Consider the following 144179-nt stretch of genomic DNA (forward strand, 5'->3'; position numbering starts at 1 on the left):
AATGCTAGAAAGCTTTCTTTTTTGCTTTAAAAACAAAAACTCAACTATACATTATCAAAGTATTATTAAAATTTCAAAATCATTCCTGTTTCAAAGCCATAAAGAAGGGATGTTTTTCTTCTCCCACCATTTCTAGTATTTCTGAAAAGATGATGATTAAAAAGTTTAAAAAATTTTACATGACCTTAACCAAGTTCTCTTGGTGAGAAAACAGATGTTCTTCCAGCACTCACTGACATTCCCCCTAAGCGTACTTTTGCTAATGTATATAATGTAAGTAATGTTGGTATTCAACAAGATATGTACGCTAAGAATCTTGGAATCATATTTGATTCCCTCTCTTCCTTGCCCTCCACATCCAATAATCAACAATAGATAAGTCCCATTGGTTTAATCTTCCAAGTGTTTCCTGAGTCCATCACTTCCTCTTTATTCCTGTGCTACTCCCCCAGTTCAGGCCCTCAGCGTCCAGATTAATGCAGTAGCCTAGCTTCTGCTCTCTTCTGCCCTCTCACCCACGGCACACATTCCTATCAGCCACCTTTTTAAAGAGTTGTTCATGTCATTCACCTACTTAATCATTAATGGTTGGTTCTCTATTATTTTTATGATAAAGCCTAAACAATTAGCATAGCATTTAAAACTCTTAATAAACTAACCCTGACCCAAATATTCCAGGCTTTATTTGCCTTTCTGACAGACCACACACCCTAAGCTCTACTCACATTCAGTGAATACACCAGTGACTCATGCACCACACCTTTGCAAGTGTGAGTCACATCTACCTGGAATGCCCCTCTACCTGTTCCATTTCCTGAAATGCTCCTTGACTTTTAAAAGTCTAGTGTGAAATTTTCTTGGAGGTAACAGAACAAAGTGGTTAAATCACTGGCTCTGGAAGCCTGTGGTTATAGTTTGCATTCTGACTCTATTATTTCTTAGCTATTTAACCTCTGTCAAGTTATCTAACTTCTCTGTGCCTCAGTTCCCTCATTTGTAAAATGGGGATAAAAACAGTACCTACCTCCCACTGTATTAAGCACAATAACAAATGTATTATTAACAAGGTGTCTGACACATAATAGGTGTTTAATAAAAGGTAACTTTAATAGTTTTAATTATCTACCCTCCCCACCAGCCCACAAATTTAGTAACAGCTCCCTGTGGATTCTCACAGTACTTGGTTCCATGCTACTGTTATAGCACTTATTATAGAATACAATCTTTGGTTGCATACATTAACTTTCTCACTAGGCTACACTCTTGAGGGCACGATCTTATTACTTAATCTTAATATCCCTAACTTCTAATACAGTACCGGACAAAGGACAACATTTCAATAAATGTTGGTCAGATGAAAAATGAGCCAATGAGGTGATCCCACATAGGACTGGAAATACCTTCAAAAAGCTGATAGAAGTGGTGAGGATGAAAACCACAAATGTCTTTTCTCCCCACTTGACAACACTCGCACAAGGTCACATAATTAGCAAGTGACAAAGCCAAGATGCACATCTGCCATTTGTCTGATTCAAGAGCCTTAGCTCTTAATCAAAGTGGTATACGGTCACTGAAAGCTGGCAGCACTGGAGGAGGATCTAGCTCTCAGATACTCTCAGTGGGCTCAGACATGACTTCTTAAGCTAATCCATTTCTGACATCACTATACATTCTCAACAGAATGCCTGCATTTGGAATTACAGAATTTTAGCCTTAGCAGTGATCATAGAGCACTAACAAGGAAACTGAGGATTAAGTACTTTGCCCATATATAGACTCCTATTTCAAACGAAGTTTAAGATGTATTAAATCCAGTCTAGATACAGACTCCTTTCTCATATAAAGCTGATCTTAAATATATTTTTATTTGCTGGCCTACAAAACAATTTTATGATCATTTTTTCTTTGACTTTTATTAGCAATAGAGTACCAACATCCTATTGGTATTTAGTCCTTAATGGTCAGATTTCCTTTCTCAGAATCAGTTTCTCTGATGTACTTTATCATTAATTAACAACTACTCATAGTAGCAAGGCCACGTATTATAGAAAAACATATGATATGATTTCAAATTTAATTCCTTAAAATATAAGCCTTGTGTTTTTGGCATAAACACTTTACCCTTCTCAATTCAGCTTTATTAATTTGATCACTACAATAAAAGAAAATACACCAAAAAAAAAGTTGTTTCTGAATGTTGAAATTATGAGTAATTTTTATTTAGATTTTTAAAATCTTTACATGTTTTCTGTAATGACTGTTTTCATTCGCCCAACCTGTCCTAAAGCCAAAGCCTCAGACGCTGAGTGGAGTGAGGAAGTCCCCCTCCTGCATGGGGGAAGAGAGAAATACAATATGGGGTACTGGAGCTCAAATGAGGTGAAAAGGGTGTCACACAGTAAAGTGTATGTGTATGTAAATTTAAAACATATACACGTATATACACACATAAAGCCCTAGAGCACCATCCACTGAGAAGGAGTGTGGCACCGATATCTCAATTATAAGCACATCTCATGCACAAATTGTAGTTTCTAAATACCAATTTCCACTAAAAGGCAGAGAAACAGCTGATTCCAAAGATGGGGCAGGCAAGTACAAGGTAAGTTTGGAGAAACCTGTGTGCCCAAATGTAAGAAAGTACTTAAAAAATGATGGCAACTTGTCAAAGGACACAGGCGCCAACTTGAAAGGGCTCCCATTGACCAAACGGGGAATGATTTGAGATTCAAAATAAATAACAGATTATAATCCATTGACTAGAAAACCGTGAATTCACAGATATTAATAACCTGAAATTTTGATTTCAGGAGGATATATACATAGCTTCAAACGACCTCCTCACAAAATACTTACAAAGGGAGGAAGTAACTTTACAGTGAAGAAGCCTGATAGGTAGTACCTTAAGCAAGTGATCAAAATGAGTATCATCAGAAATAGTGCACTGAAATTGTGCACTACCTCATAGGATGCAATGAGAACACAGAATTGCTTTTGTAATACCCCTGACAAAAAAGCAACTGGAATCTATTCACGAGGAAACAGATAAACCAAATTTAGGGACATTTTACATAATAACTGGCTTATAATCTACAAAAGTGCCAAGGGTAGTAAAAGTCAAGGAAAGACTGAAGAACCATTCCAGAGTGAAAGAAACTAGAGACACCACAACCCAAGACAACACATGATTTTGAAGTGGATCCTTATAAAACATTATTGGGACAACTGGTGAAACCTGAATGGGGTCTTAGGATTAGATGGCAGTAATATATCAATGTTAATTTCCTGATTTTGATGGTTGTATTGTGGCTATATAGAAGAATTTCTTCTCTTTGGAAATACAAAAGTATTGCAGGGTGATGGGGCATCATGACAGCAACTTACTCTCAAAGTGTACTCTCAAACTTACTCTCAAAATTTTATTTGTACCATATTTACAACCTTTCTGTAAGTTAGAGATTGTTTCGAAAATTTTTCTTTAAAAAGCAGAAAGCAAAAAAATGAATCAATAGATTCTTATTATTCTTAAAGAGCTGATAAAGGAATTCAATGATTAAAAAAACAATTTTAATGACGAAGTCTGTCCAGTTCCTGGGTCCACTGTGCACATATATGGTCTTCAAAACTGTTTTAGTTTTGTGTCATTAATTCACCCAGAAATTCTTCTCACACATGACTTTCAGAATCTTAAACACACACATACTCACACACTCTTCCTGTTAGTTAGGATAGTGACATGTTCATAGGTGCTGTTCAGTAGAGAGAAGCTATGTGAGTTCTATTTTTATCAAACAAAAATGTTTGTAAGTATTACTATAAAAATAACTTCTCCCCCTTGTGGCAAAAATTGAAAATACATTCTGAAGAATCCTAATATAGAGGCACTTAGTATTATTCGTTATAAAGTATTTTCATATAATTTTATGTGAATCCTCTAGCACACAGCATTTGCAAACAATATATTTAAGAGGTAGTTTCACAGTTTGCTTTAGTTCAGCATTGTCCAGATTCTATTTGGATAATATTCTCTATAGCAAAAAGCTGCAGGTTTGATAGACCACCACCACAAAATGCCAGAGTTCAAAGAAACCAAATTTACCCACAGTATAAAGATTAAAATGACAGGCAGGTAAAAAGGGATGGCCCCATTCCAAGGCGCCTGCCTATTTAAGATTACAGGGGCATCAAGAAGGATTCCTACCTCTCAAAGTTTAATCTAAAAAATCTGAAAGTCCACCATTGGAGATTAATTCCTTGGAGTTGGTTCCATCCAATCTTCAAACTTAGTTTATTAATATGAAGATACTCTGGAAGAAAGACATTTTCCTTCATTTAAGATTGCCAATGGTGAAAACAAAAGGAAGTCACTCATCTGAGTATAAATAAAACTTAATTTAACTCATTCCAGATTCTTATCCCTATTCTTACCCCTCCATACTTCTTCCTATTAAGTGACCAATCACTGATAATTCTATGTTTTATTGACCTTCCAGTGATTATAAAGTAATTTAAGTGGTTTTTGAAAGTAAACTTAATTCCAGTTTCAGACTTTTAAATTAAAAGTGGCTCAGTTGGATACTGTCTCTTCAACACAGTAATATAAATATTAGTGTCTCGGCTAAAATGAATTATTGACAATTTTAATACATGTTGCACAGTACATATTAATATAGGAAAATACATGTTAGCAGCAGCATAATGTTGACCATGTTCTAATCCATTCCACCTGCTCAAATATTAGTAAAAATAATTATATATTTGTAATGCATCACTGCTGTCTAGTGCAAATCTATGCCTTCTGAATAAATGACTTTCCTCTGAGCTTGTTTGCTGTTTGGAGTATGACTGTTATATATTCATATTTAAATTAGCTTTGTATGGTGAGGCAGACTGTAACCTTCTAAACCACTTAGAAAATGAGCAAGTATAGTTAATTACTTGTCTCTCCACCACAAAAGTGTTATTAATCACAAGAACTGAAGTTTAGTGTTACCTCCCAGATAACAATGTTAAAGTATACAGGGCCTAGTTTAAAAATATCAGTCTTGTTAAGCACAGGGTTATCAACCCAGCTGCTTCAAATCACCAATTAAAATTCTTACTCTCTAATGTGTCAGGTTTCTCTCCTATATACACTTGAGGGTTGTTTCTCCCCTAAATTTGGAAAGAGAAAGATTGATCAGTGGTAAGAATAAAAGTTAAGAGTTAAGGCAATTTTAAAAAGATTAAATATGCAATATTTGATTACATAAAAATGACCCCTATTGCTAATACATTGAGTACATTTTTCTCCATGTTTTCACTCCAGCATTAGCCATTTAAAACTACCAATGCACTAAATAAACAACAGAATTGGCAAACTTGTGACAGTAAAATAGTCTGTTTTTGAAGGTAGAAATACTGATTTCTTCATATCTTTCAAGGTAGAGTTGTCATTCACTCCCATGTTACAAAATATGGTACAAAATACCTGAAGTCTTTCTGTTGCAAAAATTATTACTCAAACAGTATTATGATTATGCAAAATAACTCACTAAAGAACTTTTTGATGGAAAGATTTCTAGTAGGTACACACTTAATATTCAATTAAAATTTCATGACCACTTATAAAATTTTAAAAACCAAATTTTATAAAAGTATGACCACACACCGGACACATTACGAAAAAGTCTAACAGTAAATTAGGTATTAGCCCTGTATCTCAACTTCATAATCTAAACACTACAACGAGAACCAAACATTGGATGAAAAGAAAATTAGACTAAGCAAAACTAATGAGCCTATCAAACAATATTTTATGTTGCATAAGGAGAATAGTGTATAGAAGATAAAGTGTGAGAAACATTCAGGTTTCTATCTGAGTCTTTTACTTAGCTGTAGACCTTGAGCAGATCTACTTAAAACTTTCTGTGCACGGGGGCTGTCAAATGGAAATAACAGTACCCTACTCCTAGGGCTCCTTTGAAACCAAATGAGATAATGTATGTAAAGGGCTTAGCATAGTGCATGGGACTAAAGTCAATAAATATAGCTATACTTTATTATGCATCAAAAATTTTTAAATGCTATTTTTACTTTAGGTAGAATTATTTACAGTAACAATATGGACTGGTCTTTTCCTCCAAAGTACACAACGTATTTCAGGACAGACTTCTTCAAGCAGAGAGAAGTACTACAGGGACTGAATATAGTTAAACTAATTGGATGAAAGCTCAGAATGCTTCATATGTCAAATTCTCCACTAGAAATCACTATGCTTCCAGAAAATATGTCATACTTCTGAGTCAATGGGCAATAAACGGTAATACATAGAATATTTTTGTATTAAAAAAAAAAAGTTAAACTCCCAGATCTGAGCTTTTAAAGTCACTAACAAATTATGCACCCAGGGAACGAACTTACTCTCACGTGCAGTTCAAGCATGCCTTAAGCACTACTTCATAAACATGACCACCTTAATGGGTTTTGTGGCATTTCAAAAACAAAAATCTCTTTATCTAGATAGATGTAAATATTTCACCATCATAGATGAGAAAAAGGCATTTTAAGGAAGCAGTAAATTCTCCACTTTGAGTCGATCTACTGGCTAATTAAATTATTTTATGGTGAGTGAGAAGGCTGATATTCAGAGAGTGATATATTTAAAGTGAAAGGAAAGGGATGGTCTAAAATATACCATGAATTAACTTACTTAGAAGCTCTTCTTAAAACAAGAAAGGTGCTAGGGACTTGCAAACATGGCGATATTCAAAATGAGGCTACTAATAACTGCCTTGAAATAGTCAGATAACCAACTGTCTAAAGATGCAACCAGCCATTATTTAACAATTCCTCATAAGAAGTATTCAGCTACTTTGGTTAGCTGTCATTTTCAATATCATAACTTATAGAAGTTAGACTTCCTTCTTAAACCTGTGTTCTGTATTTCACTTTCTGTGTTATGAAAACATAATACACTCAAGCTTTTTATCGAGTGTTTCTGCATTTTCTAAAAACGCAGTGCTTAAGAGTCTATTTTCAATTTCAAAACATTATCTAAACATTTCATGTTAGCTCATGTGAAACTACGGAAAATTATTAAGATTTTCTTTATTCAAATGTTGACTAAAGTTACTGATATACAAAGTTCCATTATTGCTACCTAAAATTTTACCATGTGCATATGAAAAACATTTTACTTATTGACCATCTCTTTTGAGCCATATATTTTGAGAATTTTGTAGTGTCCATTAATATGAAAAATACTTTCAAAATGAAATACAATGAATGCAAAGAATGCATACTGCTTTATATAACAAATTTTTTTTTCTTAGAGAAAGACAATCTGTTTCTAATTTTGATTATATAGTCAAGTATTTTTCTGCTTAAAAAGGAAGACCTATGCTATGAAAAATAAGAAACATCTTAAAAATTTAAATAAAAAATAATTTATAAAATTCAGTATGGATGTCCTCAAAATGTAAAAATGGAGTGAAATAAAAAAAAAAAACAATTGCAGGGAATTTGTTTATTGAGCATTAATGTTAACACTTTAAATTAAGTAGTCACTTATGACAAAGTTTTCTTTGTTACTGTCCTGTCAATGGACATAATGGAAAATATTGCACAGAACTCAAACATGGAAATAATAATAAAATATCTAAGCAACAAATATATGTTTTACATTTAAAAAATTAATCCAAACAAAATAATTTGAAGCACTTTTCTGATTTGGAAGTCTTAAAGTGTTCTCTCATGTTTTATTTGATATTTTTTTCCCTTTTTTATTTTTTTACAAATTGACACTGTGTACAAAGAGTTCAAGTGGCCAGTAAAACTACTGCTTTAAAATTGTTGGCTTTAAGTAACAGAGGTATAATTTGAATTCACATCAGAGCTTTCTAAAATGGCAATAGTACAAGCATATGACTTTCTCTAGTATCCAAAACCTGTTCTGGCTTTCCTTTGGCTAAGGAATAGAAAATTAGACAGCCTTCTAAAGCTGCCACAATTTCCTAAAATGCTTTGACAAAAGTTGGCATACTTCATTTCTCTTGCTTACCCTGATAACACTGGGCTAAACAGAAAATGAAGAAAATTCAGTCAATAGTAACTTAAACAGTAGCTAGCTCGCTCTGGACCTGGAAGTTTGGGTAAAGCTGATGAACATTCAGAAACATATTTCTTTTCTTTTTTTTTTTTTGCGGTACGCGGGCCTCTCATTGTTGTGGCCTCTCCCGTTGCGGAGCACAGGCTCCGGACACGCAGGCTCAGCGGCCATGGCTCACGGGCCCAGCCGCTCCGCGGCATGTGGGATCTTCCCAGACCGGGGCACGAACCCGTGTCCCCTGTATCGGCAGGCGGACTCTCAACCACTGCGCCACCAGGGAAGCCCCAGAAACATATTCTTAAAATTAGTTTTCCAAAATTAGGCCAAAAGCCTACATTAAAGGAAAAAGAAAAGTCAAGAATGAGTTGAACATTAAAGTTTATCTGTTCCTGAAGACTATGAAAAACACAATGAAAGCTGAAACACTACATATAGCTAAGAATGCATTCTCACAGAGCAAGTTTATAGTTTTTAGAGTAAAGATATTTCTAAATTTCTGCTTGATGTTTAAAATTTTATAAGTGATTTATTATGCCACCATATTAAGCCAATTCAATTAACTACATTCAGTAGGAATCGCTTCAGAAATGCCCTGAAAAAGGTAATGACAGAAACTATAGATTTAAAAAGCAACTAGTCCTTGCAAAGTTTATCTCGAGACTTAGAATATAATGCTAACTATCAATTCCCAATTCCTCTTAAAATAGAAGACTACCTGCATGTTTAGCCATTCCATCTTATTCCAGTTTTGCATAAAGGTAGAAATCTTAAAGGACTGCATTGTTGCTAAACACTGTCAATACTTCTCATATGCACCATTTAGACCATACCTCATTTTTTTACTTCCCTTGTAATATTAAAATAATGAATAAATATGGTCCTTTAATTAAGATCTTCCACCTTATCTTAAGCAAAATATAAAATAAGGTAATTTTATTAATTTCTTGCTAGCATTGGCTTAAAAATCTGTTTACCAAATAAGAAATTGTAAACATTTAAGTTTTTTTTTTTACCCCGAAAGCAGATGTATTCTGATCCACTGCTAATACCTACATAAAACATTTCATCATTTTAGTTTTGTTTATAACATTTTTCTTGGAATAGTATTATTGTTGTACCTCAGAAAAATCCAATCAACCAACTACAAAAATTATGCCCAATTGTTAATTAACCTTCTGAAAGAAGCAAAAAGTTCTCTAGAAAAACCTAAAATAACCTGATTCACAATTACCAGTGCTGAAAAGGTCATTGAAAATTGATAAATAATAAATGTAGTTTTGCTGGATTTTACCCATCTTTAGTGCAAAACAGGATGGTGAAATTTCCCAATGGACTATGTTAAAGAACATGAACCAGAACACTGGTAACATCTCATTTGCCTTCTGACACTAACATTTCCCAGGATGAAAACAATGACATATAGCTTTACAGAGTTTCAAATTTATAAGTTCAAAAACGGAATTAAAGTCCAACTTAAGGGAAAAGAGCAAAATATGCTTAGTAGTGTCCAAATTTCAAATAAAATCTCAAGGGTAAGTATGGCTGCTGTTTTTCTAAACAGTCATTTATCAATAAAATGTTGGCTGTGTCATAAGAAACCACCTGTGCTTTCTATCAACCAAGGCCTGCTGAAGTACAACACACTGCCCTTGTAAATTCAACCTCAGCTGAAATGTCGAGCAAGGCGGGCAGATCTATAGTCAGCACGAAGTTGTACGAAGGAGTGAAGAATGTTCTTGTCCAGATTAGCAAGTTGTTCTCCTGAGCAGACTTGCTTTAAATTATCTGGGTTTACTACCAGAAGATTGCAAAGTGCATGCAGAGTATCAAAAAGCTGTAATACCAGAGGAATCTGAATTGAGATAAGGGAAGGAAAAAAATAACATTGAAACAAGATAATGTTTAGTTTTACAATCAGTTTGTAAATTCTTCTCACTTACGTACTGTTATTCAGGACTTAACTAATGATGGAGAGTTCAATGTCAGAATTTTTTAAAGTTCCTGAAGCGTTAAAACTCAAATATTTCAGACATTATAAAACTCACTATAATCTTTTTGAAAAGATTCATATTATGCCAATTTTCTTAAATAGTAATAATCACTTATACTTTTGTAAACTAGAATTAGTTATCATTGATTTAGCAGGTTTCTTAAATAATTTAAACATTAAGGGAAACTGATTTCAGAGAAAGGTACATGAAGAAAGAACATATTTTCCTGATATCTGATATATGCAGCATTAGTCACGGGCGTTATTTAATAAGGTCATTCGGACTATGGAACTGAAATATGGCCTTGTCTAAAATAAAGCTCAAAGCAAAAATGTGTTAATATTGAAAATATGACTGCAACAATACTTTTTCAGTTAGGAAATGTTAGATCTGTTTCACTACAATGTCAACAAAAGTTATAAAATTTTCACTGATGATTATAAGTCAGTACACATTTTTTATGATCTGACTTATGTTCTTGAACCTATTTACAAGTTTGATATTTGTGAATACATACCTTGAAGTCTTTGGCACACTTCCTATATTCAGCAACATCACAAATTGCTAACATGCCACCCATACAACTATAGGAATATTGTTGAAGATGCTCATAAATAAGTCGATGAAAACGTACTCCAAGTTCCATCAAAACTGTATCCACATTCTTCCCATCCATGGAATTTTTAATCTTCTCCACTTGTTTTCTTACATAAGCACAGACTTTAACACAGGCCTGTAAAAATTTTTTCTATACTTATTACATAGAAATGTGTATCAGCTTAGCTAAGGGGAAAATACATATAGTTTCTCATTAATCTCTAAGTATAAAATAAAAAAACGTGGAGAATAAGATACATCAATGAAATGTTAACAAAAGTACAAACAAAGCAGATATTCTTAGTAGCATACTGAATCATTTTACTCACATTAGTATACTGAATCAAAACATTGTTTTCATCTTCTGGCTTAAAATCTGTTTTCTTTTGTTCTGCAGCCAAGATATGCTTCATTTGTCCAATCATACAATTTAATGTCCTAGAGAATTGAGAACACCATGTATTTGATCCATTTAATTTACTTTATATTTACTTTTATTTATATTATTTATAATAAATTAAATTATTTCATTTCATGTCACCATGAGACTATTTTACTATGGGTATACTTTAGATTTTAAAAAAGTAAATTCTAGGTCTTGACATCAAAGACCTCTTAGTTTTATTAGCTTCCTGCTCAAAACACAGGGCAAAGATTCATTTGCCCATTACTCTATTTAAGGAAATCTTAAAGATCTTAGAAGACTGTCACTAATTTGTTTCCTTAACAACTATATTTGGAGAATGCTTAGGAAGGCAGTAAGATAGAGGGGCTTATGAGGAATGGCCAAAGTTTAGAAGAACAGGTGAGAAGAACCCGAGTTTCACAGTCTAAGGACAAGCAGGAGGCTGAACAAGTGGTACTGAAGACTCAGTTGAGAAATGAGAGTATGTGTTTGTAATGGCACAAATAATGTTTGAGTTATGTGGCATTCTCCAACAGCAATCAGCCATCCGGTTATGGGAATAAAAGAGTCTGCATTAATCCAGATTTTAGGATCTGTAAGATAATTATGGTTAAAGGAAATAAATTTTAGGGTAATTACGAGGGAGTAATTAAAGAGATGGACCAAGCAATCTAAGCACAACAATGAATAAAATAAAGCTGGGAAAGGATAATAGATTGGCAAAAGACAAAGATATTAAGGGTTACAGTTCCTGTAACTAACTTATATTCAAATATGTTTTCTTGAATAGAAGAGAAAGGAGGAGAATTACAGTAAATAAAAATATGCCCAAACCTAGTAGCGTGGGCTTTAGAATTTGAGTCCCAAATATCCAGCATTATGATCTTGAGCAAACTACCTCATTTCTTTACGCTTTCATTTCCTCACCTGTAAAATGGGAATAGTATTTCCTACTTAATAAATGAAATTATACAGGTAAAGATTCTTGTACTGTGCCCGGCACATAGCAAATTCTTTTTTTTTTTTAAATAAATTTATTTATTTATCTATTCATTTATTTATTTTTGGCTGCATTGGGTCTTCATTGCTGTGCATGGGCTTTCTTTAGTTGCGGTGAGCAGGGGCTACTCTTCATTGTGGTGCATGGGCTTCTCATTGTGGTGGCTTCTCTTGTTGCGGAGCACGGGATCTAGGCGCGCGGGCTTCAGTAGTTGTGGCGCGCGGGCTCAGTAGTTGTGGCTCGCGGGCTCAGTAGTTGTGGCACACAAGCTTCATTGCTCCGCGGCATGTGGGATCTTCCCGGACCAGGGCTCAAACCTGTGTCCCCTGAGTTGGCAGGCAGATTCTTAACCGCTGTGCCACCAGGGAAGTCTGCAAATTCTTGATAAATATTGAGTTGGCCAAAAAGTTCGTTCGGGTTTTTCATGTTACAAAAACCCGAACAAACTTTCTGGCCAAACCAAATAGTAGCTATTATCATCATCAATAAATAAATGCCCACTATCATCTCAAAAGACAGAGATTCACTGCTCCATATTATGAACAGGTAATTAACTACAATAAACATTACAAAAATTTTTTTGAATGTAGAGTCTGCATTCACTTAATGGAAGTTACTTTTAGAAAATCAGTAAATTTATTTAAAGCATTTCAGATATTAGCCTGACAGTTCTAACTGAAAATAAAATCTTCTATGTTACATACCATTTTTAAGGAGTTTGGAGAGAGGGAGAGCGAGAGGGTGTGTGTGTGTATGTGTAGGAGGGGGCATTTACAAAAAAAAATATTAAATAGAATCTGCTTTAAAAGTAAGTCTAAACATACTGACTTCCATAAATAATAAACCTGGAAGGCAATAAAAACAACATTCTAATAAAGATGAAAGCAATATGTAAAAGTAAAATCAAACGTTATAGCAGGATGGTGGAATTAAAATGGACTTTCTTCTTCTCTGAAAATCATTTTCATGTTGTTACAATGGTGTTTTTACAATTTTAAAAAAATGCAAGAGATAGCACAGGGAGATCAGCTCGGTGCTTTTTGTGACCACCTAGAGGAGTGGGATAGGGAGGGTGGGAGGGAGGTACAAGAGGGAGAGGATATGGGGATATACATATACATATAACTGATTTACTCTGTTATACAGTAGAAACTAACACAACATTGTAAAGCAATTATACTCCAATAAAGAGGTTAAAAATTTTTTTAATAAAAAAATAAACACAACAACAAAAATGCAAGAGAAATAGTAAAACTAACAACTTGCCTGTCAATGCCAGTATCTAATTTCATCTCCATCTGTTCAATTATTTCTTTTTTCTTCTGAAGGCATTCAGATAACTTAGGAGAAGAGCTATTGAATGTTTAAAGGGGGAAAAAGATCACATTAGTAGCCTTACAATTCTAACAGTTTTTCATAGGCATATGTGTATAGCTATATACCTACACACATGCATACACACACACACACACACACATTATTTTAATTTGCTCCCCAATCCAAGAAGCATATAAATAGTAAAGTAATTATTTAGTATTCACTATGCCCAATTCATTACAATAGTCATGCTAGGAAAAATTAACCCGTTAAAAGAGAAGGAAGAGGAGGATTTAGATTTATTACTTTCATCTGTGAGGAGACATCCCTTTAGAATATAAATATGTGATTTTGAAATTCTGAAATTATGTGGTTTCCTTTTTAATTAAATTTCTGGTATTTCAGTAAGAAAAATCACAAAGTCTTGAGAATATCGCAAATTATACTAATTAAAATTTGCAGACTAACACCCAATTCAATTGTATTTAGCTTTCCTATATTAAAAAAAACGAAAAACAAAACCAACTTGGTAGCCATATTTACCTTCTGAATATTACCTAAATGTCAAAAAACATCCAAAATATTAAAGAATATGCAACCCTAATAATTACGTGAATTCTTTGTTATGTGACATTAGAGCTCTTTAAAAAGTAAATTTCCTTTCAAAATGTGATTCAGGGATCACAAGTAATCTTTATCTTTGAGATCATTTCTAGACTAATTATTTCTTGGCATATCAACGTTTATAAAAAATGTCTAGAATTTTATCTTCTATATGAATATTCATCCTCTTTAATTATAGTACTACACATACAATTTTAAAAATCACGTTCACATATACACTACCTTATTTAATCCTTACATGCTTTAAAAGTTCACATAAATTGATAGGAAGATATAAACCAAACCTCATTTAATGCCTCATCAAAACCTGTCCTATTAATCTCATAAAATTGTTATTGTACATCTTTTTATTATAATAAATGGGAACAAGCTAGAAGTTGTCTTTCATATCAGATTTAGGTTTATGACACATTCAGTAAACCAAAATTAATACCACAGAAGGAAAACAGGAAGGCAAGGAAGAGGAAAAGGGCTTTTACTTATTTCTCCTGTTCCTGTTTATGTTTTAACGAACATCTATTACTTTTAAATTTTAACAAGAAGTAGAATACTATAATATTCATTGTAACACCAATGAAAATCAGACAATTTGACTAACCTTATTAGTGGCATAAGATGATCATTAAACTGCTTGTCAAAAAGATGAAAAACAGTATTGGCCTGGTGCACAACATCCAAAAAATAGAGATTTGCATTCCTAGAATCTGAAGAAGGAATTCCTAAAGTTGGAAGGCATGTGATATGTTAGAATCATATTAAAGAAATTCATGTAAGCAACAGAAAAAAGAATGTGGTTTTATATATACAACATGCATAAAAGTAACTGCTGTTTCATTAAATCAGCAATAATTTTTGTGGACAGAAGAGTAAAATTAAGCTTGTTAATAATTTAATAAAATTCATCCAAAGTTTTTACATCCAAATTTTCACTATCTACTCAAGTCTTCATTATTTGTGGAGATAAAAAATAAATAAATCAATCAATAAATGAATCATCTTGGACTATACCTTCTCCTTCCCTTTTCTGCCCTCTTATGCGCAATGATTCATGAGCCATGAATACGCTTCTACCATTTTTCTTATAACTATTTTTCTTATAACCAGGCCTCTTTACCTCTGATAACAGTTAAAATAATTTTCTTATTAGTATCCTGGTTCAAATCTCCTTATCTTTTATGCTATATATTGTTGCCATAATAATGTATTTAACATATTTCACTCACCATGTTCTCTACTATTTCCTCAAAAATAATTCAAAGTCTCCTCACTGTCAAAATAATAAATTCCAGATTTTCAGCACTGTATTCAAGCCACTTCACATTCTGACCCCAAAACAGACAGCTGATCTCTCCAGGTTTGCTTCCTCTCTTGTAAGAGAGTAATAGTTAAACTCTAAGGTCCCTACTAACCACAGACATTTATGTTTCTAGCTAAAGTTCAAAGACATAAGGGGCTAGGAAAAATACTCACAGAAAATGAGAAAACAAAAGTTTAATACCTAGAGTTCTTTACAGGAGGAGGATTTTTTTTCAAAGTTTTAAAAATGGAAAATAAAGGTGTTTTATTTTCCCATAAACGACAAAATCACCAACTGATAAGAAAATTAAAGGCTCCCACACAAATTTACAAGAGAAAAAAATAAAGTCAATACACATGTAGAAAATACTAATCCTTGCTATTAATGAAAGACATGAAAAGGCAATAGTGATGTACATTTTTAACCACTAAATTATTAAAATTTTTAAAGAATATTTAGTGGTGTGCAGAATAGCTGGTATAATCATACATGCCAGCAGCAGTATAGATTAGTGGGAAAAAAACCCTTAGGAAAATCGTTTATACGTATAAAAATTTTTTTAATTTGCAATACACTTTGATCTGGTAATTTCACTTCCAGAATTTTATCCAAAGAAAATAATTCAAAATAAGGAAAACACTTTAAGCTCTACAATTGTTCACTGTAGCATTATTTATACTACTAAATTGCTGAAAAGATCCAAGGTGTCTAATAATAGGGGGTGGTTAACTTTATAATATATATGCATGACAGAATTTTGTAAAATCATTAGAAATAACAGCAGTATGTACTAACTAAATAGCTGCATGGAAAATGTTTATGAGTATAAGGGACATTCTCATCCTACCAGGAAATTTTTTAAGCCCTTCCAAATTATGAATACTGCTATTAAAATGAATAAGCTAGGCTTCCATACTAGGTAAAGAACAACTCCTTCATACCATATAGAATCAAATTCATGTTACTTTTTTATTATCTTCTTTAATCTTCACATCTTTGAGGTGGATATTATTATCCCAATACAAATAACCACATTAGCTTATTTGTAAATGGCAAATGTTAAATACTTGATGTCAAGTTTCTGCTGTATTGGGTGGAGTAGGGGGGGAAGCAGGCTACAAATGCTTATCTATGTCCTGCAGGTTAAAAAAAAAAAAAAGAGTAAGAATAAACCACAAGGTTACTGAATTATGGGTAATTTTGCTTAACCTTAGAAACTTTATGGAATGAAGTTATATACAAACATTTTTGAGCATGTGCTTTGTGCTTTCTAGGTGCTAGCCTATAATGGCAATTAAGACAGATAAGATTCTTAAGACAGGTAAGATTCCCGTGAAGTTCACTATTCAAGAGAACTTACATGCTGTTCTCTCTACTTAAAATACTCTTTCTCCAAATATTCAATTTACTCCTTCACTTCATTCAGCTCTCTGGTTCATGTCTCCTCAGAGAGGCCTTTTCTGACCAGCCTTTCTAAAAAAGTCCTCTGCCCCTGAATTCCCCATCCTACCTCCCATTACTATTCTCTATTCCTTACTCAATTTTATTTTTATTCATTGCACTTACTAGTCATTTGTCTATCTTTTCCACAAGAATGTAAGCTGCATGAGTACAAGGTTAAGGACTTAATAAGCATGTGTTCAATGAATGAATTCTGGTGAGTGAGGCAGATATTAACAAGTGAAAATTTCATTGTAACAAGTGCTATGAAAAAAGTTAATTCAATGATGAAATAATGTGTAACTAGGCTGGGAAAGGGGTGTCACTTTAGCTAGGTCGATCAGCAAAGGCCTCTCTAAGAAGGTAGCACCTTAGCTAAGATCAGAAGGGTGAAAAGCCAGACATGAGAAGAGCTGAAGGAAAAGGATTGGGGGGTAGGGAGATACCAAGTGCAAAGAACCTGAGTGAGGAAAATGAATGAAGACCAAAGGGGCTGGGGTAGTGAGGGGAAATGCAATATGAGATGAAGATGAATATATAAGAGGCCAGATCAAAAGCTATACTTTCATAAAGAGTTTTTTGTTGTTTTTCCCCTAAGACTAACAGGAAACCACTAAAGGGTCTTAAGCAAGAAATTTTAAGACCCTTGAATTTATAACATAAATGTTACATGGAGTCAGTTATTTGGAAAGGTAAGAATGTACACAAAGAGACCAGTTAGGAATGGATAGAGATGATAATCTTTAAATCAGGGTGGCATCAGCAAAAATGGAGAAAAGTAGACGAATTTGAGTTATGTTTCGCAGTATACAGACAGGATTTGCTGATAGACTGGCTATCAGGTTTGATGAAAAGAAGAATTATGACAACTCCGGGGTTTGGGCCTTGAGCAAACAGTAAATAGTAATGCCTTTTAAAGACATGGAAAAGAAGGGGAAAGGAAGAAGTTTAGGTGGAAGATAAAGAGTTTCATTTGGGATATATTAAATTTGAGATGCACACAGAACAGGTGAGAGAGGTCAAGGAGGCAACTGAATTAATGGGACTGGAATTTAGAGAAGAAGTCATTATTATCCTATTAATACCAGTAAACCCAGAAGACCAAAAATAAAAGAAAAAATTTTATATGAATCTATTCCTCTCCAGGCTTATTTTGAAAAGGCTTACTTTCCTTTCTAAATCTTACTTTACTCAACTGTCTCAACCAGAATTGCTGTCACTTCCATTTCTGCTCCTTTGGCATTTCATAGCTTACAGCATTGTATTACATTCTTCCATTCACTGTAGTGACTCATGTAGCCCTGGTCAATGTAAGCAATATGAGAACTGTGTCTTTCTATAGCTTCTAGCATCTGACAAATCCTTGTTACAGAAGCTCAAAAAGCATTTTGCTGCACTGAACTGCTTTCGACAGATAGAGCTGAATATATATAAAACAACATTATGCATAGTTTAACCGAATAGGATCAAAGGAATTTAACACGAAGTATAACACAAGTAAATACACTTACCAGCAAGTCCTGTTTCCAAGGCATAATCAATATGTTCAATACATAAAAATTCCACAAGAATGGTAAAAATTCTAAAGGCATTCCTTGGTAAATCAGAAGGATCAGAGAGCTTTAAAAACAAAAACCAAATACATCATTCCTCAAGTTTACCTTTAAAAAAAGGCAATACTTTTCTTTTTTTTTAGCAATCAACTTTGTATAAGACATAGTCAGTATTCAGGCATCAAAATGATAACTTAAAACTCTTCCTGCCCACCCAAAATGCCTTTCTCATATACATACAGTTACAATGCTCCGTGTCTGTCTACAACTCTCCTGGCTTAGACTAGATCAATGTTTTTCTGACCTGGATTGTAACCCATTAGTGGACTGTGACAAGAAAGAAAGAGAGAAGAGAAGAGAGACCCAATAGAAAATAATGTCTAAAGTACACATTAAAACCAAATATGTTTTAATGAAATAAACACATATAAACATAACATACACACACACATAAATACATATAATAAATGTACACTCAACTGCCATGTAAAGTGCCTTTCTTATTGTGAGTCACAGTAAAAGAATTTTGAGAGCCGCCAAATGAACAAATGCTATTCTAGTAAAACTCAGAACGAAAAGGATTCTTTATTTTATTGGAGGGTGGGGATGGGAAATCAATAACAGACACACTATAAAATACGACAGGCTCAAATCCCACTTTCATCACTTCCTGGTTGAGTGAACCCTTGAGATGTTATTTAACTCCACCAAGCCTCAATTTCTTCATCTGTAAGGTAGGAATAATATTAATAGTATTTATATCCTAGCCCTGAGGTGAAAATAAAGTATGAAAATGCATGTAAGGTATTTTTAGCTCAGTGTTTGGCACATAATAGGTTCACAATAATAAATTTTCATTTTGATGTTGATGTTGCTGCTGCTGATTAACTACTTAGTAAAGGAATTATTAGCAATTATGCTGAGAAAATTAAATCCCTCTTTAAAAGTTAGAAAATTACCTCTCAACTTCTTATAACTGCTTCCTATATTATTTATCAATTGATTGTTGCCTATTTGTAGTCTCCATTTGTGATCCACTCTCAGAGTAATGGGCACTGAAGTGCATAACCCACTTTAAATTCCCTAAATCTCTACTGATTATAAATACTAATTTGGTATTACTCAATTCCCTTCCTGGTCTTCTTAATACAATCTTAACCTTTACCCTTCATCAGTCTCTCTACCATAACCCTCACCTTCCTTCTTTGCTCACTGATGCTTAACAAATGCCCTTAGCAAGCCACAAAGCATAAATTTAATTTTTCACATTCCTCCTCTCTACATCCGTACATTCATGCATAACTCATTGAAGAGGTAGACTGAATATGTGTAAGGATATAAAAGACATAAACAACATTGTTAATCAACTGGACCTAACTGATATTCATAGAATACGCTATCCAACAACATCAGGATATACATTTTCTTTAAGTATTCATAAAACACTTACCAAGATGAATCAAATTCTGGGCTAAAAAACAAGTCTTGATAAATTTAAAATGGATTCATATCGCACAAAGTATGTCCTCTAACCACAACGGAATCAAATTTAAATCAACAGAAAGACATCTAAAAAATCCCCTAATATCTGGAAATGAAATAACACACTTCTAAGCCACTCTTGGGCCAAAAGAAATCAAAAGGGAAATTTAAAAGTATTCTGAACTGAATGAAAATAAATACAACAAATTGAAATTTGTGGTATGCAGCTAAAGCAGTACCTTAAAGGGAAATTTATAAGACTAAATGCCTATATTAGAAAATAAGAAAGGTCTCTAATCAATGTCTCACCTCCACCTTAAAAAACTAGAAAAAGAAGGGGAAATGAAACCCAAGTAAGCAGAAGGAAAAGACGTAATAAAGAGTGGAAATCAATGAAATACAAAACAGAAAACAGAAAAGTCAATGATACCAAAAGCTGATTCTCTGGGGAAACCAATAAAACTGATAAACCTCCAGCCAGAATGATCACACACAAAAAAATACCAATCATCAAAAATGAATAAGAGACATCGCTAAAGATTCTACAAATGTTAAAAAGATAATAAGCTACTATATATAAAATAAACAACAAGGTCCTACTGTAAAGCAGAGGGAACTATATTCAATATCTTGTAATAACCTATATTGAAAAATATATATATTATATATATTATGTATATATAACTGAATCACTTTGCTATACACCAGAAACTTAACACTGTAAACAAATTATACTTCAATTAAAAATCACACACTCAGACACAAAATCAATTGACCATAAAAAAAGATAATAAGGCAATACCATGAACATCTTAATCCCAATAAATTCAACAATTTGTGTGAAATATACAAATCTTAAAAGACACAAACTACCAAAGCTCACTTAAAAAGAAACAGGTAACTAAAATAGCTCCATATCTACTAGAGAAGTTAATTTGTAGTTTAAAACCCTCACAAAGTTAAAAACTGCAGGCCCAAATGACTTCACTGGTGAGTTCTACCAAATATTTAAGGAAATATAACACCAATTTTACATAAACTCTTCCAGAATATTGAAGAGGAAGGAACACTTTCCAACTTATTCTATGAGGCAAACATTACCCTGATACCAAAACTACACAAAGACATTACAAGAAAAAAATATGTATACATCAATATCCCTCTTGAAGGCAAACACAAAAATTCTTAACAAAAGTTTAGCAAACCTAATCCAACCATACATAAATAGGATAATACATGATGACCAATAGGGTTTATCAAAGGAATGCAAAGTTAACATTTGGAAATCAATGTAATCCAACCACATTAACAGAACAACAACAAAAAAAGCATTTGACAAAGTCTAACATCTAATCCTTATAAAAACACCCAGAAAACTAGGAATAAAAGAATTTCATCAATCTGATAAACAGCATCTATGAAAAACAAATGGGACCTAATTAAACTTAAAAGATTTTACACAGCAAAGGAAACCATAAACAAAACTAAAAGACAACCTACAGAATGGGAGAAAACATTTACAAATGATGCGACTAACAAGGGATTAATTTCCAAAATATACAAACAGCTCATGCAGCTCAGTAACAAAAAAACCAACAACCTAATCAAAACATGGGCAGATGACCTAAACAGACATTTCTCCAAAGAAGACATACAGATGGCCAAGAGGCACATGAAAAGATGCTCAACATCATTAATTATTAGAGAAAGGCAAATCAAAACTACAATGAGGTATCACCTCACACCAGTCAGAATGGCCATCATCAAAAAGTCGATACATAATAAATGCTGGAGAGGGTATGGAGAAAAGGAAACCCTCCTACACTGTTGGTGGGAATGTAAATTGGTAAATGTAAATTGCAGCCACTATGGAGAACAGTATGGAGGTTCTGTAAAAATGAACTTATTTCCAAAACAGAAAGAGACTCACAGACACAGAAAACAAGCTTACGGTTACCGCAGGGGAAAGCGGGAGGCGAGAGGGATAAATTAGGAGGCTCGGATTAACATATACACACTACTATGTATAAAACAGATAACCTGGACTTCCCTGGTGGCGCAGTGGTTGAGAGTCCGCCTGCCGATGCATGGGACACGGGTTCGTGCCCCGGTTTGGGAAGATCCCACATGCTGTGGAGCGGCTAGGCCCGTGAGCCATGGCCGCTGAGCCTGCGTGTCCGGAGCCTGTGCTCCGCAACGGGAGAGGCCACAACAGTGAGAGGCCCGCATACCACACACACAAAAAAAACAACAGGTAACCAACAAGGACCTACTGTATAGCACAGGGAACTATATTCAATATTATGTAATAACCTATAAGGTTACATATTTATATGTATACATATCGCTGTGCTGTACACCTGAAAGTTACATGATATTGTAAATCAACTATATGTCAATAGGGGCTTCCATAGTGGTGCAGTGGTCAAGAATCTGCCTGCCAGTGCAGGGGACAGGGTTCAAGCCCTGGTCTGGGAAGATCCCACATGCCACGGAGCAACTAAGCCCACGCACCACAACTACCAAGCCTGGGCTCTAGAGCCCTCGAGCCACAACTACTGAAGCCCGCGCGCCTAGAGCCCATGCTCCGCAACAAGAGAAACCACCACAATGAGAAGGCTGTGCACCTCAACGAAGAGTAGCCCCTGCTCGCCACAACTAGAGAAAGCCCGTGCACAGCAACGAAGACACAACACAACCAAAAATAAATAAATAAATAAATAAATAAATAAATAAAATTTAAAAACCTATACATCAATAAAAAAAATTAAAAAAAAGAAAAACCTACAGTTAGCATCATATTAATGATAAAGACAAGAATAATGCAGGGTATAGGGAGGGTGGGAGGGAGAAGCAAGAGGGAGGGGATATGTGGATATATGTATACGTATAGCTGATTCACTTTGTTATATGGCAGAAACTAACACACCAGTGTAAAGCAATTATACTCCAATAAAGATGTTTAAAAAAAAGATTAAAAAACAAACAAACAAACAAAAAGAATAATGCAAGGTATATGCTCTCGCCACTTAGAGTCAGCATTGTATTGGATGTTCTCACCAGGGCAATAAGGCAAGAGACAAAACAACAGGCATCTATATTGAAAGGAATAAGTAAAACTGACTTTATTGGCAGAAAACATGATATTCTATACAGAAAATTCTCTGGAATCTACAAAAAATGCTATTAGAGTAAGTGAGTTTAGTCAGGTTGCAGGTACAAAATCAACATATAAAAATCAACTGTATTTGAGAACTCAATATTGCTAAGATGTCAATTCTCCACAAACAGAACTATAGATTCAAAGCAATTCCAGTCAAAATCTCAAACTTTTTTTCCCCAGAAAATGAAAAATTGATTATCAGACTTATATGAAAACGCTTTCTATGGTAATGTTAGAGGACTCACACTACCTGATTCAAGATTTATAGTTACAGTGATCAAAACAGTGTAGTATTAAACTTCCAGAAGAAAACATAGGCAGTACATAGGTCTTAGCGATATTTTTTTGGATCTGTCTCCTCAGGAAAGGGAAACAAAAGCAAAAATAAACAAATGGGACACAATCAAACTTAAAAAGCTTTTGCACAATGAAGGAAACCATCAACAAAACAAAAAGGCAACATATTGAATGGGAAAAGATATTTGCAAATGATATGCAAGATAAGGGGTTAATATCCAAAATATATAAAAAACTCATACAACTCAATATCCAAAAAAAACCTGATTAAAAAATGGGCAGAGAATCTGAACAGACATTTTTCCAAAGGAGACAAACAGATGGCCAACAGGCAGATGAAAAGATGCTCAACATCACTGATCATCAGAGAAATGCAAATCAAAACCACAATGAGATACCATGTCACACCTCATACAGAATGCCTATCAAGTCTACAAACAACAAATGTTGGCAAGGATGTGAAGAAAAAGAACCCTGTACAATGTTAGTAGGAATGTAAACATTCCTACTGGCACAGCCACTATGAAAAACAGTATGGAGGTTCCTCAAAAAACTGAAAATAGAACTACCATATGACCCAGCAATTCCATACCTGGGTATATATCCAAAAAAACCAAAAACACTAATTCCAAAAGATACATGCACCCCAATAGTCAGAGCAGCATTATTTACAACTGCCAAGATACAGAAGCAACCTACGTGTCCATCAGCAGATGAATGGATAAAGAAGATGTGGTATATATATACAAGGGAATACTACTCAGCCATTAAAAAAAATGAAATTTTGCCATTTGCAGCAACATGGATGGACTCGGAGGGCATTATGCTAAGTGAAATAAGTCATACAGAAAAAGACAAATACTGTATGATATCACTTATATGTGGAATCTAAAAAAATGCAACGGACTAATGATACAACAAAAAAGAAGCAGACTCACAGATGCAGAGAACAAACTAGTGGTTACAGAGCAGGGGGGCAGGGGGCAATGTAAGGGTTGGGGAGTGGCAGGCAGAAACCACTGGGGGTAAGATAGGCTCAAGGTATTGACAATGTGGGGAATATAGCCAATATTTTCTAATAACTGTAAATGGAAAGTAACCCTTCAAAATTGTTGAAAATTTTTAAAAATATGTATTTTTTTAAAAAGAAAGAAAACTTAAGGAAATAAACAAAAGAAAGAAAATATAAGAGGAAATCTTTGTGACCTTAGGTTAGGCAAAGATTCCTTAAATATGATACCAAAAATACCTCCCATAACAGAAAAGTGTTAAATTGGATATCATCAAAATTAACAACTTCTATTCTTTGAAATACTCTTTAGATATGAAAAAGACAAGCCACAGACTGAAAGAAAACATTTGTAAATCATATATCGATTAAATGAATTTTAACCAGATATACAACTGTCAAAAAATAAGAAAACAGACAACCCAATTTTAAAAAACGCATGCAAAATACACCAACTAATATACATGAATGGCAAACAAATGCAAGAAAAGATGCTCATATTTAGTCATTAGGAAAATGCCAACTAAAACCATAGTAAGGTATCATTACATACCTTATTAGACTCTAAAATAAAGACTGATCATACCAAATGTTGGAAATCATGTGGAACAAATGCAACTCTCTCATATACTGCTGGTAAGAATGTCAAACGAAACAACTTTGAAAAACAGTTTGGCAGTTTCGTAAAAAGAATTACCGTATCACATCATATAGCTACTCAGGAGAAATGAAAGCATATGTCTGCATAAAGACATATGCATGAATATTCACAGCAACTTCATTTGTAATAGTCAAACACTGGAGCCAATCTAAACTGCCATCAATAAATAAATGGATAAACAAATTGTGGCATATTCATTAAATAAAATACTACTCAGCAATAGAAGAACATACTAATTAATACACACAACATGAATGAATTTCAAAATATTTATGCTGAGTTAAAGAATCCAGAAACACATGTATACACTATAATATACTATAACCCCATTTATTAAAAATTCTAGAAAATTAATCAATTTCTTGAAAAATCCTATTTAGCTTTCAAGACTCAGTACTGAAGCATCCCCTTCTTTTTGAAAACGAATCTATAGTGAAGCAGATCAGCAGTTGCCCAAGGACAGAAATAGAGGCGAAAGGGAGATTTTAAAAGGGCAGAAGGAAACTTTTGGAGGTGATGGATCTGTTCATTATCTTGACTGCGTTACAGTTTCACAAATGTACACATAATTTACCAAAGTTATCAAATTGTACAGTTCAAATACATGCAGCTTATTGAATGTCAATTATATCTCAAAGTTACTAAGTTTTTTAAAAAGAAAGGAAAAAAAACACCAATCTGCTCATTACACTGCTCTTTTTAATATCCTTTAAAGTTTCCATCATCACCTAACAAGGTCAAGTCCAAATTTCTAAGTATGGCATACAAAGAGTTTTTGTCTACATTTTCAACCTCCTGACTTATTACTCTCCCCATATCCTTTTTTAGTTCAAGCATTTCATACTGCGTGATTGATATCTGTATGTCTTTGTGTACGTAATTTTCTCTATTCCTGAAACAGCCTGCCAGAATCATCCTCTTGAAGATATCCTATTTAGCTTTCAAGATCCAGACCTCAAATGTCTCCTCCGTTTTAAAATCTTTCCTGATACTCTTTCTCAATTCCTTAACCAGGCAGAGCTGGTTGTTTCCTCTGGTCCCAGCAGTGTTTACCTACCTTGCACTAATTCTTTATATGTCTACCTCTTTTCTCCACACTATTCAAAAGTAATGTAAATGTCTTGTATTTATAACCTCAATGCCTAACATGGCAGATGGTACAAAGTAAACACAAAATAATGTTTGTTGGATCAGACTGCAATGAATTAAACTGATTTTCAATCTCATGGCTTTCCAGACAGAAGGTCATGATTTAGACCTAGTTGCTGTGATTCAAATAAATATGTTAACAGCTTCATGTTTGATGACCTGATGCTTTAGAAACATTTTAATATATTTCCAGTATTCAGAAAAGTACAGATATTACTGTACCAAATATATCCATCACCTACCCAGATGTGTCATATCTTAACATTTCTCCAAATATACTTCAGATTTTCTTCCTTTTGGGGGGCAGGAGTTGTCCAACATTATACATATAGATAACGTCCCTTGGGTATTCCTCCCAAGGCAACCACTACTCTGAAGTTGTTTATCACACCCATGCTTATGTATGCTCCTGAATAATATAAAGTATTGTTTTACTTTTTAAAATTTTATGTTGTGGTATACAGAATATATCTTTTCCCCATTTTGCTCTTTTCACTAAACATTGCATTTTTGAGATTTATTCATGCTGATGATACATGTAACTCTAGTTTAGTCATTTAAATTGGTATATAGTTTTCTAGTATATGAACAATGTTAGTTTATCAATCCTCTTTACAGCACACTTTGTTTCTAATTTTTCACCACGACAAACAACATAGCTTATGATGTTAGACATGTCATGTGCACCTACAAATTTCTCTAAGGAATTAACAAATTACTCTCCAAAGTATACCAATTTTTACTTCCATTGGCAGTGTATGAGAACTTCTATTGCTCCACACCCTTACCAATACTTAGTATCAACAGACTTCTTAATTTTTGCCAACCTATCGAGAATGACAGTATTTTCCCTGTTTAAGTTTCATTTCCCCACTAGTGAGACTGAATATCTTATTGATAATTTATATTTTCTGTATTTATGTGTAGCCTTTGACTTGTTTTCTATTGATTTATATTTATATGTATAATTTATATTGATTTACTATCTATCAATATAAGTATATAGACAATATACATCAATACAAATAAAAAATTAAGGCTGCCTCAACTCTCAACTTCATACTTAAGAAGTACGTACCTCAGTTTCTTCCTCTGTAAAACAGGAATAATAACCTCACAGAAATGTTACAATGATTAAATGAGTTAATAACATACCTAAACTGCTTGGAATAGTGCCTGGAACATAGTATGTGGTATACAATTATTAATCACTAATATTTGTTTTATAAATCTTCTGCTAGTGGGCTTCCCTGGTGGTGCAGTGGTTGAGAATCTGCCTGCTAATGCAGGGTACACGGGTTCGTGCCCTGGTCTGGGAGAATCCCACATGCCGCGGAGCAACTAGGCCCGTGAGCCACAACTACTTAGCCTGCGTGTCCGGAGCCTGTGCTCCGCAACAAGAGAGGCCACAACAGTGAGAGGCCTGCGCACAGCGATGAAGAGTGGCCCCCGCTTGCCACAACTAGATTAAGCCCTCGCACAGAAACGAAGACCCAACACAGCCAAAAATAAAAATAAATAAATTAAAAGAAGGCTCAACATTTAAAAAAAAAAATCTTCCGCTAGTCATATTGGTTGCAAATACCTTCTCAGAGGCTGTGACTTATCTGTTACTTTGTTAAAGTATGTTTGTGGAAAAAATTCTAATTTTTTTTTTTTTTTTTTTTTGCAGTAAGTGGGCCTCTCGCTGTTGTGGCCTCTCCCATTGCGGAGCACAGGCTCCGGACGCGCAGGCTCAGCGGCCATGGCTCACGGACCCAGCCGCTCCACGGCATGTGGGATCTTCCCGGACTGAGGCACAAACCCGTGTCCCATGCATCAGCAGGCGGACTCTCAACCACTGCGCCACCAGGGAAGCCCAGAAATTCTAAATTTTAATGGAGTCAACTTTTCCTTTCCTTTGATATCTGTGTTCTTAAACATCCTTCTCTCCCTAATGCTCTATTTCTTTATAAGATAGGTCTAACTTTCCCTTTCATAACTTGATTTAATATCTCACTAAAGAAAATTTGACATGCTCAACTTTAAAATTATGTTAAAATATACTTCTAAATAACTTAAAAATTATTCTGTTCCCCAAGCAAAAGTCCTATTTTTTTATTACAATAAACAATTGTTCCTAACCAGAGAAAAATTAAAATACACAACTATATACAAATAAAATAAATTTACAATTACTCTTACCCTATGACATCTTTCAAAGGCTTGCTTGGTTTCTTGTAAAAGATTAACCACCACTTCTTGGGATAGGAAAGTCTCTCCATGAGTATCGATACTTGGCCCCAGTGGTAAGTTGGTACGCTGTCTAATTCTCTCTTTCAAATCTTGAATACTAGTGCATAATACCAACAAATGAAAAAAGAACACTACTATACATAGATTTCAATTTCAAATACTCTCAAACTTAGTATACATGAACTAAGAAAAAGAAAGAAGAAAGAAAAATAGACCAACAGCCAGGAAACCTAAAACTTCTAATTTCAGTAAGTAGTTCTGTAAAGTGAAGCAAGCATTAATCTCTAAACAGAAGATGTTCGTCTGAAAAATGAGTAGATTTGGAGTTATTATCTCTAAAGTCTCTTTCAACTCTACAATTCTGACTCAGTAGCCCAAAACTCCCTGTCTGGTTTCCTTAGGAAGTTGACTTTTCCAAATAAGTTAATATTCCAGATAACTAAATGGTCCTGCTTAAAACAAACTTTAAAATTTTAAAGATTTTTAAACATATTAACCCTTTAAACATATTGTATATTTCTTCATTATCATTAAACATAATTTAGCTTTTCTCAATGACTGAGGGTCATTAAGAACATTTATTACATGATAGTATCTTTAGAAAATTACTTTATTTTTTGGTCCTAGAATATATAGCTCCAGGCTGTGAACTAATTTTTCAAAACATTCTTATGATTGTTTTTTAGGTTTTCTCTTTTACTTACTACTGCCTTTGAGATGTCACTTCTTATTCCTAATTATAATCTCTCCATGATCATTATTTAATATATGACAAACTGGGAAACAAGAAAATGATTTGGGTGTGCGTTACGTGAACTGTCAACTCTGATTATATGGCTCCACAGAGGTCATTCTGATTCATCCAAAAATCAACTCAATTCCAGATAGTTGAGATCTAGATAACTCAGTTGCCACCAATTCTTACAGCAAATCATTTAATTTTATTCTAGTAGGTAAGTACATTCACGTTTTAATGTATTACTTAAATAATTTTATGCCCAAGTCATGAAAAAGCTCAGGGTACAAAATTGTGAACTATCTGCATTTTTTTTTTAACCACACCTGCAATAGCAGCAATAAAACAATGTGCTTCCTAGTCAATAACCTGGAATAATTTACTCAGTCTAAAAAAAGGAAGGAAGGCAGGCAGGCAGGAAGGGCACGAGGGACGAACTCTTTACGGTACTAGTATTCTGCTTTACATTTTAATAATGTTATGTAGGAACATTTCAACATGTGGCTTGAAGGACAGGATTTGATGAATGGTGTAAACAAACTGAATTTTAAAAATTCTTCACAGAAAATTCTAATGACTATCAATATTTCACAAGTCTGTCCAAATATAATAGCTTTTAATATCTTTAGTTTTAACTATAACATTTAACAAAAACACTTACCCTCCTGTGCCAATCGATCTCTTTTGATGGTTTTTTGAATCATAATAGCGCTGTAGGATCATAGCACTTCTGCTTTTCAAATATCCAGTCTCCACTTCAATATAGTTCTCCAAATAGGAAATGAAAATGGACTTGATAAGCTTAGACAAGAAAGTCTGTTTATCAGTACCTAAGTTAAACTCCATCAACTTGCTGGAAAGACTTGTGGTTCTTTTCATGCAAAAGGGAGAAAAAAGATTAATGTATATTGTAGGTATAGTAAAAATATTTAAGAAATACATATTTTTATAACGTGAGTTTTTAATAACTTATGTTACACCACCATTTCTTAAACCCTGGGAAGTTACTCAGGATGCAGACAGCGACTGTATAGGGTTACATATATTAAGTAGAATGAATATTACAAACAACATCATGGTTTTGAAAACTACCATAAACTCCTAGAGATGACTCAGGAGAGGAAACTAAGGCAACCAACCAGACTAGAAATGGCAACAGTGGCAGAATGGCTTCAAGTATGCCATTCATGACATGGTACCCAAGTCAAAATACTGAGAAGTCTATGCGCTGTTCATTTTCTTTAGTCTTTGTCCCTGGACTTTCCTCTAATTTTCTGTTTCTCACTGTTGAAGACAGGCTCACAATAGTGCTGTTGCTGAGATGGACTTCCTGATTATAGGTACTTTTGAAAACCCTCTTCTCAAAGCGATGACAATAAAGAAAAGCAATAGAGTTGGAAAAAAAACTCCACATGAAGCTTCTACAAAGTATAACACTGCCATTTACAAAAGCACAAGACAAATTTTCACATCAGACTTAAGTCTGAAATTGTCATATAAGAGTTTGTCACTCTGGGGGCTTCCCTGGTGGCGCAGTGGTTAAGAATCTGCCTGCCAATGCAGGGGACACGCGTTTGAGCCCTGGTCCGGAAAGATCCCACATGCCGCAAAGCAAATAAGCCCATGCACCACAACTACTGAGCCTGCGCTCTAGAGCCTGTGCTCCACAAGAGAAGCCACTGCAACGAGAAGCCCGGGCACCACAACAAAGAACAGCCCCCGGGAACCACAACAAAGAACAGCCCCCGTTCGCGGCAACTAGAGAAAGCCTGCACACAGCAACAAAGACCCAACACAGCCAAAAATAAATAAAAATAAAATAAATAAATTTAAAAGAGAGTTTGTCACTCCCTTTCTCAACTTTTGAAGTTTTAGCTGCAGATAAATGTAATAATACTAGTTCTTAAAGAAAAGAATTAAAGAATAATGAACTAGCTTACAATTAAAATCAGAAACAAAATTCTCAAGTCTTAAACAAGGTTTTTATATTTCATTAAAGTACATTAATATAAAGCATAATATCCAATTCCTTAAGTTAACATGCTAAGAATGCTGCTCTTGTACAATACTAGTCTATACAGCCGAGTATTTAATGTTAAAAGGTATATTGCTATCCGACAAACTGTTATTCAAAAATACCTGAATACTTCCCCATTTTCTATTTGAAAAAAAAAAAAAGTGAGATATTACTATTTTCTAATAATTAAAAATATACCTTGTATATAAATCGTAGAGACTTTTGAGATACTGCTCTGCATCGGACTTCCTACATTCTTCTAACTGGTCTTTCACAAAGCTCTAAAACAAAAAGTCAACATTCTGTCAATTAAGTAAATATTAAATTATATAGCCAATTTTTTTTCTCTAGAATTACTCCACATTCTTGAACTGTTCTAACTTAAGATCCAGTGGAAAAGGCAATGCATAGAAAAGAGACCAATATAAAAAAAAATAGGTTTTTAATTTTTACTGCTTCTCATATTTACTCATACATCTTATCAGTGTTGGGAATAAGCATTAAGAATCTCAAATACCTTGTCTTTTGAAATCTGCCTATCCTGCCTCATGAAGTACATTGGGGAAAAAAAAAAAATCCCAAAAAACAAAACCTGAAGCTATATCAATATGGTCAATTCCTTAAAGCAGCTTTTCCCAAACTGTAGTCTAAGTAACACTAGTGTCCTTTGAGACACTACTGTAAAATTGGGAAATGCTGTACATTACATCTCCACTTCTAGAGAATCACAATACATATTAGTATCTTTAAAGGCTATTAAAAGTCCTGAATTGTGTTGTAAAGACAACACTTATTTAATGTTGCTCAATCCATTGGTAAACATAGTTTAGGAAATGTTGCCTTAAAGTACAGAGCTATAGAAGTCAAGGTTGTAAATGAAATTCCTGTGTTTTCTTTTAATCTTAGTACCATATTATAAAAAATTCTACAGACTGAGCTTGTAATTCTTGTTCAATTTCCAAAATGCCATCTATTGGTTAAGGTAAGAAACCAATAAAAATTAAAACTGAGGCTAACCTACCACACAACCTGATACATACGTAATTTCAAACACATCCTCTGATGACACTGAGTGATTAGCACCTTTTTTCTTAGTAAACAAAACATTTTTTTTTTTAAAGCATGACACTGTCATTCCTTTCTCCTACACTTAATAAGTGGATTACTATGCCTAAGGATATTATACAAACTAAATTTTAAAAACTTTTAAAACATAGAGGAAAAAAATCACATATTGCCTTAAGTACTTAGTCATTGTTTAAAATTACCTGTAGTTTGATTTCAAATACATTTTGAATAAGTTTAGCCAGTACTGTTTCTGGATTACTAAAGATATCTCCAACTTGTTTGTTCACCCGTTGACAGAGTATTGCTGCGTCTTCAAATATGTCATTTCTCAAGTAAGCACCCTAAACAGCAGAGGAATTTTACATTGAATATATAATTTTAAAATGCTTTCTAAAAACACAAATTAGCATAAAATAAAATAAAATACAATAAAGTGTACTGTTATGTTACCTCCTGGCACTGCTTTATATAAACATCAACACAATGGGAATAACCCTAGGAAGAAGAAAGAAATACACATCACTCTTTTGGTTCAATTATAACAATAATAACAACAATGTCAATAAAAGAGGTATTATATGTAATAAAGTTATGTCTATGCCTCAATAAATGGCCAACGGTAATAGCTACTCTCTGGTTCCTATGTTCCAAACTTAAGGTCAACCTTTCTTGCTTTTGAATTATTTCATCAAATGTTTGACTGAAAAAAAAAAATACATTAAATATGCAGAAGGCAGACAATATGATTTTCTATGTCAAACTACATAAAAATTCAGTGATAAAATATTAATATTATTGAATATAAGATCCTTATTTAAATAATATTAACTACCTAAAATTTAATAGCATTTCTGGAGAAAGATACAAATGTACATTCAAATTATTCCAAATAATGAAAATTATCACTGACTCATACAACTGGGGAAAAACAGAGACTATAATATATAGAATTCATATAACCTCTGTACTCTTTAAGACTAATCTGCCATTTTAAACTTTTACTATTTACCTTAAAATGGAGTAAAACAGCTGCTACTTCTCTCATTCTGGAGATTTCACCTCTTCTTTGAGCACCAGTAAACTCCTGTATCAGTTGGCATTCTAAGTCATGGTATTTACCTAAAAATAGAAAGTCATTCAGCTACAATGAGACAAAGTATCCAAGTTACATATGAGTATATGGTTTCTTTATAAATATAATGACTAGGAATCTAGCTTTCTTTTAAAAGAATTGCAAAAACTATATGAGATTATAGGTAGTGGATCAAAACCCGATAATATACTGTGGTATATAAATATGTATTTTCAAAACCAAAAAATCTTCCCAACTGGTAAAAGAGGTGAGCTCCTACAGTGTGACTGCCATTTATCACTGCTATATAAAAAAGCAGCTGGCTGGCAATATCGTTCTCAATGGTGAAAAACTGAAACCATTTCCTCTAAGATCAGGAACAAGACAAGGTTGTCCACACCCACCACTATTATTCAACATAGTTTTGGAAGTTTTAGCCAGAGCAATCAGAGAAGAAAAAGAAATAAAAGGATTCCAAATCAGAAAAGAAGAAGTAAAGCTGTCACTGTTTGCAGATGACATGATACTATACATAGAGAATCCTAAAGATGTTACCAGAAAACTACTAGAGCTAATCAATGAATTTGGTAAAGTAGCAGGATACAAAATTAATGCACAGAAATCTCTCGCATTCCTATACACTAATGATGAAAAATCTAAAAGAGAAATTAAGGAAACATCCCCATTTACTAATGCAACAAAAAGAATAAAATACCTAGGAATAAACCTACCTAGGGAGACAAAAGACCTGTATGCAGAAAACTATAAGACACTGATGAAAGAAATTAAAGATGATACAAACAGCTGGAGAGATATACCATGTTCTTGGATTGGAAGAATCAACAATGTGAAAATGACTATACTACCCAAAGCAATCTACAGATTCAATGCAATCCCTATCAAACTACCAATGGCATTTTTCACAGAACTAGAACAAAAAGTTTCACAATTTGTATGGAAACACAAAAGACCCCGAATAGCAAAAGCAATCCTGAGAAAGAAAAACAGAGCTGGAGGAATCAGGCTCCCAGGCTTCAGACTATGCTACAAAGCTACAGTAATCAAGGCAGTACGGTACTGGCACAAAAACAGAAATATAGATCAATGCAACAGGATAGAAAGCCCAGAGATAAACCCACGCACATATGGTCACCTTATTTTTGATAAAGGAGACAAGAATATACAGTGGAGAAAAGACAGCCTCTTCAATAAGTGGTGCTGGGAAAACTGGACAGGTACATGTAAAAGAATGAAATTAGAACACTCCCTAACACCATACACAAAAATAAACTCAAACTGGACTAAACACCTAAATGTAAGGTCAGACACTATAAAACTCTTAGAGGAAAACATAGGCAGAACACTCTATGACATAAATCACAGCAAGATCCTTTTTGACCCACCTCCTAGAGAAATGGAAATTAAAAACAAAAATAAACAAATGGGACCTAACGAAACTTAAAAGCTTTTGCACAGCAAAGGAAACCATAAACAAGACAAAAAGACAACCCTCAGAATGGGAGAAAATATTTGCAAATGAAGCAACTGACAAAGGATTAATTTCCAAAATTTACAAGCAGCTCGTGCAGCTCAATATCAAAAAAACAAACAACCCAACCCAAAATGGGTAGAAGACCTAAATAGACATTTCTCCAAAGAAGATATACAGATTGCCAACAAACACATGAAAGGATGCTCAACATCACTAATTATTAGAGAAACGCAAATCAAAACTACAATGAGGTATCACCTCACACCAGTCAGAATGGCCATCATCAAAAAATCTAGAAACAATAAATGCTGGAGAGGGTGTGGAGAAAAGGTAACCCTCTTGCACTGCTGGTGGGCATGTGAATTGGTACAGCCACTATGGAGAACAGTATGGAGGTTCCTTAAAAAACTAAAAATAGAACTACCATACTATCCAGCAATCCTACTACTGGGCATATACCCTGAGAAAACCATAATTCAAAGAGTCATGTACCACAGTGTTCATTGCAGCTCTGTTTACAATAGCCAGGACATGGAAGCAACCCAAGTGTCCATCGAGAGATGAGTAGATAAAGATGTGGCACATATATACAATGGAATATTACTCAGCCATAAAAAGAAACGAAATTGAGTTATTTGTAGTGAGGTGGATGGACCTAGAGTCGGTCATACAGAGTGAATTAAGTCTGAAAGAGAAAAACAAATACTGTATGCTAACACGTATCTGTGGAATCTGAAAAAAAAAAAAAGGTTCTAATGAACCTAGGGGCAGGACAGGAATAAAGACACAGGCATAGAGAATGGACTTGAGGACATGGGGAGGGGCAAGGTTAAGCTGGGATGAAGTGAGAGAGTAACACTGACATATATACAGTACCAAATGTAAAACAGATAGCTAGTGGGAAGCAGCTGCATAGCACAGGGAGATAAGCTCAGTCCTCTGTGACCACGTAGAGGGGTGGGATAGGGAGGGTGGGAACGAGACGCAATAGGGAAGAGATATGGGGATATGTGTATATGAATAGCTGATTCACTTTGTTATAAAGCAGAAACTTAACACACCATTGTAAAGCAATTATACTCCAATAAAGATGTTAAAAAAAAAAAAGCAGCTGCGTGGGAAAAGTCTTCTGGACGTCATTTGTGATAGCAAGAGACAGGAAAAATCTTAAACCTGAATTTATGGAAAGGGTGAGCAGAATTATAAAACACTTTACTAGAGTTCAGATGCCTTTACTACAAACAATGGCAGATTCAATACCAAGGTACACCTTAAGACAACATGTGGTATTTGATTCACTACATTCTTGAGGCTATTACGGTACACTTTTGGGAAAACAGGTCGTCTCTGAACTTCAATGACTTCCCAAAACAGTGACTTAGACTACCAGGGGAGCCTGTAAATATAGCAGCTTTTCAAGAAATTCAGAATGATCTGCTTAAAATACAATCCAAAGATCAAGAATCAAGCTATCATGTAAGAAGTTAAATAGGTACTGAAATGGTCATTACAAGCTAGCTTTAAAAAAAGAGAACCTACATTAGGTCTGTATGTATGAATACAAAAACAATCCCCAAGATTAAATTAAAAACACAAGGTATGGAAGCTATTTGTATAGTATGCCAAGAACACAAGTTATGGAAGCTATTTGTATAGCATGCCACCAATTATTTTAAAATAAATACGGACAGCAGAACTAAATTCTACACATTATATACATGATCTATGTCTTATGCTTGTATATCCATAGAATATTCTGGAAGAATACTCAAGAAATTGATAATAGTTGTTTCAAGGAAGAGGAATCAAACTCAGGGATGGGGTGGGAGGATGACATTCTTCCCACTCTCTTCTTTTACTATTTTCTTTTTTTATACAAGTAGTTTGATTACCTATCCAAAACAGTTAAATAAATAGAACCCCACTTACTTGCAATTTTGGATTTAACTTCTGAAAATCTGAAAGATAAAAACCAATGATGAGGTTCATTATTTGTGACAAATGTACCATAGTAATTTAAGATGTTAATAAAAGGGGAAACTGGTTTTGGGGGTACATAGGAACCCTCTATACTAAATGTTGTCAGAAAAAAAAGAAAGGAAGCGGGGGAGGGAGGGAGGGGAGGGAAAGACAAAGCCAGAGGTGAGAGAGTACTGATAGTAGGAAGCATGCCATGTAACAAAACTGAATTTGGGCAATCCAGATGGGGTCTCTGGTTCTCACTGAGGAAATTCACATTGAACAACCAATTTCCCCACCCCATTTTTTAAATTTTTTAATTTATTTTTTGATGTGGACCATTTTTTTTTAAAGTCTTTATTGAACTTGCTATAATATTGCTTCTATGTTTTGGTTTTTTGGCCCAGAGCCATGTGGGATCTTTAGCTCCAACCAGGGATCAAACCTGCACCCCCTGCATTAGAAGGCGAAGTCTTAACCACTGGACTACCAGGGAAGTCCCACCAATTCCCTTTTAAAGGGAGGAATTCTGTATGAGGCATTAACAACCCAGAAAGCCCCAACAACTGGGTTACTGTCCCTACTCATATTCACTGGCATTTTAAATTCACTTGATATTTGTCTATTTTCCCCTCAGCTGGGATTTCCTCATATGACGTTCCACTATTGTTACTTAAAGAAAAACAACTATAAAATAAGCATATACAAATGAGTTATTTTAAAACTAGAAAAATAAAATAGAAGCCATAAAAAGGACCCAGCAATGTGCCTAGCATTCAACCTCTGCAAATTCAAAAACTAAAATATCATACACTACCATACACTAGAACTTTTTTCAAATCATAAGTATCCAGGGGGAATGCACAACATGGAAAATTAATGTTGAGAGATCTTATGTGATTAGTTTGAAGACACAGGAGAGTGGCTGGCAAAAGAGATGCCAAAGACAGATGAAGAAGCTAATAATTTAAAGATCTATACAAAATTGATATCAAAGTCACAGTGGATCACAAAGTATGATAGGCTATACTGATCTTTGTGAAAAAATTAAACTTGATTAGGCTATATATATTCAATTCTAAGGCCTGATAGGCTAAAACAAAACTGTAAGAGAAGCATGCAATTGAGAAGCAGAAGATGAGTAGATGCCTCTGTGTTTGTAGGGGTGGGAGACAGATGAAGCCAACAATTATGATGCAGTTATTGTGAGCCACACATTTTACCCATTTAAGTAAATGGTTTAACTCTGAAATAAAGTTAAAGAGAGGTTTTCTGTGGGTGACATTAAAAATCATTGCTCATAATGCTGGACAAGTATGAAATTATTAATAATAGCTAAATGATAGATGATGATTACTGCTAATCCTTTATGATGATACAAAGTTCAGAGTAAAATAAGGTATATTTGGGGGTAGGGAATTCACTTTCACTCTATGTTTGGGACATAATGGACAAGCTTTAAGTATAGTAATACATTTACATTCTACCTGTACCTCAGGATTTTCAAGTATTACCAAAAGAATAAAATACGTATATTATCTGTTAAAAGGGAAGACATTTTTTCCAGATATTTAAATGGGAGAACCACTGTTAACAAGATTTTATTATAGAGTCTAACATTCCATGAACTAAAGGAAATCATGAAAGAATTTCCTTCTCAGTGAAGTTCTTTTAGGATGAAACCATTAATACCTAACTTAGCAATGGCCCCAGGGCCTTGCATCTAAAACAGGACTTCTTAACCTGAAGTCCCTAGGAAGAAGCCTACAGATAGGCTAAAGGGTCTAAAACTCCATGAAATTGTATACAACGGCCTGTGTATCTGATTTTTTTAAGGAAATTTCATAGCTTTCACCAACTTTTCAAAGGTGCCCAAGACTCCTAAAAGCTTAAGAATTCTCATGTAGACAGAAGAAAAAGGAGCTCAAGAGCCCCATGTTTAAGCTTTCTCTGTCCCCTTCTAGTCTGTTGATCAAAGTCCAAAAAACAAAGAAAATTCAAAATCTTACTCCAATTTCAAAATTCTCCATCAATTTTTTTCAAAAGAAAAACATAAGATTGAAATTATTTCAAGATATATCATTAAATTTAGTTGTTAAGATACCACATTTTTTTCAATCAGCTATTACATACTGTACCTGTACAAAGGCAGTCCTCAATAAGTTCTTGTTGAATTAATGAGCAAAATCATACAGGAAAAAGTACAATTTTATTCTATACACTACACCATATACACAAATTAGCTCCTGAGAAATAAACTTGCCTATCAAAAGGTAACTCTTGGGCAATTAGGTGCAACTTCTGAATGATGTCTGCTGCCTCCTTTATCTATTAAAAAACAAAAGCAATAATTTTACAAAACCTTTATACATATCAAAAAATAATTTTATATTTAAAAATAGTAATATTCTTCTATGTATGCCCACAGACCCTCACCCGAACAATTTTCTTTAAAAAACACAACAAATAAAATCTTATGAGCAACAGGAATATATCTGGGGTATCACCAATAATGAGTCAATAAAACATAAATATTTGTCATTATTGTGCTGAAATCTTCTGATTTTATAATGCCACAATCCCTTCCCAATGAAACCTGCAGTTCAAGTTTACTCCGAATAAATTCAAATCATTGATTGCTGAAAGCAAGTTTAAGTATCTTCTGAGTTTGTGAAATGATAAACAAGATTTATAAAAATTCAGATCATACTGCTGTATAAATCCCATTTTAAGTGAAGAAAATAACAACAAAATGCCTGTCATTTAATGAACATATCAAGTTATAAAACTTGTTATAAAAGCAAAGATTACATTTAATATGAAGTTTCTAGAATGGAATATGGTAAAGAAATGTTTGTACTTATTCAAGTTGTGGAACTGAAGGATTTAGGCAAGGGGTCCAAAATTCTTAAAATGCAGACATTTGTGCTTATTCACACTAAATGTATAGGGGAGTTATATAATGTTTACTTTTTAAAACAAATTTCAAATAAGTATTGAGTTTTATTTTGGCACACCTTTAAGTAAATGATTTTATGATCATTCACTTTCTTTTACACTAAAAAAAAAAAGAAGAGAGAGACTCATACAAACGTGAAGGAAGAGCTGAGAACATTAACAAAGATCTTTCTAACCGAGTACTCACGTGAAGTCTGGCAAGCAACTATGGAAAACAAAAGCAGGACCAAACGATATTGTTGTTTTGCCCAACAACAGTGAATATAAGATAGCATTTCTGCTTCAGTTATCTCTTCTCTCCTAGTCAGCATGTCACTGTCATTTTCAGTTACCAGATGCTCACTCTATTCTACTGAACATGGGCACAGATACCACTGCATTATCTCTTTTCACCATGCCATTTGGTTGTACTAGCAATGTCCACCCTTTTCTCCTCACCGATACTCCCTTCAGAAAGGACCTACATACATGTTTTATGTTCCTATCAGGAGTTTGTTCTTGTTGTTTCAAGAGATGGAAGTGTTTGCAAACTTCACTTAATATAGTAAGAAGTACAGCAGAGTAAATAACACTTGATTTTATGGAATTCCCATAGGCAATTATTTTATAAAAATTGTTTCAAGCACAAGTAGCTCTTAAGGTCATCCATCAGTTGAAATATACTATAAAAGTACAGAAGCTTTCAAAACCACAATCTAATAACTTGCTTATATCTGCTACTGATGTTAGAGTAAGGTGAGAGACCACCCATGCTAACAGGTTAAAGATAATCAGGGCCATCAGGCATTACCTACATGAAGAACATTAAGTTGTGATGCTAAGAAGAGAAACAACTAACATACTCTGTAATGACAGAGGTAAGAAGAAATATATACTATGGTCATAAAATGGGTTTTTTTTCCCAGAGAAGAAAATTAGAAGATTCTGAAAAGCAAAGATTAAAAAAAAGCAAAAATGACTTTGGAGCAGGAAGAAAAAGGAAAAAGATGGTTGTTAACTTTTCGCATTCTAATTCCTTCCAAAATCACACACCTCCCTAACTACATGGGTGATTTTCCTTTTCTTTCCATTGGGAAGGTGGCTGGCACACAGTGCAGAAATTGAGATACTTAGAAGTTTATCTAATAATTAGCAATCTAATACCATATATGATGTTCCTAAGTGTAGTTAACTGTGATAGTACCAGGCCAAAAGTAATGATTCAACAGTAACCCAAAACTTATGGGAGATATGAGAGAAAAACAAGACAATTGGGAAAAGAGGACTAGAGTATAAGAAAAAAGGAACAAGATGAAAGAAAATGGGATATGGTAGAGAGTGAAGCAAAGGAGAGAAAATAAGAGGAAGTAGCTTAAGCACTGTTAGCTCTACTTGCTCTTCAAAAGTTACAGACAGCTAATGACCAAGTGAATGAAGTAGCAAGAATATGAAGATTTTTTCTTCTTCTTTCAATCAAAATCTTAAAAATTAAGAGACAACAGTAATACCATGAACTACACAATTACTTGATAATTAAAATGTTTAAAGAAAAGTGTAAAGAACATAATTTCATTATGCAAAACATTACAAGCAATACAAATCAGGATAAAAATATGTGTAATCATTCAATTTTAAAATATTTATTTTTCTCTAGATTCTAAATGGCTGCCTTGAGCTGCATCAAATAAACAGACCAACTCACACTGGGTAAAATATCGGCATTTTGTTTATAACAAAACATAAATATACTCTACAGTCCAACAGGTATAATCCAAGGTAACCCAAGGTATAAGACTTGAATTATATACCATTTTATATATATATATATACATATATATATATATAAATTTTTATATGTATAAATATGTACTTTTATAATACATTAGAAATATGTATGTTTATATTTAGGAAACATAAAATAAAAGCATTCCATAAGGTATCCTGAAAAACAGTTCAGTGTTCAAGCCGTGTGTGTGTGTGTGTGTGTGTGTGTGTGTGTATACTATTATACATAAAAATCATGTGAATATATAAAAGCTAGATATTGCCAGTATTTTACAAGTGTTTAAGTATGATAATGTTCTTGATGTTAATCTTATCAGTTCTACTTTATATTACAAATATAATTCCTGAAACTCATTATTTAAAATACTGCCTTTTCTTTAGAGGAGTTATCTCTACATATGTAACCATTCCTTTTAAAGATCTCTAAAACTTATAAATTCTATACCCCTATATAGTTCCTACTCACAAAAAAATGTGTTGCTTAATTCAAAGTGAACTTCAGTACTACTTAGTTTTTAAAATTTCACTACCTGAGATATCCCATGGAGTACACTCAGAAAAATTCTGGAAGACTGTATTCAACATATTAGTGGACAATGTCACTATGTGCATATACCATCCATAAGAATGTCTATTTTTTCATGCATTTTGATTTTTTCCCCCGAGGGGAAGAAAGTGAGCTAAATAACCTCTTCCAAGATTGTAGAGCAGCCAACACCATGCAACCTTAGACCAGGATTAAGTGACTAGTGCTATGAAAAAGATTAACATGAACAATTAATTCAGATTTTTCTATTCTCTTTGATCCAAAGTATGCTTTAATTCTTTGTAAAAGATCTTTATTCAAGTAACAAAAACTAGAAGCTCTGAATTCCTTGCACAGAAAGATACTTCAGCTTGTCAATGATTTATGTCAGCCCACCCCCTCACCCAATGGAATGTGCCTATCAAATTCTGTTAATATTAAAAGTCAATTATGAGAAAGAAATATTTATTAAAATAGTTACCTCAACATTTCTAAACGATACAAATTTCATAAACAAAAATGCCAGGCAATCCAACTAAAAATCTGAATATATATAGTTGATCAGTAATCTGTAGATAAGTGTACATTTCAGAATAAAGACTTTTAATAAGTCACCTAACTCAGTGATTTGAAGTCTGTCTCTGGAAAGTAATAACTGCAGTTCATAATTAGGGCATTGTTATTAATGCTATAATTTGCTTTTATCCTTCTGACAGTGCTCACCTTTTCAGAATTTGTAAAAACATCAGATTTCAATTCTCCATCTAGAAACTCATTAAAGTATTTCATCAATTTCTGAGCCTCTACTGCCCGTTGTCTGGGTGTGTTTACCCCCTCCAACTGGTCTCCAAGGTGACAGACCTTGGTTGCTACATAGCTGATGTGCTCATCTAGTTCTTGGAAATGTTGGAAGGCAACCTAGGAAAAATGTGAACAAGCATAAAATACAATCAGAGAACCCAGATTAACTACAAATACTATCATTATTACCAAGGGGAATCTGCATTAGAAGTATTTGGAATCTATCACCTTAACTACTTAAAAACACATTATCTTATGTAAATTACTGACTTTATTATTTTCTAACAGTTATACATGCTTAAGTGAAGGAATCTAAATATATGAAATCTGAGCAGAAATCAGCTTTCTAACCCCTAACACTAAAGAACAAACAGCCCCTGGGAGGCAGCAATGCTAAACATGCTCTTCTAACTACATTTACAAAGGGCCATCAAGTTCCACATCAGGTCCAGGCTGTGAAAGAGGTTCAGAGGTTCCAGATTAAGTTTAGGGCCTAAGAATGGCTAAGAAGCTTGGCCTACTTACCCCAGAGTCAGTCTAGAGATCTAGTTTTACTCCCAAATGGACTGAGGAAGAGTTCTGCACATGCTTTTCCCAGTTACACCAGCATTCTCATTAGGGTATATACCTCATGACTTTTGTGAAGCTTCCCAGACCAGGTTTCCTCTAGGGAAAAACTTCATCCAGGCAATAGCTGGTCTGGTATTATTATTTTGCTTTATGATTAAATGAGAATGCAAATAAATACCTAAATATCCAAGCTAATCATGACCCCCTAAAAATACAGGTCTACTGAATTATCATTCTTAAAAGTTTGCACTGTTAAAGAGAAAGCAAGGACCACACTGTAATGGATACCACCCCATCCTAAGGGAGTACTGTGATCCCAAACCAACACTCAGTAGGCAAGCAAGTGCACCAAGAGTGCCTGATAACAATTCATTAACATTTTATCCCATGAGATGGGAGCAGTATAAAGAAACCTCAACAATTCTGTTGCATTAGATTTTTTTAAAAAACTGAAAACTGAAAGGAAATAAAGATATTAAATCCTGTATAAACTACTCATTATTTAACTAACTGTTTACCTGATTGCTTTTCTGGAGATCTTGTACCTTCCTGGCAAATTCCTTAGCTTCTTTCTGACACTGTTGCTCTAGTTTCTCTACTTTCCTTTGAATCCTTTCATCCATTATCTGGAGTTCTTGAATATGATTTACAAATTCTTCTAATAATCTAACAAAGGAAAATTAGAATATGTATCAATCCATCTATAACTCATCACTAGGAAGTGACCAGTTCACTTATAATTGTAAATAAAGTATTAGTGAGCATTCCTTGAGGTAAGGATGAACATGTTAATTTTCTCTTCACCATCCTGTTAGGGATTATCTCTGACATAAATGAAAACCTCATATGGAATCTCCATTAACCCCCAGAATTGAAACCAATTTTATAGAAATAGTTAAAAAGGTAAATTGTACTATATAAAAATAATACTGTGCATTCCAGGGTATGGTGAATTTTTGTTCCCCCAATTTACGATACTTAAAACAACATATTCAACATGTTTTATTTTAGAGGTATAGCCAGCCATTTCTAATTTATTACTAATTGGAGAAAATATTAAATTCTCATAATGCAATAAAATCCCTTCCCCCATATCACTTAAAGTCCTTCTCTAAAATAAAAGAAACATAAAAGGAAAAAAATAAATCTCAAACTTCTAATGCTTCTTCCTTTTATTGGCCAGTTGTTAACTCCCTTTACATGAATGTTCAAAGGAATTCCAACAGTCACCTCTATTCCAGATACAAATTTGTACTAGATTGGGTCTATGAAAAAAGAATTTTTACTTCACCTTTTAGGATCAAAAGCTTCAGGTCCCCCTCTAGAGCCTCCTCCTGGGGTTCTCCATACAAGACGTTCAATATACTCATCTGCCACAAAAGGCTCCTAGTTTACAAAATAAATGTTCCTTTAAAAAGTTTCACAGGCCATGACTTAATACTACTTACAAAAATGAAATAGTTTGTACCATGTGAGAACTTAAAATTAAATTACTAATTAAATATATCTGTATTATTAAAACGTACAGGCTTTTTCAATTTAAAAAATCTTCAATAAACAAATTACTTAATGAAAATTAGTATATTAAAATATTAAAGAGTATTATGAGCAGGAACATACCAAAGGAAAAATGAGCAAGGGACACAAACAATTTATAGAAGAAATACAAATGGCCAAGAAACATGAAATATATACAGCTTCACTAGTAATCAAATAAGGTCAAGTTATCACTTTTTTTTTCTTCTTTTTGCCTCACAAACTGACAAAGTTTTTCTTTTTCCTTAATTATAATATGCATACAAGAGAGGGTAAGCTGAAATTCACTCTCATTATTGTTAGAAATGTTAAAAGGTACAGTATTTTTGGAGGACAGTAGGTAACATTTTGGTAACATCAAAGTACTACAAATGCTCATACCCTTTAACCCAGTAATTCTACTTTTAAAATTCTAAGGGAAAAAGCAGACATGAACACAAAATTTTTGTATTATATATAACTCTGAAAAATTATAACACAAATATTCAACAAAATCATTATTGAAAAATTATAGTAAACTTACAGGATAAAACAATTATTTTCCTATTAAAGTCATGTTGTAAAAAAATTTAATGAAATGAGAAAAAAATGCTCATGTATAATATCTGATATTAAAAAAGCAGGATAGGACTTCCCTGGTGGCACCGTGGTTAAGAGTCCGTCTGCCAATGCAGGGGACACAGGTTTGAGCCCTGGTCGGGGAAGATCCCGTATGCCACAGAACAACTAAGCCCGTGCGCCACAACTACTGAGCCTGTGCTCTAGAGCCCGCGAGCCACAACTACTGAAGCCTGTGTGCCACAACTACTGAAGCGCACGAGCCTAGAGCCCGTGCTCCACAAGAGAAGCCACTGCAATGAGAAGCCCATGCACCACAACAAAGAGTAGCCCCCGCTCACCGCAACTAGAGAAAGCTTGCATGTAGCAACGAAGACCCAAAGCAGCCACAAATAAATAAATAAATAAATAAATATTTTAAAAAAGAGTAAATTCTGAAGAAAGAACTATATGCAGCTAAGGAATAAGTCATCTGGGGAAGGAATGCTCCAAGTACAGGGAACAAACTTAGTATGCAAGTAATGACAAGAGGCCAGTGTGACTAGAGCACAGTGAGTGAAGTGGAGAATAGTTGTAGATGAGATCAAGAGAGGTGGTGAGAATCCACAGCTTGTACTAAGGTCTTAAAGGATGTACTATAACATATTCCCCGTTATCGACTGAAGAAAAGGCCAGGTTCCCAGGAGGAAGGACTCTGCAACATGCTGGCAAATATATGCAGTAATGATTCTACTATTCCTTCCCCCAAAAGCAGTTACAACAATTTACTTGAGTAACTATATACTAGGGAAAGGGAAATACTCAAAACTTTTTGAGGTCTGTTGTATACAGGGTCCTAGCTGACATTCTTGATTGACTCAAAGCACCATGGACTCAAGAGACATATGGGAGGAGGACATACGGGAGCCAAGTAATAAACACATTCCTAGCCAAAGTCAAGCTCACCATCAGTCCAATGGGCCATTAGCCCAACTAGTGGCCATTTCCCCAGTTTGCAAACCTTTAATAGGAACAGACACACTTGATGGCCAATGCAACTTCCACACTGAGTCCCTGGTTTACAGAGTAGGAACTATTATGGTGGGGAAGTCCAAGTAAAAGTCTCTGAAATTGCCCCTCCCTACTCAATGTAGTAACCAAGTGGAATGGCAAAAATTAGTGCCACTCTTAAAGCTCTAAAGCAAGGATCAGCAAATTTTTTCATAAAGGACTAGATAGTATTTTAGGCTTGAGAGCCACAGAGTCTTTGTTACAACCATTCAACTCTGCCTATGTAATACAAATGTAGCCATAGGCAACACATAAACAAATGGTCTACCTATGTATCAATAAAACTTTAAAAACAGGCAGGTATCCCATGGGCTGTAAATTTGCCAACCCCCATCTAAAGGATGCAGGGGTAATGTTACCTATCATTTTCTCATTTAATTCATCAGTCTGGGTTTTGCAGAAACCAGACAAATCCTGGAGGATGACTACCTCAATAATCAACCAAAAAGTAGCCCCAGTTACATCTGCCGTGCCACATGCAGTACCTCCCAGCCTCATGCTATATGGCTAATGATTTAGGTGATACGTTCTTTTCTATCCCTACCAGCAAAGAGGATCAGACAGTTCATGGTCACATAGAACTGACAACAGTGTACATTTACAGTTTTGCTTCAAGGCTGTGTGAACTCTTACCCTCTATTATAACATGATCTGTACTGTATGGACATTCTGCAGAACGTCTTACTGATTCCTCTTATGAACTGACATCATGCTAATTGGGCCAAATGAGCAAGAACTGGCTAGCACACTGGAAAAGCTTGGTAAGACACACGTGATCCAGAGACTGAGACGTATACTCTATAAAGATTCACGGGCACAGTGTATCAATAAAATTTTTAAGGTAGACAGAGGAGGCTGGGACATTGCATTCAAAGTAAAGGACAAACTATGGTACCTTGCACCTCCACCACAACGAAGGACACATAACACCTGGTAGGCCTTTTCAGCTTCTGGAGCCAACATATTCCACACCCACTCTGGCACATATATCAGGTAACACAAAAACAGAAAAGGGATCTGTGGAAGAGGGGGCCATACAACCTAGCAGACCCAACAGTATTAAAGAAATCAGCATTTACTGAAGTATTAAAGTAATCAGTGCCAAGAAACAATGTCATGTGGAGTTATAGCAAGCTCCAGTGGGATAATCACAACACAGATCCCTGGACTGTGAAGGAAGATCATGCCATTTGCAGCAGAATTACACATCTTTTGAGAAACAACTCCTAGTACGCTTCTGGACTCTGGCAGAGAAGGTACACCTGACCACCATGCATCCAGAATTATAACATGAGGTGTGTTCTAACAGACTCCCCAAGTGGACCTAGGAACTATCCATCATAAGATGGAAGTAGTAAACCCAGGATCAAACATGAACAGAACCACAAAGCAAACTGCATAAGCGGGTAGCCCAAACTCCCATGTATTCCACTACTATTGCACTAGCATCCTTCCCTCAGTTCACATGTATGGCCTTATGGGAATCTCTTACAACCAGATGATAGAGAAGGAAATAGCATGAGCTTGGTTTATGAAGAGTTGGCTAAGCATGTGGGTACCAAATGAAAATGGACAGCAGCTGCAATTACAACCTCCCTCAACAGTGGCCTTGAAACTCAGTGGCAAGAAAATAAAATCCTCCCAAAAGGCAAAGCTTTGTGAAATACACCTGGTCATCCTCTTGGGTGGACAGAAAACTGACCTGCAGTTAGAATATATATGGACTCACAGACAATGGCAAAGGGCCTGACTATCAGAGGAAAAAGACTGAAAGAAAGAGAACAGGAAAGTCTGGGGTACAGGCATGTGAATGGATACATGAGACTGGGCACGAAGTATCAAGATCTTAGTACCACATGTTAACATTCACAAGAAGACACCAACCAAGCAGACAAGATGACTCTGCCAGCTGACACCAGCCAGCCTCTGTCCGGCATTAGCATATTGCGCACACGAACAGAGAGAACACAGTTCAGAGATATGGCCCCAACAGCATGAGGTACTACTTAGCAAGGCTGATCCATCTAGTGTCAAAGCCAAAGATCTAGCTTAAGAGTGACAGAGACCAACTCTGAGCTCCTAAAACAGCCCCATCCTTCAAGTAGGCTAATCAGCCATGTGGTAGCAAGTTGACTACACTGGGCTTTTTCCATGCTGGAAGAGTCATTCATTCTAGCAGGAACAGAAACATTCCAAATTGAGTTTGCCTATCCTCAGAGGAAGTGTTTGTTCTCCTGGCACAGGATCTCACATATCAGACCATGGGACCCATTTAACAGCAAAGGGAGTGACCATGGAATCAACTGGTCATATCATAAACCTTACCACCCAGAAGCTGCCAGTCTGATAGAGCACTGAAAGAGCCTGCTGAAGGTATAACTGAACTACCAGTTCAGAGACAATACTCTATAAAGATGGAGCACTATCCGCCAAAATGCAGTATACATTCTGAATTTAAAACATTTATATGATGCTGTGTCCCCAACAGAAAAAACACATGAGCCTGGGAACAAGGAATAAAATCAGAAGTGGCCCTGCTCATCATGACTCCCAATTTGTTCTTGCTATTCCTGCAATTCTAAGGTCTACAGGGTTAGAGGTCTTAATCTCCAAAGGGGGAATACTTTTGTATGGGAACATAATTAAGAGTCCCAATAAACTATAACTGCAAGTGCTGCCTGGGCATTTGGCTGCTTTTATCCAGCGAATAAAAAACAAGAGGAGTGACCATCTTTGGCAGGGCAACTGACATCATCAGAGGGAGGCAGGGTGGCTACTATACAGAGGGGGCAGGGAACAATATGTTTGACACACAGATCTCCTTGTAAGGATCTTGTGATACTCCCTTGACCAATTCTGAAAGTACACGGACATGTGCGCAGCCCCGGCCTCAGAAGAGTATGGTAACCAGTTAAGCCACCTAAAGCAGCAGACATACTAGCTGAAGGTGAGAGGGAGTTAGAACGGAGAGTAAAAAATGGAAAGTGATATCAGTTGCAACCTGAGACCACATGCAACAGTAGGGGCCATAGTTCATCCCACTAACCACCTTCTAATTTTCCTCCAGGGTAAGAACCCCAACTGGAGTCTAGAGGAGGTACCCCCCAAATGTATGTGAAGACATAGAGTCTAGTGGCACAGGGGTGGTCTGCGGTGGACACGTGTCATCCAGATCTCCCTTCAAGGAGGGTCTTGCTCTAACTGCTAGCAGTGCTGTCAGCACAGAACCTTCACCTGGCAGTATTTTCAGGGATCCACTTAGCTGCAGAGAGCCACTTCACTCAATGTCATACTTTTCTCAATGTGGTCTATATCCAATGACTAAATAAGATGGGGATATAAAGGCCTGACCACTTTGGTAAAAAGCAGGACAACTTTGATAGGTAATTTTAGTTCCAGATCTTCCCACAGGGATCATCACCATTATCACTGGGGCAGCATTGTACTGCTACTTCTCCTAAGGCCCAATCTTGCTTCTTTACCCTGTCCTTTCACATGTGTTTATCCCAAGCGTACTTTCTAATAAATATTCTGCACACTACACTCTGTCTCAAAGTCTGCTTCTCTGGGAAAACCTGCAACACTGTACTAGTCTAGTCAAGAGATGCTAATGACTCAGATGAAAGTGGCAGTAGAGGGAGTACTGTGATGTGGCCCGGTTCATGACATTTTAAAGACTGTACTCATACAAAGTGCTGATGAATTGGATGTGGGGAGAAATTTTAAAAAGGAATCATGATTACTCATAGAGGTCTGCAGCCTGAACAACTATGAATGGTAAACGGTGCCATTTAGTGAGACTGGGGAAAGAGATGGAAAAGGGAGTAGGGATGTAAGAGTTCTATTCTGCATATGATATGTTGAAGATGCCAATTAGATATACAAGTGAATATGCAGAAGACAGAGTCAGAAAAATAAGTTTGTATTACAGGGAAGAAACCAGCATTAGACATAATCTTAGAGTTATTTAAAACCTCAGAACAGGATGAGATCATCTAGGAAGAAGAAGGGCATGCCAACATGTGGAGATAGGAGGAGGAAAGGGATCCAACAAAAGACAAAGTAAGGGGGACCAGTAAAGCAGCAGGAAAACTTAGGAGACAACAGCATCCTGGAAGCAAAGTTCAGCTTTCATCTGCAGAAGCAATCAAATTATCAACAAGAGTTTAAGATAAATCAACTACTGATTCCAATGGAATGGAAGTTCCAAAAAAGCAAAAAACAAAACAAAACCTTTGCTGCTTATAAAACCAAATAAATCCCAATAATTTACTTTCTAATACTTAGCATTGCTGCAAAGGCATTTACAATGAGAAAAAGATAGTCAAATTAACAAATTCTCCAAGACCTCCAAATGACCAAGTCCTCCTAAAAGGATTCTCAAAGATACCTGTAAACTATTACCCCAAAAATCTTTTAGAATTTCGTGAACCTGACAAAGGTATATCTTAATCTCTATTTTTCTGTAGTAATTAAAAGCAAACAGCCAAAACAAAAACAAAAATCTAAGTGTGTTCTACAAAGATACTATCATATTAAATTCAACTTTACATAATTGATTACTGTGTTGATCTATTAAACTGATTTCCTATTCTTTACAAATGCTACCAATCGTAATAAAAACTTGGGGTTTGTGGTCATTTCTATTAAAAATTAAGACCTCAAGCCCTTGGACAGGAACATAAATCCCTAATTTAACATTGTTTCCTTGAGAAAATCCAACCAAACGTTTATATTTTCTTATAGTAGCTTTCCCAAAAATAGATCCAATAAAATATGTCACAGCCACCCACAAACTCAAAGAACCTATAATATTTTCCCTTGCTTGGATTAAAAAATAAGGCTCAGGGCTTCCCTGGTGGCGCAGTGGTTGAGAGTCCGCCTGCTGATGCAGGGGACACGGGTTCGTGACCCGGTCCGGGAGGATCCCACATGCTGCGGAGCGGCTGGGTCCGTGAGCCAGAGCCGCTGAGCCTGCGCGTCCAGAGCCTGTGCTCCGCAACGGGAGAGGCCACAACAGTGAGAGGCCCGCGTACCACATAAAAATAAAAATAAGGCTCAGAGGATTTCAGAGAGAAGTATTTCTGTGTCCTATTAAACCAACTAACAGGTGGGTTCAAGTACTTCCTATATCAGGTGCTTTTCTTAAATTCATTGTGCAGACCACTGCCAAACTAATCTTTAAAACACTATATTCCCTTTTAGTCAGAAACTTCCGTATGCAATTCCTAAACTATGAAGTTTACACTCTTAAGTCTGCCCTTGAAGTTCTTATATTACACTACCTAACCAAATTTCTTTGCACCCCAAAATGAACAGGTACACTACCAGCAGCCTCCTCTAGTCTTCTTTTCAAACCCATGCTACTTCTGCTTCCTTACCTGTGACCAGGTAACTCAACCTACAAGAATACTTATGAGGAAAGGGTTCTTTCCCTAGATGATCTCCACTGATTTCTTAACCCCTATGAGGCTTAAAAATTCAAATGCCAACACAAAAAATTATATTACTGCCATTTTGTCATTTATTGTTTTATAGTAACATTTGTAAGTTTTTCTCTTCTCCACAATTAAATTGAAAGCAAAGGCAGGATTTGTCATACATTTCTCTTGCTTTCCAGCTGTGGTCAATAGAACAATGTCCAGCACACCATAGATGCACAATAAATCAAACCACTTGTTATCAGGGCCATGGCCAAATTCCCTGCACAGGATCCTGAAAATCAAAACTTGCTTCATAGATCCAAAACCAAAAAGGCAGGACCACCACCCTCCACTCCAGAAATAAAAAAATAGGCATTCTATGGTGTTATAAATCCAAGATTCTACCAGAAACCAAATATGAACTTTATGCAATTCTGGCACCGGAACTAAATGAATTTTATCACATTTGGCTCTCCTTTTAACCACATTTGATTTGATTTTCATGAGACTATGTGTTTCGTGGTGGATTTAAATGAATTACATTTATTGAACACTGATTCTTTTGAAAAGCACTACAAACGTTTCGTTTCGTTTCAGACTAGCAAAATGGGATTCATCCTACCCATGGAAAGGTAGAAAGAAAGCACACACAAGACAACTAAGGGACTAAGTGATAAGCATACTAGGAGCATCTTTTGTTCCAGTGGTCTTCAACCCTGGCTCCTCACACAGACCTCCTAAAACTCTTGTAATTTCCAGAGTGACAAAGGTGATAGGAGTGGTTTACACAGAACTCCTAAATCCCTTGGAATCTCCTGGGTAATAGGAGCATCTTTTGTCCTACTGAAGCAACTCTTGGTGGGCTCCTGTATGGGGACTGGTCACCAGAAAGATAAGCATGATTAGAAGCCTGGAACTTTCAACCTCACCCCTTATACTCTGGGAAGGGGAGAAGGGCTAGAGATTGAGTTAATGATTATCCCTACATGATGAGACCTCCATAAAAATCCCTAAAGTATGGGGTTCAGAGAGCTTCCAGGTTGCTGAACACATCAAGGTGCTGGAAGGGTGGCAGCACCCAAGAAAAGGGAAGTGCTGCACTCCTTCCCCATATCTTGTCTTATGTACCTCTTCCATCTGGTTGTTCCTGAGTTTTATCTTTTTATAATAAACCAGTAATCTAGTTAGTAAACTGTTTTCCTGAGTTCTGTGAGCCGTTCTAGCAAATTACTGAATCTCTAAGAGGGGGTCATGAGACCCTCCAATTTATAGCTGTCAGTCAGAAACACAGGTGACAACCTGGACTGCAACTGGTATCTGAAGTGGGGGCATTTTTGTGGGACTGAGCCCTTAACTTGTGGGATCTGATGCTAACTCCAGGTAAACAGTATCAGAATTAGAGTGAATTGTAGGACACCCAGTCAGTGTCTATTGGAAAACTGAACTGAATTGTTGTGGAAGAAAATCCCCACACATCTGGTGTCAGAAATGAAGTAATACTGAGAGTAGTGGTAGAATGTTGAGAGAAGAGTTCTTTTTTTTTTTCTTTGACTCCCCCAACTAGATTTTTAACTCAAACCATCTTTTAACTCCAGTACCTGGAAGGATTTCTGGCCTAGGGTAGGTAAGGTAAGGTAAGTTAAATGTTTACTGAATGAATACATTTTCTCATATACATGATACTGTAACTGGTGGCGAGGTTCCACAAACACTTGTTTAATAGCTAACATGTCTAAAACAAGTAGCATTTCAGCACCCTGAAGGTAAAGGAGTGGTCCTTACTTGTATATCTCATGTTCATTAAACATATTTAAATAGTTAATTGAACAAGAGAATAAGTCTTTTTCAATAAGTCTGTTTAAATAGCTTTTGTTACTTAGTTTGTAAATCTAAGAGACATAAATATGTTTTTACACAAACGTGTTCTTAGCTATTCAAATTCTAATCTGGAAGTCAAATAGCCATTGTCACCACAGTCAAATTACATGATCTCAAACACTATTATCAAGGCATCTACGTTTACAAGAAAGAAAAAAAAAATCAAATTCCTAATCTTGGCATTTAGGACCTCTACAATTAAACCCCGATTACCTTACATAGCACTCTTCTTCTTCATGCATGCTATATTTCAGCTAAAATAAACTCTTCCCTTGTCTCTGGGGTCTACAGTTACCTCCCTTTATATCTGGACTTTTATCATCTTGTCTGCTTTATACATATATATATAGTTATATATCTATCTTCTCTTCCCTTATTTAACAGTAAGGGCGAGTTCTATATATAATTCAACATTTTCCAAAGTATGTTCCATAAAACTGGACAGGTACATGTAAAAGTATGAGATTAGATCACTCCCTAACACCATACACAAAAATAAGCTCAAAATGGATTAAAGACCTAAATGTAAGGCCAGAAACTATCAAACTCTTAGAGGAAAACATAGGCAGAACACTCTATGACATAAATCACAGCAAGATCCTTTCTGACCCACCTCCTAGAGTAATGAAATTAAAAAAAACATAAACAAATGGGACCTAATGAAACTTCAAAGCTTTTGCACAGCAAAGGAAACCATAAACAAGACCAAAAGACAACCCTCAGAATGGGAGAAAATATTTGCAAGTGAAGCAACTGACAAAGGATTCGTCTCCAAAATCTACAAGCAGCTCATGCAGCTCAATAACAAAAAAACAAACAACCCAATCCAAAAATGGGCAGAAGACCTAAACAGACATTTCTCCAAAGAAGATATACAGACTGCCAACAAACACATGAAAGAATGCTCAACATCATTAATCATTAGAGAAATGCAAATCAAAACTACAATGAGATATCATCTCACACCAGTCAGAATGGCCATCATCAAAAAATCTAGAAACAATAAATGCTGGAGAGGGTGTGGAGAAAAGGGAACACTCTTGCACTGCTGGTGGGAATGTGAATTGGTTCAGCCACTATGGAGAACAGTATGGAGGTTCCTTAAAAAACTACAAATAGAATTACCATATGACCCAGCAATCCCACTACTGGGCATATACCCTGAGAAAACCAAAATTCAAAAAGAGTCATGTACCAAAATGTTCGTTGCAGCTCTATTTACAATAGCCTGGAGATGGAAACAACCTAAGTGCCCATCATCGGATGAATGGATAAAGAAGATGTGGCACATATATACAATGGAATATTACTCAGCCTTAAAAAGAAACGAAATTGAGCTATTTGTAATGAGATGGATAGACCTAGAGTCTGTCATACAGAGTGAAGTAAGTCAGAAAGAAAAAGACAAATACCGTATGCTAACACATATATATGGAATTTAAGAAAAAAAAATGTCATGAAGAACCTAGGGGTAAGACAGGAATAAAGACGCAGACCTACTGGAGAACAGACTTGAGGATATGGGGAGGGAGAAGGGTGAGCTTTGACAGGGCGAGAGAGAGTCATGGACATATACACACTAACAAACGTAGTAAGATAGATAGCTAGTGGGAAGCAGCCGCATGGCACAGGGATATTAGCTCGATGCTTTGTGACCGCCTAGAGGGGTGGGATAGGGAGAGTGGGAGGGAGGGAGACGCAAGAGGGAAGATATATGGGAACATATGTATAACTGATTCACTTTGTTATAAAGCAGAAACTAACACACCATTGTAAAGCAATTATACCCCAATAAAGATGTTAAAAAAAAAAAAAAGTACGTTCCATAGAATTCACAAAATTAACAGTAGAAAGTAAAACAGTTTCATGGTCAAAGAAGTTTGGGAAATGAACTTCTTAGAATATTTAACATACTAAGGTATATTGTAAATCTCTAATGAAACAAAGCATGCCCATACCCAAAACTTCCTTGGGCTCTGAACCATTTGGGTTTTTTGCAGCACATCTCATAGGATTAATATGTATACAGCACACCCTTTGAGACATGCAGCCTCATTAACTTAGTAGGTACTCAACAAATATTTGTTGAATGAATGGGTAACGGACCCTACTTAACAAAGAACTTTCCCATAAAGGTAGCTTGCCCAAGCAGAATAGTCATTGTCTCCAGAAGAATGACAGGAGAGAAAAATAGCAAGTGAGAAGGGAGTACAATGTTCTCAGTAATGCAGTGAAAAGAGAGGAATACTTATGACAACAGAGAAAAAATTTACTATCCCCGCCACTTTTTATAAAGAGGACATAATCCAAACCACATAGGAATTCCTGTTTAGAATGTCCAACCTGAGGTGATCATTTAGAAACACTGCAGACAGAACTTTTAAACCATTTCTGTCAATTGAGGAAATATCCGGTAGTTTGATTTTGTTGTATGAAGGTGTTTATGTTAAAAAGGAAGTCTCACAGGACCAATAAGAAGATTTTAAAAGAAATAGGATTAACACTTATGAAATTTCATGGATTCAAAACATAATTTTGTATTGATTTAACTTGTTTTTCAATGTGAAAAAATTAAAACACAACTGAGTTTATTGGTGCATTAAAGCCAGGATGCAAAAACTAAATATCCTTGACTACATCCTGACCTCTGTTTTCCACAGTTCTCCAGCTGTGACCAAGAAAGGGAAGCAAGAGAAAAAGCACTTCCTGACTTTCCTACAACCTAGGTCCTAAGACAAAAGCAACAGGAAATGGCGGTGACAAACGAAGTTTGGTTTTTGTTTTCTTTTCTTCCTTCTCCCTCTAAAGCAAAGAGACCAACTTTTCACTTAGGGATGAAAACTTATTCAAGAGTAGAATCCACTGTAGGGATGAAAAGATAAATACACTTCTTAATCATGACTATTTACCTTTAATTGTAACTATTAAAGTAATATGCTTTTTAAAAAATTTTTATTTATTTATTTATTTTTGGCTGCCTTGGGTCTTCGTTGCTGCACGCGGGCTTTCTCTAGCTGCGGTGAGCAGGGACTACTCTTCGTTGCAGTGCAAGGGCTTCTCACTGCGGTGGCTTCTCTTGTTGCGGAGCACAGGCTCCAGACACGCAGGCTCAGTAGTTGTGGCGCACGGGCTTAGTTGCTCCACAGCATGTGGGATCTTCCCGGACCAGGGCTTGAACCCGTGTCCCCTGCATTGGCTGGCAGATTCTCAACCACTGCACCAACAGGGAAGTCCCTAAGGTAATACGCTTTTAATTTTGATGAAACAACATACTACATATGGTCAGGAAAGAGAAAGTCACATGAGTTAAGATCCATAAGCATGTTCAAGGTCGTTCTATGAACACTGTGGATACAGGACTAGTCTGTCTCTATCATCACTGGTAAGTGAATATTACCTGCTATCATAACTGGAGTCACTGAGTTAACTTAAACCCTAATTTAGTTTAACTACTTTGCTAAATGGCAAGACCCTGGAAAGCTAAATATACTACAGATATTTCTCTACCTCCTCTCCTTCCCCCATGGTGGGGGCAGGGGGAACAGAAATCAAATATATTTTCAAGGAAGTATATGTGGACTCATGGGATCAAACATTCAAGGAAAAAAAAGACAACTGGGAATGTCAAGCAGGATCCATAGCCCAAAGGTTAATGCCTTCTGAACTGTATGACAAAATAACAGTTTTCTATTAATAGCTGGCTGGTCCCATATTTCATTATATTAAAAGCTTCAAGTTCATAAATTGTTTTCTACCTTTACAAAAATGTGAAAATAAAACAAGGAACTACAGAATTACTTAGTATCTTGCTCAGGAACACACAGTAAACGCTTGTAGCAAAAAGAATGTCTCCCTGCTCCTGTGTCAATCAATAAACAGATGGCACAATTTTGGAGTTACAGAAATTAATGTAAAATATATCCCTACACTTAAATCTGAGGAAATGTAATTAATATTTCCCAATTCTTTCTTACAATTATATTCCTTCGCTCATAAATTACTATCTTATTACAACTTATTATAAAAATGGCATATACTATTCCTCAATAAATGCATTATCTATCCAAAAGCTGACAGAAACCCAAAATATAGTTAGCTAACAAAAGTTCCCAGTTGTTATAGAAACTGTGGCATTCAAATTTTAAGCCAAAAAAAACCAAACAAAACCTGCTGAATCTAACGCAGAAAAAAGGATCCAATTTTCACTTATGGAGAAATTATCTATTGTCAACTGCAGTCTTCTTAATTATTTCTTACACTTTTATTATTCAATATGAAACACAAGCACACATCAAAAAGGTTCTTCCTTCCCCTTCCTTCACATCTCAGTTTTCATTTCTGTCACAAAAGAAGATCCCCTACACGTTGTTAGGTGGTCTAATTAAAATTTTCCTATTCTATTATCTCAAGCATCACAGCTTCTCACACAGGATTCCCCTAAACTGAATTTTAAGTTTTAGAGACTGAAAACGGTCCAAGAAACACATTAGAATCTCACTGTCTCACGCGTTAAGGATTCTTTTTTTTTTTTTTACATCTTTATTGGAGTGTAATTAGTTGTTAGTTACTGTTAGTTGTAACAGTTATAACAGTGTGTTAGTTGCTGTTGTATAATAAAGTGAATCAGCTATACATATACATACATCCCCATATTCCCTCCCTCTTGCGTCTCCCTCCCACCCTCCCTATCCCACCCCTCTAGGTGGTCACAAAGCACCGAGCTGAGGGGGGTTATAATACACTTCAATTCCTCAACGAACACAAATGTTAATTTTAGTTTTAACTTCCTTCAGTCGGAAAGGGCTTAGTAGGCCTTTATCGTCGTAAAAAATACTACAGCCTTTTCAAATGGAAGGGTAAACTGGTAGGCAAGTGAGCGCCGCTTCCAACACTGGCTAACGGAGTCATTACTCAACCACCAGAAGCGCCTAGTCGTCCCAATCTCAAGGCGGGGGGGGGGGGGGCCTAGAATATCACGCGGGGATCCAGGCGACAAGACGGGGCTCGCCAGACCTGAGTCAGGCTCCTCTTTCCGCGCCCCAAGTCAGCCCTTCCCACTCTCATCCCGAGTTCATCTTCCAACGCCCAAACCCCGAGGCTCCCTTCCAGCCGTGCGGACAAAACCAATGCTCCTCCGCTGGGACTCCGGGATTGCTCCCCTGCCCACCTCCCCACCCCGGTCCCCAAGCCACCCCTCCCCCCTTGCACGCTCCGCCCGCGCCGACACGGGAGCCACCACCCCACCCCTTCCCCTTCTCACCTTCCTTCCCCAGGGCTGCTCCCGCAGCCGCGAACGCCCGCTCCTCTGCCCGCCCACCTCGCTGCTCGCACCCCGGGCCCGCCACTCCCTGAAGAGCTGCGGAGACCCACCTCGAAGAGCTCGGCCGTCGTGGCCATCCCGGCCGGCTGAGAGGCTCGCCTCGTACTGGATGCCGTCTCTTCTTCACATGCTGCGCCTCAGCGGCGCCGCGCACAGGTCTCTGCTCGGCTCGCCAGCTCCGGCTCCCGGCCGCCGCGGGCCGCCCCGCTCCCCGCAGAGCCCAGGCGGGGCGCGAAAGCGGCCATGAAGCGAAGCCGCAGACGCCTGTCAGCTGCCTCCCGGCGCCGCCCGCGCCGCTCCCATTGTCACCGCCTCGTACGCCGGAAGTGGAGCTGCGCGCGCCCGGGTGGCTGTTGGGAGGGGCCGACGAGGGGGAGAGCAGCAGGCGAACCGCGAAGAGGCTCCACGCGCTGGCGAGTGAGGCATCATGATCCTTGCGGGCTACCGTCCCGGAAGTGGACTCGAGAGGAAGAAAGTAGCAGGGTTGGTGGGGATAAATAGATTTCCGGAGGTTTTAAGGGCGGATTCACAGAACTTTTTGTGGCGTGTGTTGTCCAGCGCGGACTCAGAGGTTTTAGTGACTTCATCTGAAGGAGTTAGCTTCTCTGCTGAGCCCGACCTGTCTGTGGTGGGGCAGAATGTGGCTCTAGATGCGTGAGCCTCGGGGCTTCTGGTAAAAGAAAACGCCTGAGAAAGCCGGTCTGCGCTCTTCTTCGGTGGCCACCTTAGAGAAGAGCTGATGCCTTAGTGGCTTATCATGGCCCAGCGGGCAGTGTGGCTCATAAGCCACGAACCGGGAAGTCCACTTTGTGGCACCGTCAGATTCTCCAGGTAAACGCAAATCTAAATCCTCAGGCGTGATGGATCGGACAGATGGATGGTGTAGCGTAGTTTTGTGATGCTGTGTATCCCTGGTCCGACACCTGGGCAAGTTACTTAACATTTGTTTCATCTGTTAAGTGGAGATTGTAATAATACTACCTCATAGTGTTGTGAGAATTAAATGAGTTGATGCCTGGCACATTTTAAGTATTATGTATTTTCTCATATTAATGTTACTCTATCGTAACTCCACCTACGTAAGATTGATGTAGAGAAGACGAAAGGAAAGGAAACTTCCTGAGCAATAAACATGTTTCACATTTTTCTACTTTAATAAAAATCATTCAAGGACATTTTAACTCATTTTTATGGAAAGTTCTTGCTGAGCAGTATCAGGCTGTTACTTTCAGCTTATAATTATTTTTCATTCCCAGAAATTCTCAGATAGTTTACTTTAAAGTTCCTAATTGTTGAAGAAAATTGAAAAAGTACAAAAAATTAAATTGAATTCACTTTTTTAAAATGGTGTGAGCTGATCTGGTTCCACTTTTAGAATTTGCCACGTTTTATCAAACTAGCTCTGTGAAGAGAATATACAGTAACTCACTGTAAAATATGGGTGGCAATTGAGTGATCTGTTTCACCTTTTGTTCTCAGTGGTGGACAGTTCTTTCTTGCAAACATTCATTCTTCCCTGAGAAAAGCTCTATAGTGAAGTAGCTAGTTCTGAATCCAGATTGAGGCTGACAAAGATGAGTGTAATTTTAAGGAAAAGTGGCAGGCAATGTGGATATGAAAAATTCCCTCTTTCCTACCTTAACAATTTTTGTTACTGAAGGCATCGAGCCTTGGAGTTTACCATTTTCTATGGGATACCTGGCTTACATTTGTTGTTCTTGTTGTTGTACCTCAGGAGGTTAATAATAATCTTCAATATGGTTCATCAGCCTTATTGGTCCATCCATCCTAGGTACTCCTGCTTTACTTATATATTCCCTTTGGTATCTTTATCCTTTTGTTTGTGTGTTTGTGTATGTATTTTTCAAATTATACAATTAAGTGTGCTATAGATGTCATTCCCTTTTCTTACGCTTGTCAGATTTCTCAGCACTATTTTTAGGAAACATCCAGGTTACTTTGTGTTCATCTAGGGCAGCACTGTCCAGTAGAATTTTCTTCAATGATGGAAATGGGAGATGTTCTAAATCTATACTGTCTAATATTGCAGCTACTGGCCACATGTAGTTGTTGAGTTTTTGAAATGTGGTTATTGTAACTGAGGAACTCAGTTTTTAATTGTGTTTCATTTTAAGTTTAAATAGCCATGTATGGCTAGCAGCTACTATACTGGATAGTGCAGATCTAGGCCATTGCATCTACTTGCTCTGTAGTACTCCATGGTTTACATCTGTCACATTTTACATCTCCCCTTCCCCCGGTGATGGTCTCCCAGATTGCCCCCGACTCAGCTATCAAAACGGTGCTGCAGTAGATAACCTCAGACAGTTACATGGGGACATATCTATACTGATTTTGACTAAATATTACCAAATAATTAGCTCCTCAGAATACTTTGACTGGTCTACACTCTCATCAGCAGTATCTCTATTCTTTCCTAACACTTACTCCACTTTTTGCCAGTACTGGTGTAAAGGATATCTTACTTTCATTTGCATTTCTCTGTGTAGCAACGGCCTTTGGGTTTCCTCTTCTGTGAATTGCCTGTATATATCCATTGTCTGTTTTTTTCTTCAAGAGTTGCTGTTTTTTTCCTGTTAACTTGCAGGAGTTCATTGTGTAATCTTGATATTAGTCCTATGTCATTTTTAGCTATTATAGATATTTTATCTTAACTTATTGTCATTGTCAATTAACTTTTCATTACCCTTGGTTAAACAGAAATCCCTAGTTTTGTTGCAGTCAAAGTAGTTAGCCCTTTGGGGGAATTTGTTGAAGTCTTTTCCTACCTTTATTTCCTGAAGATATCTTACTACATTATTTCCTCTTGACTTTATCATTTTCTCTATTATATTTAGGCCTTTAATCCGTCTGTAGTCCATCTCTGGATGTGGTGTTAAGTAGTATTCTCATTTTGTTTTTCTCTATGCTGTGGGGCAGTTTTCCTGACATCATCTTCCAGACAGTATGTATTTTCTTCATTGATTTCTGGGGCTGTTGATAGTAGTTTATTATGTCTCCCATATAAACATTGGTCTGTCTCAGTTCTATTACTTTGTTCTTTGCCAGTACCATAGTGTATTTATATCTGTGGCTTTGTAGCTTATTTTAATATCTCGTAGAGGTAAGATTTTTGTACTGTGTACAATAATAAGTTTCTTGAAGAAGTTGTGCTTGTTTTCAGAGTTCTTTCCCACTGTGCTCAGAATATTTCAAAAGAAAAATTCTTTTTGTTAGGGTGGACTTTTCAACATCTCTGTGAAGGCAGCAGCTTGGGTTCAGATAATTCATCTGCCACTTATTTATCCTGTACCATTGAACAAATTAGTTAGGTTTTATTTTTTTTTCTGTTTTCTGACCTCCTGGGGCCAGAGTTAGAGATAAACAGATATGCACTGGCCTTTTATCCACATATTTGCCAAAGGATAATGGCCATCACTTAAGATTTAAGAATGCAAATGATCTTTCCTCTATCTAGCTACTTTTTCCCCACAACAGAACTTGATTTAGATTCTGGTTTAGAGATTTGCTGTCTGGATAGATAGTAACAGTACCAGCTTAAGTCTAGCTTAGGTTAGTATTGTTCCCTGTAGTTGCAGGGCCATTTAAAGTTCAAGTCCTGTTTTAGAAAAGGCCTAGAATAACTCTGAAATGACAGGTTGAGTCATCCGGCAAAGTATTTATTGAGACATTCTATAAGGTCCCAGACAAACTTATTTTTACAATTTCAATCATGAAATTCTTACACTTAAGAGAACTTGAATTATCCTCTAGAGGATAATAGTCTGGACTAGAGTTCAGTCCAGAGTTTTTAACTATCCTTATCCAAAGACTAAGAGAAAGAAGTGGCATTCACCTGCTAGGCCATTACTGGAGGGCTAGCTAATTCTTCCCTTTCCTCAATCAAGAAAATGCATCAGAATGTAAATGAGTGAGGTTCACTAATACATGGATAACTTTGAATACATTCTTATTTTTCTTTTTTAGAATTATTAGTAAACACCAATATTTTATTAGTAGTATTAGTGAATTAGTAGAAAAACATTATTTGGCTAGGTCTGTTCTTGATTCTTGATGAGAATTGCTTATTTGTTCTTTAGCCACTCCCTTATTTGACAAGTAAGAAGACAAACTTAGGGAAGTTAGGCAATTTACACAAAAGTTAATAGCAAATAAATGACTTTGTTGTGGACTTTGGAGTGGAGAGATAAGGAATTGGGAAAGTACTTTTTTAATTAAGAAGATGTGATCTAACATTTTTGTAAATTTCTGTTTCCCCAAAAAAAGGATGAATTAGTAACTTACTGTTCAGGATAGAGCATGCAAACCATAAAAGATTATTCATTTTATTCTTTTTGTTACCTCATAGTATCTTCCAGGGCCATAGAGATAAACCACTATTACTAAGATGCTCTTACATGTTTTTGTAGGGGTTGGCAAGAAGACTTAGGGTACCAAGTGTACTCAGGATACTAGTGAATCCACAATGTGGAGGATTAAATTGAACCACTTTTTTCCATCATACTCTACTAAGATGGAATCAGAAAAAAAAGTCCTGTGGTGGGGTGGGAGAAATTTATGAAGAGGGTCAAAAGGTATACTCTTTCAGTTATAAAATAAATAAGTCATAGGGATGTAATATACAGCATGGTGACTATAGTTGAATTTTACTGTATTGCATATTTGGAAGTTGCTAAGACAGGAAGTCTTTCTTTTTAAATTTATTTAATTTATTTATTTTTGGCTGTGTTGGGTCTTCGTTGCTGCGCGCACTTCATTGCGGCTACTCTTCATTGCGGTGCACGGGCTTCTCGTTGTGGTGGCTTCTCTTGTTGTGGAGCACGGGCTCTAAGCACACGGACTTCAGTAGTTGTGGCGCATAGGCTCAGTAGTTCTGGCTCGCGGGCTCTAGAGCGCAGGCTCAGTAGTTGTGGCACACAGGCTTAGTTGCTCTGCGGCATGTGGGATCTTCCCAGACCAGGGCTCAAATCTGTGTCCCCTGTATTAGCAGGCAGGTTCTTAACCACTGCGCCACCAAGGAAGCCCCGACAGGAAGTCTTAAAAGTTTTCATCACACACAAAAAAAATTTTGTTAACTATGTAAGGTAATAGATGTTAACTAGATGTACTGTGGTGATCATTTTGCAATGTATACAAATATCAAATCATTATGTTACATACCTGAAACTATTGGGTTGGCCAAAAAGTTCCTTAGGTTTTTAAGTAAAAATAAAAGACACATTTTTCATTTTCACCAAGAACTTTATTGAACAAGGTATTCACTGTTTTGTTCCACTACCTTCTGCCATTTTTCAAGCAGCTTCATAATTCCATCTTCCCAAAACTTTTTATCTTTTTGAGCAAAGAACTGTTCCAGGTACCTTTTACAGTCTTCCAGGGAATTTAAATTTTTTCCATTAAGAGAATTTTGTAAAGACGGAAATAAATGGAAATCCTGGAAATGTCTGGTGAATACGGCGGATGAATCGGAACTTCCCAGCCAAGCTATAACAGTTTTTGCCTGGTCATCAAAGAAACACGTGGTCTTGCGTTATCCTGATGGAAGATTATGCGTTTTCTGTTGACTAATTCTGGATGCTTTTTGTCGAGTGCTGCTTTCAGTTGGTCTAATTGGGAACAGTACTTGTTGGAATTAATTGTTTGGTTTTCCAGAAGGAGCTCATAATAGAGGACTCCCTTCCAGTCCCACTATATATAACATCACCTTCTTTGCATGAAGACCGGCCTTTGGTGTGGTTGGTAGTGGTTCATTTCAGTTGCCCCACGATCTCTTCCATTCCACACTATTGTACAGTATCCACTTTTCATCACCCATCACAATTTGTTTCAAATACAGAACGTTTTTGATATGTTTCAGAAGACAATCGTATGCAGAAATACGGTCAAGAAGGTTTTTTTCGCTTAACTTACGTGGAACCCAAATACCAAAGCGATTAACATTACCAAGCTGGTACAAATGATTTTCAACACTTGATTTGGATATTTTGAGTATGTCGGCTGTCTCCAGTGTGCTATAACATTGACTGTTCTCAGTTAATGTCTCGATTTGATTGCTATCCACTTCAACGGCTCTACCCAATGGTGGAGCATCGTCCAGCAGGAAATCTCTAGCATGAAACTTTGCAAACCATTTTTGACACGTTCTATCAGTCACAGCACCTTCTCCATACACTGCACAAATCTTGTTTTTTGCTTTTTAATTGTGTTTTTACCTCTCTTGAAATAATAAAGCATAATATGCTGAAAATGTTGCTTTTTCTTTCTTTTTCAATATTAAAATGGCCACACAGAAATTCTCCAATTTTGATTTTTTTTTTAAATGAACACTGAAGTTAAAGACAACTAAGCACTACTAGAGCCACCTTATGGAAAAAAATGAATGAACTTTTTGACCAACCTAATGATATAATGTTATATCTAAATTATACCTCAGTTAGAAAGTGGCGGGGGGAGAGGGAGGAAGGGGAAAGGAAAGACAAGACAAGAAAATCTTCTTTGCAGCCTTATCTGTAACAACAAAAGAAGTGATGTTTGTACCAATGGGGGTCCAGATAGATTGCAGGTCCTTAACCCAATGGAATGCTGTGCAGCTGTAACTTTATGTGACCTAACTTGGAAAGTGTAAAAAGTAAGTTTCACTGCAAAATGTATCATTCTGTTTTTTTAAAATGACAGTGTGTTTATGTTTATGCTTTAAAAGCATTGAAAACCCTCTAGAAGGATGAAACAGTAAACCCTTGGCAGTGGTTACTCCTGGAGGTAGGATTGAGTGGGGAGAAAGATGTTCCTTGTGATTAAAAAACAAAGGAAAGGAGGAAATAAAAAGTAAAATTTTTTTAAAAAGATAAAGAAAAAAAAGTCCTTATAGATGCCTAAAATGTATACAGGTATACACGCCTTGCTTAAGTGCGAATCTGAGCGGCCAAAGACTAGGATTTTGAATTAGAACCAGGTACTCTACTCTACCTATTTAAAAAATCAACTAAATTGAATTTTTTTAGATAATAGATAATGGTACTTTATCATTTGAGATATATCAAGTACACAACAGGTAGTTGTTTTAGTGAGAATTTAACATGTAATATAATATTTTTTTGGTTGTGGTTTTTGTTTGTTGATGTGTGTGTTTGTTATTGTGTGTTTTGTTGTTATTAGTGTTTGCCTTATGTTTTGTGTTTGTTTTTAGGTTTTGAACTTGCAGTTTTATTTTACTTGCAGGAATTAATTATGGTTTTGTTTCCATTAATACAGACGGTATCCAACTGTTGAAAAAAGAGCCAAAGTCTTCAATGGAGCAAGTTATGTGCCTGTTCCTGAAGATGGTCCCTTCCTTAAAGCACTGCTTTTCGAACTGAGATTATTGCGTGATGATAAGGACTTTTCGGAGAGTCGTGATAGCTGTTCACACATCAATAAAACATCCATTTATGCACTCCCAATAGGAGGTGAAGAACTCTGGCCAGTTGTTGCTTTCATGAAGAATGGCATGATATACGCTTGTGTTCCACTGGTTGAACAAACTTTATCCCCTCGTCCACCATTAATTAGCATTAGTGGAATTTCACAAGGCTTTGAACTTCTTTTTGGGGTACAGGGTTTTCTTTACTCAGGTCAAAAAAATGACAGTGAGCTAAATACAAAACTGAGCCAGTTGCCCGACTTGCTTCTACAGGCTTGTCCCTTTGGCACTTTGTTAGATGCCAACTTACAGAATTCATTGGATAGTATTAATTTTGCTTCTGTTACTCATCCACAAAAACAGCCGACCTGGAAAGCTGGAACATACAAAGGAAAACCACAGGTTTCTATTTCTATCACTGAAAAGGTAAAATCCATGCAATATGATAAACAGGATATAGCAGATACATGGCAAGTCATTGGAGTTGTCACTTGCAAGGTGAGATTTTCTCTGGTACCTGTTTTATCATAGCACTTAACATTTATGGAGAAAAGTAAAATTTGCCGACCTTATTTTACATCATAATGTGACATTCTTGATTCTTATAAACAGCAGTCATTAAATGTTATGTTCACGTGAAATTTTATAATGTTATCTTTTTGCATTTCTTACTAATTATACTGGCTATATGCATTTGACCCTTGAACAATACAGATTTGAACTGCGTGGGACTACTTCTACGTGGCTTTTTTTCACTAAATACATACTGCATTTGGTACTATAGTATCTGCAGTTGGCTGAATCTACAGTTGGCTAAATCCACAGATGCAGAACCTTGGACACAGAGTGCTGACTGTAAAGTTATACATGGATTTTGACTGAACAGAGGGTCAGTGCCCCTAACCCTCGCATTGTTCAAGGGTCAACTGCATTGCTGTGTAATGAATTGACCTGTTACCACAACCAATAAACATTTATTATACTCATAGTTTCTGTAGGTCAGGACTTCAAGAGCAACTTAGCTGGGAACTTCTAGTGTGGAAGTCTGTCACAGTCAAGAGTTCAGCTGGGGCTATAGTCACCTGAAGGTATGACTGGAGCTGGAAGTTCTACTTGCAAGGTGACTGAGTCACATGGCTGGCAAGTTGGTGCTGATTATTGGTAGGAGACCTCAGTTTCTTTCCATGTGGACTTCTCAACAGGCTGCTTAAGAATGTTCTCACAACTTGGTGACTGCCTTCCCTTTGATCAAATGATCATACCGACAGCCAACCACATGAGGCACAAGTGAAAGCTATTCTTTTTATTACCTAGGCTGAAAGGTCACATAGTATCACTTCTGCCACTTTCTGTTCATCAGAAGCAGGTCACTTTGTCTGGTCCACGTTCAAGGGGAGTGGGATGAGGCTCCATCTTTTGAAAAGAGTAGGGTCAGAGAATTTGTGAAAATATTTTAAAGTCACCATACCTACTTTCCATTTTTCCTAGAGGGGGTGAAATTGACAAATCTCTGACTTAATATCTGAAGCCATTTTCAAGGGCTCACGTTTTATTTAAACAAGTCACTAGGTTAATATAGGGTTCTGTGGTTTAAGGTTAGGTAATAGGAAAAGGCAACGAAAATAACAATACAGTTAGCAGTGATCAGTGCCACATTCAATAATGATCAAAAATAGAACCCCTCCAAGAGAATGTCTACAAGTACATATTAATATTCTCAGGTGTCTGTTTTTCTGTTATCTTCCTTTATTCTCTGCACTTATTAATACAAACTTTTTATATATCATATTAATGTTGAGTAGTTAAGTGCAAATCCAATAGATAAAAGTAGATTTCAAGAACAGAGAATTAGAAGAGTCCTGGCAGACAAATTGGGTCTTTTTTTTTGCTTTTTAACCTTAAAGTGACCTAAAAATTTATGTGCCTGTTTTAAACTCACTTCTATTATGATCAAAAATACATTCCAGGGCTTCCCTGGTGGCGCAGTGGTTGAGAGTCCGCCTGCTGATGCAGGGGACAGGGGTTCGTGCCCCGGTCCAAGAAGATCCCACATGCCATGGAGCGGCTGGGCCCGTGAGCCGTGGCCGCTGAGCCTGCGCATCCAGAGCCTGTGCTCCGCAACGAGAGAGGCCACAACAGTGAGAGGCCTGCGTACCGAAAAAAGAAAAAAATACATTCCAGTTATTAATTTTAATAGAAATAATTATCATAAATGTCTCCAAAATTAAGGTGTTTACAGATTATGTCATTCATACCTCTTAAAGCAGTTGAACCTACGTTTCTTGTAAGTTCTGTAAAATACAAGTAGGAAAATTCACTGTCTCTGTTTTTCATTCTGTAGTAATGAACAGGGAATATGCTATATATAATTTAATACTAATTAATATTATACTATTTAAATATCTCAGCTCATTGATAGGCTGACCCTAGTTTATTGCTTCTGGGAATTTTAGATTGGCTCCTATTCTTGGTCTAATACAAATGATCATTATGGGAAACTTTCATCTTTAAAAAACTTTTTTCTAAAAATAAAAATAGTGAGGGTGTACTGAAACTCATGAACTAAATGTTTCTTTAGGGTTGTATGTAAATAGTATAACTGTTAGCCAAACCATTTTTAAAGTATTTAAAGGAGTTTTATTATGAAGCCTATTGTAAATGGAAATAATTATCTTCATTTTATCTCAATCCTAGTAGGAAACCTGGTGAACCAAAAGCCAGAGGACTGAAGTTCTAATCCTCATTCCACCACTAATTTCTCTGTCTCTTTGGAAGAGTTACACAATTTTTTCAATCTTTTTTCTTTTTTTTTTTTTTTTTTTTTTTGCGGTATGCGTGCCTCTCACTGCTGTGGCCTCTCCCGTTGTGGAGCACAGGCTCCGGACGCGCAGGCTCAGCGGCCATGGCTCACGGGCCTAGCCGCTCCACGGCATGTGGGATCTTCCCGGACCGGGGCACGAACCCCTGTCCCCTGCATCAGCAGGCGGACTCTCAACCACTGCGCCACCAGGGAAGCCCTCTTTTCTCATTTTTAAAATTAGATAAGTACCTAGGTCCCTTCTGTTTGTATAATTCCTAATTAAAAGTCCAGATCTACATATGCCAGATTGGTTTAAAGGGTAGTATACAGATTTCTTCTAGAATGGATGTCCTCATCCCGTAGTGAATGGCTAGTGCTCTGGTATTTCAGATGCCTAGACAGCAGATAATTTGTTGGTTATTTCCATAATGGTTGCTGTTTCTCTGATTCCTTTAATTATGTTAGAGTGTTAGAGGATAATAAGTATAAACCGAATATTTAAAAATGTTGATACTATTTGCTACTAATATTTGTTCATATATTATCTCCATAAATATCTGCCAAAAAATGAAACTTTTTTCTTTAATTCTTGCTAATCCACATATAGAGAGTGAAGTAGCAGGTGATTTAAAGTTGAAAATACTAAAATGTTCTTAAGTTTCATAGTAGTTATTTGGCATTTTTATTATCAAATGGGATTGACGTTATTCTAACTATCACTGAAAGACCTTTATAAGTCACTAATTATACATGGTACTGTTCGTAATGCCTGCCTGCTCTCTAAATGCTTGCATTATACAGCAGATATGTTCATGAATTCACACATATGTCAAGTGATAGATGAAAATATAAAACATTTCCTATTAAAATTGCGAACCAAAGGTACGGTTCATAATTATAAAAAGATATCCATTCAGCAAACGTTATTGGAGTATCTCTGGCTGCGTTGGGTCTTTGTTGCTGCACATGGGCTTTCTCTTGTTGCAGAGGGCGGGGCCTACTCTTCGTTGCGGTGCGTGGGCTTCTCGTCACGGTGGCTTCTGTTGTTGTGGAGCACGAGCTCTAGGCGTGCGGGCTTCAGTAGTTGTGGCACGCGGGCTTCAGTAGTCATGGCTTGTGGGCTTCAGTAGTTGTGTCTCACGAGCTCTAGAGCGCAGGCTCAGTAGTTGTGCCACACAGGCTTAGTTGCTCCGCGGCATGTGGGACCTTCCCAGACCAGGGCTCGAACTCATGTCCTCTGCATTGGCAGGCGGATTCTTAACCACTCCGCCACCAGGGAAGTCCCTGGAGTATCTCTTATACTTAGCAATGTACTGGGCACTAGAGATACAAAGAAAAATATAATAATTCTTGCTTTCAAAAACTTAAAGCTTAAAGAAGGAAACAAACAGGAGCATAGACATTTGATCTCACCTCTAGAGAGTGGACAGTTAATGCATAATGCAGACTATGTACATGATAGTGGAACTAGCTGCTTGCATTTGGAGCTAAGCATTATACCTACTGAGTTCCACCAACTCTTAAAATATTGTACAGGTCTAGCCAAACAAAACTTATCAGTAAGCCTTATATGCCTCAATTGGACAGTTGTAATTGGGTGCTTTAATAGAGGTAAATGTCAAGTTTGAGTTATAAAGGAGGAGCCTGACCGCCCACCGCCCCCCACCCCCACCCCCAGCACACACCCAAGTAAGGTATATCAGTCTGGCTGGGTCAGAAAAAGAGCCACTACAGATTTATGGGAGTAAAGGTGTTTAGTATAGGAATGAGGGCTTACTCACGGATAAGAGGAGCTGGGAGAATAAGTCTCTGATCCTCTAACAGTCCCCAATGTGTCTCCAGCATTACTTGCAGGGTAGAAAATGATTAAAGAGGTAGATGGGAACCAAACAGCAAAAGGCTTTAAAAGTAATACAAAACTGAGGGGGAACTATTGAGAGGTTTTGACATGGATACAATATAATTAGAATTATGTTTTATTAAGATAGCTCTAGCATTGATGAAGGGGATGGATTGATTAGAGGAAAGTGAGTCTAGATACACTTAGAGGGCTATGACAGAAATTGTAAGGGCCTGTACCAGTGTAACAGGAATGAAGAAAAGTTGCTTTTTAAGGTTTTTAAATGTAAGCAGAGGGCTCTAGGAAGGCTCTCCTGGTCTCTGGCTTGGGTGTCTGAGAGCATGATAGAATCATTAACCAGAACACAGAAAGCAATGAGAATAATACCTTGAGAGAAAAGTGAATTAAGTTGTGGAAAGTGACTCAGATAAATTAAGAAAGGCCTCGTTCAAAAGATGTATGTTTCAAAGATCTTGGTAATATCTGTTTGTTTGTGTTGCAGTGTGATTTAGAAGGAAGTATGCCAAATGTTACCATCAGCTTGAGTCTCCCCACCAATGGATCTCCACTTCAGGATATTCTGGTTCATCCTTGTGTGACATCTCTCGACTCTGCCATTCTGACTTCTAGTAGCATTGATGCAGCAGATGATTCTGCATTTAGTGGGCCTTACAAATTTCCACTCACTCCACCTTTAGAGTCATTCAACTTATGCTACTACACTTCTCAGGTAAACAACCTTGGAGAAGTTGGGACTTTGCTAATCTTCATATTTATGAATTCTGTTGTAAGCAAATCATCCATACTTTTGGTCCAAACAAGAACTTTTCATGAGTTATTTACCAGAAGATTCAGACTGTTTCGCTTCAATCAGTTATTGATGACCCATTAAGCTACTGCTGATCTGGGAGGGTTGGGGAGTCAAGATACAAGCAGGGCAGCAGAAACTGTGGGCGGGTGTCAGTGATCAGTATGTCTAGTGCATGTTCTGTGTTGCAGGTCATAGAGACCCTGGAGGAAGGGAATCTGAACAAGCAGGAGTAGGAAAAAGAATGTATCACACACCTCTGTAAGGCACCTTTCTCACCTCTGGAAATAGAAAGAGATGCAAGAATCCCTGACCTTAGAAGGAATGTAGCTTCATCATCTATTATCAAAATAACTTGGAGTAACCCATTAGTCATTAAAGTCATATCTGTATATAATGACTATATTACTGCAAGGCTTTTTTCTCCATCACCACTGATATTTTAGACCCATTAACCTGAGAATTATATAAAAATGTGTTTATGTTTGTTTCCAGGTCCCTGTGCCACCAATTTTGGGTTTTTATCAAGTAAAAGAGGAAGAAGTACAACTAAAAATAACAGTTAATTTAAAACTTCATGAAAGTGTGAAAAATAGTTTTGAATTCTGTGAAGCTCGTATACCTTTTTACAACAGGTAGGAATAAAATAACAATGCCATGATCTCTGCCTTCTTTAGTACATTCCCACTGCCCTATAATAAATTGTCTTGGTTTTTACCTTATTTTTAAGATCTAAAAATTTTATGTTATTCAGATGTATGCTGATTCTTAACCAAAACATTGTCATAAAAATCTCTTTATTTTTAAATATTGTCATTTTTCTGGTTAAACTACTTGCTAGTAAATTATAAACTTCAGCCAATGTAGCTTCTTCAGGGTTTATTTTACTACTGGCTTTATTTCTAACAATTTTTCTGTACTCAACATACAGATCAAGCCCAACTAGAAAACCTGGTGAATTAATATCATAAGATTACTTCCATATCAGTCCTACTTTTAAGTTTGTCCTACAGAATAGTTCTTTTCAAAGGATACATAAATCTATAGTAAAATCACAGTTTTAATGTTACGTCAATCTATGTGCCTGTATTAATACATTCTGCATGACTTTGTAGTTATCTATAGAATTAATAATGAAATGTATAGCATCGCCAAAAGAATGTTTATTGTGTTTCTGTGTTTTCTGAGATATAATATTATTTATTCTACTCTATTCTGCAAACTTGAATACAGATCTGCTTTTATGTTGTCCTTGTATTAAGTAACAGTAGCAAGATTTGACTTAAATCTCTTTAAACTGTTATATCTATGATTATTTTTTTCTTTCCATTTTGTCCATTTCTTTTTTAAAGAGGTCCAGTCACACATGTGGAATACAAAGTTAGTTTTGGCCAGCTTGAAGTATTTCGAGAGAAAAGCTTATTGATCTGGAATATTGGTAAACTAGGTTTTATTTATTTATTTTTTCATTCATTTGCTGTAGAACCTATTTAATTTATAATAGTTGATTGATGTATTTCTGTTTTTAGGACAGAAGTTCCCAAAATCAATGGAAATTAGTCTTTCTGGAACTGTAACTTTTGGAGCCAAGAGCCATGAAAAGCAGCCATTTGACCAGATTTGCATTGGAGGTACAGCATATTTAAAGGTAAATATATTTATATGGCTCACTACATTAGAAACCTTTCCTTTTGTTCCAAATTGCATATAATTGATTTTTAATGTTTCCTAACTTTTTTTTGTTTTTGGAGTTCTGTTCTTTTTGTCTAAGTCCTCTGTGAGATTTTAGTAAGATTCTTTTTGTTTAGTAATCACTTTCTATTTCACTTAATACTTAAAAATTTTTAAGGTGAAAGAATTATGTAAAACCTAAATACCTCAACTTAACCTAGTTCTACACAGTTCTTAGATATCACATTTGAGATTTGTATAAAAAGAATGTAAGATGTAGTCTTTGCCCTCTAGGGATTTTTCAATGTTGCATGTCAGTAACTGATCAGGACTGACTGCTTTTGGTCTTTCAAAAAAAAGACTGAGCACTTCCAACCAAAGTGGTCAAGGAAAGCTTTGTAGTAGAGATGGAGTTTAGGCAAAACTCTGAGGCTCAGGTAAGCATCGATATGAAGCCTTGAATATTAACTATCGTTTGTATAGGTGAAGAAATGACTTAATCACAGGAATGAAGGATAAGGCATGTTTAGGAAGCAGTGCTAGAAACAGTAGTCACACAGAAGTCTGAATAAGTGATTTAGGTCTGGATTGTAGAGGATTTGAATCTGGCTTTCATTGCTTTGTTAGAAAATGTTATACTTTCTTTGAGTACGGGAGTGGTCCTTCAGAAAGTGATACTTTATGAGGATCAATCTGAAATGGATGTGAGGAAGGTGAGTGAAGAAAAAAACTAGAGGCAAAGAAACTATTTTTTAGCTATATTAGTATTCCAGCTGAAAGGTAGTAAGTTAATAATGCTGAACTAGTGTAGTGTCACAGAAAGAGAAAGGAAGGGAGAAAAAGGAATAAAGCTGTGATAAAGGTATAGCCTTTAATCTCACTAATTAAGTAGAAAGATAAGAAATAGTTTTAAGTCAAAGATGATGTCATTAAAAAATTGTGACTTAAACCAGACTTGAAGCTCCAGGAGGGCAAAGACCGTGTGAATCTCATTCATTCATTGTTTTATTCCCAACATCTAGTTCAGTACCTAGCACATAAATATTTGATGAATGGATGTACATACTTAGAAGAAAGTTCTGTATCTTAGAAGAAATGTGGAGAAAGTTGGGAGGGAGTGGGCTTCATATCACATATGTTGCTGGTAATAGCAATTTACCCCAGTATAGGTGTCCAGTAGGTGGCTTAAAACCCAAAGCTTGATTCTCAAGAGAAAGCTCAACTGTTCTTAGGATCTAGGAGTTATCCATGGAGAAGAAATAGTTGAGGCAGTAGAAATGAATAAGGTCAGAAAAAGATAAGAGAAAATAGGAGGAAGGTTCAAAAGAATCAGTGAGGGAAAGTGAAAATGCGATCAGAAAGGTAGCAGGAAAACCTAAATAGAGTAGTATCAAAGAAATCAAAGAGAGATTGAAATCTATATGTAAAAGCAACTAGGGGAAATGGTAGTGAAGTCAGAAGTACACTAGTGATATTCATTTCTTCTGTATTGGCTTCAACTATGTCCATGAGCTTTGTTTCAATGATTATTATAGAAATTCCCTCTTCCAGATGTTTTTCAGAAAAAAATGTGAGATGTTACTATACTATATGTTTTTCAAAGGTAGGGATTATGACTTCTATTCATTTTCATCACCTAACCAGTTATAGCCACATCAAAAGCGTGTAGTACGTATTTGTGTTCAATGAATAGATTTATTTTTATAATATCTAGTTGTGTGGAAATCAACCTTGTCATGACTTCCAGCATCCAAAATTATACCAAACAAGCAAGCAAAAGCCCTTTACTATTAGATAATTTGAGTTGCAATAGGGAAGAAATTGCTGAGAAGATCTGAAAATTACATCTATGTCTGTGATCAGTTAGTTTGGCAATCAAAAGGAGAAAGATAGGAAAAGAGAGAAATTTGCAGGGAAGGGAGAAGGAAGAAAAAAAGTATAGAAAAGCTATCAGGATATTGCCAAATCAAAAGCTTTTAGCAGCAAAGATGCGAATCACAGCAAAAGGAGGCAGGAGTTCTGTAAGAATAGACCTTTCATGGTTCATGTGAATATCATTGTGGCTCAGAGACAGCCCAGCACTATGCCTTCAGAGAAGGTACTAATGGCCCTCTCTATTATAGCCCAATATATTAATTGGCATTTATACTGATATCACCACATTATCAATTAAATCCAGGAACTTACATTCATTCATTACATTTTAGAAAGGTTAGTTATGTAAAAGTTAAATTTTAGTTTTCTGAAAAATTAAGTAGAGCGTTTCATTCCCTCCAAACACCAGATAAACTGGTGTTTCTGTTTTAGTAGTTACTTTATTGTGTTCTGCTAAAAGGTGTATAAAAGAATTATGATCTGAAATCTATCACAGCCACATAGCCTTAGAGATAGGAGAGAACATACAGAACACCAAACACCATAGGGGAAGGAGCACCAGCTTTTGTAGTCAGGCAGGTCTGAGTTCAAATGCCAGCTCTACTACTTACCTACTGGGACACTAAGTGTTTCCATCTCTGAACCTCAGTTCCCTCATTTGTAAAATAAGGATACCTTGCAGTGCAGATTAGAGTTTATATTAGTGAAGGGCCTGGTATGTGTTAAGCACTTCATAATGGCAGCCTTACAAAGAAACGACCCTAATGCAGAAGGGAAAGGTGAGTATATACGTGTGAATATGAGCACTTGCACGCAAACACACACAGTATTATTTGTGATTTTTATTTTGTGAACTCTGTGAAATAAATTCCTAAACTTGTGTCAAGGGACAAAAATGTGACCATCATTTTTACCAAATATTCACCTTAATTTGGTACATTTCTCTTCTTGTTCTAGCTTCATTTTAGGATCTTAGATTACACACTCACTGGGTGTTATGCGGATCAGCATTCAGTTCAAGTTTTTGCATCAGGAAAACCAAAAATAAGTACATGTAAGTTGTACAGATTCAAACTAACTTAAGGTAACTAAAGTGGTGTTATGTTATTATTAACTAAGATAAAATTAAAATATGACAGAAAAAGATCAGAGAATAATACCGATTTATAAAAATTCTGGCCTAATCCATCCTGTGTAACAGTTTATGTACATTGCCCTCTGCCTTCTCCTATTTGTAAAGTGGTCTGGATGAGCAAGGATTGACATAGAGGTGGGCTCTAGTCTAAAGTTGGATTTGCTTTGCTCTGCTTATAATTTACTCTTTTACTCTTGGGCAAGTTAGTGAACTTCTTATTTAGTTTCCTTATATATAAAACGGAATTAGTAGTATTATTTACCTCAGGGTTGTTAGGAGGTTTAAATAAAATCATATCAACCATGCACTTAGCATAATGTTTAGCATGTGGGATGGATTCAATAAATGTTAAGTATGATTATTACTTAAAATTTTAAATACTTTTAGCAAATGTTGTAGTCAGTGAGCATTATTTAGTACTCTGTTTTACCAAAAGGAGGGCAAGAGAAATGTGTGTGTGTGTGTGTATACACATACACACACATATAGTACAAATGGAAATATAGGGAGGGGAAACAGCAATTTGTAGATGAATTCAAAATTATTTAATTCAGATCAAATATAGATATGTGGCATAGAACAAAAAAGTAGCTAGAATGAGGTAGAGTTAGATAAACGTAAGCAGCAACATTTTTGCCTCATATATTAAGGGGAATAAAGCTATTTAGGTAAGTATTTCTTAAACTAAGGGTTAGGGTCCCTAGGAAGGATAAGACAAGACTTTGTACTTGAAAGTTTCTAAAGAATTACAGAACTTAGAACTACTGAATTCTAAGGAATTACCTGTGAATGGCAATAATAAATTCTATGTAATATAACCAGAATAAGCCATATTCTTTACCTCCATACATCCCTGTGCTTTCTCCTACATCATTTTTTCGTTGCTTTTTAGAGAAATTCGTGTATATGGAAGAGTCTTCATAATGCTTTTTTTTTTAAATGAAGGCACAATACAGTTGTTAGTTTGGACAAACCAGCAGTTTTGTCTAAATGCAAACAGACCAGTATTTTAGGTTGTCTATGGGAAATATGTTGTCTCTTTAGATAATGTTTAAAATATTGTATCTTATTAATATTAACTAAACATATTGTAGTAATTTTCAGAGATTATAATACAGAATGGGATGTTTCAGTAATTCACCTGCTTCTTAATATATGAATGAAAGAGGTCACTTTAAATGCATAATTATGACCAATCTTTTATTTCCTTCTGTTAGTTTCAGAGCATAGCTATCACTTCGTGCAACTATGTAAAAACCTTTATTTTGCCATCATCTTGACAATAAAATCTATATTCATAATATACAACTTAGTTCTGAAAATAGTTTAATAATGCTAATAATCTTAATTTAAATAATAATAGCTGATGTTTATTGCTTACTATGTGCCAGGCACAGTTCTGAGTATGTAATATGTGCTAACTCATTAATCCTTACAGCACCCTACGTAAGTGTTGTTATCTCCATTTTACAGATGAGGATGCTGACGGAACAGAGAGAATAGGGTCACATAGCTAGTAAATGGCAGAACTGGACTCAAAGCCAAGCAGTCTGTCTCTAGACCCTGACCACTTAACCAGTATGCTATGTTGCCTCTCAATGTCTTAACCAATATGCTATGTTGCCTCTCAATGTTACTAGGTTCTCAAACTGAACAAACAACAAAAAAAAGTCAGTGAGGTAATACATCCTACCTCTATCCTTTTCATTATGAAGAAGGTATAAAAGGCAGAATTGGATACATAGAGATGTATGGAATAAGAACTTACACATGTCTAGCTCCAAATGAGCATTATCATCTCAGTTTTACATATCAGAAAACTTTAAAGAGGTTTTCATTTGTCCAAAGCTCTTAAAACAGAAACCTTAAATTTGATCAGAACAATAAGAAACCACTGAAGCAACCTTTTTAAAACATTACTAGAAAGTTGGATGTGTATTTCCATCTCTGAAACTTTGAATGCATAAAGAATAGCAAGATCAGAATCAGAACTGTGGTGAAGAGGTTACAGAAGGGTAACAATAAAACTATTTTTAATGTTTTTGTAGCTGAAGTAATGGTCTATAAGAAAAAGAATTTAGGGAAGATGTGAGAAAAAAATTAGCAGATTTGGCATGAGGGATTTTGGTATATATAAGCTAAAAGATGGATTATTCATGTATTTAATGAAGCCATATTTTGAAAGTGGTGAAAGTTATAATAATGCCTTGATAAAAATTGAATTGAAATTGATATCTCAAAGTATTGCCTTCCTTGAAATAATTGTGTTCCACAATTTTAAATATCATGACTTTGCTTTCTCATTGAATTTTTAAGATAATATAATCTTATCATTTTTTTTTTTAGACCGGAAACTAATTTCTTCTGACTATTACATCTGGAATTCTAAAGCTCCTGCTCCAGTAACATATGGATCATTATCACTGTAATTGTCTCATGTTTAAATGGGATTTATACAATAGTAACATAAATTAAATCACAGTCTTTTATTTTGAAGGTGTATGCATATAACCTATGAGTGAAAATCATTGATTTAATTACAAAATGCTCTTGTTCAATGTTTTTAGTCTGATCTAGTTTGAAAGAACATTTTAAAGACTAATGTATCCAATTTCATTACCCTTTGATTTTACTCAAGTATGATTTCAGAGCATAAAATGTAGTGATTCACTTTCAGCTTATTGTAGACTAGTCTTGGGTTACCCTGCCATACATGTTTCTTCCTGCCCCTGTGGCAGACATGGCTAATCCGTCACAGTCCTCTTTCTCCACTGAGCCTTCCTGGATATGGGCTTAGGCTCCTCAGTGCAGAGCTGCAGGCAGCTGCTCCCAATAGATTGTAGATGACGTGCAAGATAAAAAACTATTTGCTCTTCCAAACCTAAGTGCTAAGTGCTAGTACAATGTGTTGTTACAGAATACCAGAGACCACATTAGAAACAACTTTGTAAATCTCTTGAGAAAACAGCTGATGAAAATGAAAGAAAATTGTTTAAATAGTAACCTGTTTTTAATCAGAACTATCCTACTGGCTAATAAAGAATCTGCGTAATTCTATTTTGTTTATCTGTGTTCTGGAGTTACTTTTCAGGCAAGCTTATTAATCTGCCACAATAACATTTTGTTTAGTAAGCATATTAAGAGGGGCGGGATCCCTTCAGAAGATGAGCATAGTGTTTTGTGATTACTGAATATCTGCAGCCAAATTTTTAAATATAAATTTAGATATAATATCGGTCTTTTCCTGTTTTATTATAATTCATTAATGAATGAATTCAGGTAAAAATCAAAAGCTATTTTATGGGTAGAGAGTATCACTTAAATCTTATTTCAGTTTCATGTAGCACATTTTCTTTAAATTTGTCACCCTTGCTTCCTTATTGGCATGCTCTGGGTTTCTTCAGGAACGATCCAGTCATACATACTCTTTATTCTCTACCTGTCTTTACAATTATTTGTCACGTTCTGTTTTCAAAGTAGTTCATTGTCAAGTTGGACTTTAAATGACCATTCAAGAAAAGATGAAATCTCAAGAACCTCAAAACCTATTCCATGTCAAGTTTCTTTTTACAGAACAGAATTAGAAGAGTTATATAAAAAAAATACGCATTACAGATTAATATTCAATTAAATTATATCTTGGTTTCTTTTTTTTATGAGTCCTTAAGGAAAAGCTTAGAAAAAGCTGCTAACTTCTTGAAAGAGAGCTATGGTAGTTTGAAAGGAGATTGCATAGAAATTTAGGATTTGAAATGTAATTTTTTAAAATTAAGGTCAATCCTACTCATAAACTCATTTTCTGCAAGACACTATCATGGCATAATGTTCTATGTTCAAAATTATCCCAAGTAATGAAGAAAATAGAGTAACTTCCAGACCAGGACTTTAGCTTGTTATTCTAGGTTAATCATAGATAATCAGTAGTAAAAACGTTCCTTTTGAAAAAAGAAAAAAATCATTCGCTTTAAGTTTTTTGATCTCTCTTAAACTCAAGGAAAGCTTAACATTTCACTTATATTAATGAAGCCATTTGTACATCTTGATTGTATAAGTGTTTAGCAAAGTATACTAAAATAGGAAAGAGGCATTTATCTAGTGAGTAGGCTGAGATTCAGTATAATAATCCCCTAGGCAAAACGTTGTAAGCAATCATAAAAACCAATGAATCTTTGATCTGACATTTCTAGAAACCTGAGGAAAATCTAAGGAGTACTGGAAAAGTGTAGGGACAATGGGGAACCTGATGCCATCTGTTGCCATTGCATTCTAACATAACGCTACAGAACTAAAACTAACTCATGTTTTCTTCCTGTTGAGATCAGCTGGGCACACTGTGATGCTTTGATTTTGTCTAGAAACCTGTCACTTCAGGATAATTTCTGAAGACAAAGTCTGTTTCACGTTTGGTAGGTGACCTGTTTAATGTTTTCTCTGTGTCTGGGAACTCCTTAGTGTAATTAGCGACCTTTGAACTCCACAACTAATCCTGAGCTATTTTGTATTCCTTACTCATCTTTAAGGCTGGACCTTTCTTTTCTTCAGAGTCCTCTGCCACAATTAAAGAAGAAACAGCTGCATTTCAAAGGGATTCCGATTCCAGAAGCTTAATCGTGATTGACATGTTCTTATTCTAAGCTATAAGACACTCTAAGAGTCCTTTCTTGGGTTAAAACTTCAATCATTTTCTAAAATATTATCTCGCTATGGATTTTATTCATTTTCTTTGATAACTATTCTTTGCATTTTTTAACTTGAAAGATGCTGTGTGTTTGCACTGAATATGAGCACCTACTTCCAGTTAAAGGTTTGGATGGTGTCAGACCGCTGGATGCAAAATTGCTAAATTCCCTTTAGTGCCAAAATATGATTATGAAATCTGATGCCTATCATATGGGTAATTATTCTTCAGTAGATCCAAAATGTACAAAAAGTGTTACATTTCTGAAAATGTGCTCAAACTTTTTAAAGTCAGCAGTACCCTTAACAGTGTAAGACAATCCCCTTACAGTGGTGGGCATTTTTTACCTTTTACTTTTTAAATAATTGATTCAGATGTCAGGTTTGAAGTAAATAGCCTTATCAGGAATTCTTAAATTTTTAAAAAAATTTTTAATTAAGCATTAGTCTTACAAAATTAATTTTTTCACACCAACTCAATATTTTCAGTGAGTTAAAATTGTGGTTTTATATATACATTGTATGATTTAAGATATTTCAAAGCACAATTTAATACATAGAACAACTACTAGTATTTTTCTTCTAGTTTTTATTATAGTATTTCAGAATCCTTTATAGATATTCATGGACTCCTGCACCACCCCTGGGAGGAAGGTAGGTCGAGTTATCATCCAGAGTCTCTGCAGGGACCGCTGCCACAGCAGAATGGTTGTTTCTAAGACAAAGGTCAGAAAAGGGATGTTAATAAACAGTTCTCAGGTTTAAGGGACTTTTTTAGGATTACATCTTAAATTCCAACAAATCAGATTTAGGAGTTACTGAAAGTGAAATTGATCCATCCCTCATCCAAACTTTGCAATACTTTCCTGTTCTGACATCATTTAGATAGTTAGCTGTATTATCAGATTAGAAACCATTGTACCAGGCTGCTGAAAGGAAAAGGAGGCAAAAAGCTAAACATGGGATGAATTCTGAACCTTTTAACCTGGCTGAAGTACGTAGGTCCCTGTTATGCAAATACCTTCAATCCTCTGCTAAGTTCAGTGGAAATAATTTTCTTGAATGACAGGTTTATTCAGCAAGGATTCAGTTGGTGATTAATCCCCCTTTGATCTAGGGTATTTCACTTAACTACCAGTTACCTCGTTCTGACAAAGTGCAACTGAGATTAGGGAGATCACTAGAACACTACCAGGGTGTGCGTTTATTCTCTATAACCTTTTAAAGCAAGGGCCAAGAATGCAATTTATTTTCAGTATTTGAAGATGTAAAAGTCCTGTCTGCTAAGTTAGAAAGTCAATTGAATACCAAATGAAGTTTAGTTCTTATGTAATAGAACAAACATTTCTTTTTACTTTGCCTAGCAATGATTTTAGAAAACATAGGCTTTGAAGAAACAAAGACTACAGTTTAAGTATATCTTCTAGTTTTGTTTCATATACTAGAGTGTATATTTATTGGCCCTGAGATAACCCAAAAATCAAAGCTACAACTTACGCTGAGAAAATGCTTCTATTTTATTCAACTGCACAGTTTCTCCCCATCCGCCTCCATTAAAAAATGTCATGGTATGTGGTAAAGAAATCCAATTTGGGAAAACATGTCGCAGTACACAATTATTCATCTTAAGACTTGTGATTTCAAAGCTTTATTTAACTTTGTCCTTTCTTGAAAAAGAGCTTGTTTTGTTCCCATGATGAATCAAGATTTTTTTCATAAAAGTACCATTACAGAAATACTTCAAACTGATTATTTTAAGTTATCAAAATAACCATTTCGACAGTACTGTTTACTATTTTTTTCTGCCTTTTTCTCATTTAACTGGGTACCCTTCCTCCATAACTTTAAACTTTGAAACATTCTATGAAATTTTGCACAATATTTGAAGAATAAAATTGTAAGATGTGTTTCTTGACTAGTTTTATTATTATAGACAGCATTTTTTAATGCTTTGTAATTGTTCATTATTCTAGTATCAGTTTGCAAGTTATGTATTTGGATAATTTTCTTATACCTTTTTTTTTGGCTCAAACTTTTTGTGATCCAATTTCTAAATTGAAACAGTGACTCAAATAAATGCATATCTAACTTATGTTTGTGCCAAATGAACATCTCTAGTTTGAATTTAGTAACCAAAATGTTTCTAAATATCTTTTGATAGCAAGTTACTTAACCACGGTAAAATTGAGGATCAGAAAAAATGTAAGATGAAAGGCAGGATCCCCTGGCCATGTTGCTAAGAAACTAGTATTTTTAATAATTAACTTACTCTGTGCAGTAAATTTTTAGTTAATAAAATGTTGCAATATATTTTGAAATATGCTATCAGAGAAAATATATTTATGTAAAGCATAGATGTATGTGTGTGCGTATTTATATAATGTTTTATGTTAGTGTGTACAACTTGGGTTTCCCTATGAAATATTTCATTATGTCAGAGGAAGAAGAATATTTAAAGTTAAATATTCAAATGTCTTCCCTGCAAACACAATGTTAGTAGTAATGAAGAGGTGCATAAAATGAATATTACCAAAGAACTCTTGAGTTTACTCTTATAAAATGGTTAAAACTCTTATGAGTTGAAAGCTTTTCAGCTAGCTTCTAGGTTTTTTTTCAACAACTGTTTTATGGATATGATAACATTATTGTCTATATATAGCCTGGAGCAATGCAATGCCTTATCTGTATTACTAATTTACTGCTTTGTAAGCAGGTTACTTGAGGTCCAGGTTGACTTTTCTCAGGCCCTGGCCAATCTGTGTAATTGATGGTAGTGTGGTGTTAATATATGATGCACAGCATTTACATATTGACGGATGCCCTGAGGTGGAAACCACCTGCTGAATTGTTTTTCCAGTAGGACATGAAAATTTGTATATCTTAATACTCCATTAAACATTTAAAATCAAACTATGTTTCCTTTAAATGTCTTCTCTTTAAATGATAGTTTCTGTGAAAAAAAAAGGTTATTTAGTTAACATACTACTAATAAATAAAAATGAAAAATTATTGTTATCCCTCTTAAATTTTTTACTTTTTCTTTCAAGGGACTTTAGTGCCCTCTGCAGGTTATATAAAGAGATAACTAGTGACTATATTTTAAACCCTGTGATTTTTCCCTTTTAGAAGCAAAGCCTGGTAAGTGTGATCCATTTTATTTATATTGTTAACTTTGTTAATTTGCCAGTGATTGAAGTAAGAGTTTCTTTTCTTTGCCAGTTTTATAGTTTTGTTTAGTGTGAAGAATGTAATACCATTGAATTTTCCAAATCACTTAGCTGGCACTCTTTAAATGTTAGAACTATAGTAATACACATTCCCTCACAGAAAGCAGATTGGGAAAACATTCAGCGATTTTGAAATTTATTGAAAATGTGGAGAATAACTTGATTATTTCCCATTACATTATTAGAATATTATACATTGAAATAAAATAAGCCTTTTCCAGTATGCATCATGTAAATTTTAAAAATTACATGAGTTTTATTTCTTAATCTTGTTGATGAGTGATGATTGTGTTCAAGCTCAAAACACGAGACTACTTAGAATTTCTTTAAACAAAGTTAAGGTTGAACAGATAATGCTTTGGTATTATTGTTGCATAGGTCCACTAACCAGAAAGAGTATTTCTATTTGAAGAACCAAAGGGAAAGCTTTCGTATCTGAGTCACTCATTTCAAAGAACACATACTTTCTCAATGAGTATGACAGATTTGTTTCTAAAGGATATAGGAATTCATTTTGTATATGAAACTATAGAACTGGAGCACCAGTGGCACTTCTGATTCACTTAAAGCTGCCAGGGAAACTAAATATGATGAGAACAAGAGGAATGACTGGATCAAGTTAATAGAAATAGTTCTGCAAGCCACATAATGATCCTGATCATCAACCTTGAAAAGTAAATTAGAACAAGCAAATTGCTGTTGAAAAATTCTTTCAGCGCTCTGCTGTTGCTACTCAGCTAGTCATGACTCAACCAGAGACAAGGAAAAAGTGCACTCAGTTTTGCATTAACAAAGGAAACATTATTAAAGTGAATGTTTACATTCTGTTTATTGAAGTGTTCAAAGAATATTTGTTGCATCTTCAAGCAACCTGCTGTTCTCCCAGCTATTACAGTGCATGAGTGATAATAAAAATGAGTCATTTGTACATTTTAGAAAATTAAATAAATAGCATTTAACGTGTTTCTGAGCTATCTTACTTCAAAATATTGAGGTATTAATACTTTCTCTTTTAAAGATTTTTGTCACTAGGAAAAGTATCCTATTAAAAAAAAAACCTCATTCACTTGAATACACCTTTGAATTATTTTCAAATGCTTTATGTAACTTTCCTCCCAGAATCTACAATGCATAAGAAATAATCAACTGAAAATAATTTTTTAAATGAAAACAATTGTGAAGTTACTTGAGTGTGTAATTGAATATATAATATGTGCATTGGAAAAATAGCTTGATAATTATGAGAGCTTTTTTGAGCTACATTTATCTTGAGCTACTTCATAAGAAAAAGTTGAGAATTAAACAAGACAGCAATTGGAAGCAGGCATACCAATCTGACATTTAGAAATTTAATAAGTATTATATGTACTACTAAAATTGGGGGAAAGTCAATAATTAAAAATTCAGAATTTTAGCTTTCATCTGTGGAAAATGAACAATCTAAATCACTTTTAAATTTTAGAAGTGTAGTGTTTAATAGGGGTTTAAATACCATATTTTACTTGGTCCCTTGCAGGTGTTATTGAATACAATTCAGTATTCTGTAATCTCTTATGGATTGAGTAATTTTTGAAGAATTGTCTTCTTAGATTCACCAAGATGACCAGTTGTCAGTCTTCTGTATTTCAGCCTAAAAATCTTTCTGTCACACTTAGCAAAGATTATTAGCCTATGCTATAGGCTCTTGAGAACCTCTTTGCCAGATATTTTATTATTTACCATTTCTATAGTATTTACAGAGCATCATATAAAGTATAGAAATAATTGATAAAAAATATTTCATTTGAGTTAACCTGGATATTTTATATTTAAAATGAATATCTTATTTAACATTTTTCTAAGGAACTTCAGTCTTTGTTCATAATCTTAAAAGAGTTTTTTTGAATCTAAAATAAAGCAAATGCCAAGCTTCTAACTCCACTTTTGCTAAGGAAATCACCGGGAGAAGTGGTTAATAATGCTTACAGCTTGTTAACTGGTAGCAGCAAGAGGACTTTTTAACTAAGGTGAATGTAAGTGGCTTCAGGCCCATAATTAAAGTATTTCCCTCATACTAAAATAGTAAGTCATTTAATTTAATGTTAAAGGCCTAAACAAAGTTGAACATAACATATGATTTGGATTTAAAAACTGCTGACTAATCCAGTTGAAATTGAGAACTTAGTTTAGTCAATAAAAACTCATAATTAGTATTAAACTTTTACTGTGCTCCTATTATATACCATTCCAGAACTAGACAAAAAATAGTACCTGATTTTGAATGGTACATTATAACTCCTGCAATGTGTTAGCACTGTAATATGGAAGACTACTTCTATACATTGTACAGAAATTGTCCAAAGAGGTGTGATGGTTGAAGTTCACCAGGCAGACAAAGGAAAGAAGGGCATCCCAGGGACAATGTCATATCCCTGGAGGTCTGTCTCTCCAAAAAGAATCCCAGAAACCCAGAAACATCTAATATAGTAAGTATATACATTGCAAGGGAATATTTTTTGCTTCCAGATGTTTGATATTTAGATAAATATAAACTTCTAAAGAAATTACTATATTTAATTCCCACCTTAATATACAGACATACTAACGCATTCCTAAAGACTCAAATATACACTCACACACTCTGTCTCCCCTCTCTGCCTCCCTTCCTTGCTAATTTTGAATGAATGTTCACATGTGCTCGTATGAGACTTACCTCTGCATTATCAATGAAGAAAATGTAATGATGTATAAATTGGATTATACAGAAAATATATAAGTGAAGAGCTGTTATATAGTTTGTTGATATGCTAATATACGTTGTACTCAGTCAGTTGATAAACTAAATTTTTTTAAGTACACCCAGATGTTTATTTATAATATAACTTCTGTATTTTTGTCATTACCCACTGCAAGTGGATAATGCAAGAAGTCATGAAGCAGAGTTAATGCCAATCTAAAATGCCATGGTCTAAAAAGTCATAGCTTTTTAGCATTTTTATTTTTTTAATAGATCTTTATTGGAGTATACTTGCTTCACAATACTGTGTTAGTTTCTGTTGTACAACAAAGTGAATCAGCCATATGCATACAATTATCCCCATATCCCCTCCCTCTTGAGCCTCCCTTCCACCCTCCTTATTCCACCCCTCTAGGTCCTTGGCAAAGCACCGAGCTGATCTCCCTGTGCTATGCAGCTGCTTCCCACTAGCTATCTGTTTTACATTTGGTAGCGTATATATGTTGATGCTACTCTCACTTCACCCCAGCTTGCCCCTCCCGCCGTGTCCTCAAGTCCATCTATGTCTACGTCTTTATTCCTGCCCTGCCACTAGGTTCATCAGTACCGTTGTTTTTTTGTTTTTTGTTTTAGATTCCATGTATATGTGTTAGCATACAGAATTTGTTTTTCTCTTTCTGACTTACTTCACCCTGTATGACAGACTCTAGGTCCATCCACCTCACTACAAATAACTCAATTTTGTTTCTTTTTATGGCTGAGTAATATTCCATTGTATATATGTGCCACATCTTTTTTTTTTTTTTTTTTTTTGCGGTACACGGGCCTCTCACTGCTGTGGCCTCTCCCGTTGCGGAGCACAGGCTCCGGACGCGCAGGCTCAGCGGCCACGGCCCACGGGCCCAGCCGCTCTGTGGCATGTGGGATCTTCCCGGACCGGGGCTCGAACCCGTGTGCCCCACATCGGCAGGTGGACTCTCAACCACTGCGCCCCCAGGGAAGCCCATGTGCCACATCTTCTTTATCCATTCATCTGTCAATGGACAGATAAATTAAAAAACTAAATTTTTTAGTTCACATCCAGTAGAACTGGGGAACACATTGTTAACCTTGTTTCATTTGAGTATATATATACATACATATATACACGACTGTGCATATGTGTGTAAGTAAAACAAAAATGCAAGCTCTAGAGCACTGCTCTTATGTATTAGTTTGCAAACTTTACCCCACCTTCCTCACCAATATTTTGAACTCCTTGAGGACAATGACATTCATCTTTGCATCTTTGTATTCCCAGTGCCACTAGAAAAAGAAGCTTAGCCTTGATTCACTAACACAATGAAATGTTAAATATGAAATAAAGCAGGTTGTCCTCCCACCTGAGACAAATCAATGATGTCGAGTGATTATGGTTTTGCATGTGTGTATAAAAAGTCCATTGGGCAAACAGTTCCATTCACATTCAGCACAGGTGGTTTCTACCCTGTGATTGCCATCTCTAACACTATTTGGAGGGTTTGTCACCGTCTGTGATACTGCTCTTCAGACACAGTGTGCAGCGTTTTGGCTCAACCTGTTAGACTAGCAACAGCGGAGGCCTGCAGTTGCTGCCCATCATAGGACACATTCTTTGCAGTTGCACTTCCGTAAACCCTAAAGCATTTGGCACTCTCATCTTAGAAATTCCCTTCTGGAACTCACTCGACAATGGCTTTGTGAGCTCCCCACTATTCACCAGAGTCAATCCTGGTTTTGTTCAATATAATATGACCTGGTATGCTATGACTCCCCTCACCTCATAAAGTCACAGCTTTCGGTGAGTCCCATATACTGATGAAGTAGAGTTGCCAGTATCCAAGAATTCCAAGTGATTATTTTGAAAATTTCCATTTATCATAAAGGCAGAATGATGTAGAGGAAATATATAATCTTTGAAGTCATACAGGCCTGATTTCAAATCCCAGCTCTGCCATTTACAAGCTGGGTGGTCTTGGATAAATTACTTAATGTCTGTGGTCTTCACTTTCCTCCAAGCTTCATAGGGTATTGTGAGCATTGAATGATACAAAGTTCTAAGTACATAGGTATTTGATTAGAGTTCATTCCCTTCTACATCAAAGATTAAAAATGGCCTTTTCATGCAACTAGTTATTAGACAGTTATGCCTTCAGACTATCAAAATTATATGAATTGTCCATTTGACCTTGGTTTTGAATGTTCAGCTGTATATTGTATTGCAGGAATGCCTACTCCATTGCTTGAATGGGTCTTTGGGAGTTAATAAAATGGCCGTAGAACTGAGTGAGTTTAAGTGTTTATATAAAGTTTGCTAAAGTTTAACAATTCATCATTATTCATGGAAAGACATTTACGCAAAACTCACATATTATAAGGTGACATAACAGTCATATTCTGCCAAAAGTGGGATTGAGCGAAAATAAAATTCATCCACAGGAACATTGAACAAATGCAGTAATAACCCACAAACTATTAACAGAGCTCAATTAACTTCTGGAAGGCTTTTCTTTACAATGTCCAAGATACAGTCTGTACCATTCATAACTAATTGCTACGTGTGGGAATCATTTCTTCATAAGATGAACAACTGATTAAACCTGGTAAGGAAATAAATACATTCAGAATATTCTGACACATTATTTATTATGTAATATATGGTACTAGACTCTAGGGAAAAAAATGTAAAGATTAAAGGTAAAGATTAAACAAAGTGCTTGCTTTCCCAGAATTTACAATCTGAAAGAAAGAAATGCTTTAAGTACCAACTCTTACCTCTTGAATTTTCTTGAAATTTTTTTCTTAAAAATAATAGAAAAAAGTGATTTAATTGACAACATAATTTTTTTAAATGGCAGAGTTAAATGGCTTTCCTGGTGGCGCAGTGGTTGAGAGTCCGCCTGCCGATTCAGGGGACGCGGGTTCGTGTCCCGGTCTGGGAAGATCCCACATGCCGCGGAGCGGCTGGGCCCGTGAGCCATGGCCGCTGAGCCTGCGCGTCCGGAGCCTGTGCTCCGCAACGGGAGAGGCCACAGCAGTGAGAGGCCTGCGAACCCCGCCCCCCGCAAAAAAAAAAAAGGCAGATTGCTTGATTTATTGATTTAATGAAACATTTGAATCGTCAAATTTAGCTTCCTAGAAATCTGAAGTTTTGGATCAGGGCACTTAAATCTTAGTAATGCTAAAACGAGTTGAAAATAATTTGTTCTCTTTTAACAGAATAGGAACATTTTGTTTTATTCTACCAGCACTTTTGCCCAAATTAGCTCTACTGAATAAAGTACTCTGAGCTGCAGCTACAGACTTCTAATAGCAGTGGACATATTCCTTCATCTTCTCTAGGCCTGAGGCCCTACCACAACGCGAAGACTGTCTGATATCTGAAAGTGGAAAAGTGAATGGCATGATAAAATCATCGAGGCCTGTATGTGACCCTCAGGAAACTCGTGCTGAGGACCACTCCCCACACCCAGGGAGGGAGGAGCTTCCTAACTTCCCAGTCCTGCACCAGAGGCTTCCCTTGGGATGCCCAGTTGATGGTGCCTGAGAGCTTCCTAGAGGCCACATAAACTCACAGCTATTAATAGTTATTTCTCTTTATGTTTCTATTTCTAACAAACATGCTGGTTGTACATTTTTAATAGTAATATAAAGTTTCCTCTATTGATAAATTTTAAATGAATACATATAAAGCAAAATATAAATAATAGTTCAGGTAGTATTTGGCAACAGAAAAGTTGAAGCTCAAATGGGTACACAAAAGTTACCTTGAGCCTTTTTGAAAATGAAAGATTGACGCTCAGGGAATCTGAAATCAGGATGAGTCTTCATTGTTTTCCAGTAAAGCCCTTGGAGGGGTTAGTAAGCAGTGTGGTCAGTGGAGAATATAGTGTGACTTTCAGGTTAGGCAGACACAGTTCAAATGCCATCTCTGTTTAAGGAAACCTTGGACCCAGCGTCCTCATTTGTAAAATAGGAATCTTCATAAGATTGGTGTACGAATGAAATGACACAGCACATATAAAGTGAATGGTACACGGGTGATGGCACACATTCCCGTTGACTCGCCCTCAAATAATGATAGCTGTTTCTATTTTCTTAACGACTTATGAACTGGAAGTAGGTCACTATTATTTACATCCCAAGTATTTTCTTTTTTGTAATGTGCTAGCAAAATAGGGAAAAGCAAAATATTAAATCCCCACATTTACTGCAGGACAGACAAATTTAAAGTTTGTGTTAATGGCAAAGTTAGGTTTAGATTTCCATCTAGTTAAGCTAACCAGCCCCACTGCTTTTCCTTAAACACGCACACACACCACACGGGCGTGGGGACAGGGTGGGAAGATAGAAGAGAAAGAGAATGAACTCATTCACACATATATATTCTTGTAACAGATCATTTTCCTCTCTGGTCACGAGGAAGCTGAGAGCTGAAATTTTGACCTTTATTAAAGATGTGCAGAGTTTTTCATATATATTTTTTGTCATCTTTGTATTGAATCATTTTACAATTCTAACTTTACTTTCCTTTGCCTCAATTTCTCTATCTTTTTATCCTACTGTATCCTATTGTATTACTCTATCCTATTACATTGAACTTTATTAATATTATACTATTATATGCTTTATTTTTTATTTCCTCAAATCATTTTTGGAATGAGGTTGAGAATAATTACATATGCAAAAGGATGTCATTGATCCACCACTGATAATGTTCTAGGCAAAATTTAAGAGAAAAAGATCAGAGAAAACTGAATATGATTCTGAAACTGATTATGTCACTTTCCTGGTGACTTCTAACTCGAAGTATCTCACTCTTGTTCAAACACAGCTAACTTAGTTTTGCCACCATCACTGCTTTACATCAAAAACCATTAGAATCCATTTGCCTCTCTTTTAAAAATGGGACTCACATCATCAACAGCCCCACCAGTTTCAGGTATTCAAATACATATTGTCTTTCAGATTAATCTCCTCTAGAGGTGATTCTAGTGAAGCTATCATAGCAAGAAAGATATTTCGGGGACTTCTCTTTGCAAAAGCCTTCAAAGCTAATTTAGAAGCTGCAGAAGGAAAATGAATCTTATGATTGCCTCATTGTATTAAATAAAAAACCATTTTATCTAGCTTAATCAACCATCTTATAGTCATGGGGCTTAAATTTAAGAAATCAAATATTTGGAAGAATATGCCACATGGTTTAAAGGCTATTCACAAAGAAAAAGGAATTCCCAGAAAGATTTGGCACAAAGACAGAATCATGGAATAAGTGTGTAGTTAACCAAAGACTACTTCGAAGCTCAGTTGCAAATTCTGGTGTGTTTGTTTTTAAATGAATCTCAATAATAAGCACACCCCATATAGCATAATCCTACATGTTTCTAGCAAGCCAAAATATTTTCAATATCAGGATTTATTTGGGTTCTGTTTGTATAAAGCATAAAGATAAATTTTTAAAATAATCATTTGGGGGTCTTTTATAGCAAAGATCTATTTTGACAGGAAAATTATAGCAATTGTACCTGTAGTATATAGGAGTGAGACTGCTTAAAATGAAGGGGAAATAAAAGAGTATTTGTGCATGTGTTTTCATATTCTAATGTGGGTACTCTCTCAAGAGAAACTAAAAATTGTGTTTTATAGGTCATTCTCATTTTTATGACAATCTTGTGATTCCTTGTATTTAATGTTAAATGTTTCCTGACATTTTTACTTCAATTATTTTTAGTTATTCACCCACAAATGCAGTAAGGCTGACATAATTACCCCCTTTAATTCACAAAAGACGTGTATTTACCTATTTGTTATAAGGCTTTTCAAGCTAGCATGCTGTTACTGTGACAAGACTATTTTGAACAAACAGTAGGTAAAATCATATCGTATGTTGCACAGCAACCCCAAGAGCTGAATGTTAATTTAACCGGTAAAGACAAAGTAATTACAATAGTAAGAATCCTTATCTTTTGATGGAGTTAAAAATGGAACTCAAATTGTTATACAAACCATTGGCTTAGTAATCACTAGACAAAACAACCAACATGCAAAGTATTATTTGCAAAGTTACAACTAGCTACTAGAGATGCTGGTAGAAGATCTCAGTGTAGTGTCAGTGTGGATATTGGTGGCATACCTGCAGTATCTGACATATGGAGTGGATTATTTTTTAACACCTATCACCTCCATATGACAAAATTATTTTCAGCATACGAAAGGAACAAGAATGATGCCCAGAAAAGGGGTGCAGATAATAAAAATTGTTTTTTATTGAATATAAATGTACATATGTGTGTATCTCATATATGTATATATATGCCATATACATAATAATCATGCCAGTAAAAAATACAAAATAAAATATCACAGAACAAACTAAAATGTACTTACTTTTAAATTACATTGATGTATTTTTAAAGGGGGATGAATTTATACCTACATAACAGTTTGTTACAGTAACAAAAAATAACATTGCAGTAACTGATGTGAGTTTTAATAAAACCAAAACATGTGCAAAAGGTACAATTTAGACAACTAAAACATACCACTGATGGAACATTCTATTTTCTTGTTATTTTTTAGTTTAAAACAAATGATTAACGATGAAGGTATTATTCTAATTGAGTAAAAGATTAGATGTTTGAACCAAAATTTACACTTCCCAAACAGAAACATTATACCTCAGAGTTAGTATACTGTTTCACTATTATAATAAAAACTGCCCAGAAAGACCGAATTGAAGCAACCCAAGTTCTATTTCTTCATCTTTCCAATCACTGTGCTAAATTGTTAATTTCAACAACAACAAAAAAGCTGTTTAAACACAGGACTATGTAGTGCCCCAAAGTTTAGAGAGAGAAACTGCTTTCAAAGCAAGCTTTAACAATCTTCAATTGTTATTACTCTGGAAAGGAATGGGTGTAGCCGGGTCCACGTGTGGGGCAAACAGTATAACTGGGAATTCTCCAAATCAATCTACATGTAGGATACAGTGTTTATTAAAGGATAAGTTATCAAAATGTGCTCATTTTATATATTTTAACTCAACAATAACCACAGCAATTGTTTAGAATTTAGACTAAAAGAGAGTTTGGGGGAGGATTATTTCATCACTAACATTATTTAGAATTGTTGGCACATGGCAATAAAAAGCAGACCAACTTTTGATCCGTTTTGTTATTTTGTTTAGCTTCTCTATAGACAATGCATCCCCTTCTTGCGTACATGCGAAGAGGACCACCCTGCCCTCGATACATCACTGCCTACTCTCCTCTCTACCCGCAAAACATGCTTTGTTTTGTGCCACGTACACCAACTGCAGAAAACATCCAGAGATGTACGGCACCCACTGAAGTATTAGGAACCTGTGTGTTCCACCATTCAGAAGATTTGCTTTTCAAATAGGACTGCAGAGTGAGTAAAGCTTGGCACAAAGGCCAATGGTGCAATTTCTGACCTTGGGAGTGTTCTGTATTTGGAGTTATAGGGCCTCCATCCTACCTCTCAAATTACACCACGTCAACCATTCCCTACTCATCCTGTTCACGTGGTCCACCCTGATAAATTATTACCTCCAGATTCCAAATGGGGAATTAGGGCTTGCAAGTTTAACGGGGGATCTTCTATTCTGATGAGGACAGGTTTTCAAATCCCTTTGTAAAGTCATATGACTTTTCTATCCTAAAACTAAAACAAAAGCCCCCAGATCCAGGCAGTGCTGGTAGCTATGCAATCATGACTACATCATTTACTGTCTGTTTCCTGATCTGAAAAATGTGGGAGCAAGGCAAGATGACTGGGTGATCTCTAAGTCTCTGTCACCTGCTATGCTTCTATTATGCATATAAGACACATTTTATGTAAACCAAATATTATCGTTTGTAGCCACGTAATTTGGGGAAAATAATTTGGGTGACACAAATTATTAGCAATAGGAAAGAGTGATGGTGATGGAAATGATGGTAGGGCTCATAGTTAGGAAGGCAAGTTGTGGAGTTATAAAAATCTTTCCCTTACAGAATTTTCTTTGTTGGGTCGCAAACACACACACATATACAAAGACTTTGGTAAATTCTGCCTACAATTTTTTCTTTAATTCAACAACTATTTATTGAGCATCTACTATGTTCAGGCATATTAGGCACTGGGAATTCAGCAATGAATAAAACAAACCCCTGCCCTCATGGAGCTTATACTATATTAAGGAGAGATAGGATATAAAGACATAAATAAGTGTTGAGAGTTTAGACGACCCTATAACACATATTCCTGCCTTGGCATTCATTTTATGTGGCCACACTGCCTGCAGGGACCTTGAACTGACACCATACCCGCAGAGTCACAAGATCCTGATATGACTCCCCCAATTGTGATAAGCACTCTCCCCCATCTCCCAGGGCCTCTCCTTGTGCACCCCTTAGATTACACCAAAACTGTACTCTTTTGGGTTTGAATTGACCAATTCAGCCTTCACCTGGGAATCCCAAAGCATTCCACCCGAGGACCCTATTAAGGCATATGCCCTGGGTCCTGCCACACTCTCTCTACCTGCACCCTGACTCGACCTCTCCTCATGGCCCCTCTCAGTGTGTCATGTACCTCCTCCAGGACCTATGAGTAATAAGTTTCTCTATTTCACTTTCCCTGGTGGTTTTCCTTGAACACCTTGTGGCTCACCATCCAACACCCCAGGGCTCTACTTAACAAATGTTAACAAAGTCACAACAATAAGTAAAATATGGCGTATGTCAGTAGTGACAAATTCTCTGGAGTTAAAAAAGGAGGGTGGGGGGAGGAAGAAAGATGCAGAGGTCCAGAGGGTGGTGTAATTTCTACAACATAATGCACAATGGCCACAGAACCTGAGGGTGGAGGTGGCAGGGGGCAAGAGTAAGCCTTCTGGTAATCAGGGAGAGAGCAGCAAGTGCTGTGAAAAGTAGCTACCACACGATTCAGGAAAGGGAGGTGACCGCGCTTGTCACAAGGACTGGTGACGGTGTAATTGGGAAGTACTCTACTTCTCCAACTCAGTATCTTGTTACGAATTAATGATTTTAAAACAACTGGTTATTTCACCAAACACCTAAAGCCTAATTGTAGTCGCAGACTATCTCCTGAAACACGGGCAAAACCCACAGACATTAAGGATAATCATGCTTGAAAGGCTGTCTCCTAGGCAATACTGTTTCTCAATAAGACATAGTCTGCTATTCAACTTAACATTTTTCTTTTCAGCTTTCTCTCAGTCACTATTATTGGAAGTCAGAGGTTGGAAATTTGTAATCCAGGAAACCCCTCAGGGTATTTTGAGGGTTTAAACTGAGAAGTTGCCCAATTCCTGGAGGTGTCAAATTCAGGGAAGGGTGGGGAGAGAGGGCTCTGGGTTGAACCAGTCCTGATCCAGAGTTACTGAGGCTGACCAGGACATGGGGTATAAAACAGAAAAAGGCATACTCTGGTCAAAGCTAGCTCCTAGGAAGAGGAGTTAGCCTTCATCTAAGATCGGTTTTGTCCTGCTGAGAGAGGCCTCCTTGCAACATGGACGGGGGCTGTTGGACATTCTTCAGCAGCGACCCTGTGGGGCAATAAGAAGCAATAGCAGTAGTGGACCGGTGTGATTGAGGTCAGTGTTCTGCTTCATTGAGTGGAGCAGTTTTTTCCCCTCCTGTGGTCATCTTCTTAGCAGAGGTAACAAGGAAGCTACATTACTCACAGCGAACAAATCCATATTTTCTCGAATTAGGTTGGTGTAAACATTTCTTGGCTTTAAGCTCTCTTAACCTTCCCTTTTACAAACCACGCCATTCAGCTGATGTGTGTTCTCCAGCAAGCCTGCCAATAATACTTTGTAGTCAACTCTGAAATAAACTTTCATCCTGACTCCCTCTGTTTCCACAAGCAAATGACTCACTCAAATTTCATAGATAAGAAGTGAGAAAAATGTAAATGTGATTCTTTAAATGTCTCCTTTGGGTTCAGGGAACGCACTTTGTAGGGGCTAATTGTCAGAAAGTTTAATTGTTACCCTGCATCTCCAGCTTCCCTCATGTAGCGCCATAGGTGCTAATAGTGAGAAAATTTGTGCCCCTGCTGTGCTCTCTTCATTAAGCTAATGGAACATTTTCCTCTCATTTTCTCCCTAGGGTGGCTGTAGGAGTACAACCTTATAATTGTTGCTCTAACTGTAATTGGAAGTAGTAGGAGTGTATATAATCATACTGTCTTTCCTATGTGGTAGTCGTTTATTTATGACCTATTGCTAATAGGTCCCAGCCAGCAGCAGAAGACCGTGAGGATTACATTAGCATTTCCTCATAGGAGAGTGACTACTAAACAAAGACCATTGTTAACCAGAAAGAACACATACTAGGGATGGCCCATCATACCAAATACTGCAAATACTTGCATACCAAATACTTGCATCATTACTGCAAAGATTGGCCCCTCTGGGTATCATGGGTGTTTTTTCACTAAAATTAGTGGAGACTTCACCTTACCTTTCTTTAGATATGTGAACTAAGCTTCATGAGTCTTTTGGGGAGGCTCTTGAAGGCCATTGCATACCTTCTTCAAAGTGATGGGGAGTTTTGTTTGGCCACTGAAGTCTTTAGAGTATAATGGGCCTAGAGAAAAACTCACAATTTAGCATCCACCACCCTGATTCAGGGCCACTGGGCTGCACTGAGTACAGTTTGCGGCCAGCAGGACCCTCCCCAAAAAAGGGAGGCTGAGATGCCCTGGGAACCTGTTAACCCAAATACAAATTAGGAGATCTGCTGAGGCACCAATATCTGTATTGTTACATCTTGACCTCTTACAACATACTTTGATGAAATAACCCTTTTACTATCTTTTACAAGATGTAACATTCTTCAGGACATTGAGTATTCTCTGAAACTTCTCCACAATTTGTGTGCTGCATTTGGTCTTCGGTTAAAGAGTAACTGAAGAGAACTTGCATGTTTACCATTTACTGTTTAAAATAGTTCTATTCAAGGACTGCCCTTTACTTTTGGACAGAAAGTATCTTCTAAGGTCAGTACACAGAGCTCATAAATGTATAAAATTAGGTTGGCATCCATGGGAACATAGCATTGTGTATTCTGCCCCCTCAAAGATACTGAACATCTAAGAATTTAATGCTGGACAGGATGCACAGTCAAATATCTGAATTGCTAAAACTTACAAACTGCAAATGTCTGCTATGTGGCAAGCACAATGCTAAGAATAGTCACAGATATTGTTTCATTTTATACTCCTGTAGCAGGCAGAATAATGACCTCCAAAGATGTCTGTGTTCTAATCCCTGAATCCTATAAGTATGTTATCCTATATGGCAAAAAGGACCTTACAGATGTGATTGAGCTAAGGATCATGATATGGGAAGATTACCCTGGATTATCTGGGTGGGCCAGTGTAATCACAAGGATCGTTGTAAGAGGGAGGCAGGAGGGTCAGCATTGGAAAAGAAGATATGACCACAGAAGTAGAAGTTGGAATGATGTGGCCATGAGCTAAGGAATGTGGGTATCCTCTAGAACCTAGAAAAGGCAAAAAAAAAAAAAAAAAAAAAAGGATTATCCCTCTAGAGACTCCAGAAAGAATACAACCCTGCTGACCCATTTCGGACTCTGACTGCCAGAACTATAGATAAGTTTGTGTTGTTTTAAGCCACTAAGTTTGTAGTAATTTGTTATAGCAGCAATAGGGCACAAATACAACTCCCAACAGCTTTGCAAAACAAATTCATCTCCATTTGGCAGATGAGGAAACTGACGTTTAAAGGGATTTGAGAGGCTTAGTTCACCCTGCTTCCTCTCACAATGCACAGTGTGTAGATATTTTTGAGTGTAGCAGCTTTCTCTCTTGAAGCATGTGGGTTCTCCCAAGGTTCTGAAAAAGCTGCAAGATGCATGAGCTGGGTAACTCACTAACTGAATATCCACCCTTTTGTCTTCAATCATCATGTTAGATGATTTCTTAATGAGCTTAGCTGAGTTTTTTACTTTCTAAAAATTTGGCAGCGTTATGAAGATTAATTCAGCATTTCTGAAATCAGAGCTTCTTGCATTACTCTTTCTTTTGGCAAACACCTTCCTTTGTCTCATCATTTAAGTTTAGACTCTAAAACTATTTATATCAGGAGTGAATAAACAGTGTGTGAGGGAAAGGGGCTTGATGTGTTTTCCAGTTTGTTATAGCAACTTTCATCAGGTAGGGTCTTAGAGAAGGATGTCAACTTCACGCCCACATAAATGGAGAGCAAACTTTTATATGATGAATGGTCATTTTCCAGGTCCCTAGCATCTTGTGGATCCCTGAGTTCTGCAGTAAGTCTAGATATAAATGCCTGAGCCACAGGGATTTGGATTTGTTCTGGTTTTAAGTACATTTGGCTCTATGGTAGATATGTGTTCACTACCCATCATGCCAGCCTTGGGGGAATATTCCTCCCCTTTCTGTGTGGTACAAGTGAGGGCATCCTCACCATTCCCATATGACCTAGGCCTGGCCAATCAGAGTATTCTACCTCCTGACCACAAGGATTGGTTCAGGGGTCAAGAAGGATATGTGACCCAAGATGGTCTAGACTTAACTGTCAGAGAAGTAAAGATGTTTTCTCTTCCTCTTTGGCAAGGTCTCAGGATAATATAAGCCTATGACTCATGCATCTTGTGGCCATTTTTCCTGAACTTTGAGGGTCAGCCATCTGCTGCAAGAGAGAATACAGCCAACACCCAGGAGCTGAGAGTTAGAGAACAAAAACAAGAAAGTTCTAATTTATCCAGCCGTCTCTTACTCTGCCCCCGGACTCTTCCAGTACATAAACCAACAAAACACATTTTTCAAACTTAAGTTAGTTGAATATGGATTTGTGATTAAAATAGAATATATTTTTAAATTTAAATTTTCAGAAAGGTGATAGCATAACTAAAGAAAAGGTATATAACAAAAGCCTCCTCTTCAGATTGTCCCATCTGCCCAGTTCCCACCCCATAGGTTCACAGTGGTTATGAAATTTTTACATAACCTATGGATTTATTTCATGTTTATACAAGCAACTATAAAAATATATCTCTATTTTCCTCTACTTTACCACAAAAAGTGTTATATTACACATATTGTTCTCCACCTTGGCTTTTCACCTAACGATGTATCTTATCAATCTTTTCCTATCAATGGTGAGGGAGCTTCTCCACTCCTTTATGAGGCTAGATAATATTACAGGATCCATTTTGATCAGAAGGACCTTGGAAAAGCAGGTTGGTTTTGAGGAGTTGGGTCAACTCTATATGAGAAAACTGTGTAGCTCCTTGGCAAGGATTTCTAGGCCCATTTTTTCACATTTCCTTTTTCATATCTTAACAAGCTTACTATTCCCCAAAGATCAACATCAAACTTTAGGGTTACATTTGCTGTGAAAATTATGAATGACCCTATATAATCTTGAAAAATGAATCCAGGGCAAATAGAAGACTGTGGCTTAGATTGTAAATTGGAGACCTGCAACTCAATTTGGTTCACAAATATGTTTTCTTTGAACAGTATTTTAAAAAGAGTTTTAACTACTTGCTAATATTTAAAACTTTTAAATTGGGCTATTTCATATTAATATTTTAGTATTTCATTTTTTATATTTCATTCTTTGTTCAATTATGGATTCATGGCTATTTATTTTATACTATGGGTCATACATCCAATACTACCTTATTTATTTTGTTGCCTACATTGTTCCAGGTTTGTCTGTTAGTAGTTTTTTCAGGTTGCTTTTTATTTCCCTTTGACATGCCTCATTTTTTTTGTTTGTTTGTTTCTTTTTGTTTTCTGAGCACTTCCTCACTCTCTGGCACTACAGGATGCTCCAGATTCATGCTGAATATTGTCTGCCTCAGTCCTATAATCAGCCATTTTTCCAAGCAGCCTGGTTCCTTTTCTTAGAGAATGTCACATACCCCTAGTTTACTGCTGTGATTCTTCTGTGTTTTTTTTATGACTCCACCCCCCTGTCAACTTAAGAGCTATTTGAAATATCAGGGAAAGAGAAAGATACTGTGAATTTTCCTCAGGATTAATGTAAACTTTATTTTAACATCTGACTCCAGCTTCCTACAAGACAAAGACTGTATTAGTTGTCCCTTATCTTGGAAAAACAGTACTAGAAACTGGAATTTTCAGTCTTCACCTTGTACCCTTAGAAATATTATTTAACTAACATTTTACAATCCATCTGAAGAATGCTAAACAGGTATTCCAAGAATTAGATTAAGTGATATTAAGTATTTTAAGAGCAGGAGCCTCACAAATATATAAGATCGTTAGCATTCTTAGTCTTTGCATTTTTATTAGGAATAGCTAACAGATTTTATAAATCCCATACCCTGAGTTATTCAGTATGTGCATAGCTAGTGTCATTTTTTTTAACTTATCTTAATGTGGAAAAAAAGATGTTTTTACTCTACACATAAAGTGAATAACCAACACTACAACTAAAAAATTACTTCAGAAAGGGGCAGTTAACTTAGTCTGAAATCTATACTATATAAATGTGAATGCAAAGTTAACTATTTTTTTCCAAAAAACTACATTTGTATTTACAGATACAAGGCTCAACTCAACTGTCTGTGTCAAATGACATAATCTGGTTATTAGACTTATGATGGGATTTAAACATTTTAATGAAAGGGAAAAAATAAAATATTCTTTTGTGTAAGTTAAGTTTTGCAATTCAAAGGATTTGTTCATTTGGGTCTCCAAGTGCTTCTTTTCAACGTTTGAGAGTCTTGAAGGTAGTATCTTGGCTTCAAAGCCTTTTGCTTTGAATCTAACTTTTACTTTGAAACTAACCAAAAAGAAACTAAGTATATCAGAACCATACCTAATCCCGTAGGAGTCAGCATTGCATCAAGTTTATTAAAATTAAAGACTTCTTTTTTTTTTTTCTCCTCCCCAAATAGGCACCTGGTAATAAAAGGCAAATCAGCTGGGTTAGGATAAAACAGGCAATGTTTTTCCTTCACTAGTTCATTTAGAAAAGTTGGCTTGCTAACTGAGAAAAATTAATGAATTTTACTTGTATTAAAATAAAGGTGATTGCTTCATGGCAACAGTGTGCTCATTTGAGAAAGTCATTACATTTACGTATTGTGTTTTCATGTAAATACTTTTGCCAAAGTGTATTAGCAAGGAACATAATATTATGGTTCATGGTTCATGTAGTATCTGAAAAGAATAATTGTATAACTAATCAGTGAAAACAAAGTAAATGTTCCTCTTGGGTTTGTATAATAAAAATGGAATTAAAATTATTCAGGCTCAAAAATGCAAATATAATGCATCTCTACCAGCAGGAAAATAAAATTTTAAAGGCAAAACTTGTATGTGAAGACGAGTGTTTCAATTCTTCTGAAAGTCTTAGTTTGATTCTAGAACCGATCTCATCAAAATTTACTTCATGCATTTTATAAAGTAATCAAATATTTCACTGTTTTAAAAATAATAAAATTATCATTCCTTCTCCTGAACAAGTTCACTGATATTCAGAACACATTCTGGGGAAAATTAATGCTAATCAGTGTAGTGGTAGCAACCAAAGTAGCACTTTAATGTACTAAACAGTGATATAAGATTAAATTCCCAGTAAACTCAAGAGCAAATAACCAATATTCATTTAAACAGATTAAATCCTGGGAAAGGGCAAAGGTTAGCAATGATTTGAAGCGATAACCAAATTCTATTGAGAACAATAGGCCTTGTATTAGACAACAGCAACCCCTACCGGAAGCTTGAGGCTGCCTGGGCAGGCATTCTTGGAGGCTGCAAGGAAGGATGGGTAGGGAGAATGGATTTGTGAAGATGCTCAGACCTCCACCTGGCAGGTGGAGCCTCCATGGAATTCATGTGCATCAATCCCCAAATCATTTCTTCTCTAGTACTGCGTAATTACAGTCCTCATGTTCATCACCTAGAAATTTTAAAGAGGAAGAAATTGATTCAGAATGTTTTATTAGTAAATATTTAGAGTGCCCTTTTTTAAAAGAAAGTTAAATTCTGTGATAAATACCTGACATGAAAAAGCAGTATCTGCTCTGGCAAGGATTTTAATTAGGCTTCCTTGGAATTTCCCCCACAGTGCTCAAAATTGTTCCTGTCCTTAGTAGAGAATGTTTTGGAGGGTGCTTTGATCTGACACCCCAACAAGTATGCATGGTGGCTAAATTTATACATCTGTATACATAAACATACATACACACACACACCCATATATACAAACAGCGTGTTATCTAAGGTTCAAAGTGGAACTGAGAGAAGCCTGGGTAAGATGGAAGGTCTTCACCATCCGCTTGGCCCTTCCTGTTCAGGTTTATGGCTTTTTTTTTTTTTCCCATTATTCTTTGGGTGAGTAACCATCCTTAACGAACACTTACAAGAAGAAATATGAAAACTTTTAAGAAACGGTAAAAGGCAATAATTTGACAAACAGACTAGTCATCTGTAAAGCATCTTCTTAAAATTAATGTGAAATGCCCAACAGTATTTTGAATTCAGCAATTCAAATAAATCAAATATTTAAACTGGCTTATGTTACATAACTAAAGGAAACCTCCGTCAAGCTGACTTGCTAAAACATGTTTAAATGTCACAAGCAATAAGTATAGTGATCAGAGAAATACGCTGAAGAAAAATCGGGAGTGATCATTTTAACAGATGGGGACAGAGTCATAGAACGGAAGAAAGAAGGAAACAGAAGCAAGGACTCAAACTAGGCTTGGCTTGAATAGAAGCCTAAATTACTGTGGGAAGCGATCATAGAAACAACTCACAGCTTTGCTTTACTTTCTGAACACCCATCCCACCACCTCCAGCACCACATACTTTAGTTTCATGACTAACTTGTAAATGGTTTTTATAAAAACCTACCAGGAGGCGCATTACACAACCAAGTGGATCCTGTCTCAGAGACCATGTTCACGTTTCCAGTCAGAGAGAAGAAGCAGACTTTCCTTAGAATTTTTGAAGTGCTTGGAGGAGGCCAGGGGCAGCTGAATCGGAAACACTTTGTTTAACCCTCCTACATGAAATACAGAGTAACATCATTTCAGAAAGGAGTCAGATATCTCCTGGGAGCTGTCTGCAGGTGGGAGCATTTATTTCCTGAGGCTAGAAGCACTCAACACATTCCTCAAAGAAACAAGATCAAAAGTGTTTGAAATTGCAAGTGCTTGAGGGAGGCAGCTTATTAGCTGGAAAAAAAAACACTGAGTCAGGACAGAGGAGCCCAGGATCCTACCCTAGCTGTGTGCCCTTGAGAGTCATTCAACCTCCCTGTGCCTTAGTTTCCTCATCTGTAAAAACAAAGACATTTGACTATTTTTCCAGCTTTTATGGCAAAAGAAATTTTAATGAGGATATAGGGTTCAGACGAGACACGATCTAGCAGTGTTTCATAAAACCATCATTGTTCAAGAAGAGAATGGGTCCACAGAATCAAAGAACTAGAATTAGTGAGCATCTTCCCTGCATTCACTCATTTATCTATTCTTCAATAGGTGTTTATTAAGGATAAATTTATTATGTGTCAGAATCCAAACAGGAAATGGAATACAAATTTGCCTAAGACTCAATCTCTTCCCTCAGAGAACTTGCAGCTTAGTGGGGAAGAAAGACAAATTTGTTTTCACAGCACAGGGCAGCGAATCCTCTGCTCGCATATGCCACAGTGGTGTAAGAGCATGTCTGGAAGATCTCAACCAAGGAGTCAAGGTTGAAAACTGTCACCAAAGGTTGCCTGGAGCAGCAACACCCAAGTCCCCCCTTAAATCATGAACAGGAGTTAACCACGAAGAAAGAAGGAAAAAGGGACATTTTTGGCAAAGTGAGCAGCCTTTGAGCTAAATCCCCGGAGCAGGGAGAGAAAGTGGCAGGTTCAGGGAACTGCAAGCTGTTCAGTGTGGCTGCAGAGCAGGGGTGTGGCCAGAGAAGGGGCTGCAGAGAGAGCAGGAGTGAGCTGCTGAAGGACGAAGCACATTCTAGCCAGGGTGACAGCAGGGGTGGGAATAGGACAGAATAGACAGGGGTTTGTTAAAACTGGTGGCCAGAAGACTACTTAAGAGCTTGTAATAAAGATATGTACTAAGGCCACAGCAGTGGAAAGACAGAGAAGGGAAGAAATTTGCAAATCTTTATAAAGTAGAATTAGCAGGGTTTGGGGGTTGCTTGCGTTTGGGCGTGAAGAAGAGGAAGATGTTGAGGATGACTTCCAGATGTCTGGCTTGGATGGCTGGTGCCACTGACAGCAATGCAGGATGGAGATCAGTTTGGGTGGCGGGAAATGAAGAATTCTGTCGGGGCCCTGGGTTAATGAGGAATTCAGATGGAAATGTTTTTAGGGATTCTAGAGGACAAAGGAGAGATTAGAGCCAGAGATATCGATTTGGGAGTCACCTGGAGCACTGTTCCAGAATCATTCCTCACAGCTCAGTGCCCAGAGAGGAACTCTCTTCTCCCGTCGTCTTCCACCCACTTCCCCAACCAAGTACTGAAAAGTCCTGTGGAAGAATTCTGCTGGGCTTTCATGATACACCCAACCCTGTGGTCAAGAGAGTAGGTTGCCATGATTGGCAGCCTCTACTAGGACCATTTACTCGGATGGATTATTTCCCAAAGAATATGAGTGCTGTGCAAAGCAGCAAATGTCCCCAACACCCCTCTTTCCATCATTCATTATCTATCTTCTGGTAAGAACTCATTCTCATGACCACATCCTGAAAATTTATAATTCTGGAACTCGTCCACACCAGAAATTCCATTCTCCCATCACCGCCTTTTCTCATCTCATATCTGTCTCCATCAGACCCAGTCTCATACTCACACTTAACCTAATCTTCAAGTTCATCAAGGACTCCAGTCTGCAGTCCCTGCCCATCTCTCCATTATACCATCCTCCTCCCAGCTTTACTTCCTTCCCTATCCAGTCTGGACCACACAGGTCATCATTTTTGGTCTGATTGTAGGTTCATACAGGATCACAAGAAACTCACAGAAGACACTGACCAGCTTGAGGATGGACCACGACCGTCCTGAATTGTCTTTTGGACTCAGACCTGAATGTTCACATACTCTGTGATATGTCCTCCCCCCAAACCCCTAGTTCAGATGATGCTCAGCTTACTGGCCCACAACTACCTCTGCATAGCCCCAAACAAAGTTGTTTTAAAGTGTTTTAAAGTGAGGTTGAGTTCTTGGCCAAATCCTCTCCTCCTAGGAAATTTGGAAGTGCCAGTGAAAGTTACCACAATTATAAAATGGCAGCTTCACTATGCCATTAGAGAAATCCACAGTTCCTGGATTTGATGAGTTACTCCATTTATTTTCTTTTTCATTAAGTAATCAGTAAATATCTGTCAAGCAAATATTTCAAGATATATCCATAGTCTTTAAATTTTTTATTCTGTAAGCATTTTAATAAATAGACTAAAACCTTTTTATTCTCTCTGCCAAAGTGCCCAACCAACAGGGACCATTGATGAATATGGTGATAAAGAAAAATAAGGTTACCCAGTTACCTAGAGTTAACTAGTGATATCCACATAAAATGAACAGCCATCTGAAGAAGTAAACCAAGACTTTGTCTATAAGTGTGTGACTTAAACCCCACAATTAGAAATCCCCACAATTCCAATCAAGGTGATCTGGAAATTGTGTTTAGAAAGGGTAAACTTGTATAGTGAATTATATGGTACTGAAACTGGAGATAGGCTGTATGAAATGTCCAGGAAAGAGAGTGACCTCTCTGAATAACAAGGCTACATACATCTCATCTGATTCTGTTTGTTAGTAAACTTGTGATTTTCGGTGGGCAGTTGTTGTTTGACTATAAAAGGAGAAAATACTGGTTGTGCAGATGGAAATGCGCCATCTCCCTAGCAGTTATATTTCTCATTGCCGATTAAAATTTTGGTATTAATTTAGCCATCTCTACCGTGAGTTTAGTTATGTGAGTTGGCATGTCCAGATGCTGACTGCATAGGTTGTTGCAGGTTCTGCAAAGCATCAGGTTTGAAAGTCATGGAGAAGTAAATGCCGCCTTGTGGGACCCTCCGGCAGAAGGCTTGCTAATCCCTCCAGTCATATACTTGAACAGGATCCCTACAGGGCACCTTCTGTAGTATTCGAAGAGGAACCCCAGTTGATAAGTCAACAAATAATTATTGACCACACTAAACTTAGGTGTGGTTGTTACTGAAAATGATAATTCCTATTTGTTGAATGTCTACAATATGCCACAAGTAGCTGTAGGTAATTTATGGAGGTACACAAAAAAGTATGTAAAATTTTTCCCTTGAAACCTTATTTATAACAGTGTGCTATGGACTGAATATCTGTACTCCTCCAAACTTCAAATGTTGAAGCCCTAACCCCCGGCATTTGGAAGTGGGGCCTTTGGGAGGTGATTAGGTCAGGAGAATGGGGCTTTCATGAATGGGAGTAGTGCCCTTATAAAAAGAGGCAAGAGAGCTTGCCCTCTCTTTCTCTCTACTCTGTGCCACGTAAGGATACGATCAGAAGGTGGCTGTCTGCAAACCAAGGAGACACTGCACACTCTCACCAGACACTGAATTTGCTGACACTTTGATCTTGGACTTCCTAACCTCCAGAACTGTGAGAAATAATAAATATTTGTCGTATAAGCCACCCACCCTATGGTAATTTGTTATAGAAGCCCAAGCTAAGACAGTGAAAAACTAGAATTAACCTAAATATTCAACATACAAAAATAAAGTACAATCCCAATTGGTAAAAACATATAAATGAAAAGACTGAAGAGCTACACATGAAAACATTAACAGCCAGGATCAGGTGCCCTTTTTTCTTTATCATCTGCTATTTTCATTTATTTACTTAAATTTTTTCTGCAGCAAACATGTATTTTATAATTGAGAAGTTTTCATTCACTGTTAAATCACAAAAAGAAACTTTAATATGACTGTGTAAGTCTTCAGAATCTTTTTAGATTTTATTATTTCAAAGGAACGTAGGAGTTCTTATAAAGTTTACATTGAAATTTTAGATGAAATACAGTTAGACTGTCTTTTAGGCTTACTGAAGACTTCATTTGTCATTCTGCTTGCTCAGAGTTGGTCTCTCATTCAAAACAAAGCCAGTAGAGCAGCATCAGCCCAATTTTGCTTCATTACCATAGCAACATAATAGTGACAAAAGCACGCAGCTCCTTCCCTCCCCCTCACATATGTGCACTGTTACTGTCTCTCTTCCACCTTTCATTCATTGCCATTTTCTTCCATCCAGTTTTCTTCATCTTTTTTCGTATGTTGGCTTCCTTCCTCACCCCAAAATTTATGTGTGGCAAAGAGTCTATGTGGTTCATCAAAATGCCCCAAATTCTAAATGCCAATTTGTTTGCTCTGTTTTTACTCTTCAGGGATCCTGCTGGTCAACCATGAGTAAGGAATAGTTATAGTTTCCCTGGGAAGCCCGTCTAATTCATACTTCTGAACACTAGTAATTTCAATATTCAGACTTAATTCAAATGAGCCCTTAGGCAGAGGAGAGAACGCATATTGGGGGAGCTACTAGCAGTAACTGAGTTTAATTGGACTTTGTTCCATTCCCCTGCTCTCACCTCCCCCCACAGAAATAACACAATAAATTCACTATTGATTTTGGTAGTTGAGAAGAGATGGGACTATATAACAGGAGCCATCACAGACAAACATTTCAATTGCACTTAAAATATAATCAAGGACATGGACACTGTTATACTCTATGCATAGGGTGTACAGGTGACCTTGCCTACCAACTTTACTCTGGACCCCCCTTTTCCTACACCCCTTCTTCCTTCCTATGAATTCTGACTTCTTTCAGGTGTCTCCCTCTTCCGGGAAGCCATGTCCTTCAGGAGGGGCTAGCACCAGCTCCAAGCCTAGATGGTGAGTCTTGATTGATATAAGTTAATTATCATGGCACCATTCTTTTGTCAGGTTTGGCCTAGGCATGGGCAAGCAATGCTTTTTTTTTTTTTTTTTTTTTTTGCGGTATGCGGGCCTCTCACCGTTGTGGCCTCTCCCGTTGTGGAGCACAGGCTCTGGACGCGCAGGCTCAGTGGCCATGGCTCACGGGCCTAGCCGCTCCGCGGCATGTGGGATCCTCCCAGACCGGGGCACGAACCCGTGTCCCCCGCATCGGCAGGCGGACTCTCAACCACTGCGCTACCAGGGAAGCCCAAGCAATGCTCTTTTGGCCAATAAAACATAAGGTGAAGTCTAGGACTTCCCTGGCGGTCCTGTAGTTAAGACTCCGAGCTTCCACTGCAGGGGGGGGGCGCAGGTTGGATCCCTGGTCAGGGAATCCTGCATACGGCGCAGTGTGATCAAAAGAAAAAAAGAAGACATAAGGGGAAGTCTGCTGGTGGCTCTGAGAAAGGTTGCTGAAAGGTACAAGAACGTGGCAGTGAATGTTCCACTCAGTCCATAGGCAAAACATTTTGTAGACACTAAGTACAGGTTTTTTTTAATGTAGTTGTTTTTGAAGATATCTCTCTGAACAATTCTTAAACTGGGTATGAATAATATAGCAATGTGTATTCATATATCTGAACTATTTATAAACTTCAAGCATAGTAAACTGAAAATTATCAAAGTTTAAAAAAATTTATCTTTGGCCTGACACAGTTTGCAAGGTGATAGCTTTTTGTCTAACGTAAATGTAATGGAAAGACCAGAAGCTGTTCACGAATAATAATAAAGGAGAATTTCAGGCACAAATAAAAATTGAAAAAGAATGGAATTGTTAAAAACCTTTACCAACGCATTCATGCTGACAGCACCATCATAAAGTGGTTGAAATATTTGTTGTCATCAAGAAATTGTGAATCAATGAAAAGCCAGGTAGGCACATAGAAAGAGCTTAGCTGCACTAAGAGGACAGTCTAGGGTCCTGTGGGGAGAGGCAGCACGCTGTGCAGAAGGTCAGGGAGCCCAGGGGAGTCTGCTCTCAGGAACGCCAGGTTGTCACCTAGAGAAACAGCATCTCCCTTATTACCCCACCGTGCTTTTCTGCCACACATCAAACACCAGATGGACAGCCAGCTGTCAGAAAACACTGTAACACTGTCCGCTTGCCTCCTAAATGGGAGTATAGTGTGTGGAAGGTACCGTTTTAAAGTCTTGTACTTTCATGTGAGAAGTGCTTGTAAGGCAGCAGGAGCTCGGGGTAGGGGTTATGTGTTGCAAAAATGTCCAGAAACATCAAACGTTACGCTCTCTGCAGAAAGGTAGGCTCCAGCTTTAGCTGCTGATTCTTTGGCTCAAGCTGAGTCAAGCAGTACACAAAGAATAGACAAAAGCCGGCAAACGACGGGCAGTCACCATGGGGTATGACAAACCAGTGTCGGCTAACTCCGGACATTGTTCCTTCTCCGTGGAAGAGTGGCTGCACCTGCGTCCAGCTGAAGCTTGGCCACATCTCCTCCTCTGGACACCTGGAAAACTCTCCACAGCAAGAAGACAGGACCCTGGTCACTGAAGGTCCTTGTTTCTCGACAAGAAACATATTTGAATATTTATTCATATGGAGATTTTATTCCTCAGGCTTCACCGATTTTAAGCTAAGCTTTTTTTTTTTTTTTTTAATGAACTACAAAATGAGGCATGACACAACTGTTTAAAATAATTTCTTCTTCAATAAGCAAACCCAAGTGCAGTCTCCTTTTTCTGCAGGCATATGGAATTAGCCATGTGCCTCTAATATTAGCACTTACATCTCTCACAAAACCCTTTGACAACCCAAACAAGTCACTCTTTCAATTACCCATTTACTGTTTACTGTAATGCTAATCCTCACAGACCACACTTTTGAGTGTCTTCTGCCAGCTGTCATGGTATATCAACTTTTTAAAAATATCATTGTTTTCTTCAATAAGAAAGTAAAAAGAAAAAGCATTTTCTTTCATCTAGTATTACGGATGTCAAGCATAATAAGATATTTATGGATCTTAAGAGCTGTCTGCCCATAGGATTCATTTCTCCAATGAACATTTCTTTTATTTCTTTTTATAAATTTATTTATTTTTGGCTGCGTTGGGTCTTCGTTGCTGTGCGCAGACTCTCTCTAGTTGCAGCAAGCGTGGGCTACTCTTCGTTGCAGTGCGTGGGCTTCTCATTGCGGTGGCTTCTCTTGTTGTGGAGCAGGGGCTCTAGGCGTGCAGGCTCAGTAGTTGTGGCTCGTGGAGCACAGGCTCAGTAGTTGTGGCACACGGACTTATTTGCTCCGCAGCATGTGGGACCTTCCCGGACCAGGGATTGAGCCCGTGTCCCCTGCATTGGCAGGTGGATTCTTAACCACTGTGCCACCAGGGAAGTCCCCAATGAACATTTCTTAAATGTGTATAAAATATCCTATTACATAAGAAGGAGTTACCCATTATGCTTTCCATTTTATGGAAAAGGAAATAAAGACCAGTTGCATGATTTCTGCAGATCCTTACCATCCTTTCTGCATTGGGGACATGAGAAATTCCAGGAATACGACCCATTAAATGATTTAATTGCTATTATATTGTCATTTATCAGTGTAGAAACAGTATTGAGAAACCTGCACATTTCAAGCCTTTATAGAATGCAAAATTGTGGAAAGAAAAAACACTTCTTTCACCACTTCTTCTTTTGGATTTTCTCCTGTGTCAATTGTAGGATAAGAGCGCTGACCGCTGTTCACAGCTCCAATGTAATCCTGGGCATCTCTAAGACAGGTGCCCCCCGGGCGGGAGATGTCTAGGGGTGGGTGAAGCCCTCAGCATGCTGAAAAAGCAGACACAAAGAAAACTGTCATGTTAGGCTTTCTTTCCTATTTGTAGTTATATGGTTGGAAGATCCTCCTTTGGGTCAAGTATCTGTCCATTTCTACACAAGAACATGGCTGTTTTTATGTTCATAAAACACTCTCTTCAGAAGTTGACCTTCAAATATCCTTGAAGGTAGAAAGGCAAACAAATGTGCTGTTGTTCGCTTAGATGACACAGGGCACCTCCCAATGTTTGGTCTAATCTGCTAATACCCTGTAGCAGGTGGAAACAGTCAAAGAATTCCCACAGGAGCCATTTTCTCATTCGAACAAGATGGAAATGGCACTGGATTAAGTTCAAATATCGCCTGTGACTATAACATGTAAAGACAGTAAAGAAGTTTATAGTACTGTGGCGACCACCCTTGCAACAATTACTATCTCTTAAAATCCACCCTTATAGCCTATTCCCACAACCTGTTAAGAAAATACAGTGTGAAAGGGCTAAGAGCATAGATATTTCATAGTAGATCTAGTAATCCACATATGTTTTAGCAAGTCATTCACAGAGTCCAATTCAAAAAGATAAAACAAGTCAAAATGACACTGTGTTTTTTCATGGTCAATCACACATTTCCTCAGCATGAACTATAACAGTCATCGTGAGACATGCAAGGGGCACCAATGGCAGTGGTGGAAGCAAAAGTCTCTGGCCGATACAAGTCAACATTTGCCACAAATAATTTCCATGGAAATTCATGGTTGGGTAATTTGTACACAAGATGACATCAAGAATAAAGTAGTAGATAATCTGGTTTCTGAGTGCAACTAAACAACCGAACATATAGAGAATGCACAAATCTTGAACAAATATAGTACTGATGAGATTATAAGTTCTTCTAACTTGTACAGTCATACCAGCCAGTAGACTCAACACAGATGTTCTAAGATTTTATAAACCAATAAATCTGGAGAAGTAACTGATACCACTGTCCCAGTAAAAACATCACAAAAATCAATAAGATGTTAGTTTGGGCAGAGGAAATGTTAAATGAAGAAGTGTAAAAATAAGACAAGTAATCATCTTGGTAGGTCTGGTTTCATGTAGACTGGTGACTCATTTTAATGACAATTCAGCAGATAGTATCTTAAGGATATTTCTATGCTAACAATAACTTATTAAGTACATACTGTTATATGTACTTTACAGCTGTTTCAACCAAGGAATAGTCGTAATAAAAACATGAAAGTATAGAATATAGTGTTTCTGATGTCTTAAAAGAAATCAGAGCAAATAGATACAGCCTTTATCATAAAGCAAACACAATTGATTTTAAACTTGATTCCTTACTGAATCTTTATTGTCTCTGCTCCTTGTTATGTTCTGAGTGAAAGGTACAAATTAGGGAAATACAGGAAATAGTCTGAGTAGTATCGATACAATACATCTGGTGGCAAAACAATATGATCGGTATAATAATACAAAGAAGAATATGCCATAGTTACCAAGGAAGACTTTAAGTGGTCCTTTGCAGTGGGAGAAGGAAAGAAAACATGAAAGAATTCTGATCATGAGGATAAAGATTTTCCTGAAGCAGCATATTTCCCAGAGGATAAAACAAGGGAAAGCAGAGACAGTGAGACAGGAGTTAATCAAAGGAGCAACATTTGAAAAACAACTTAGGTTAAAAAAAACTGGTAGAAGAGTTTTTGGATATTTGGTTAGTTTTTCTTCAGTGGAAAGAAAATTTTAATTATGTGCAAATGCGTGAGGTATAAAAAAATTCATTATTTAAAAATTGAGAATAAAATAATATAGCAAATGTGAAAACACTTTGATAAACAAAAAGAACTAGACAACTGCAAAGTGTTATTTTGCATTCTGTGACATTTTCCATGATATTTTGTATTCATGAAAATGCTTGTCTTGCTATGACTAATAATTGTCAATAACAATGTGATGCTGTAGGTAATTGACAATAATGTTTGAACATATGTTTGTCATTGATGTTAAAGTCAATATAAATTTAATTGTTCTGTTACAATTATTGAATAAGATGTTTTTCTTTGTATATGCTTAATTATGCACTTATTTTCAGTTTTCCCTCATAAGGAGTATTCATTTCAGTCTTTTTTTTTTTTTGCGGTACATGGGCCTCTCACTGCTGTGGCCTCTCCCGCTGCGGAGCACAGGCTCCGGACACACAGGCCCAGCGGCCATGGCTCACGGGCCCAGCCGCTCTGCGGCGTGTGGGATCTTCCCGGACCGGGGCACGAACCCGTGTCCCCTGCATCGGCAGGCGGACTCTCAACCACTGCGCCACCAGGGAAGCCCTCAATCAGTCATTTTTAAAAATTGCTTTTACTTGCTCCATAAGAATGAAACTCAATGACCATAATTTTGGTAATTTTTATAGTATTATAGGGATGTTATCTAGCCTAATTATATCCCTTCTTTATCTTAGGAAAGTGAATATGGGGTAATTGTTCACTACAAATAATCTATGCCTATGAACGGTACTCTCGCTGAAGCAAAGGAACTAGTTGGTGGAGGTGGTCATCTGGAAATTCAGAATTTAAAAAATTTAGTCAACCAATCAAATAAACCCCACCTCTTAGGTTTACTTAATAGAGACACAGGTATTGTTCTGCTTTCAAAGTTAGCCTCAATATCATAATATATTTTTACCTCTATGGGACTCTATGATTTCTTCACTTTACCATTGTATCAAGAAATTAAAAGTATAAGAAGGATCTTATATATTAATATATCTTTTCTTACTTTGACTCCCAACTAAGCTCCCATCTTATAATTTTTTTTAATTTATGAAAATGTAGAGACTGTACTACCAAAATATACAATTTCAACACATTTACACATGTTTTTACTTCCAGGTGAGAAATGAAACTGTATTGCTGAGAAAATTATTAGAAATTTGAACTATATCTCAGTTGTGATTGCCTTAAAATCAATACCGTTTTATTTGAACAAACAGCAGCAAAATTCATTAAGATAGTACCCTAGCAATTCAGGATGCATTATAGCTCAATTGTGAATTTGTTAGATCATTTGGACAAATTGTTTCAACAATTTCCACTTCTGCCTCGTGTAAGTATAATAAGCATAATCATCCTTGTTGGATGCTATGACTTTGAAGAAAATGTTTTTAGAAAAACTTTCGAGATCCTTAAGTATCTAATACAAGAGAGGAAAGATATAGTTTACAAAAGTAGTATTTGTCAACAGGCAAGCTTTTATCTCATGTATTTGAAACCACACCCTTATCCCTATAAGGGTAGCATTCACATACAACTTCAGAGGAACACAGTACTTTATGAAATAAAATCCAGAATAGGCTTTTAAAAATAATAAAGAGATTGGGGAATAAAGCAGATGAACCAATTTAATTGCCTGAATCCTGAGAACTCTTTTATTCATTCCACCTAGTGTCTAAAACATGCCAATGCCATGGATTTCTTTGTTGACCTCGTTTTGAATTTCCCAAGTGAAAAACATACCCGAGAAGCAAAATTCAATTTAGAACTAACTACTGCGAGAGCCGTGGATATGACTGGTCATGTTAAAACAACGGCAGGCTTCTGCCCATGTGTGTGGGCCACCCTGCCACCCCTCACTGCACCCAGTTGTCCCAGGGATGATGTTTCCATGGCTATCATCTACCACCTCTCTGCACCTGCAGCCTTATTAGACAAAAACTGCTGTTTCTGAGTAAAAGAGTGCTTGCAAAGCCACATAATTATCTTTCGTGGCTTCAATTTCTAAGAATTTGATCCCTAGGTAAAAACAGCCATTTACCTGTCTTCACGGGTCTTTTTTTTTTCACTTTTATTTCTAATGATTTTTTACATTATTGGATATGCTACCCTCTCCTCCACAATGTACACCCTCTTTCCAATAGCTTTTGTCTAATTCTGCCATAAACCTCTGCTAACACGATCACCTGTTTGTAACTAGCCATTCCTTTTTTCTGAATGTTCTTTAAGACAGACAACCCCCCAAGAATACACACAGCTGGCTAAAAGTACACCATCAGGTGATCATACCACAGGCAGAAACTGCTAAGAAATACCAGAGGTTAAAAGGAAATTCTGCTTTTCAGACCCAGTAAGGTAAGAACTGTCTTAGAGTAGCACAGAATTAGCAGATGTTAAGCTCAGGTCATTGCTAGAAGATGTATTCCAAATCATTGACCTTGGGGAGCTCATCAAATTTACCAGAATAACTTGGTCTTTCAGTTCTGCCTGGTGTGTCCCGAAGAAAAGAAATTAACTACAGATTAGGTTTGGAACTAAAAGAGATTTGTAGATTCACAATGCTTGCCTGTGTCTAGTAGCTTTAAGAGGTAAGTTTCCTTTTGTTTCAAAGATTATTATTCAGCAATTTTAAATACTTCTTTTATCAAAATCAGATCTTCTTTTAAAAAGTGCAACATGAAGTTTGTTGATTAACAGAGTACTTTTTAAAAATTAAAATATTTCTTTTTTATATTTTAAGTATAAAAAACTAATGATTTTTAATTTGTGCATTCAGCTATTCATGTTGTGTTAATTTAAACTGTATAGAGTTAAACTGTATAACTGCCATGCTCCTAACAGGCAATTTTATATCACAGAGAATGACATTTCCAGTTTGCAATAAGTAGATTCCCTTCTCAGGTCCAGAGTCTCATACTGCTTATAAAGATGTGTAAAAAGGATTTTTTAGTTGTGTTGAGCTGTGTGCATTGACATTAATAATATGAGAAGGTGGGAAATAAATTTTCCTGATTTATGCAATATCCTTAATATTTCTGGAGGATAAAACTAGTTATATGGAGGCTGGGGGATAATGAGACAGATTCCTGAAACTGCAATTATCGATCAAAATATCAATTATAAAATATCAGTTATGACAGTACCCCTGCAACCACTTCCAGAAAATAAACAATATCTCTGTCTTCAAGCCACCTCAGTGTCTTAAGAGGCCTCGCATGCTAGCTTTTCCACTTTCCATTTAAGGCGCCGTGATGATGGGCACTTCCTCACTGAGTGTCTAATTCACTGACACTCAGAACATCAAGTCAGGAAATTTGTTGACAAGTGACTCAACGTCACAAAGTTAGGAATACTGTAGCCTATGGGGACCTTTTTAACTTTTCAAACCCAAGCATTCTCCAACATATTCATTTTTCATTGAAGATAGGTGGAGTTCCACATTCACATCCTTTAAACCTCTCGGCTCCATAAATCTCATAGTATTTAAGTGGCAAGCGACTCAACTCATATTGTACCACAATCTAGATCGTTCAAGGGGCTCTTCTAGTGTGGTTATTCTTTCCTCCTTCAAGTTTCCTAAAGAGGAAGGGGAGGAACTCATATTTACTGATGTGCTTGTGGGACTCTACTAGGTACTTGCAAATTCGTTCTGTTTTTGAGTGCTTATTATATACGATACACTATATGAAGCTCTAGGGATACAGTGGTGAACTCAATGAAATAAGCCAGACACCAAAGGCCACATATTGTATGATTCCATTTATATTCCATTTAGTTCTTACAACAGCCCTGTAAGGTAGATATTGTTAGTTCATATATTACAAATAAAATTGAACTACCTAAATATTTTAACTCATAAAAATATTAAAAATTAAGTCATTTTACTGTGTGTTTAAAAGGAAATCTAGTAAGTATATCTTTTTCTATGTTGAAAGAAAAGGAAATCTGGATTTTTTCCCCCCTATTGAAATCTAACAGTTTCTTTTATTCTTAAATATTGATGATGTGTGGGTCTGGCTCTTGACAAGCTCACAAAATGAAATCATAACAATAAAAAGACAAGTAACCCAAGTAAAAAGTGGGCAAAGGATCTGGATAGACATCTCTGCAAAGAAGATATACAAAGGGCCAAGAAGCACATGAAAAGATGCTCAACATCATTAGTCATCAAGAATATGAAAATCAGCACCACAAAGAGATATTACTTTGCACCAACTAGGAGAGCTTTAATCAAAAAGACAGACAATTAACAAGTGTTGGCAAGAATGCGGAGAACTTGGAATCCCCATACATTGCTAGTATGGATGTAAAATGGTGCAGCTGCTGTGGAAAACAGTTTAGCAGTTTCTCAAAAAGTTAAACATAAAATTACCATACCACTTCTAGGTATAGTCTCAAAAGAACTGAAAACAGATACTCAAAAAAAAATGCTCGTATTTTATTCATAGCAGCGCTATTCACATAGCCAAGAGGTGGAAACAATCCAAATGTCCATCAGTTGATGAATAGATAAACAAAATATGGTATATCCACCCATACAATGAAATTTAGCTATAAAAGTGATGCAGTGCTGATATTCCTACAACATCGATAAACCTTGAAAACATTAAGCTAAGTAAAATAAGCCAAATACCAAAGGCCATATATTATACGATTCCATTTATATGAAATGTCCAAAATAGGCAAATCTATAGAGACAGAAAGCAGATTAGTGGTTGCCAGGGGCTGGGGGAGAGGGAGAGCGACTGCCAATGGTATGGGATTTCTTTTGAGGGGGATGAAAATGTTTTAGAATTAGATAGTGGTAATGGTTGAACGGTATATGAATTATATGTTATTATATTTTTTAAATTAAAGTGAGCTGGACCATTGTCTAATATAAATCTTAAGAATACAGTTCCTGTTCCTCTTTACCCCAGAACATATCTAACACAACTGGCCTCAGTGCATTAAGTGTGACAGCACACGTAGCCTCACATTTCCTCAGCTTGTTTTAGAAATTATTTCAGTGAAGTTTTGAGTTTGGAGTTTTGAAGAAAGGCAGCAAAATGCAGGAATTTGACTGTGTATCAACCTTGTGGTTTGAGCTTTAGATTCTTTGGAAACAGCAACTCATGATTTACAACATCTCAGGTCTAGGTACTTTATATTTTGTACTCCAATTCCTACAGAAATAAATGGGATTAGCTTTTTGAAAAAGGATTTCCTTTGGAGATGTGTAAAAATATTAAGGATAATTTTACTCAAGTCAGATGAGAAATGCCTTGCAATTTCAGTTTTAGTTAAAAAAAAATTGTGTGTATGTATTTGTGTGTGTGTGCAATAGAAAGAATTCAAATATCTTCAGGTTCCATTGGGCTTACAGTGAGATTTAAGCAAAAATTAGATGAATGTCCCCAATTCTTAGCATATTTGGCATTTTACAGAATCTGGTCCTGTGTGAAAAGAATTTTAAAGGGGGTGATATTTTCACATTTCTTCATTAGTAGACATCAAGTAATCTTTGACTTCGGACTTCCCTGGCGGTCCAGTGGTTGAGACTACAAGTTCCCAATACAGGGGGAATTAAGATCCTGCATGCTGCCTGGAGCAGCCATAAATAAATAAATAAATAAAATCTTTGATTTATAAAAGGTTTTCTGGTCCCTGGGAGTGAGGAATTGTGTTGGAATGGGTTAATTAATTAGAAATTAAAGGCTAGGAATTGCTTGGTTACGATCTGATAAACTTACCAGTTCTTTAAACTAGCAACACTTTGGGTTTTTTGTTTTGTTTTGTTTTGTTTTATTGTTAGATGTGGTTTATTTGTGACTTTTTCTATTTTTTTTTAATATCTTTAATGGAGTATAATTGCTTTAAAATGGTGTGTTAGTTTCTGCTTTAAAACAAAGTGAATCAGCTATACATATACATATATCCCCATATCTCCTCCCTCTTGCGTCTTCCTCCCACCCTCCCTATCCCACCCCTCTAGGTGGTCACAAAGCACCAAGTTGATCTCCCTGTGCTATGTGGCTGCTTCCCACTAGCTATCTATTTTACCTTTGGTAGTGTATATATGTCCATGTCACTCTCTCACTTTGTCCCAGCTTACCCTTGCCCCTCCCCGTGTCCTCAAGTCCATTCTCTACGTCTGCATCTTTATTCCTCTCCAGCCCCTAGGTTCTTCATAACCTTTTTTTTTTTTTTAGATTCCATATATCTGTGTTAGCATACAGTATTTGTTTTTCTCTTTCTGACTTACTTCACTCTGTATGAGACTCTAGGTCCATCCACCTCACTACAAATAACTCAGTTTCGTTTCTTTTTATGGCTGAGTAATATTCCATTGTATATATGTGCCACATCTTCTTTATCCACTCATCTGTCGATGGACACTTAGGCTGCTTCCATGTCCTGGCTATTGTAAATAGAGCTGCAATGAACATTGTGGTACATGACTCTTTTTGAATTATGGCTTTCTCAGGGTATATGCCCAGTAGTGGGATTGCTGGGTCATATGGTAGTTCTACTTTTAGTTTCTTAAGGAACCTCCGTACTGTTCTCCATAGTGGCTGTATCAATTTACGTTCCCACAAACAGTGCCAGAGGGTTCCCTTTTCTCCACACCCTCTCCAGCATTTATTGTTTGTAGATTTTTTGATGATGGCCATTCTGACTGGTGTGAGATGATATCTCATTGTAGTTTTGATTTGCATTTCTCCAATGATTAGTGATGTTGAGCATCCTTTCATGTGTTGGTTGGCATCTGTATATCTTCTTTGGAGAAATGTCTATTTAGGTCTTCTGCCCATTTTTGGATTGAGTTGTTTGTTTTTTGGATATTGAGCTACATGAGCTGCTTATAAATTTTGGAGATGAATCCTTTGTCAGTTGCTTCATTTGCAAATATTTTATCCCATTCTGAGGGTTGTCCTTTTGTCTTGTTTATAGTTTCCTTTGCTGTGCAAAAGCTTTTAAGTTTCATTAGGTCCCATTTGCTTATTTTTATTTCCATTTCTCTAAGAAGTGGGTCAAAAAGGATCTTGCTGGGCTTCCCTGGTGGCACAGTGGTTGAGAGTCTGCCTGCCAATGCAGGGGACATGGGTTCATGCCCCGGTACGGGAAGATCCCACATGCCACGGAGCAGCTTAGGAAGTATTCTAATTTCATACTTTTACATGTAGCTGTCCGGTTTTCCCTGCACCACTTATTGAAGAGGCTGTCTTTTCTCCCCTGTATATTCTTGCCTCCTTTATCAAGGTGACCATATGTGCGTGGGTTTATCTCTGGGCTTTCTATCCTGTTCCATTGATCTATATTTCTGTTTTACTGCCAGTACCATACTGTCTTGAGTACTGTAGCTTTGCAGTATAGTCTGAAGTCTGGGAGCCTGATTACTACAGCTCCATTTTTCTTTCTCAAGATTGCTTTGAAAAACAAACAAACAAAAAAAAATTAAAAGAAAAAAGATTGCTTTGGCTATTCGGGGTCTTTTGTGTTTCCATACAAATTGTGAAATTTTTTGTTCTAGGTCTGTGAAAAATGCCAGTGGTAGTTTGATAGAGATTGCATTGAATCTGTAGATTGCTTTGGGTAGTATAGTCATTTTCACAATATTGATTCTTCCAATCCAAGAACATGGTATATCTCTCCAGCTGTTGGTATCATCTTTAATTTCTTTCATCAGTGTCTTATAGTTTTCTGCATACAGGTCTTTTGTCTCCCTAGGTAGGTTTATTCCTAGGTATTTTATTTTTGTTGCAATGGTAAATGGGAGTGTTTCCTTAATTTCTCTTTCAGATTTTTCATCATTAGTGTATAGGAATGTGAGAGATTTCTGTGCATTAATTTTGTATCCTGCAACTTTACCAAATTCATTGATTAGCTCTAGCAATTTTCTGGTAGCATCTTTAGGATTCTCTATGTATAGTATCATGTCCTCTGCAAACAGTGACAGCTTTACTTCTTCTCTTCCAGTTTGGATTCCTTTTATTTCTTTTTCTTCTCTGATTGCTGTGGCTAAAACTTCCATAATTATGTTGACTAATAGCGGTGAGAGTGGACAACTTTGTCTTGTTCCTGATCTTAGAGGAAATGGTTTCAGTTGTTCACCATTGAGAACAATGTTGGCTGTGGGTTTGTCATATATGGACTTTATTATGTTGAGGTAAGTTCCCTCTATGCCTACTTTCTGGAGGGTTTTTTTTATCATAAATGGGTGTTGAATTTTGTCAAAAGCTTTTCTGTATCCTGAGATGATCATATGGTTTTTCTCCTTCATTTTGTTAATATGGTATATCACATTGATTGGTTTGCATATATTGAAGAATCCTTGCACTCCTGGGGTAAACCCCACTTGATCATGGTGTATGATACTTTTAATGTGCCGTTGGATTTTGTTTGCCAGTATTTTGTTGAGGATTTTTGCATCTATGTTCATCAGTGATATTGGCCTCTAGTTTTCTTTCTTTACGACATCTTGTCTGGTTTTGATATCAGGGTGATTGTGGCCTCGTAGAATGAGTTTGGGAGTGTTCCTCCCTGTGCTATATTTTAAAGAATTTGAGAAGGATAGGTGTTAGCTCTTCTCTAAATGTTTGATAGAATTTACCTGTGAAGCCTGGGCTTTTGTTTGTTGGAAGATTTTTAATCACAGTCTCAAGTTCAGTGCTTGTGATTGGTCTCTTTATATCTTCTATTTCTTCCTGGTTCTGTCTCAGAAGGTTGTGCTTTTCTAAGAATTTGTCCATTTCTTCCAGGTTGTCCAATATATTGGCATATAGTTGCTTGTAGTAACCTCTCATGATTCTATTTCTGCAGTGTCAGTTGTTACTTCTTTTTCATTTCTAATTCTATTGATTTGAGTCTTCTCCCTTTTTTTCTTGATGAGTCTGACTAATGGCTTATCAATTTTGTTTATCTTCTCAAGGAACCAGCTTTTAATTTTACTGATCTTTGCTATTGTTTCCTTCATTTCTATTGTTTCTTTTTCATTTACTTCTGATCTGATCTTTATGATTTCTTTCCTTCAGCTAACTTTGGGATTTTTTTTCTTCTTTCTCTAATTGCTTTAGGTGTAAGGTTAGGTTGTTTATTTGAGATGTTTCTTGTTTCTTGAGGTAGGATTGTATTGCTATACACTTCCCTGTTAGCACTGCTTTTGCTGCATCCCATAGGTTTTGGGTCATCATGTTTTCATTGTCATATGTTTCTAGGTATTTTTTGATTTCATCTTTGATTTCTTCAGCGATCTCTTGGTTATTTAGTAGTGTATTGTTTAGCCTCCATGTGTTTGTATTTTTTACAGATTTTTTCCTTGAATTGATATCTTCTCTCATAGCACTATGGTCAGAAAGGATACTTGAGGGCTTCCCTGGTGGTGCAGTGGTTAAGAGTCCACCTGCCGATGCAGGGGACACGGGTTCATGCCCCGGTCTGGGAAGATCCCACGTGCTCTGGAGCAGCTGGGCTCATGGAGCCTGCGCGTCCGGAACCTGTGCTCCACAGTGGGAGAGGCCACAACAGTGAGAGGCCCGTGTACCGCAAAAAAAAAAAAAAAGAAAGCATACTTGATATGATTTCAATTTTCTTAAATTTACCAAGGCTTGATTTGTGACCCAAAATATGATGTATCCTGGAGAGTGTTCCATGAGCACTTGAGAAGAAAGTGCATTCTGTTGTTTTTGGATGGAATGTCCTATAAATATCAATTAAGTCCATCTTGTTTAATGTATCATTTAAAACTTGTGTTTCCTTATTTATTTTCATTTTGGATGATCTGTCCATTGGTGAAAGTGGGGTCTTAAAATCCCCTATTATGATTGTGTTACTGTAGATTTCCCCTTTTATGGCTGTTAGCATTTGCCTTATGTATTGAGGTGCTCCTATGTTGGGTGCATAAATATTTACAATTGTTATATCTTTTTCTTGGATTGATCCCTTGATCATTATGTAGTGTCCTTCTTTGTCTCTTGTAATAGTCTTTATTTTAAAGTCTATTTTGTCTGATATGAGAATTGCTACTCCAGCTTTCTTTTGATTTCCATTTGCGTGGAATATCTTTTTCCATTTCCTCACTTTCAGTCTGTATGTGTCCCTAGGTCTGAAGTGGGTCTCTTGTAGACAGCATATATATGGGTCTTGTTTCTGTATCCATTCAGCCAGTGTATGTCTTTTGGTTGGAGCATTTAAACCATTTACATTTAAGGTAGTTATTGATATGTATGCTCCTATGACCATTTTCTTAATTGTTTTGGTTTTGTTATTGTAGGTATTTTCCTTCTCTTGTGTTTCCTGCCTAGAGAAGTTCCTTTTGCATTTGTTGTAAAGCTGGTTTGGTGGTGCTGAATTCTCTTAGCTTTTGCTTGTCTGTAAAGCTTTTAATTCCTCTGTCAAATCTGAATGAGATCCTTGCTGGGTAGAGTACTCTTGGTTGTAGGTTTTTCCTGTTCATCACTTTACATATGTCCTGCCACTCCCTTCTGGCTTCAGAGTTTCTGCTGAAAGATCAGCTGTTAACCTTATCGCGATTCCCTTGCGTGTCATTTGTTGTTTTTCCCTTGCTGCTTTTAATATTTTTTCTTTGTATTTAATTTTTGATAGTTTGATTAATATGTGTCTTGGCATGTTTCTCCTTGGATTTATCCTGTATGGGACTCTCTGCACTCCCTGGACTTGATTGACTATTTCCTTTCCCATATTAGGGAAGTTTTCAACTATAATCTCTTCAAATATTTTCTGAGGCCCTTTCTTTTTCTCTTCTTCTCCTGGGACCCCTATAATTTGAATGTTGGTGCATTTAATGTTGTCCCAGAGGTCTCTGATACTGTCCTCAACTCTTTTCATTCCTCTTTCTTTATTCTGCTCTGCAGTAGTTATTTCCACTATTTTACCTTCCAGGTCACTTATTCGTTCTTCTGCCTCAGTTATTCTGCCATTAATTCCTTCTAGAGAATTTTTAATTTCATTTACTGTGTGGTTCATCATTGTTTGTTTGCTCTTTAGTTCTTCTAGGTCCTTGTTAAACATTTCTTGTGTTTTCTTCATTCTATTTCCAAGATTTTGGATCATCTTTACTATCATTACTCTGAATTGTTTTTCAGGTAGACTGCCTGTCTCTTCTTCATTTGTTTGGTCTGGTGGGTTTTTACCTTGCTCCTTCATCTGCTGTGTGTTTCTCTGTCTTCTTATTTTGCTTAACTTACTGTGTTTAGGGTCTCCTTTTCGCAGGCTGCAGGTTCGTAGTTCCTGTTGTTTTTGGTGTCTGCCCCCGGTGGCTAAGGTTGGTCAGTGGCTTATGTAGGCTTCCTGGTGGAGGGGACTGGTGCTTGTGTTCTGTTGGATGAGGGTGGATCTTGTCTTTCTGGTGGGCAGGACCAAGTCAGGTGGTGTGTTTTGGGGTGTCTGTGACCTTATTATGATTTTAGGCAGCCTCTCTGCTAATGGGTGGGATTGTGTTCCTGTCTTGCTAGTTGTTTGGCATGGGGTGTCCAGCACTGTAGATTGCTGGTCGTTGAGTGGAGCTGGGTCTTAGCATTGTGATGGAGATCTCTGGGAGAGCTTTTGCCGTGTGATATTACATGGGGCTGGGAGCTCTCTGGTGGACCAATGTCCTTAACTCGGCTCTCCCACCTCAGAATCACAGGCCTGACACCCAGGCAGAGCACCAAGACCCTGTGAGCCACACGGCTCAGAAGAAAAGGGAGAAAATAAATAAATAAAATGAAATAAAGTTATTAAAATAAAAAATTATTAACATTTTAAAAATTATAAAGTAATAAAAAAAAAGAAAAGGAAAGAAGAAAGAAGAGAGCACCCAAACCAAAAAACAAATCCACCAATGATAACAAGAGCTGAAAACTATACAAAACAAATTTAAAAAACGGATAGACAGAACCCTAGGACAAATGGTAAAAGCAAAGCTATACAGACAAAATCACGCAAAGAAGCATACATAGAGACACTCACAAAAAGAGAAAAAGAAAAAATATATATATCTATATATTAAAAAAATAAAGGAAGACAGCAACCAAATTAATAAACAAATCTACCTATGATAATAAACTCTAAATACTAAACTAAGATAAACATAAAACCAGAAACAGATTAAATGCAGAAAGCAAACCCGAAGTCTGCAGTTGCTCCCAAAGTCCACCACCTCAATTTTGGGATGATTCGTTGTCTATTCATGTATTCCATAGATGCAGGGCACATCAAGTTGATTGTGGAGATTTAATCCCCTGCTCCTGAGGCTGCTGGGAGAGATTTCCCTTTCTCTTCTTTGTTCGCACAGCTCCTGGGGTTCATCTTTGGATTTGGCCCCGCCTCTGCACGTAGGTCCCCTGAGGGCGTCTGTTCTTTGCTCAGACAGGACTGGGTTAAAGAAGCAGGGGGCTCTGGCTCACTCAGACCGGGGGGAGGGAGGGGTACGGAATGCGGGGCGAGCCTGCGGCGGCAGAGACTGCCGTGACGTTTGCACCAGGCTGAGGCGCACCGTGTGTTCTCCCGGGAAAGTTGTCGCTGGATCACGGGACCCTGGCAGTGGCGGGCTGCACAGGCCCCCGGGAGGGGAGGTGTGGATAGTGACCTGTGCTCGTACACAGGCTTCCTGGTGGCGGCAGTAGCAGCCTTAGCGTTTCATGCCCGTCTCTGTGGTCCGTGCTGATAGCCTTCGCTCGCTCCCATCTCTGAAGCTCGTTTAGGCGGTGCTCTGAATCCCCTCTCCTCGCGCACCACAAAACTATGGTCTCTTGCCTCTTAGGCAGTTCCAGACTTTTTCCCAGACTCCCTCCCGGCTAGCCGTGGCATAGTAGCCCCCTTCAGGCTGCATTCACACAGCCTACCCCAGTCATCTCCCTGGGATCTGACCTCCGTAGCCAGAGCCTCAGCTCCCAACCCCCACCCGCCCCAGTGGGTGAGCAGACAAGCCTCTCAGGCTGGTGAGTGCTGGTCGGCACCGGTCGTCTGTGCGGGAATCTCTCCGCTTTGCCTTCCGCACCCCTGTGGCTGCGCTCTCCTCTGTGACGCACTTCCAGCTTTCTGCCCTGGCTTGGACCAGTTGAAGTGAACTCCAGAAATTTTATGGGCAACTTTTGTCTTTTATTAATCTAGCTCAACCTAAAACAGGCCATGTAGGAATCAGACTTGAAAGAAGAGACTTGTAAGAATCTCCTATTAAGAAATTTGAAGCCAAGTATAGGTCTCCCAGGAGATATTTATGCTTTGGAAAATAAACTATCAAAATAATTATTTGTCATTCTGAACTCAAAGTGAGATGCCCCATTCTTAGCTTCCCATACACCCAAAACAAAGGGTAAGAAAGAAAAAGAATGCTTGAATTATTATTGAATTATAGTCTTTTCTTTGTAAACTTGTGGTCCTCTTGAAGCTCAATGGCTATACACTTAGAAAAATGTTCAATACAGAAAGAACCCCAGACTCAGCAGTCAGCTGTATAACCCCTGGTCCCTTCCCACCTATACTTAAAAAAAAAAAAATTATTTTAGTGCATCTATTCACAATTTTCAAAGACATTTCCATTGGCTATGAACTTGGGTAAATAAGATTCACATTTTTAGGAGTCTTTAGAAGGACAATATTTATCACTAGTTTGGTTCAATGCAACATTGATTGTTAACATTTTTGGATATTTACTCAACTGAGAAGATAAAATATACAAGAGTTGAATTTGGAATAGTATAACTTTAATAAGATGTGTGATAGACTTTAAAATAAGGTAATATGGAGTAATTTAGTAGATCTATATATGAACGAAGAAAGTTTAGGATGCTGAATTCTAAAGCTATAGAGCCTCCTGGAGATAAAAGTATAAGAACAGGGCCAGTTTGAGTATAGTTATGCTCAGCGGCAAAAGAATGAAATAGATCTATGATTCTATTACTCCAAGACACTGTGATAATACAGGAAATAGATTATAAGAATTCTTAATACTCAAGGAAGAATGAACCATTCAAAGGGAGTAGGACAATTTTGGGCAATTGATAATCCTCCTATGTTTTTCAAAGCCACCGGGGAGACCAAATAGAATAGTAATGCAAATGACTACTCCAAACACAATGCCTTAATGTGTTGGGGGTTTGCTTTTTGTTTTGCCAGGTTTCAAACTTATTCATGTCCTGAATCCTTAACCCTAGGGAAAAGCTGAGAATATCCTGGTAGCTCTGGGGATGATAATCATCATGATACTCATGGTCTGAGTTAGCAAATCCAAGACACATGTGTGGTAACACCCTCCCTCGTGACCAGCATCTCTACCTGATCATGACCCTATGTCACACATTTGTCCTCAGAACCCTTTTCAGCACAGTACTATAGGCAGCCACTAATTTTCAATTGGATCTGCCTCAAGAGAACAAACTCATTCACCATAGCACAGTCGTCAAGGGTGCCCAGTGGGAGCTGGGGTGGGGCTGGTGACTCATTAAGAAGGAGGCCAGCAGGGGCAAAGGAAGGAGGAGCCCTAGAGGGCTAAAGAATGGTAAATTTAATAAGAACAAAAAGTTTACCAAATCTAATTGCTTTCTCTCATTCATAGATAGACACATTGATGCCATATGTGGCTTCTGCAAGACTATAAATGAGGTTATAAAAAATGCACTCTGGACTTGAAGTCAGAAGCAGGGATGTTATTCCTGCTTTATCTCGACTAACCACTCTGCTTTGAGTTTTTAGATGTATTTATTATATATTTAAATCTGTGTGTATTCCTGCTAACAAAAGCAATTTATTCCTATTTTGAACATTCCACTATTAATAAAATATATAATGAAGAAAATAAGTAAAGATCCATCATAATACCTCTGCTAGGGAAATAACCACTGTTAGTGATTTTGTATCCATTCCTCCATTGTTTTCATGCCTATTTAGTTCATCTTTCTAACAACTGTATAGTATTCTATGTCTGAATGCATCATATTATATTTAACCAGCTCCCTTACTGATGGACTTTGAGTTAGGGCCACTGTTATTGCACTGTAAACAGTGTTTGCAGTGTCCTAGTACATATGTTTCTGTGTACTTATGCAAATTTTTCTGTAAGGAAAACCCCTAGAAGTAAAATTGCAAGAATAGAGAGTATGAACATTTAAAATTTTAATAAAAATTGTTAAATTGATCTCCAAATATGTTGTAGCAATTTATACTCTTACCAACAGCGTATTAGACTGCCTGTTTCTCACTTGTTTTTAAAGGAACACAAAAATGATGAGAGAAAATTATTTAAAACTAGACACATATAGTCTTAAGCCATAGTACTTAATAGAAAAAAAATGTGTGTCCAAAGGGAGCAATATCACAGCTGTCAGTTGTCAGGGCAAGCGGATATCACAAATGTGCCTTATTGGACATTTAATTGATTTCTGAGATTCCTCACCATTATCAGAATGGAAAAATAGGACAATACTTATCTAGTTTCACATTAAAGGAGTGAGATAAAAGGAAAAAGTGAAAACATTTTTAGTGGAGACTTTTGGGTTCATCTTCAGTTCCAATATTTTGTCTCAAGAGCAAGATAGCACATTATTGAGAATAATGTAATATAAAAAATTAGGTTCCTAAAAGTGACATCCTATTTTCTTAATCAAATACCTGTGTTTAGAAAAACCCAAAATAAATTTGGGTGGAAAAAATATACATGCTTTTTAAAAATCACTTCTTGTTTAGTTTAAACACTTAACAACACTGCCTACTTTTATATGATATTTGTATTACTTAATACAAAAGGAACTGTGAGGGAGTGTAGATTAATGGATAATACATTAATTAATACATTAATTAATAGTGAATACTAGTAACTACTAGCATCTTTGAGTACTAACCAGGCACTATGTTAAGTGCTTTACAAGCATTATCTCATTTAATCCTTATTACCCTATGAGTTAAGTACTGTTATTATCCCCCAGATCCAATTCATAATTCTTTTTCCCCGATAAAACACTTTAAGCATAGTCACAAATATAGATGCTTTAGATCATGATTTGTAACGTTGGAAAGTGCCTTAAATCTCATCTTCCTCCTATGGCTCACTTTACCCTCGGAAGGGGATACTGATTGATTATACCTTCAGTTTTCCTACCTTGGGTATTGTGAGGATTAAACATTAGCACAAAAATAGGACATGTAATCTGTTCTGGATTTACTTGACAATGAAAGGGATAATTTTAAGCATAGTGATGGATCATCTCAGCTGGGGTGAGCTGAGTAGGCTGGAACCATGTCCGTACAGTGGCCCTGCTTCACTTCTTTGTTAAGGCCCAGGTGGGCAAAACATGGCTCTGCTCTTTTGAAGTTTTCTCAGCACAGAAGAAGGTCTCAACAAGCTCTAAACAAGCAACAAGAACGGATCCTTGGCACTCATGTATAAGCCATGAGGACAATTTACCTCATTGATGAATTATTGTTGGACAATTGAGGGCTGCATTATAATATAAGAGCAAAAAAGAAGAAAGCCCCAATGTACAGTAAAACCAAACTACATTTGGCAGGGAAGGGATCCAAATAGAAAAAGAAGCTTGCAAATCTTAGTAGGTACATGCTGGGCAGAGCATGGGCAATAACTTTTGACGTTTGTAGAAGAAAAATGGCATCACTGAGACAAGGAAAAAGAAGAGAGAAATTGATTGAATGTACAAAGGGGAATTAACATTCATTCCACTTCAGTACAAAAGTATATTGTGTTTGTACTGAAATATTAATTCTGAACAATACTTTATCTGAACCCTAGTCTATTTGCAAAAAAGGTGGTGTCCTTGGGGCATATTGAAGAAGTCTCAGAAAATGAGCAGTTAGAAGGAAGATGATAATGAAGAAGCCTTGATGCCATTTGATCAAAAGTAATGAAAGCGATGGAGAGATGGTGAGTCATCTATGCAACAAATCCTAAAGGAAAGAACATCAGGTATTACTGGCATAATCTTTGGTATTTAATGCATTCTCAAATTGGACTTCATCTACATCTGCCCTTCTTCCTTCATTTGAACATTAGTAGTTAATTAAACTCAGTTCCTGAACAAAATGTTAGGAGTGTCCAGTCATGCTTTTATCTGAGAAGATTCCCCAAGAAAGGAATATCTTAAAATGAATTTCTGGGCTTTAGGTTTCAAACTCCCCTCCCTTTCTGGGCCCTTAATTGCTTTCTGTCAAACTGGGAAGTTAATCTGGAATGTTTTCAGTGTGTTCAAGTTCTTGCAAGTTTTATACCTAAAGCAGATTCACAGCTGTACAGAGAACAACCTTTGAAGTTACCATGTTTTGCTAGTATCTCAAATGTTTTGCTTTGATCTGTAGGCACCATTTTTCCTAGGAAAATTTCTTGTGATTGTTATATTTCCTGTCACCAAGTATTTTTATTCTATAATGTCCGTATTTCTTATGAACCAAGGGTGACAAATACGGGCAAATATTTTGCCAGTTGTGTTGCCTTTGGTAATATAAATGTAAGAGAAACAATATCACTGAAGCTATGTGATTTAAGTTCTCATTATAATGGATTTTGATTAAATAGTAATTTTATATTTCCCTTTTATTTCTACCTTCTGTTATTTGAATAAGAAAAGGTGGAGTCATTTGCAAACATTGTGTAAAATGAGAAAGAGGCAGAAAAAAATCAATTTCTTCATAAGTTTTATTCTTTTATTTGTTACAGGACTGGATTTGGGGAAGTTTTTTATTAAAATATTTAATAACTAATATAAGTTTAAAATTTAATGAAATAGCTAATAATATTGCATATGAAACTATATTTACAAAATGTGATGGGGAAAGAGAAGAAAAGTCAAAGGGAAAAAAGAAAAAGGAAGAAAATTTAACAAGGAAGATGAAAGTAAAAGTGAAAAGGACCAAAATCAAGGAAGAACATGAAAGAAAAAGAAAAGAGGGAAGTAGGTAAAAGAAATAGAGGGAGGCAAAAAGGAAAAAGTGGGTAAACATGAAGAGATTATTCTCTGCAAATCTTCCTATAGTAGTTGCTATTACTTTAAAATATCTATACTTCACTAAATAAATGTCTTTATTTCCTGAGTACACACAATACTAAAAAAGAGTGGTTCTGAATGCTTTTCTTTCCTGTTATTGTTTTTTTTTTTTTTTTGCGGTACGCAGGCCTCTCACTGTTGCGGCCTCTCCCGTTGCGGAACACAGGCTCCGGACGCGCAGGCTCAGCGGCCACGCCTCACGGGCCCAGCCGCTCCGCGACATGTGGGATCTTCCTGTACCGGGGCACGAACCTGTGTCCCCTGCATTGGCAGGCGGACTCTCAACCACTGCGCCACCAGGGAAGGCCCCTGTTATTGTATTTTAAGGGAAAGAGGCTTTTTAAAGTGATCTTTATTTCTCCATGTTCTTGAATACAAGAATAATGCAGTGTGATGATTATTTCTGGTTTAAAAAAAGTACTGCTTGGGTAGATTTTCCTACACTGATGTTTGCTGTTAAGGTGTTCATATATTTGTTTATTCTAAAAGACAATTGAATAGCTTAGGGGATACTTCAGCTCCCACCACTGAAAGGTGCTAAAAGTGTTGAATAAGTGAATAGACTGTCTACAAAAGCCTTTCTGTATTAAAGTCAAATTACTCTGAAAAACGGGTATCTAACTCTTCCAGAGGGCAATGAATACATTTGAGGTTAGAATTTATAACACTGTGTTAAGAGAATGTATAATAATCGAGTCACTAATCTTGATGCAAACATTTTTAGCGTAGTTTTTGTGTTTTGAATTCAGCTTTACTACCAGGATCACCTGGTAATAGCAATTATAAATGCTATGCTATCAGTCAGAACTCAGCCTAATGCATTTGCTTCGTCTATCTGGGCAATAGCTTTTTGGTCTACTGCACACCTTGAGCATACACATCAGCTACAATGTGTACAGATAGATGAACAGTGTCTGGCACAGAATGTAGAATATCTTTAAAACAAGTATTAGCACTGGGATTTGGATCTGAATTTAAGTTTCCTTTTCAAGGTTTCCTCCTTGTAAGATGGTGGCCTTCTGAATACCGGCCAGCTACTTGCAACACTGGGCACTCAGGCTAACCTGTGTCAGGCTTATAAAGTTTTGTTCTTCTTGTTTGCTACCTGTGTGTTGGCACATTGTGTTATGTTGGAAAAACAGAAGTAACTAGTGATCAAGCCAACTGGCTACATGACTTTGAAAGTCAATTGCTGAGAAAGGTGAAACCAAGTATAGCCTTCTCTGTAGAGAAGAGCCAAGAAGATTCTAAATGTATTTGAGGATCTCAAGAGAAACAACTGCAGATAGGAGCCCTACTTAGTCTTAGAAAATGGCTGATACTTTATACATACTCAGTGCCTTTTCTCCATGGAGCAGAAAACAGGACATTTTGAAATGTGCAACGGCCCTGCTTCTGAATACAAGGGCACGTTTCATCTATTTCTGGTGACTTTTATTTTCTTTTGTTGTTGGATCCCCTACATAATTGCAAGCATATCGCAGGCAAGCACAATGGTAAACAGTGGGTGGACGCTTCCTCCTCAGATGCAGACAATATCTGCCTGGCTGGCACAGCTTAATTCAGCCATTAACCCACTTTTATATGCTCTTTTGAGCTAATGGTGCAGAAAAACTCTTAAGAACTTAAAGGAGAAGACGTTTTTCAAATTTCATTTTCTAGTCCAAGATGTTGATGAGTCAGTCTGAAAATACTAAGAAAAAAGCAGAAAGAAAAGCCTTCTAGAGAGTCATAAACAACCCTGGGGTCTCTTTCAGAGTAAGCAACATGTGTAATCTTTGTCAAAGTGAAATACTGCCACTCTTAAAGCAACCCAGTCAGATGAAGAAATATATTTCAAGCAATTTTTCTGATGGGGCTAGGGGATCCCTCTGGATTGCAGGTATTTTCAAACCACAAGCAAGCAGCCCTACTGTAGGGTCTGAGGGTGAGTGCAGATGCCCTAACCTACTGTCTTTACAGGTTCATTGTTTGCTGTCTGACCTCTCTGGGGCAGCTGCAATCATTTCCTCTCCGGTCTTCCTGCCTTCACTAGTTCCCCCATCCCATTCATTCTTTGCACAGATACAGCAGTCTCCTTAAGGCACCCATGATTGAACTGGGCACTCTCTGATTGAAAACTTCAGTGGTTGCCCATTCCCTGGAGAGCAAATGCACACAAGATCCTCTCCCACTGTTTTCTTTTTTTTTTTTTTTTGCGATACGCGGGCCTCTCACTGCTGTGGCCTCTCCCGCTGCGGAGCACAGGCTCCAGACGCGCAGGCTCAGCGGCCATGGCTCACGGGCCCAGCCGCTCCACGGCATGTGGGATCTTCCCGGACCGGGGGACGAACCCATGTCCCCTGCATCGGCAGGCGGACTCTCAACCACTGCACCACCAGGGAAGCCCTCCCACTGTTTTCTTACTTGCAACATGCTCTCGATAAACTGGACAAAGTACTTGATGTTTTCTGGACATGCCCTGCATTTCCTACTGACAAGTCTTTACCCATTTTATTCTCTTCTCCTAGGATATCCACTCTCTACCAACAGCCCCCTGTTCTCCCCTGTTGAGGAGAATGCCTGTGAATGTGACTTCATTTGGAAGTAGGGTCTTTGCAGGTGATCAAGTTAAATTAAGATGAGGTCATTAGGGAGGTCCTAGTCCAAAATGACTGCTGTCGTTATAAAAAGGAAATATGGACACAGACACAGATAGGTACAGGGGGAAGACAATGTGAAGATGGCAAGGTGACAACAGAGGCAGAGATTGGATTGTTGGAGCCATGAGTCAAGGGATGCCAAGGATTGCTGGCCACCACCAGAAGCTAGGAAGAGGCAAGGAAGGATTCTACCGCAGGTTTCAGAGACAGCATGGGCCTGCCAAGACCTTAATTTTGGGTGTCTAGCCTCCAGAACGGTGAGACAATACACTTCTGCTGTTTTATTTTTTAAATTTTTTGGCCATGTGGCTTTTGCAGGATCTTAGTTCCCTGACCAGGGATTGAACCCACGCCCTTGACAGTGTCCTAACCACTGGACAGCCAGGGAAGTCCCAAATTATTGCTGTTTTAAAGCACCCAATTTGCGGTACTTTATTACAGCAGCTGTAGGAAACCAATACATTTGTCCTTCAAAGCACAGTTCATATGACACCTACTCCATTAAACCTTCCTTGACTTCAATCTGTCAAAGTAATTTCTTGTGCTCTCCTACAGCCTCATAATATTATTTTTAGAGCATGTCTTTTGTTTACATTTTCTGTATTAAATTGTGAGTTCCCCGAGATAACCCTTTATCCATTTATCCACTTAACCTTTTTGTCTCCCCAGGGTCTACACCTCTGCATTTAGAAAGTTTCCCTTAGATGTTTATTGAACTAAGTGGAACCGAATCTATGTTTTTAAAGATACAAATGACAAACAACTTATAAGAAACTAATTTTAGATAATGTTTTATTATCATCTGTTAACTCATTAACTATTTCTGGAAGAAAAAGCTTAGAAAAAATACAATGGAAAAATGAGGAATGGACAGCAACAGGCAATTCTCAGAATAAAATATAAAAAATTTGGAAAGATATCACAGTACTCATAATTCAAACAACACAAATTAAAACAAGTTATCATTTCCCACCAATCAGATAAATAAAAGATCCAGGTTCGATACTATATCATGTTGGCATGGATTTAACAAAACTAGCATTCTCATACATGATTAGTGAGGATGTAAATCAGTACAATTTTTCTGAGAGTAATTTGAACAAATTATGGTTCATCCATAAAACAGAATATTATGCAGTCCAGAGTAAGAATGGAGTAGAATTACATGTGCTAATAGGAGATGATCTCTAATACATATTATCATGACAAAGTAAATAAAAATATACCATGCTATATATAGTATGCTTCTATTTCTCTATAAGAATGTATAAATACATACATATGCTTATATATCATCTGAAGATTTTTGTAATGGTATATAAGAAACCACTAATTGTATTTGTCTTTGGGAAAAAGACCAGAAGTCTCAGATAAGAGGAAGATTACTTTTTACTCTATACTCTTTTTGTACTATTGTAAATTTTACTGGAAGCATGTATAATTATTTTCAATTCTAAACATTTTCTTAGAAAGACTCTAGTATTAAATATGTACATAAAATACTATTTGGTGATATCAGACTCATTTTGCTTATTATAGTAAATAAATGATTCATCTAACATGATTTAATTAACTTTAATTTTGTACCTGCTAAAATATGTAATTTGGAAATTCACTTAAGTACCTGTTTTAGAATAAGACATTAAAAATGTGTCACCATTTTATTACGAAAGCAAAACATGATTATGAAAGAAAAATAGAAAATAAAGACAAAAATAAACATTATTATTTCTACCAACCAGAGATTATATCAATTTACATTGCCACCAACAGGGCAAGAGGGTTCCCTTTTCTCCACACCCTCTCCAGCATTTGTTGTTTGTAGATTTTCTGATGATGCCCATTCTAACTGGTGTGAGGTGATACCTCATTGTAGTTTTGATTTGCATTTCTCTAATAATTAGTGAAGTTGAGCAGCTTTTCATGTGCTTCTTGGCCATCTGTATGTCTTCTTTGGAGAAATGTCTATTTAGGTCTTCTGCCCATTTTTGAATTGGGTTGTTTGTTTCTTTAATGTTGAGCTGCATGAGCTGTTTATATATTTTGGAGATTAATCCTTTGTCTATTGATTCATTTGCAAATATTTTCTCCCATTCTGAGGGTTGCCTTTTCATCTTGTTTATGGTCTCCTTTGCTCTGCAAAAGCTTTTAAGTTTCATTAGGCCCCATTTGTTTATTTTTGTTTTTATTTCCATTACTCTAGCAAGTGGATCAAAAAAGATCTTGCTGTGATTTATGTCAAAGAGTGTTCTTCCTATGTTTTCCTCTAAGAGTTTTATAGTGTCCGGTCTTACATTTAGGTCTCTAATCCATTTTGAGTTTATTTTTGTGTATGGTGTTAGGGAGTGTTCTAATTTCATTCTTTTACATGTAGCTGTCCAGTTTTCCCAGCACCACTTATTGAAGAGACTGTCTTTTCTCCATTGTATATCTTTGCCTCCTTTGTCATAGATTAGTTGACCATAGGTGCATGGGTTTATCTCTGGGCTTTCTATCTTGTTCCATTGATCTACATTTCTGTTTTTGTGCAAGTACCATATTGTCTTGATTACTGTAGCTTTCTAGTATAGTCTGAAGTCAGGGAGTCTGATTCCTCCAGCACCGTTTTGTTCCCTCAAGACTGCTTTGGCTATTCGGGGTCTTTTGTATCTCTATACAAATTTTAAGATGATTTGTTCTAGCTCTGTAAAAAATGCCATTGGTAATTTGATAGGGATTGCATTGAATCTGTAGATTTCTTTGGGTAGTATAGTCATTTTCACAATACTGATTCTTCCAATCCAAGAACACAGTATATCTCTCCATCTGTTGGTATCATCTTTAATTTCTTTCATCAGTGTCTTATAGTTTTCTACATACAGGTCTTTTGTCTCCCTAGGTAGGTTTATTCCTAGGTATTTTATTCTTTTTGTTGCAGTGGTAAATGGGAGTGTTTCCTTAAATTCTCTTTCATATTCTTCATTAGTGTATAGGAATGCAAGAGATTTCAGTGCATTCATTTTGTGTCCTGCAACTTTACCAAATTCATTGATTAGCTCTAATAGTTTTCTGATGGCATATTTAGGATTCTCTATGTATAGCAAACAGTGACAGTTTTACTTCTTCTTTTCCAATTTGTATTCCTTTTATTTCTTTTTCTTCTCTCATTGCTGTGGCTAGGACTTCCAAAACTATGTTGAATAATAATGGTGAGAGTGGACATCCTTGTCTCTTTCCTGATCTTAGAGGAAATGCTTTCAGTTTTCCACCATTGAGAATGATGTTTGCTGTGGGTTTGTCATATATGACCTTTATTATATTGAGTTAGGTTCCCTCTATGTCCACTTTCTGAAGAGTTTTTTTTAATCATAAATGGGTGTTGAATATTGTCAAAAGGTTTTTCTGCATCTATTGAGATGATCATATGTTTTATTTTTGTTTTGTTTTGTTTTTTGCGGTACACAGGTCTCTCACTGTTGTGGCCTCTCCCTTTGCGGAGCACAGGTTCCGGACACGCAGGCTCAGTGGCCATGGCTCATGGACCCAGCTGCTCCACGGCATGTGGGATCTTCCCAGACTGGGGCACGAAACCGTGTCCCCTGCATCGGCAGGCGGACTCTCAACCACTGTGTCACCAGGGGAGCCCGATCATATGGTTTTTATTTTTCAATTTGTTAATATGGTGTATCACATTGATTGATTTGCGTATATTGAAGATTCCTTGCATCTCTGGGATAAATCCCACTTGATCATGGTGTATGATCCTTTTAATGTGTTGTTGGATTCTGTTTGCTAGTATTTTGTTGAGGATTTTTGCGTCTATACTCATCAGTGATATTGGTCTGTAATTTTCTTTTTTTGTACTATCTTTGTCTGGTTTTGGTATCAGGGTGATGGTGGACTCATAGAATGAGTTTGGGAGTGTTCCTTCCTCTGCAATTTTTTGGAAGAGTTTGAGAAGGATGGGTGTTAACTCTTCTCTAAATGTTTGATAGAATTCACCTGTGAAGCCATCTGGTCCTGGACTTTTGTTTGTTGGAAGATTTTTAATCACAGTTTCAATTGCATTACTTGTGATTGGTCTGTTCATATTTTCTGTTTCTTCCTGGTTCAGTCTTGGAAGGTTAAACCTTTCTAAGAATTTGTCCATTTCTTCTAGGTTGTCCATTTTATTGGCATAGAGCTGCTTGTAGTAGTCTCTTAGGATGCTTTGTATTTCTGCAGTGTCTGTTGTAACTTCTCCTTTTTCATTTCTAATTCTATTGATTTGAGTCCTCTCCCTCTTTTTCTTGATGAGTCTGGCTAATAGTTTATCAATTTTGTTTATCTTCTCAAAGAACCAGCTTTCAGTTTTATTGATCTTTGCTATTGTTTTCTTTGTTTCTACTTCATTTATTTCTGCTCTGATCTTTATGATTTCTTTCCTTCTGCTAACTTTGGGTTTTGTTTGTTCTTCTTTCTCTAGTTCCTCTAGGTGTAAGGTTAGATTGTTTACTTCAGAGTTTTCTTGTTTCTTGAGGTAGGCTTGTATAACTATAAACTTCCCTCTTAGAACTGCTTTTGCTGCATCTCATAGGTTTTGGATTGTCATGTTTTCATTGTCATTTGTCTCTAGGTATTTTTTGATTTCCTCTTTGATTTTTTCAGTGATCTCTTGGTTATTTAGTAACGTATTATTTAGCTTCCATGTGTTTGTGTTTTTTACATTTTTTCCCCTGTAATTCATTTCTAATCTCATGGCATTGTGGTCAGAAAAGATGCTTGATATGATTTCAATATTCATAAATTTACTGAGGCTTGATTTGTGACCCAAGATGTGATCTATCCTGGAGAATATTCCGTGCGCACTTGAGAAGAAAGTGTAATCTGCTGTTTTTGAATGGAATGTCCTATAAATATCAGTTAAATCTATCTGGTTCATTGTGTCATTTAAAGATTCTGTTTCCTTATTTATTTACATTTTGGATGATCTCTCCATTGGTGTAAGTGAGGTGTAAAAGTCCCCAACTATTACTGTGTTACTGTCAATTTCCTTTTATAGCTGTTAGCAGTTGCCTTATGTATTGAGGTGCTCCTATGTAGGGTGCATGTGTATTTATAATTATATCTTCTTCTTGGATTGATCCCTTGATCATTATGTAGTGTCCTTCCTTGTCTCTTGTAACAGTCTTTATTTTAAAGTCTATTTTATCTGATATGAGTATAGCTACTCCAGCTTTCTTTTGATTTCCATTTGCATGGAATATCTTTTTCCATCCCCTCACTTTCAGTCTGTATGTGTCCCTAGGTCTGAAGTGGGTCCCTTGTAGACAGCATATATTTGGGTCTTGTTTTTGTATCCATTCAGCAAGCCTGTATCATTTTGGTTGGAGCACTTAATCCATTCACGTTTAAGGTAATTATCGATATGTATGATCCTATGACCATTTTCTTAATTGTTTTGGGTTTGTTTTTGTAGGTCCTTTTCTTCTCTTGTGTTTCCCACTTAGCATTTGTTGTAGAGCTTGTCTGGTGGTGCTGAATTGTCTTAGTTTTTGCTTGTCTGTAAAGCTTTTGATTTCTCCATCGAATCTGAATGAGATCCTTGTGGGGTAAAGTAATCTTGGTTGTAGGTTCTTCCCTTTCATCACTTTAAATATATCATGTCACTCCCTTCTGGCTTGTAGAGTTTCTGCTGAGATATCAGCTGTTAACCTTATGGGAGTTCCCTTGTATGTTATTTGTTGTTTTTCTCTTGCTGCTTTCAATAATTTTTCTTTGTCTTTAATTTTTGCCAATTTGATTACTATGTGTCTCAGCATGTTTCTCCTTGGGTTTATCCTGTATGGGACTCGCTACTCTTCCTGGACTTGGGTGGCTATTTCCTTTCTCATGTGAGGGAAGTTTTCGACTATCATCTCTTCAAATATTTTCTCTGGTCCTTTCTCTCTCTCTTCTCCTTCTGGGACCCCTATAATGTGAATGTTGTTGCATTTAATGTTGTCCCAGAGGTCTCTTAGGCTGTCTTCATTTCTTTTCATTCTCTTTCTTTATTCTGTTCTGCAGCAGTGAATTCCACCATTCTGTCTTCCAGGTCACTTATCCGTTTTTCTGCCTCAGTTATTCTGCTATTGATTCTTTCTAGTGTAGTTTTTATTTTAGTTATTGTATTGTTCATCTCTGTTTGTTTGTTCTTTAATTCTTCTTGGTCTTTGTTAAACATTTCTTGCATCTTCTTGATCTTTGCCTACATTTTTTTTCCGAGGTCCTGGATCATCTTCACGATCATTATTCTGAATTCTTTTTCTGGAAGGTTGCCTATCTCCACTTCATTTAGTTGTTTTTCTGGGTTTTTATCGTATTCCTTCATCTGGTACATAGGCCTCTGCCTTTTCATCTTGTCTATCTTTCTGTGAATGTGGTTTTTTTTCCATAGGCTGCAGGATTGTAGTTCTTGCTTCTGCTCTCTGCCCTCTGGTGGATGAGGCTATCTAAGAGGCTTGATGGGAGGGACTGGTGGTGGGTAGAGCTCAAAATATTAAGTTTTAAACACTGAAATTTGAAGGATAAATGAAGTTTGGGGCAAAAGTATGAAATAATTAGGTACAGCTTAATTTCTATTTATTCTTTGTGTTTAACCTGCATTGACACATGTGGCAATTTTGCCTCTGCTGTAGCACACTGTCCTAGGAATACAATTGCTCCTCTACTCAATATTTTGAAAGACTGCTATAGATAATTCTAAAAGGTCCTTCAAAACTCTTGTTTATGAAAATCATCTAGGGTACTGAGATCCCTTGAAGCCCATGGTGTGCATTTTAGAATGTGATGCATAGGAATGTCACCTCTACCCTGAATTTGGGACCCTGGGAGAAGAAAACTATCTGTGCATGATTTATACTTTGGATTCCCGAATTTTTAAGGCACATAGTTGTCTGTGGCCTTAACCAAGTGGTGTGTAGTAGTGTCTTAGGCCAGGTTCACATATTGTATCAACAGTGTATTATAGCCTATAATGCACATCCTGGGACCATATTACACCAATTAACGATGACAAATACTCCCCAGTTGAATCAACAATACTCAACAAGCATTTATTGAGCACTTATTTTGTGCCAAGCACTGTGTTAGGTTCTGAGGCTACAAAGATTAGGCAGACACAGTTCCTGGCCTGAAATACCTTGCAGCAAAACAGCAAAACAGGAGAGCAGCAAAACAGGAGAGACAGAGGTAAACAATATCATTTTTTCTACTTTGGACTTTCCCATGGTTTGTACTTATCTCATGGATGAAAAAAAGAAGAGGCAATGTTTACAAATCAGATCTAAGTTATAATCTATTTTTCCTTAATATTTTAAGAAATAAATGAGTAAATGGGACCTAATTAAACTTAAAATTAAATGTTAACTTAATTAAAATTAAACAAACTAAACAGCAAAGGAAACCATTAACAAAATGAAAAGACAACCTACTGAATGGGAGAAAATATTTGCAAATGATATGATTGATAAGGGGTTCATAACCAACACATATAAACAGCTCATACAACTCAACATCAAAAAAAGAAACAACCCGATTAAAACATGGGCAGAAGAACTGAATAGACATTTTTCCAAAGAGGATATGCAGATGGCCAACAGGCATGTGAAAAGATGTTCAACATTGCTAATCATCAGGGAAATGCAAATCAAAATCACAATGAGATATCATCTCACACCTGTCAGAATTGCTGTCATCAAAAAGAACACAAATAACAAATGTTGACCAGGATGTGGAGAAAAGGGAACCCTTGTTCACTGTTGGTGGGTATGTAAATTGGTACAGCCACTGTGGAGAACAGTATGGAGGCTTCTCAAAAAACTAAAAATAGAACTGTCATATGACCCAGTAATTCCACTCCTGGGTATATATCCAAAAAAACCAAAAACACTAATTCCTACAGATACATGCACCCCAATGTTCATACCTGCATTATTTACAATTGCCAAGATATGAAAGCAATCTAAATGTCCATTAACAGATGAATGGATAAAGAAGATGTGGCATATATACAGAATGGAATACTACTCAGCCATAAAAAAGAATAAAATTTTGCTATTTGCAGCAACATGGATGGACTTGGAGGGCATTATGCTAAGTGAAATGTCAGACAGAGAAAGGCAAGTGCTGTATGAAATCACTTATATGTGGAATCTAAAAAATACAACAAACTAGTGACTATAACAAAAAAGAAGCAGACTTACAGATATAGAGAACAAACTAGTGGTTACCAGTGGGGAGAGAGACGGGGGGCGGGGGGAGGGCAACACAGGTGTAGGGGATTAAGAGGTACAAACTCTTAGGTATAAAGTAAGCTACAAGGATATATTGCACAACATGGGGAATACAACCAATATTTTATAATAACTATAAGTGCAATATAAACTTTAAAAATTGTGAATCACTATATTGTACACCTGTAACTTATATAATATTGTACAGCAACTATACTTCAATAAGAAAACATAAATAAAAGCTCCTATTAAAGTAAGAAAAAAATTATGAAACACCAAGTTGTAGAATAATGTCTTTTTGTTTATTTTATATTCATAGCATATATAATTTTATTTATTATGTTGTTTATTTATTTCATGTATATGTATTAGATATACCTGTAACACTGGTTATATCAGAGGAGACGTATTGTCTGCAATGGGGCAGAGTGGGAAACTTTCCTATTTGTTTTACATTTGCTTTTCTTGTTGGATTTTTATATGAAAATATATTATTTTATACTTCTAAATAATAAAAGATATTTGTAAATGATTTCCATTATTTCAAGAATAGTGGTATATTTTCTTATGATCCTTTTAAATCATAAAAGTAAGTTCTTTAAGAGATTTAACTAATTTTGAAATTCATGAAATCAATAAATCAAAACAGGTCTGCCCTGTTCCCAATGTGTAGCATAATAAGCATGTTTTATGGTGATTAAAATATTTCTACAAGACCAAGTAGGTGTTAGAAGAAGAAAAAGGCTTGGCATATGTTCCCGATAATTTTGTAAAAAGTGTTTTCTCGAACTGAAAGGACCATCTTCAGTCCTGCAGTTTCTTTGTGGACTTTATCCTATTCCAGGCTTTCTCTTGAGGTCAACCGGAGCCCATGTCCTTTCTAAGGAGCACAAACTAGATGCAAAGCTGCAATTCTGGGCTTCCCTGGTGGCGCAGTGGTTGAGAGTCCACCTGCCGATGCAGGGGACACGGGTTCGTGTCCCGGTCCGGGAAGATCCCACATGCCGCGGAGCGGCTAGGCCCGTGAGCCATGGCCACTGAGCCTGCGTGTCCGGAGCCTGTGCTCCGCAACGGGAGAGGCCACAACAGTGAGAGGGGCGCGTACTGCAAAAATAAAATAAAATAAAATAAAAAAGCTGCAATTCTACCTGATAGTGTTGACATACTAAGAAAGAAGGCTCAATAGAATCACACAAAATTACTATACTGTCATCAGCACTATCCTCTCATACTCTCCTTGTAATCCATGTTTTTACAGGTTAATGGTGAGTACATCAAGCCCTCAATATAAATGGGACACCAGAACAATGAATGCAATCCAAAAATTAATAATAATGATGATAATGATAACAACAGTATTGCTTACATGCAGAAAATACTGTGAGTGACAGAATAAAACAACTATAAGGTAGCTAATAGGCATGAGAAGATTGAGCGCTGAAAGAGAAAATTAAGAAAGGATTTTAAAAAATGTTTTAGCATTATAACAGAAAGCAGTACTTATATACAAGACATTAGGCATCCCATGGTGACAGTAT

General features: G+C 36.6%; 2 protein-coding genes across 3 annotated transcripts; one reads left to right on the forward strand and one right to left on the reverse strand.

Annotated features, from left to right (window-relative positions):
- Positions 1-7492: 7492 nt before the first annotated feature.
- On the reverse strand, positions 7493-59369 carry EXOC5 (exocyst complex component 5). Its single transcript, XM_029238288.1, has 18 exons — positions 59089-59369; positions 44565-44659; positions 43792-43939; positions 42626-42820; positions 38918-38982; positions 36625-36653; positions 33141-33250; positions 32582-32626; positions 32332-32472; positions 31262-31344; positions 29708-29917; positions 28260-28407; positions 18273-18381; positions 14623-14743; positions 13350-13436; positions 11007-11115; positions 10598-10813; positions 7493-9941 (listed from the first exon to the last, which is right to left on the reverse strand). The coding sequence occupies exons 1-18, from the start codon at positions 59113-59115 to the stop codon at positions 9753-9755; spliced, it is 2127 nt and encodes a 708-aa protein (XP_029094121.1). The 5' UTR covers positions 59116-59369; the 3' UTR covers positions 7493-9752.
- Positions 59370-59503: 134 nt separating this feature from the next.
- On the forward strand, positions 59504-81699 carry AP5M1 (adaptor related protein complex 5 subunit mu 1). 2 transcript variants are annotated; one of them, XM_029239201.1, is made up of 9 exons: positions 59535-59869; positions 66311-66956; positions 71601-71828; positions 72402-72541; positions 73259-73344; positions 73436-73554; positions 76410-76506; positions 78934-79012; positions 80910-81699. In XM_029239201.1, the coding sequence occupies exons 1-9, from the start codon at positions 59796-59798 to the stop codon at positions 80968-80970; spliced, it is 1530 nt and encodes a 509-aa protein (XP_029095034.1). In that variant the 5' UTR covers positions 59535-59795; the 3' UTR covers positions 80971-81699. The 2 variants fall into 2 exon arrangements, with proteins under 2 accessions (XP_029095035.1, XP_029095034.1); XM_029239202.1 differs by lacking the exon at positions 80910-81699 and having other exon boundaries at positions 59504-59869; positions 78934-79796.
- The last annotated feature ends 62480 nt before the right edge of the window (positions 81700-144179 follow it).

Source organism: Monodon monoceros, unplaced genomic scaffold (genome assembly GCF_005190385.1).
Source record: "Monodon monoceros isolate NGI ecotype Baffin Bay Population unplaced genomic scaffold, NGI_Narwhal_1 Super_Scaffold_21, whole genome shotgun sequence".
Classification (NCBI taxonomy): Eukaryota; Metazoa; Chordata; class Mammalia; order Artiodactyla; family Monodontidae; genus Monodon; species Monodon monoceros.

Excerpts from the sequence above, each read along its gene's own strand:
- EXOC5 (XM_029238288.1), bottom strand. The coding sequence starts at position 59,115 with ATGGCCACGACGGCCGAGCTCTTCGAG. Across the intron at positions 10,814-11,006 it reads TTTTGATTCAGTATACTAAT|GCCTGTGTTAAAGTCTGTGC; the intron begins GTGAGTAAAATG and ends AAATTTTTACAG. Across the intron at positions 9,942-10,597 it reads AGTGTGCCAAAGACTTCAAG|ATTCCTCTGGTATTACAGCT; the intron begins GTATGTATTCAC and ends ATCTCAATTCAG.
- AP5M1 (XM_029239201.1), top strand. The coding sequence starts at position 59,796 with ATGGCCCAGCGGGCAGTGTGGCTCATAAGCCACGAACCGGGAAGTCCA. Across the intron at positions 71,829-72,401 it reads TATGCTACTACACTTCTCAG|GTCCCTGTGCCACCAATTTT; the intron begins GTAAACAACCTT and ends GTTTGTTTCCAG. Across the intron at positions 73,345-73,435 it reads CTTATTGATCTGGAATATTG|GACAGAAGTTCCCAAAATCA; the intron begins GTAAACTAGGTT and ends TTCTGTTTTTAG.